The 144,179-nt window shown below is 30.1% G+C and overlaps 3 protein-coding genes across 9 annotated transcripts; 1 reads left to right on the top strand and 2 right to left on the bottom strand.

The window, feature by feature from the left end:
- Window positions 1–4,912: 4,912 nt before the first annotated feature.
- LOC129960679 (uncharacterized) lies at window positions 4,913–63,190 on the bottom strand. Of its 5 annotated transcripts, none has more exons than XM_056074246.1 (7): window positions 62,629–63,190; window positions 16,652–18,244; window positions 15,813–15,892; window positions 15,583–15,683; window positions 13,915–14,183; window positions 13,012–13,166; window positions 4,913–5,345 (listed from the first exon to the last, which is right to left on the bottom strand). In XM_056074246.1, the coding sequence occupies exons 1-7, from the start codon at window positions 62,699–62,701 to the stop codon at window positions 5,184–5,186; spliced, it is 2,433 nt and encodes an 810-aa protein (XP_055930221.1). In that variant the 5' UTR covers window positions 62,702–63,190; the 3' UTR covers window positions 4,913–5,183. The 5 variants fall into 5 exon arrangements, with proteins under 5 accessions (XP_055930221.1, XP_055930225.1, XP_055930224.1 ...); XM_056074250.1 differs by lacking the exon at window positions 62,629–63,190 and adding an exon at window positions 45,096–45,114; XM_056074249.1 differs by lacking the exon at window positions 62,629–63,190 and adding an exon at window positions 40,818–40,905.
- Window positions 63,191–89,829: 26,639 nt separating this feature from the next.
- LOC129959884 (uncharacterized) lies at window positions 89,830–91,055 on the bottom strand. Its single transcript, XM_056072780.1, has 2 exons — window positions 90,848–91,055; window positions 89,830–90,692 (listed from the first exon to the last, which is right to left on the bottom strand). The coding sequence occupies exons 1-2, from the start codon at window positions 91,053–91,055 to the stop codon at window positions 89,830–89,832; spliced, it is 1,071 nt and encodes a 356-aa protein (XP_055928755.1).
- A 30,049-nt stretch (window positions 91,056–121,104) lies between these two features.
- LOC129960442 (methyltransferase-like protein 25B) lies at window positions 121,105–141,325 on the top strand. 3 transcript variants are annotated; one of them, XM_056073879.1, is made up of 12 exons: window positions 121,105–121,264; window positions 123,787–123,899; window positions 123,974–124,131; window positions 125,516–125,646; window positions 127,467–127,631; window positions 128,199–128,321; window positions 128,934–128,975; window positions 129,483–129,613; window positions 135,036–135,154; window positions 136,931–137,060; window positions 140,951–141,138; window positions 141,213–141,325. In XM_056073879.1, exons 1-12 carry the CDS (start codon window positions 121,151–121,153, stop codon window positions 141,308–141,310), a joined length of 1,512 nt encoding a protein of 503 aa, XP_055929854.1. In that variant the 5' UTR covers window positions 121,105–121,150; the 3' UTR covers window positions 141,311–141,325. The 3 variants fall into 3 exon arrangements, with proteins under 3 accessions (XP_055929854.1, XP_055929853.1, XP_055929855.1); XM_056073878.1 differs by lacking the exon at window positions 121,105–121,264 and adding an exon at window positions 121,418–121,980; XM_056073880.1 differs by lacking the exon at window positions 121,105–121,264 and adding an exon at window positions 121,886–122,012.
- The last annotated feature ends 2,854 nt before the right edge of the window (window positions 141,326–144,179 follow it).

A 144,179-nucleotide genomic window follows, 5' to 3' on the forward strand; every position in this document is an offset into this window, starting at 1 on the left:
AGACGAGGTAGATGAACTATTCTTCACTTGAAGATGTAACTGAACTGAAATTTTTGTTATTAATGGCAAAAGTGGAGAAGAATCCTTTGTTCAATTAGTAGCTACTTTGATCGAGCCCTTTGATTTCTGCAAAAGGTTTTTCAAGAAGTGATCTGGTTTATCTCTAATTGTTAATTTGACCCTTGCAGTTTTGTACTGAAATAAGTCTATAGATTATTTGTAACTTCATTTATGCAGGTATACAGTTCTTAAGGATTAATTTATATAGTCTATAAATGCTATTACAAAAACCTAACAAACAATAAGCATAATCGACTATTAGCAAGTCAGTGGAGCAAGATGATTTTTGTGGGGCAGCTACCCGTTCTATCCTACTTTTGCTAAGTCTTGCTTCTTTTCTGTATATTTATGGAGATGGTTCGGATCTATATAAGGAAGATTGATCTGGACTTTGGATTCCGAAATCGGCAAAAATGCTAATGTCGTGTATCTAAATGTGAGGAAATTTAGTTGGGGATGATGCTGAGTATCTTTATCATGATTAGTCTAATGAGGGTTGGATTCAATGTTGGAAGTATAAGCGATGGTCGCACTGCATGCACATCTACAGATAAAAAAGACGAAGATGATGAGTCTTTTCATCTTTGTTAGATCTTTCGAAGAGGAAGTTTTAGTTTCCAACAGAAAAATGTTATCTTTCAATTAATTAAGGAAAAAAATAACTTAATTTGTACATCATTAATGAATAATAAAATGTAGTTGTTTTCAAAATCTTTCAAGCATAATTATTGACTTAACAAATTCAAAAGCGCTCGCTCCTCTCTTCCTTAATTTCAATGGTAAAGTGCCAAGACATGCTAGAATATCAGGGACAGACGTGGTTTCTTACCCCCCCCCCTGTCAGGTATACTGTACAGGGAACTAGAGTTAATTGTTAAAGAAACCTTGACGTTTTCTATTTTTTTTTAAGGGTCGGAGGACAAATATGGCACAGACTTGTTCAATTTTATCGTACTATAAAGATGAAGATAGCTGCGTTTGCCACTTCGCTTAGGCTCTTTTGTCAGTAAAAACTGATCAAGTTGTCCAGGAAAGGCAAGATAATTAAAAGTTCAAGAGCGTTCATAATATTTTCTATTTTAGGATCATATCCATTTAAAATATAATTTAGGAACAATTCTTGTATGATGGAAAATTTTCTTGCATAACGTGTGGACAAACTTAAAAGAAGAGGCTATTTGAATTTCATTAGATATAATTTGTTCTTCATGTGTCGTCTAGATATGGTAGTAACTATTTTGTAATACCTTGCATTTTTTTAAGTGAATGGTAACAACTGCTTTAACCAGTGAATTATATCTGGTAATATGGTGCAATATTGACTTTCAGACAAGAGGCTAATTTTTTCGAGAGAGATTTAAAAATTTATGTGGCTGGAGAAAGGTAAAACTTTTTATTTATTTTTATATGGAACTGTAAATAAGTCTGGAATCTATCACAATTACACTCATGTCCCTAAATTAAGGATAATTCAGAGTCACGCGAAAATCGAACTCTAAAATACATATATCACCCGTAAAATGACTACACACATCTACAAAAATCATATGCAAATTGCAGGAAGCCACCAGATGACACCGATAGTACGTAACAATGACGAGAGTGTAAGAGAGTGATGTATAAGGAAAACAGGCAAAGAAGCAAAATTGTTCGCAAGCGCTTTAAAAGCCTTTCAGTGCAATAACCGCATAGTTATGACACAAAGGAAGCATTTGGATGATTTTTTACTTGGTAGAATTATCGGCCATATGGAATGTGGGCGTACCCAGCTGGAAATATCCGAGGAACTTGGAATCGCCCAGAGTAACATCACCAGGCTTTGGCAACGATTCGATTATGATGGTAATGTGAATAGACGTTACAGCACTGGTCGCCCCCGAATTACAACGCCGAATGAGAACCGGTGTTTGGCAGTTATTGCCAAAAGAAACAGCCGGAGCACAGCATCTCGTCAGCTCTCTTCAGCCACTGGTATGACAGTTTCTAGACAGATCGTGTACAGACGTTTAGGGCAAATTGGTCTATATGCTCGTAGGCCTGTCAGATGTGTTCCAGTTACTGCAACTCACTGTTGCCTGCGGTTAGCCTGGAGCATGCATCGTAGACACCGCAACAGTGGGTTTGAGTGATATTTTCCGACGAGTCCAGGTTAGCTTGCAGTCTGATTCTCGTCGGACTTTCATATGACGCCAGATACCCGTTACCACCAAGAGATCATCACTAACGACACCGTTACGGTGGTGCAGGATTGCTCGTTTGGGAAGGAATTATTCTGGATTCCAGAACTGACCTGCATGTTCAAATTGGAACCATGGCAGGCCAAATCTATCGGGACGTCATTCTGGAACAATATGTACGTTTGTTTCGGGGTGATATAGGCGCAGAATTCGAGTTTATGGATAACAAAGCCCGTCCTCACCTTGCAGACATCGTAAACGAATGCCTTCGATCGGAGATATCACCCGTATGGACTTCTCACTGAAATTGAATCGAGTAGAGCATGTGTGAGACATGCTTTGCCGACGAGTTGAAGCCCGTCAACCGGAACTTCGGAGAGCATTGATTGATGAGTAGTGTAATATTCCCCAATATCAGATCGATAATTTGATACTCAACATGCCTAGGCGTTGTACGGACTGTATACATCGTCTGGGAGACATACTATGTATTAACCATCATACCAATCATGTAATATTGGTTTTTGTAAATAGTTTTTTTTTGTAATTTGCTTAAAGGAGCAAAAAAAAAAAAAAAAAAAAAAAAAAAAAAATTGCACTTTTTATTAATGATATTAAACATATAGCACCTTTTTTGCTCTTTGTCTTTTGTTTAATAAGTAGGCTATATATACAAAGGGTATTGGCTATAGGCTATATATACAAAGGATATTGTATACATCATATAATTTGAACACGAAATTTTGATAAAAGTTTTAAATCTCCTCGAGTCCGATAAAACCATTTCTGGAAACATGTCTATCCATCTATGAGGATGGCAATTCAAAGACGCCGTGAATTAAACAGATGGAATTTTACAAAAGACTTTATCACCAAACATCTAATGATAATTCAAATTTTGGACCTTCGGTTGGTGTGTCTGTAAACATGATAACTCAAAAATAACTATTTAATCCTATTTAGACAGCTACAATCCAAAGCTATTAGACATTTGAGACAATTTCAACAGTTGCCTCGAAAAAAACCTAAATCATCTGCAGTGCTTGCTTGAGACGCTTTTGATTGACTTTATGAAATGAAGAGGTGCCGCCGTGGCCTGGTGGTAAGGTCCCGACCTCAGAACTGGAGGGTTTGAGGTTCGAGATCCGATTCTACCGAAGAACCATCGTGTAAGTGGGTCTGGTGCACGTTAAATCCGTCTGGACCAAACACCCTCCCTCTGGTATGGTGTGGAGAGGGAGGGGGATGCCAGATCAGGTATCGTCCTCGTCATCTGACCGCGGTTCAAAATTATCAGGTTCGTCCGAAAATAGCTCTAGTGTTGCTTTAAAAACGGGACACTAATATAACTAAAGTAAACTTCTGAAATGAAGTTCAAAGCCTCATAGCTCGCCCAGACTTAGACACAGGAAAGCAGAAATCCCTGAAGCTGCTGTGATGTTTCTACTAACTATAAATTACCTTTTGTTTAGCTGCTTCTCATTTTTGATCATTCAGCATTAATTTTCATTTAATTTCTTCTCTCACACCTCATGCGGTCTTTTGGCCAAAAGTGAATTGTTAAATACATTTCTTCATGGTTTTCCCATTAAGGTTCCCCATTCGTTCAGCCTGAGTAGAAGTGCACACGCACTGGCACTTAAGAAAACTATATAAATTTAGAAGAGTAGAATTAAAAAAAATATTAAGAGATTCAAAAATATTTTTCTAAATGTGACTTATAGACTACAAGACTGTATAAGTGTTTGTAGTTTTTTCAGCAGGACATTTGTTGATTCAGAAAATATAATTCTTTTACTTTTCTTAAAGCATTTTCCAATGTATTCCATGTATATGTCTGGTTTAGAAATTCGCTTATAATTTCGCTTTAATGGTTTAGAAATTAGCTGCTGGGATAGGCTATAACTGGAAATGTGACCTTGTATAATGCTATCGAAATTTTTTTATTGGAACTGGAATGTACGAACTGTAAAATGTAATGAAAGAGAGGATATAAACATTGTACTTTATATAATTCCCAATTTGATGTTATCGGTTTAAATTTTTTGAATTATAGAGCATTGATACCCTATTATCAAGGAACCAATATTATTTAATTTTAATGCTGAAAGTATGAAAAAAGTAAAATTAAGCATTATAATTTTTTTGTCATTTTGGCATAGCATAATATGACAATGTCGCACTTGAATATTTTTGCTATTAATATTGAAGAACCTTTATTTCATAAAATTCACTCATTTTTGTTTCCATTCTCATTTTAAAAGTTGGCAGTGGAAAACTGAAATAAATCTTGATATTTCTTTATATCTATTTGATTTTTGTATAAAATAGTCGATTTAAAATTCTTAGTAGTCGATATTTTTAATCATTTTGATATTTATTTTTAAAAGCAGTTATTCCTGAGAATTTATCTTTTTCTTTTTTGGGAACTTTTGAATCATTGGAAAGCTGTCTGAATGTTTCAATTTAAATATATACTGCTGAATAATTCTTGAATTTTCAAAAGTTGACCCAATATAATTTTTTGAAAAACTTCTCGAAAACTTTTGTCCACAAAGCGTTTTCTTTTTATGAGCTCTTATGGAAAATGAATTTTTGTAAGTAAATAAAAGAGGCATAAGATTTCATACAAAAAGAAACTTTACTTCAACCAAAACTAGGTGATAGTACTACGTATTGGAGTAACAATAAAAAAAAACTTAATGGCAGTTAATGATAATGAGATGACATAAAATAATACACAAGACATTGAAATACTAAAAATCAATTATCAGTTAACAAATATGATATGAATAACAAATAAAAAATAATAAAGAAAAAAATGTCAGTTGATACGTTGTTAAGACAATGGATATCTAGCAAAAGCAGCATAGCGTTTGCAAACAAAATTTTTTGTCGGTTTTCATTCGTTTCACGAATCTTGACAATTGTCACAAAAATGGCAGTTCAGTGAGCGATAATTCCTTCGATCCATTCTGTAAATTGTGATATTCTTGTGTACACACCAGGCTGCTTTGGTGCAGCGCAGCCCATTCCCCAAGATATCAGCCCAACTAAAACCCATTCGCCATGATCACCTCTGATAACCATAGGTCCTCCAGAATCACCCTACAAAGCAAAAAAGTATGAACATTTTTTTCCAATATATATCTATACATCAAAAAAGTGATTTAAAAGGAATTTAAACAAAGCGTTTATCAAATATCCCTTTCCAGAGAATTGTAAAAAATAAACTAGCGATCATCAAATAACGGTAGAAGGATTTTAAAACTTTGGAGAAAATATAAAATGACCATATTTACAAAGAAGAGTATAGAAGTGAAAAATCGGAAGTCTTTTGAGAAATTATTAATTTTTGAAATTTTAATATTCTTTATGTTTCAACAGGTTTCTTCCAAAAAAAACCGTCAAAATGTTAATTTATTTTGCATAATTACATCTATTTTTACATGTTTAGATGCTATTTTCTCAAATTCTAATCTTTGATAGAATTTTCTTAAGAAAAACCTCATAAAAAAATGAATGCATATTTTTTGTTCAAATTTAGTTTAATGATTTTTCAATATATTCTGCAGCTCTTGAACTAGAGAATAAGTAACCTATTCATTTAGAATTATTTTATAGTGTTTTTAGTGCCTCACAATGTGTAAACAATTGAAAATTTCCTGTCATTTATCAGTCCAACCCCAATATTTAAAGAATGGATAGAAATACAGTTTACCTTTTAATTCAAGAACTAGATCATTTATTTCTTAAGCTCTCTGCAAAATTTGAAGAAAATCATTTGATAAACCTCTAAACTAGAAGATTTTTTTTTTCACCTCTCTGTGCAGCCAAAAATGAAGTTGCGGTGGCCTGGTGGTAAGGTTTCGGTTCGTTTAGTTTCAGGTTCGAGACCCGATTCTACCGAAGAACCGTCGTGTAAGGGGGTCTGTTGCATGTTAAATCCATCAGGGCCAAACGTCCTCTCACTGGTGTGGTGTGGTGTGGAGAGGGGGGGGGGTTAGCTCAGGTGTCGTCCTCGTCCTCTGTCACGGTTCAAAATGACGAGAACCGTCTCAAAATAGCCCTAGTGTTGCTTTAAAACAGGACGTTAATGTAATTAAACTAAAACTAAACTTTTTTAGCCAAAAAAAGGTCTTTTTTTTCCAATTTTTAAGAAAATTTTTGCCAATTAACTAGTATATTTGTTCATAGAGGTTTTTAATGCAAATATTTAAAAATGTAATTATTTTCAAAAAATTCATCCTGAACGTAGTCACATACCTTAAACACATTTTAACTACCATACATTTGATTAGTGTAGTTAACGTCCCGTTTTCAAGTAACACTAGGACTATTTTGGCACGGACCTCGTAGTTTTGAACCGCGGTCAGATGACGTCCATACATTTGATATTTACATTTTTGTATCAATTGTTGTTATCTGTTGCACTCCTATAGAAATTACTGTTAGTGATTAATTTGTTTCATGTACATGGTTGAATTATTTTCCAACAATGATTGAATTATGTTTATGCCAAAGATGGCGCTCCTATCTTCCGTTTGTTTGTTGAAGTGTTTTTCGTCTTTTGCTTCCTCATGTTACAACCTGCATGTTTTTGAGATGAGGTATCCTTATCACAATTCCTTAAGGGAGCAATGTGAATGTCAATTCATTAATATTAATGTTCTCCAGTATCCTTCTTATCCTCATCAAATATGAGATAAGAAGTAACCGGATAAAGGAGCAGAAGTATAGGGTATTTTACTGTATTTTAACTTAAATAATATGACATTTGTATCATTTGTTATTACCTATTGCAATCCTGTATCGTTTACAATCAGTCATTAATTTGCCACACAACTATGATTAAAGTATTTGTCAACGATCATTGAATTATGTTTATATCAGAGATGATAATCTATCTTTTCTTCGATCATTGTTGAAAGTGCTTTCATCATTCCTTTCAGATCAAGTATTCTTATGACAAATCTCTTAAGGAGGCACTTCGAATATGAAGATAAGAAGCCATTGGATAAATAAGCAGGTACTCATTTCCCTGGATAATGATGGTATAGTTTTGACTACATTACGATTTCGAGTTCTACTTCTTAGGGGAGAGTCTGTGATGACTGTATTTACTCATTCCACAATCTCACAAAAAGCATATTTCTGAGATGTACTTACAACAATCCCTAAGGGATCCCTTAAATATACGGATAGAAAAATCACTGGATAAGTAAGCTAGTATTTGCTTGCCTGAAGCATAAGAGTAACGATGGTGTGGTTGTGTTGAACACCTCCTGATGATTGGTCTTATTTCCAACGGGAGGGATTGGATCACGGGCCGGTGATGGCTGTTTCGTAAGTGACCGTGTCACTTACTATTCACAGAGGCTGGTCGTTTAGATATACCGGGCAGAGAGGGGTTAGAATAGGGTGATTCTTTATGCTTTATGTCGACTTATCTTTTCTCTGCGGTACTCAGCATTGAGATAATTTATTTCGAACCATTTGCCATCTTTCGTTGACTCTATGCGAATATTTCTATTAAACAATTCATGATTCAATTCCGATTCAAATTTTTTTGTCTCCAGCGTATGAACTGAAATTTTCAACAATTCTGTCATTTAACACTTTTTTAATTCTTGTTACAGCATTAAAATAGAATAAAACGAGCTAATGTATTCTTGTACGTTTGTATCATATGATTAGTCGTTCATCTCGTTCCCGGATTCATTGTTCTTTATTTATTTTATCTGTAACTATTTGTTCGTTATTCTTAATTATTTTGAACAGAAAATTAAGGCCTTTACTCCTCATTTTCAAAATTTGACTGCTGATATATTTCTGGCACCTGTTTACTTACCGCACACATTTCACTCTATTTATATAAGTTAGTTTACCCTATTCTGAGCCTATGATGCCATGCATTTACATGCATTCCTGGCTTTCATTTGGATTAATGAAGCATGACTTGCATAATAAATAAATAAATTTAACTCATCGGATGGAATTAATTAATGGAATAAATGGATAATTTTAAACATAAGTATTGCCTAGTTTTTTCTTCCTATTTTTATATTTCATTTATTTATTTTATTCAATAAATAATAAATTGAGCTTGAAACTATAACCGTATTCCCGGCTGAATTCCAAAACACTGAAGGTAAGTCATTAAAAAATGTGAACAAAAATGGCTGTATATGTTATTATGAATTAACTATTAAACATTAATTTAAAAATCTCTCTATATAAATCGCTTACGTGGAAGCAAAATCAGGCAGAATTTGTTAATCGCCGTTTGGCAACATTTGACACCGCCAAATGAGTAAGGCTTCAGTTTTCCCCCACGCTAACGATGTTAGGCTTAACATGTTTTCGAGCGATTATTTCAAACGATTCTGTTGATTTTCTTAGTGTCTGATGCATTTAAAATTAAACATTGTTAATTAATCCGTCTTCCGGATTAATTCTGAAGTACTTTTAAATTAAAATAAAACAGAATAAAGGAAATTAAAAATTTCTAATCTGCATTGCGTTACCCCAACTGGTGTAGAAAATTCACGCATGCGCAGTGTGTTCTGATTGTTGACAACTGTATTTTCATAAAACGCTTACATGGACGCAAAATTAGGCAGAATTGTTAATCGCCCAACAAACTCGCACGGGATTATCACGCTAGTCTTGCATCGGTTTGGACATTTTTTAAACAAACTATTAAAGGTCAAAAACGGACAAAATTTTTTACGATGGTTTTAAGTCTGGCCTATTGATTTTAAAACGAAATCGGTGGAATGAAAATGCTCAAGAATGGTTCATAAGAAGATTCAGTCGTAATGAATGAAATAGGTTTAACCGTTTATGTGTACGGAGCGAAGTTTCCGAAATACAGGAGCATAGTTGTGGGACTATGTCAGGACCCCCCCCTTTTTTTTTGCCAGGTACGTTACAGGTAAAAAGAAGCAAATTCAAGTGGCAAATACACGAAATGTTGTCATGATAAAAAAAAAAAAAATGTTCTGGAACATCTGTTTAATCTACCAGAAATATTGAAAGACTTGCTAATCAGTGATTCAATCGAAGGAAGAAACTATCAGAAGCATATAAAAGAATGTAACTCTGCTTTAGCTTTTGTTTCCATGGGAGTTCAAATTAAACCTTCTCCTGGAATAGGGCCATATTTCTATAGGGTTCATGGTCAGATATACCACATGGTTTCTTCTTTATGCAGTGGTCATAACAAACCAGGTTATGGTCAGTTATATGTGTTTGATACCATTGAAGCTACTGAAAAACGCATGGAGAGAAATGAAGGATGTTTCCTTTCTGTGATGAAAAGATTGAATTCTATGTTGAGAACAATCAATCCGTTCATTGATTGTTACCTACAGATGCATTGTATAACTGAAGAAAATCCTGCTACAAATATCAGGATGGTTTTCATGGAGACTAGAAATTTAGATATACCAAGACACAACCAACCTATCACAAAAACAGAAATGGCAGCGATATTTGTTGGAGATAATGGCGAACCACCTGCTATTCGAGACATCTGTATTTATCCTGTAGGTGATAGCTGCAAAAATATTTCTCCATTAAACCAATGTTGTGATCCCATGGTCTATTCCTTGCTGTTTCCAAGAGGAGAATTAAGTTCAATTTTCGAATGTACTTTTTGCTTTACATTTTTTATTTCTTTCATTGCTTTATTATACTTTGGAAGAAATTGAATCTGAATATATCTGTTGCAATACTAAAGTGGTTGAGTAGATGACGAGTGAGCTTGGATCGCGTAGCGATCCGAGAGGAACTGCTTTAGGGGTTGACGAGAATAAGCGAGCAGGGAGAGGAGCCCCCTAGTTACATTTTATTTATACAAAACTTTTCAATAGTAAATCAGCATTGTATTGTTTCACTAAAACATCACACTAATTGTTTTTTTTTTGATTTGAGCCTTTTCTGGTTCCAATAATTTTCTTTCTTTTTCGGTAATAATATAAACTTGGTGCATGATCCAGCATCTCATAAAGATCCGGGGGCTCGATCATCGAAGCGTGACACTATCGCCATTGCTCACTTCATGTGAAAACCAAAGTCATGCATGAGTTGAACATTATTACAAAATGTTCGGTAAATTTATATGTGATATTTCCGATCAGAATCCCAACGGAAATCAAAGCGTAGATTTTTTTGTTTTGTTTTTTGTTATACGGAAAACCCCAGAACCGGAATTTTGTTACATTTTGTTATTAAAACTTTTTTTACTATTTATACACAGCTAAGGATGAAGGTCAGACAAGTCAATAAAATGTGTGTAATCAAGTCGAAATAATTCCGAGCTCAGACTAGGTCAAATCAGAAAGTAATTTTTTTGCTTCAAACTTGATAAAGGTTGAAAAAATCAGACCTTTGTTGAAATTTGTAGCAAATGTGATGTAAAGCAGATGAGCTATAAAGAAATATATACACCCTATAATCCACTCTCCCCCCCCAAATAAAAGATCTTAAAATCCAAATATCTTCAAATGTTCTGGTACCGTGCAAGCAAAATTCATATTTGGCTGATAAGGAATTAAACAGTGATATGTAAACAGTTACCCCCATGTTGCTTAGACATCCTGAGTATAACTGCATAAACACCTTACCACAGTTACATAGGAACTGAGAGCGCGGTCCAAAACTCATCATTAGCCACGGATAAGATCCTCAGGCAGGAAGTGCGTTCTGTCATCGAAATGAAGATAACTGAACTTCAAGTTATTTTCTGTAGAAAAGAGAATCCACTTACTTATGTAGAGACTTTTCATCACCGTATTCGCTTCCCATGGTATATATTATATGGTAATTAGCTACAATGAACAGAAATTCTTTTGATTTTGGCTTATTTAACTATAAATGTGATGAAATGAGTATAATTCATAGAGACGCTAATGCTCCAATTTTGAAAGACGCGGGTATAAAATCGTCGCTGCAATTTGGAATAATTAGCAAATGATACCTTTATTTAAACTCAACACTCACAGCAAAATTTTATTAAAAATTATCAAAAATCTCAAATATATTATTATTAAAATCTAAACAATCAAGTTTTTGTTTCACTCGTTCTGAATTACATGTAGTTACTGAAATTAGAAACCAATTCCATCACTCAAGATTTTTATAAAATTAAAATTACAAATGCTGTATAGTTCTGTGCGTTCATTCTGCAACAGTCCAAGATGACTCTGCGTAGAAAGTTATCGTGTGAACGTAACACGGTTTCATACATATCATGGAGGGATTTAAATAATTCAAAGAAATTCCGCTGATTTTCTTTTGTTTATATATATATATTTTCTACGAATTCATAAAATTTATATGTATAAATCTTCAAGTGCATAGTGTAAATAGGTTCATGAATTTTAATTTGTAAACCAACAACAATTAGGTAACGCAACAAGCGTTCCGATGACTTTGCTTTAATGTAAACTTTTGGAAAGGTCAGACTGATTCGTTTAAACATGACCTCACGTAGGTAGCTTTAACAATAGAGTATTTATGCATCCTACTTAATTATATACTTCGAAATAAACTGTCGATAAGGGAAGATTAGAGCAGAAAGTTCCTTTCTAATCTGTACATCTTTTAATAGAAAAAAATGGAATCCTACCCAACGAACCGAGAGAGATTTTCCTCTTTATTGTGGATACAATGTTTTCTTGAACTATCGTCAATAAACAGATCTAACTTACTGATTTGGTTTCGGTCCCTCGAAAGAATAGATGATTCTTTTAACAATAAAGAGCAACAATTGGATCTTGGAAAGATATCCAACGAGCCGTAACACAAAACAGTTTAATATAATTTCGGATTGTTTTAGACTCGTAAATGAACTCTCTTGTCATTTTGTCGACACAGAAACTTCCTTTCTGGTTTCGAGTCTTTTCCGTGCTACTTCCGTTTTCAAAATTGACTCAATCGAAGTCGTAAGGATCTTTATCATAGAATAAATTTGAACAGGATGATCATAAGTTTTTTAAAAGTTTGAACGTAAGTTCGATCGAGTTAGAAATCTTTTCTATGAAATAGTTTTTAATTTTTTTATGATTTTAATTTTTTTATGTACGAAGTATACACAGAGAAAGTATTGCAATTTGTCAAAAAAAAAAAAAAAATGAATTCGAGATATTGACATATTTTCATGTTTCAAACCACTCTGAGTTCGAATATTTTTTTTTTTTAAGTGGGAAGGGATTATGTCAATTCGTCCGTCTACAAAAACGATAACTGAAAAATGATTTGAACTAGATAGATGAAAGTTAATGTGGCGTCTAAACCAAATTTGTAGATATCTATTAAATTTGAACGAAATTCATTAACATGAGGTCTGTCTGAGAGAACACAATAACTACAAAAGGTAAAGAGTTAAACAGATAAAATTCGATACACGATCCTATCAAATTTTAAAATAAATCTGTCAAAAGGTTGACTGTCTGGTCTCTTGCAAGTAAATTCGATAACTCAAAAATGTAACTACTTAAATAAATGAAATTTGGTATATGATCTTACTGTTTAAATTCTATCAAATTTTGGTTTTAATGAGCCGGAAGAAAAGATATCCGAAATATATATAGTTGGTTTTCTTTACTATGAAGCATAAAATTCTTTCGTGCAGAATTCTGAAAATAAAAATCCGAGCACTCACGGCCATGTCACCCCCAAAATTTTATGGGAGTGGCGGAAGTGAAATATTTATTAGAGAGAATGCCAGAAAGTTTCGAATAGACCACTCCCGATGATATATACTTACCTCGCAAGCATCCAGACCACCATCTGAAACTCCTGCACATACGAATACATCACGGATTTTTTCAGCAAATCCCGCTTCGTAATACATCTGTTCACATTCCTTATTTGAAACAATAGGCAAATGAACTTCATGCAAGGAAGTAGGCAAGTCTCCATCTAAAAAAATAATAAACGAAAATATAATTTACGCCCTTTTTACTTTTGCCAGTATCTTCGATTTTCACACATTTTTTAAAAATTTCGGTTCAAATGTTTTGATATAAGCCTTATAAACAAAATTTTAGTAAATTTATTTCGAAAGGTAGAATGTTAGTATTTTTGCTTTAAAGAACAAAGATCCCCCCATTTGATTGAACTAACTAGGCGAAATTATTTCGGAATATTTATTGCTATAAAAAGACTAGCTTCTGACGTACTCAGGACATGAGGCAATGCAAAGATGAGTGCAACAGCCTTGTAAAAGCCAGCAAATTTTTAAATGACAGTAATTAAAAATAAAATTAGATTTAAAGATGCGATCATTTCACTGTCTTTTTTTACCAGGGAGGCGATTAGAGCTGTTGATTTCTTGCTTACATATCAGTTTCAGGGGGGCTAATACTTCGACAACTTACGATCAATTTTCACCTTCATCGATAATTTCATTATTTTATTTTTATCAATGCTTCCAATATATTTCTGATTAAAATGATTGAAAATGACATTCACGGCATCCACTCATTTCTCCATTTCCATCGGCTTACTTTGATATTTTTAAATAATGAATATAATGAATTAAAAAATGTCGATGCAAAATTTAAAAAAAAAAGTTATGAATGTCTTTGATACCTTGAATTAAATTTTAAAAAAAAATCAGAATCAAGTGAGTTTAGTTCTAAGATAAAATTAGAATCATGATTCTTACCTTCGGATAATCTACCCCAGCCTGTAACGACTGCAATGCGCCCAGTGATGTCATCCAGATTACGCGGTAGGCAAACAGGAACAATATTGGCTTGGAGTTTAACAGGTTCCTGGAACCGTAACAGAGCTAGATCGTTTTCATACGTTACGCGGTCAAATTCAGGATGAATGACCATGACGTATATTCGACGTTCCACGTGAGGATGCATCTCATCCGCTCTGCGAAAGTTGTATTCTCCAAGGCGTAATATTATATCCATGGGTCGTTTACTGTGAATAAAAAACACATATAAGGCATTAGCTTAAGGCCCTTGCATACTGGAATTGAAATACAATCCTATCCTAGCAGTGTGGGATCATTTCTCTGTCGTAATCGCATCCTCGTGTTTTTAAAGTTACACGAGGATTATTTAGGGATTTTGAACTGCGGTCAGATGACAAGAATGGCATTCCCTTCCTCTTTTCAAAATTCCGTACGATACTAACGGAAGGCCGTTTCGCGTCACTGGTTTAACACACTCCATAACGGCAGATTTTTGGTGGAGTTGCGTCTTCATTTTAAGATACTCCAGTTCCGATTTTCGAACCTTAGGTCATCGTGGTGCAAATTTCGGCTGGCAGGATTGTAAAGCCCCTGGTTCTAGGATTATTTTTTTTAATTGCTGTATTGTAGAATTGCAGTTTCTAATCCTAGCATCGACTGCAGAAATTAGAGTGGTCAAATCGGTGTTTATTCATTCTCGACTATGGAGACTTTTTGAAAACCCAGCCAAGCAAATATTTTATTAATGGTATTTTGTATGCTTATAGAATATGCTACTTATTTATGCTTCTGTTTAGAGATATTTTGTATGCTACTGTCAGTAAGCAATATCAATGGTAAACCTAATTTCTTCTTGTAAATATATTTGTATAAAAGGATTTGACTGTCAACCTCAAATTGAAAGTCTATGTACTCGATGTTTTTATAATACTTTATAATGTACTTGAAAAGTATTACTACATTTTATATAGAATTATATGAGCTGTGTATTGAGATTGCCTAGATTTAAAAATCACATATATATTTCGTATTCACCACAAATATATTCCACTTGACTTGTATCCGTCAAAAACACAACTTGATATATATATATATATATATCATTCATTGTCGAATGATCAAGGATGGCACTTTTATATTTTTAGAACGAATGATTTGTTTGACAAAAGAGTGTTTGGCATTGAGTGAATTTTCGAATGAAGTTGGAATAGAAATTTCTGATGTTCGGTTCACATGCAGTAGTTAATATAAATATTTAAAAACTAACAAAAAATTATGCTGTAATAATATTAATTCAAATATGCTTTCATCATTACTAAAATAGCTGCAATAGGTTTTCTCTCCTTTTGTATTTTGTTATTCCTGAAAAAAGTGACAAAACACAAAATGTTTTCTTATTTTGTTACTTCTATCAAGACAATTTTATGTTATCAAAAATATATCTCGAAAGTGTCATTATTTTAAAATAAATTTTGTAATTATTACAAAATGATTCCTCTTCCTTTATTTTCTATATTTGTGTAAAGGAATAAAAGATTTTGTTTCAAATACAGTGTAAGGTTTTTGACTTATGAAATCATGACAAAAATGGCCCCAAGAATTTTTTTGTAATAGCATTCAACTTACCCGTCAATGCAATGAGCCGCTGTTATAGCCCAGTATTGGTTAAGTAATGTTGCCCCACATTTATGCTTGTAAGATTTCCCATCAAGTCGGCGCAGTGAAATCTAGAAGATCGTAAATGATATGTAAAATCATGAACTGGATGATATGTAAAATCATAACTATTCAAAAGTTAACATCACTTCATTTTTTTACATTCTTTGGAATATTTTAAAACGTTTAATGATATTTACCATCCAAGGCCAGCGTAAGTAATGCGATTTAATTCCTCCGACAATTCTAGCTGTTGTACCACTTCTAGACCTGCCACATACTGTTGAGAAAAAATAATTATCCTTTAATACCTATTGCTTTAAAATAATGGTTTTTAAACAATAAAACTAAACAGAAAATATTTTGTGAAATGTGAAACTAAATTAAATAATGATTTGGAGAATAAAAGAATTTTTTAATCCGTTTAGATGTTTTCTATGTATTTTCGGATATTCATTGCGCTTTAGCGAAATATATTGTGATAATCTAAACTTTAATCAAACATCTATTTAGTAAAGAGCCAAAAATATTTCTTATTTCTAAAAATGCAATTAAGTGATCGAAATTACTTTTTTTTTTAATCAATTGCATTGCAATGGAAGAGGTAATTTCGGATTGTAATCAATATTTGTAGGATAGGCAATATATTTAACACATTGACTGCCGCAAACGCACCTGTGCGTTACAGATAATATGCAATTGTACCAAACCATCTATGTTATTAGATGACACTTTCTCTACTACAGTTAAAAGATAACAAAGAAGGGTTCATCTAATTAGATAGATGGCCCGGATATCAGGCGTGAGTAGTGGTAGTGAATGTGTTAATATAGGTTTAACATAAAATGCTGGAGAAAGAAAGAAACAATCAGAGCCATATGTAGCTTTTCAACAATGAGATTTTCGAACGTAAAATGCTTGTGTGGCTTTGATTCCTTACTTTTCTTTCGCTAGCATTTTATGTGGAAACTAAATTTAACGAATTGAATTCTAAAATTAAAGGGAAAAAAATTTACAGATGATAAAATATTGATATTACCTTGAGTAGTATCGTTCAGAATTATTTTCGCTCCAGTAGGATTCGGCTCTGGAAGTTGCTGAAATGGCTTGTATGATGGCCTAGAAGATGTCGGACGAATAAAAAGTGTAAAATTTGATAAAAAGTTGGTATTCTCTTGGAAAGAAAATGGTGTTGTAGTTGATACTTTGGTTGAGAATATATCTTGTTGTCCGGAGTTTAGAATTGTAGATTCCTCAGAGAAATTAGATGTCGAAGAAAATGGAAATAGAGTAGGCTCTGTTGCCGGCATGCTGTTTATTGAAACTGCAATTGTTTTCATTTCTGATGCTGGAATGACACTTGAATAATCTGACCCTGGAGAAAGATGATTTGAATTGGTATAATGATTGCCAATCCACTTAAATAAATGCTCAATAGGCAATCTATTTTCATCAGATACACTCGGAAATCGTTGATTATGGAATTCTTCTTCTGTTTCTGCCAATCTTTGATCATGATCTTCTTCATCTAAAACAGGCCATCGTTGGTCATGGTCTTCTTCATCTAAAACAGGCCATCGCTGATCATGGTCTTCTTCATCTAAAACAGGCCATCGCTGATCATGGTCTTCTTCATCTAAAACAGGCCATCGCTGATCATGGTCTTCTTCCAAACCCACTGGCTTTCGAAGATCATGCTGATCATACGGTTTTAAAGGTTTTCTTTGATCATGAATGTTATAGAAAGTTACTGGTCTTCTCAAATCATGAGATGTATCGTAACTTACTGGTTTTCGGAGATTATGCTGTTCATGAGGTTTCAGAGGTTTTCTTTGATCATGTGCATGATGCACGGTCACTGGTTTTCTCCACACGTACGGTGATTCAACGAGGACTGAAGATGCTGTATTAGAAGGTGATGATGTTGTTTCTGTATATGATATGTCACTGTTAGGGCTACTAAGTGGATGAATAGATGAGTAATTTTTCCCAAGCGAAGCGATTACTGAATCAACAGTTTTATTAAGAGATTCTTTATTGGATTCAGACTTGCTGTAATTTGAGAAAAGTATGGTATAAAAGAATGAAGCAGATGGAATCAGTTTCTGCGTGGATGATGATGTGAAATTCCAATAATCCACTGGTGGATTTTGTTCAGAGTCAGTTGCATTGTTAAGTTTAAGAGATTGTTCATGATGTGGGAGAGATGTCCCGTTGTACTGAAAATCATAATAGTCTACGGAACTTAAACTGACGTTGAAATGTCCTATATCAATCAAATGTATAGGCTTGGCTCCATTTAATTTTTCTTTTTGAGCTTTTGGGGCCACTGTGCGAAGAAACTGAGAATATGGGGGCATTTTGCCGACTTTTCCCGTTCCTTGTCCGACACCATTGTCGGAGGTGCCGGTGCGGGTGCCGGAGTAGGGGTAGGAGTCGGATTTTCTTGGTCCTTGTCCTTGTTCTGCTGTCCCCTGGGGGATTTTACAGCAGGTGCCAACAAAGAATCGGTCCACGCAAGGGCCGATGTGTACACCATGGGCCACATTGATGCAAGACCAGTTGAACGTACAGACACCAAACTCACCAGTCATACGATTTGAACACGGCACAGGTCTAATTGATGGTAGCTCTGAAAAAAAAAATTCAAAAATTTGTTATATTTAGAAATATTTTATACAGAGTCAGATAAATCTCAAAATACACTGACCATTTAATTCCTGAAATTTTAACAAATAAAAATTTCTCTTCTATATCACAAAATAGAAAATATCGGGATATACGATATATTCAGGCAAGAACATTTGTTTTACTCCGTTTATTTTTGCATTGCTCTCTCAACCAAGGAGACTTTATTTTTATTAATCAAGAAAACATGCTTATATTAACTTCTAAAATATTGGAAACAAATCTAATTTTTTCATAATAAATCAAAATTTTAAAGGATAACTGATCTTTTTACATTAAATTATGTTTTAAAAACCCCATAGAAGCTCTTTCTTTTATATAAGTGATATATGCAAGTCCTTATAATTTCAATCTCACTTTTTATCTGAAATATACCACTTAAAATATTTGGAGAGCAATTTTGAATTAGATTACAAAAATGGTTATATTTAATTGATTGCAAAATTCTTAAAACGAATTACTAGAATTGAGCGGATTAATCAACTTTGTTTGTAAGTTAAAATATTAATTTTGAACAATAGCTGAAGATATAAGGATTATTGCACAGAAGTTCATTTACAAACTACCTATGTAAGAAAATTCGAGAAGCTTTTTCAATTTGTGCTTGACTTTCAATTTATAAATGATGGTTGATAGTTAAAAAAAAAATTTCTTTGTATACTTGTGAAACATTAATTTTTGTATTCAGGTTGATAAAAATGTGAATTTCATTCTTTAAAAAAATAACTAAGAATCTTTAAATCATAAAACAGTTTAGCATAAAGATTAAGTACATGATAAACAGATGCTGAAAGATAAACGAAATACGTTGACAGTGTTGAATGCTTTACAATCAGCTCGCAATGTATCGTAGAGCAGTGCAAGGTGATATTTATGTGCATATATTAGAAGAAGCAATAAAGTCATTTCCTGGAAGATTTGCCATATCTTAAGTTAGCCATATCTTAAGTTGTTTTAAAGCAAAGCGTATGAACCAACAACCATACAAAGTAGAAAATAACGATTATCGTTATATCATAACAAAAAAAGCATTCTTTACGATCTAATTATTCTTTTGTCTATTAATATGCCGAAAATTTGCATTGGTGACAATCAATTATTTATAACATTAAGAAACATTTTGATGTTTATGTAGTATTAAAAACTGTTGCTTCAATCTAAAAGATATTTAGTTTTAGAGATGACAAAGCATTTGTTTTCGAAGAGAAAAATATTGCTTTTTGTCATTCCTTTCATTACTTTGGGATATAAATATTCAAATTTATATCGAGAGTTTTCAATTCTAGTTTTGAGAGTTGAATAAGCAAATTTTAACTAAATTGACCATTCCATTTTTTATTTTAGCGAAGACAGAAAGTCACTTGACTCAAATTTTATTTCAAATAATTTTTCTACTGATTTTAATTTCAAAAGTTGAAACGAAGGATATGATAATATGAGCATCCCATAGTAATTGTATTGCAAAGTTAATGACTAATTGCTTATATATTTAATGTACCCATTAAAAATGCAAACATTGCTTTTATAAGAATTATATACCGTGTGTCCATACAGATACACATATACAGATCAGAAATAGCAAGCATGGGAATTACATTATAAAAAATACGAATTATCTAATCAGGTTTTTATATTTATTTACATACATTTACATATATAAACTATACAAATTTTTCAATGAAATTAAGTTACTTTGGACACTATGAAACTAAAATCCGTTGTTAATCCTTAAAATCACCCTCCGTATTTGCTTCGTATAGATAAATAAACAAACTGGATCTAATTTTACAGTCAACAATCTCAGCGACAGCATTCTGAGTAGGCAGAACTGAGCAGCGAGACGAGGTAAACAAATACCATCATAAAGGGTTAGATGTAAAAGCAGTCATTCGACAACAATATCCTATCAAAAGCAATGAAAAATATAAAGAAATTCCTACCTCAGAAAGACGGCCAGACGGGAGAGTCATTACTGAAGGTCTCATAACTTTATTATTGAGAGAAAGAGTTGACCAAGTTCATAAACCTTGCTGTAGGCGTTGGTGACGGCAGCCTGAATCCTGAGCCTCGAGTGGCAGAAGTTACTCTGATAGACACTGAGCGAGAAAAGCTCAATTTTGCGGAAAGACCGAGTAACCTTCAGAGCCCGGTCACAGGGTGAGATTCACTCACTAGGAAGCAGGTCATATCAGTTCACCTTGACTTAGGTACTGCAGGTCAACGAACCTAAGAGTTGCATTGTTCCCAAACTACTTTCTTATAATTCTATCTAATCGAGTTACGGCTTTAAAGGAGCGTCCGCGAATGGGGAAAGAAACCTAGCGGCAGCGAAAATTAATTCTTGGATTCCAAGAAAAGAAAAACACGGGAAGCTCAACTGCAACCAAAAGACCTCCACTGGAAGTTTACAGCTAGCAAGTTGTAGAAATGGTGAAAAAGATGTTAGACTAATTTTAATTGCTGGAAAAAAAAGAAAAAAAAAAAAAAAAAAAAAAAAAGACCGGTTTCGGACAACTGAAGACTTGAAAACTTTTAATCAAAAAAATTTTTTAAAGCTAAGCTGTGAAAGAAATTTTCTATATTTACTAATGCAACCAAGGAAGGATTTATGTAACTATATGAAGAGTAATAGGTTTATACAAATATAGCGTTAATATTTAATAAAACACAATATGTTTTGGGAAGAATAAAATTTCAAAAATTAACGAAAATTTGAAAAATTGGCATTATGAAAGGAAGTATCTATCGTTAAGGCTAATCGATTTATGTAAAAGCAATCGCCTGAAAGTTTTTTTCTTTTTCTGTTTCAATGTTTAAATCAGCCTGCTCCGTTTTCTTTAAAAATAATATATCTTATCCGGAAGAAATTTTAAAATACGAAAGTACTTTAATTTTACACTTAACCGAAAGTACTTTAAAATGGTAATAGTGTATTGGATAATTTGAGATGAAGCAGCTGAAATGATCAAAAATCTCAAGAAGCTTCAAAATAAATCCTAAATTCCTAAAAGATTTGATTCTTATTTTTTTAAACGAATGTTTCCTGTTTGCAGTTGCATTAAATTATAAAAGAATACGTTTAAGAGAAGTAATTTGTCGAAGCACTATTAGCATGCAGAATGAATCTCACCCATACAAAAACAGGCTGCCGGTTACGATCAAGCAAGAAGAAGGCTTACAAGTTGTCCTACTTTTGATAATACAGCCCTACTTTTTAACAATGTTTCTTTTGATATTCCAGTATTCAAGAGGACATGCTGTATCTCAGATGAATACAACTAAAGAGCGAAAGAAATAAAATTAACAGATGGATTACTTTTCTTTGTTTGATTCATTGTTGAATTTATTTCTGTTGTCATTTATTTATTAGTTTGCTTTAGAAACCTGATGGTTAACTCTATTTAAAACAATGCTATTATCAATTCTAAATGGCTGCTATAATTTGGGATATAGTGACGACTGCGGAAAAATATCAAAATTAAACGATTGCCTCAAATACGCTTTGGTTGTCATGACTGAATGACAAAATAAAAGAATTACAATAGCCGCAAATTATTATTCCAGAAAGTTGAGCAAAGATCCATTTTTGAATTATTATCTTTTATAATTCGATGTAGAATATCTTGGAATGTCAGTATTTCCCCCGGGAGCACCAGAAATACTTGAATGAGAAGTCGGCAAATAAGCGTGATTTTGCTTCTCCTATTAATACAGTAAATGAGGATGGGGTTGTGCTGGTTCTGTTTCCAATAATAACCTGCGGTAGGAGTTTATGTTGTGACCGATAATGAACAGAGGTTCGGTGTTACTGTTGCTGCGGGTGGCTCGGTCCTTCAGTACTCCGACAAGGCATCTTTCAGGTTGGATCCCTGTGCAGATGATCTGCTTGTAGAACTCATCTACAAGCAGATAAGGTTAAAAAAAATGATAAAAAAAATATCTTTATCCATACTAAACTTAACAAAGACAAATTATTTTCTGATCCTCCAAGATCCTCCCTGTTTATAATTTTTTAATCGTTCAAATCACAATAAATAAATAAATATTTTTTTTTCTGAAAGTTAATCACTGATGAATAAAGTACTGATCAATTTATAATTTTGATGAGCCAGATAAATGATTCCACAAATGAGAATTGAATAACTAGCTGCTATAATAATGATAGTATTATGACAATAGCATTATTTCAATTACCTTCACATATTTTGTGGATTCCTATCCAAAATTGTGAAAGTCTGATTTAGTTATTTTACTTCACATTTTGAAGTAGCGAGAATACTCTTTTTTTTTAGGATGGATCTCCTAATCTTGAACCGTGAACAGATTATGAAAAGACTCCTGAACTGGACCTTCGCATCACGTTAGTAGTTAGAGGATATTTAATCCTGTCGGATTTTGTGCTCGTCAAGCCTGCTTACGGGGCAGCTCGTTGGTGGAATCTGGTTTCTAACCTGGAACCTTCAGCTTCGAAGCCGAAGTCTCTAAAATCTTGAAGGAAAAACGAGGACAAAAGAACAAAGAAGATGAATGGCGGTTTAGTGGAAATTGTATTTGATTACCGGTTTGCAACTCATTTCGGATGATAAATATATTAACAGGCATTTTTCACATCAATGTTTTCAAAAATATTTGCTGATTCATTAAGTTATGAATAGAATTTTTGAAATTCTAATTCAAAAAACAAAAGCAGGCATTCAATGCGTATCAATCAATCCTTTTTTTATGAATATGGTATTGTAAATTTAAATAAAACTATTTCAAACAAAATAATTTTAATCGGCTTGTAATAAAAACGCATGATTGAATCATCGATTATGCTATGGCATCATGCTTTAAATCATTGTGAAGCAGTATGTATAAAGTACAAATATAATATTTAGGGTGGTGAATTTTAATTAGCTACTTCTGCATCATATATAAAGTAAAAAGTTTCAAAGTGTTTTATTTACATTCAATGCTATATTTATAAATTAATAATACAGTATGGACAGAAAACTCTTCAAAAGAAGATTTTTTTCTTAACATATGTATACTAGAAATTTTCTGGAAATATTTGAATTAAGCACGACTTTTGAAAAATTTCTAATTGAAATAGACAATCAAGAAAAAAATAAATAGAGCTATCTAAAAAATAAAAATATGATAATCCTTAATTGTTTTGCTTTTTCTGTCACTACGTGAATTTACCAAGTCAAGAATGTAAAAATAGCGAGAAAAAAAATCTTACAGTGCTTTAGAGATTTATTACCATGAATGTTACTTCCGTTGCAAGAACACTTAAATCTGGGTAAAAACCCCATTAATTCATATAATCAAAATGCGCAGTATCAATTTCTTTTTCTCCCCGTGTTATGAGTAGCCGTTAAGATGTGCAGATGAATGGCTGTAAAAGCTATCCTGTCGCCCCAGGGTGCCTTTGATGTCAAGTATAAAAGAAGGGCCCCTGCTAAGTCATTCACTGGAAGGACTTCCCTTCTCTGCATGTAAATTTTTACTTTAAGTGAGTAACAAGTCATTATTATTCAATTTTAGCCCTTATCAATGCTGGAACGGAATATAAAATAACGGAAATCTTAAGTGATAAAAAAGACCGTCGTGAAAGTCTAAGTTTCCCTTGTTCTTTTTTTAATAAGAAATGAATATTTCTGCAAATTTCGTTTTCTTATGGTTTTCTTCTTCCTGTATATACTGAGAGTGCCTATGTGAAATCACATTTCCCGAGCTACATAATATTGTTTCAGTCTAATAGATACAGTAATGCATTCTGTCTAGACTTTCTTACGAGTTGCGTGCTTTTGATCCACTTTTTTTCTCTTTTAACCTTAGTCAATGTGTCACATTTTTTCGACCAGCCACAGTAACTACGGTGATGGTATGAAATTTCATTAACACCTTTACTGTTTTGTGTTTTTTATTATCTAATTAGACGATACTCACCGTTTCTGAAGTGCGCTATCTTACTGATTTAATTAAGAATCCATAAAATAAATGAAGTGTTTTTGGTTAATGAATTATTGAGTCCTTGAATGATTTAGTTTCAGTTTATAAGTTTGAAAATCCATAATTCATACGGAATACTCCCTACGGCGTACTGAAATAATGATTAAGAAGCTAAAAAAATGGAAGTAAAATTAGTAAAACTTCGGATTTTAAAGCAATATTTTGTCTTTGAAAAGCGACTTAATTTCCCTAATGTTACTTTAGTGAAAATATTCATTGAAATTTAGGATTTTTCCCTCTATTTAATTATCATGAATACATTTATGATTTTTTTTATCATCTTTTAATGTTTGTATTTTTCTCTACCTTCATCTTTCAGGACTTTTTTAAACAAAGATAAAAAAGGTTGTAAGAGCAAACTAAAACTATCCACAATAGGCAAATACTATACAATTGTAGAATGAAGATCTATGCATTAGGAGACAATCAATCAAGTTTCCATACATGAAACAGTCTAAGAAATGGATTTAAAAAACACACACCAAATTCAGACTTTCTCAAACTATACTCAGGGCTGGATTAAGCCCTACAGGGCATTAGGCAAGGTAAATTTCATTCTCTCTTTCCCCTCCATGGCTTCCAAAGCCTTTATATCCAAAACTTTTATGATCATCAGTTTTTAATGATCGAAAGCACAGTGACATTATCGAAAATTTTTTTTAAAAAATGTTATTTTCTTCCTATTTTTTTTTTTTTTTTTTTCGTATTATGCTGTGACTAACTCAAATTAAATGGATGACCTTCAGGAAAGTTGGTATCCTTATCTCGCATATAAATTTTTTTATATTTAAATTAAAAGAAATTTTAAACAAAACGGTAAAAAAAAATATTGAATAATCTAATGCAAAGTTTGTTAAGGCTAACATGTGAATCTGTCTGTCAACTTCAAAAAATATTGAACGACAGTGATTTGAAAACGTGTAAAAAAGATAATGATTTGAAATCTAATTGATACATGCATTTACTGTGAATAAATTCGTGTAACCATGTAAATCAAATGAGAACTCTGAAATTACAGCAAAATAAATAAGTAAATAAATAAAAGACCCCTCAAAATCTAATGGGCGAGTTACACTGGAAGGAAGGGGTTAAGGCAATTGCAGATGTTAAAGGCGTATAGACAAATGTTAAAGGGAAAGAAATCCTACAAACTTTCAGTATTATATGAATTCCAAAATCAAATTTTAGTGTACATTTTTCGGTAAATAAAATTTAATAAAAGAAATAAATGGTTATTGTAAGAAACTTTAAAGATTTGAAATAAACAACTGAAGTCCCTTTTCTCAATAAAGTTAAGGTGGCTTGACTCTATTCTTTCGATTTCGAGAACAGCAAATCGAATTTATGAGTTTTGTTTTCACTAAAAATGTTTTGCATGAACTTCGAGAGAAATCTTGCATGGAATGAATATTTTTTTCGAAGGAATTTTGCGTTCAATACAGTGCCTAAAATCTAAGAGAAAGGGGTTTTGTTAGTTTGCTTCTTACTCTTGAAGTCTGAAGAGTAAAGATTCATCTGCCCAATATTCAAAAACTATACCCAATGGAACAGGATAAACAAATATTAATCAGGATATTAACAAGAATCTTCAAAACAGAATATTTATCTTACAAATCTATAAATTCTCATTATTTGAAATTTTATTATTTTTTATTGATAATTATTTCAGATTTTGTTTAAAGAAAGAATTGCGATCAAATAAAGAAACTTTCAGGAGCAACAGAATAAAATAAAGAATTACTTTGTCCTAAAAGAAAGTAAAATTAGATTTTCAGCAAAATTCTCTTTTTCTTTGTTTCTTGTAAGTCACTGGAATTGAGAAAATTTTCACACAGGAAATTTCACTTATAATTAAAACTCCCTGATTATCTAATATTCTTGAGAAATTTTCCTTCTGAAAAAAAGCCATTAAAAACGTGAAAAGCCTATGGAATTCCTCTAAAATAAAATTAAAAAATATTAAACGTAAATCGATTTCAGAACTCAACTTCTTCTCGGAAATAGAAAGAGATCTAATATTTGTTTCCAAGAGGAACTATAATTTAATTCTAAGTGAATGAACCCTTTTGCAATCCACCTCCTGTTGGTTTCGTATTTTATGCAAGCGGAAAAAAAAAAACATGAGCTTTATTTTAAGGTATTGCCTAAACCAGAATAAAAAATAATTAATAGCCGCTCCATTCGATTGACCTCGATTTTGGAAACACAGAACTCTCATGTTTCCAAAGCGTGTGTTTTCTATTTTGATGCTAAAGGTAACCGTTTAGTAAAGTTCCACTCATTACTCTGTGCGAATCTTTAAATGTTTCAAAAGCGTGTGTTTTCTATTTTGATGCTAAAGGAACCGTTTAGTAAAGTTCCACTCATTACTCTGTGCGAATCTTTAAATGTTCCCATAGCTTCGTCGGTTCTTTTTACAACGCGTAAAACAATTAAGTTTTTATAAGGAAATGGAAGGTATAATTTACTGATTTCGTAAGGAATGGAAAGCAGGTTTGGCAATGTACAAATCTTGTGGACTAATTGCGAAAGATTGCTGTAAAGAAACTCTTCTTCTCTGTCATTGAACTTCTAAACTTTCTGGGATTTATTTCATTTTCTTTTATTCATTAGGATCTGAAGCAAGATTTTGAGAGATTTTTTTTTGTTGCTGTTTTGAAACCTAAAGGGTGTTACAATGTGAAGGAATGTGATTGCTTCAACCTGAGATCCTGCCGCAATTTTTTCTCTCACAGCAGGTGGAACAACAGCCTGGAAATTGAAAATGCCCCCCAAAAGAAAATAAATTGAAATCACTAGAATGATTTCATTGAACTTAATAGTGTTGAAAATATTAATCTATCTTTCTAGTTAGACTTAGCATTTCATCTGTTAAAGTTAATTATATAAATTCAAATTGCAAGGGATGAAAATGGGTTGTTGAATGTCTCAGCAAATATTTTATAAACAGTTCTTTCTTAATCTAAAAATAAAGATAAAATATACTTTATTTTAAATTTCTGCAATGCAGTTGACTCAGATTAGAATACATCCTCTTCATTCCGTTTCTTTAAGAATCATCCCCGTAGAAGAAGTTCTGTAGATGAAGTCAAGTGTGACGATGGAAACAAACGGCTGTAGAGGACTGTTCATTGCATTTAAAAGTTCTGCCATTTAAATCTAATTTCATCTCGCAAGAATTGTACCTCCTGAAAATACTAAAAACGCCTATTATATCGTAGACGAAATCCTAATTTGTTTTCTCATCCCATACGTTGCACTTTGAGATGATGTCAAACGTGCCTCTTAATGGTTGACAAAAACTAATGGCTGGTGAAGAAGGAGGGGGGAATTGAATTGAAAATTTCTATAATTTAAATACAATAAATAATTTTAGGACTTGCTCCTGATTTCCTGAGAATTTTAGCTCCGGAAGCGGATTATAGCGCCTCTTGTATCGTCGTATTATTTCGTATATAACCATTTTAATAGTAATAATAATAATAATAAAAAGCATGTATTTTAGAAAAATTGAATTCAAGGAAAATTTGAACCTTTACTTTGCCGATATTCTATTTTTTTGCGCGTTGTAGTCTTATTCAATTTAGATACACCCTTTCTTTGATGCAAAATAAAATATTAATTATATCACACATTTTAAATCACATATATTTCCCGTTCATTTCGTCCGGATAGATATTTTCCGAATTTAGCAATAAAAAATAATAAAATTAGCAAAATTGGAAAAATACTTTTAATTGCCTATGCCGAATTTATAAAGTACCTTTTCTTTTCTTTTTGTAGGTATTACTTAAAGCAACGGTAGAGAAGTAAAATGAGTATTTACATAGCATTCAGACTGCTGGGAGGCAATCCCAGTGTACAATGCCGTAACTCTTGATGAACACAGGTAGGACAAGCTCAGTGCTCTCGAATATGTAACTCGATTCCGGCCTTAACAGGGGAGGCTTAGACCATTGTTCCTAATGAATTTATTCAATTCCATTATTTAACCTATTGTTTCTATATCAAATGTTTTTTTTCAATTTTTGCTTCATTTCTAACTGGACAGACATATTTTTTTCTATAAACTTATTAATTATTTAATATATCTCACATACATATGAATTTCAGTAGATAATTTGGGTTACAAATTCCGCACAGCGACAAAATTTCCTTCTCAGCTTGCATTTTCCTCTTCAATAGAGCTGCGTTTCTCATTCGAAGTTCCTGTGGTTTCGTTCCATTATTCAACAGATTGCTTGTTAACAAGATATACGTTCCGCAGGTGATCTTTTCCATTATTCAACAATGTTCCTATTAACACTTTACTATGCCAACGCCCGAAAACAAAGTTCAACGGCTCTGGATAACGTTATCGAACCCCAGATCTGAGCTATAATTAGGCAATAATCTAAATTCATGAAATTCTCATGATTAAAGGGATGCGAAATTTATTTAATCCATGCTTTACAAGAAAAATACTTAGTAAATACGATTGATTTTTTAACTAGCACAAATTATTTAATCCTTTTTTGTTAAAGCTGATTGAGCAATGAACGTTATCTAGTTTTTTGTTCCTGATTTCAATCATAAGTTGAATGAAATAATTGCGTGATTTTAGATTCAACAGAGGCGAAAGTAGATCTTAAAGTCCCAGGGCAAAAATTATGTTCTCAGGAGATGAACCCTAATATAATACATCTTTCAACGGGATATATGGTAATGTTATCTTCATTGATGTACATCAAAATGCTTAAGCTATCAAACCATTCTATTCTCTTTTAGGATGATGGAAGTAGATCTTAAAGTCCCAGGGCAAAAATTATGTTCTCAGGAGATGAACCCTAATATAATACATCTTTCAACGGGATATATGGTAATGTTATCTTCATTGATGTACATCAAAATGCTTAAGCCATTCTATTCTCTTTTAGGAAGCTAACATTTATTTCTTCAAGCTCTACAGTAATTATTTCTATCTTCCTCTATTGCTAATCAATATAGCATTCCATGTGGTTATACAATATATTAGGGGGATTAATACGTTATACAAGGTAATTAGAGATCCAATAAATACGAGGGAACTGAATCTACAGTCGCTTAGAAGTACCACAGTTACATCAACCCATAGGGAATGTAAAAAGAAACTCTTCTGGCATGGCATTTATAATGAAAACATTAAAAGACAGGATATTCTTATATGAAATTGCCAACCCGCTGTGAACTGAATATGGAATCCAAGAATCAATGACTTTTTTCTGTGATATTCTTTTTAATATCTTACATAAGAAAGTACATTTCCAATCCCGAGAAAGACAACGCGATGACGTTTTATTAACATGGTTCAAATGAACGCTAAACAGAATGCCTGTTAAGCTTTTATATGTATCAAACTTTGACGCTTAAAAGGGTTTTATTCAAGAAATGATGAACATCAAGTTATCCATAAGATATTTAATTGAAAATAGAAGCAACCCTTATTTTTTTTTATCTAACTCTGTAACAAAATGACGAGATCCAACCTCCCTCAGCTGCTTATTCCTTATATATCGATTCAATTTAGCCTTATTAACATACATTCATTTTACAAATCAATCAAAAATTGCTTTCATTGAAGTAATCATAATTTAGTACATTTATATGCTAACCTTCAGTTTGTTGAATTTCATAAGGAAGAAAAACATACCTGTGTTTATCTTTTTTAAAGCTCACACTTGCCTATTTCTTCTAAAGTTTCCATTTACTTATTTCTTCTAAAGCTTCTATTTACCTATTTCTTGCACACTGCCTTGAAAAAACTATTAGATGTACAGATGTGAATCTGAGTTTGTCTTCAAATATAAAGATTCTCAACATTTTTTTATTTGGAATTAAGATTTTCAGACCATAATTAATATCCCAAATTTATTTATATTTAATCCTTCGAGTCATTTTCATCGAATCTTGCCTTCGAGTTCCAAAATACGATTTGTATCACTAAGATTTATTTACTTATTTTTAAAAGTGACATTTTGCGCACTTTTTATTTTCATTTTACTAATTCTTTTTTTTTCACGATTTTTATGTTCTATAGGGCAAGGATTGTAGCTGCAATAATTTTTTTTTAAAAACCTCTATCTGCTAAAGATGACTTAAGTTAAATAATAAAGAGTAACATTATTCTCTCATAACATCTTTTATACCCTGGAATTTATTAAATTTGAAAATAAAATCTATCGCTGTGTTACCGAATCATATTTCATGCTTCCTGGTGAACAATGTTATTCAAGTATTGTAAACCATATTGCAATAGAATATCAATAATAAGGACAGTTATATTTTACTATTAAGCTTTTATTGTTACAAAAATTATTCATCAATTATCATCCATAATTCATTTTAGAAATTTATGTTTTAGTTTGACAAAATTTCGAACTGTTATTAATTATTAGTATAGATATGATAGCAAATAATTTTTTTCGTTCATTCTTTTTATTATAGGTCAAAATTTCCTTTCCTTTCCTGCAAGTTTGATTTTTGAGCCCCAGCCCGATTCTGAAATTACAATATCCGAATCCAAAACCTTTTCAACTTGATTGCGTATTTTCTATTATTCTGCTTGGTTCATTTGTCGAATCATTTCTGTATCTCATCATTTTTTTTTACCTATTCTTACTATCACATTACCAATTCTTATCCTTATTAAAAGAAGGATAATAAATGGGAATGAAATGTCAAAACGATTTTTATATTAATATTTAACGAAAGTTTCTGTTTCTGGTGCCCGTCTTATAATCAATTATAAAATTGTATTATATTTCTTAAATCATCAGTTTGATTTTTTTCTGGTAATGACATGTATGATTGATTAGAAAATATATCGCATATAGGCAAGGCTACGGCTCGAAAGGTTTATCTGTTTGTTTTCTTCGTCTCGCTCTCATTTCTGCAATAAATGCATCATTTGTTTCGGTGTCAAACACGTGCGATCCATCTGTTTTAAAATAAATCAGTCTTATCAATTATAAAATGTTTTTGAGAATTGCAGTTCTCTTCAAATAATAAATACCCATGATAACTGTGAACGTGGATCCTAGTTTATAGTGTTTCATTAATATAGGTTTTATTGTGATATGAAGTATGCTGATACACGTGTATTTTACATTTCCAAAATGAAATTTAAATGTAAATATGAATTAAGTATTTAAAATGACATGTTTTCGAGATTCAGATGTATCAATCTTTTCATTATATATCAATATGGGTGCATGGTTTATTTATTTATTTTTTTTCTAAATTTTATGTGCTTTTTGTTTGATATTTTTCTGTTCTCTAATTGATTGATTAGTCGGAGTTTTATGACCTAAATTTCAGACCAGTCACGTTGAGTCAAGCATATGGCGAATTTTCTATTGGTCGTTGCCAGCAGTGAAAAAAACACTATGCAAATACGAAATGTCAGATGTCGGTCTTTGCATTTCTTTCAAGATCCCTTTACCATATTTTAATTATTAATTAATTATTAACTAACTTCCTTGCAAAATCAAATGTCCGCCATATATCACAAAAAATCCGCTGACACGGCTTCATCGGAAAAGTTTTAAATTTATTTCATACCAGCATCTTTTATTGCTTAGAACTCTGATTTTTCACCGGAAAAGATAGCTTTTTTTTATTTGAATGAATTTGTGCCAAAAGGAGTTGTTTAAAAGATAAATTAGTCTCACAGATATCAAGGGTCGAATGCCCAGTTCGAAAAACTGATAACATTTCTGAATAAATAATTTGCAATAAATGGCAATTAATAAATCTTGCTATTCATCTTACCAAATTAGAGGTTTTAACCTAATAATGTTTAACCTTTATATTACCAACCTCATACATACATCCACCAAATAGTATCTAAATACCTAAAGGGATTTGACCTATTCTAAAATTTAATCACTATTGTCCCACTGGTTCAGAGTTCAGTAGAAGCTATAGAAAAAAGAGCCAAAACTTGTGTACTATGCGCCAAATTCTCTTTTGCAAACTATGTTTTGAATCTCACCGTACATGATAATAATTTGGGGTATTCTGTGTGAACATTCCTAAAAAATAAATATTTGTAAGATATTTGTTGTTGTTATTAATGTCTATCTTACCTAGAATACCAGTGGGACCTAATAATTCTAGCTAATAGTGCCAGTGGAACACAAATGTGCTATCCCTCTAAATTCTCTCCATTTCATCAGAATCGTATGACTAACTTCAGCAGAGCCTATCTAACACATTTTTGTTGAAGATAGGCTCAGATTTAAAAAAGGCTTCCAAAATAATAATAATAAATGATAGTCTAATGTTTAAGGCTTTCTCAAGTGCATGATTATAAAACGTGTCAACCGGCCTTCAGTGCTGATCTTCAGCCTTAGAACTACTAAAATTGACAGGTACTTACTTCTTGAGTAGTAGCTACTCACTAACAAGGGTTTCTTTAAATAAATATTATCCGAAATTCATTATTCGTCCTCAATAACTAAGGAACATTTTAAAGCTCAAAATCATTTTTAAAATTTAAAACATTAGCCTTTCAGTGATATTTATTTTATTGATGTACAACTTTTTCTCTAATTTTAAAGCGTTTTCAAAACACGTTTATTTTACAGCAATATTTTCCAACATTTTAATAAGCGAGTTTGTGCACACGCATGTTACAGCGATATTATTTCAAGTGTGTACGTTATCCCCTACTATCATTAAGAGTACATTTTCAAAAATAAAACAAGATAGATGAAGATAAACAAGATAGAAGAATCCTAACAACAAGATAGAAGAATCCTAGATAAAACAAGATAGAAGAATCCTAGATAAAACAAGATAGAAGAATCCTAGATAAAACAAGATAGAAGAATCTTAAAACTGTGAAGTTTTGAATAAAGATTCAAATCTCTTCATTTTATTTTTTTAATTTCTCATTTGGTAGAGTATTTATAAGAAAATGACGTTAAGTTAAACTTCAATTATTTACTATTAAATTATAAAGTTTTAAAACTTGTGTGTTTTATATGTTTACAATTAAAAAATACACTCGATATTAAAAAATATCAAACGAATTCCTCAATTATTATAGTAAAATAACATCGTAAAAACGAAATATTTTATGTTTGATGAATAAATCTAAAAATAGCAACATAAAAATAAACGTAATAATTTTAAAAATAAGAAATAAACTGCAGGAGAAAAAGTCATTTTAATAATAATAATATATAGAAGAATGTAAATATCAATTAAACAAAAAATAAAATTCAATTCCGAAAAAAAAAGATCGATGAAGTAAATAACAATATTAACAAAAAATAATTGTATAAAAGATCATTCATATACAAAAAAAAAAAAATATTTATAACACTTCTTTAACATCAAAATATTAATTTTTGAGATAATAAATAATTTAAACAGATAATTTAAAAACTTAAATAAACAAAATTATTCAATCTGAAAATAAATAATGCACTATTAAATGAAACAGTCTAATTAAAAATCAATTTGTACTCGCCAAAACATTACCGAAGTGAATGAAAATCAGCATTTTATCTCTAATGCTCTTCAACAAAAAACTGTTCATTTTTAATAAATTTAGAAAAAATAACAGGATGCTACCACATATCAGCAACTAGCACAAATACTGTAAGTCTATTTGAAACCTTCAGAACAACAAAGTCTACTCACGGTATTGAGCATCATCCGAATTATCTCTTGAAATAGACAACAAGAATCGGGCAAAAAATCTGTCAAGCGAGAAGGAACAGGCAGAAGCCAAACTCTCCAAGCACCGGTTTCACCCCACAGATCTCCCTCACTCATCTTTATACCCAACCAGCGAGCGCCTCCTATCTCTCCCCCCACCTAGCGGCCCCCTAAAGGGGCCGAGATAGAAACCATCACGGTAATGTTAGTAAGGGGGAATATAGGGGAGAATCAAGCAGAAACTGTATCCGCAGGGAGTGAAGTGAAATGCATCCCACATGTGATTTGCTCGCAAGATGATCCACAAAATCCCTTTAGAATGCTTCTGGTCCACGCAAACACCATTTTTCATTGAGAAAAAAACTCCAGAACCTGTTTTTGTTATATACCAAACATTCATAATTCATTGAAAGAGGTGGACAATATTTAACAAGTAAATAGTTGCAATTTTTCTACCCTCCCCCTCTCTTCGCCATGTTTTAATTAAAAATAATGTTGCTACCTTCTTTTACCTCATGAGAGCGAATTTTAGGGTTTAATTATATATTTTTCTGTTTATTTTTTACTTCTTTTTTGTTGAAACAGGGCTTACGTGTCTTAAATAACAAGATTTTTCCATCTGAAATCATGAGATGAAAAGCTAGTTTTTCTTTTTTTTTTTTTCTTTTTCTTCTTCTTCTTTTCCCGACCTTGTTAACACAGCCAAAGGCTGAAAATGTGTTTTGAGCTGTCAGGCTTTAGATTTAACCTTATGTGGCAGAAAAACAATGCGAGAACCATTTACTATTTCTCACGAGGGAAAAAAAAAAAAAAAATGGGGAGGAGAGAAATAAATAAATAAAAAAGAAACAAGTATGTAGGTTCTCACAGATTACACGACCGATCTAATTTAGAACCTGAAGGAAAAGGTTTAAATCATTTTTTAGAACATTGTTGACTTTTTTTTTTTCTGTATCCGCGATCTTAAAATCTAGCTATGAACTTAAAATAACTTCAAAATATTAGTCTATAAAAATCTTTAGATACAGCATTCCTAAGGATTTTTTTAATACAATTTTTTATAAATATAGCATGTTGTCTGGAAGTTTCTATATCAGTAGTTAAAAAAATGTGCTTCCATGGTTGCATATAAATGATTTCAATGAATCCCATAATATATTTAACTCATTTCCAATATTTTCATGCAAGGAGTAATAAGAATTATTTGATTTCAATTCACGGTGTGAGGTGGAGCCATTTATTTGATGGAATATTTTTGATTTAAATTTCCAGGTTTGACTAGAACAGATTTGACCTATTAAGTGTTGAAAATATGAAGAATTCCTGCTGCCTTTGGAATTGGGAACATCAAATTCGAACTCGGCAAGGGCCTAATTTTTAGACCTCGATAGGGCATGACCCTACAAAAAATACACATCAATTTAGCTCAGAGCAGTTTAGATCTATCTTGAGTTTTATCATTTCATCCTCAACTCAGTCTGATTCATTTTCTTGCTTAACTTTTTTTAGCAATCGTTAAAAGAGGCATAAAAATAGAAAGAACTAAAAATGATTACTATAAAGTGAAAATTCGTATAATTAGGTGAAAAACTAAGAAATTTTTAATTATAAAAATTCTTATTTTGGATTTTATGCTGTGGTTTTGATTACTTTACATCCAAAACTCAACTAACTATACTGGAAAGTGTACATTATTATATGATTAATCAAGAATATGCTGGATTGAAGTATTTTCTAGTTGCATAATGAATGTTCTTTAAAGGGAAGCAATTATTTAATAATATGCTAAATTGCTTAAAAAATCAATTATTTCGTCTTTCAAAAAAAAAAAAAAATGATACATTGATTCGCTTAGTAACATACTGGATGATGCCAGGTTCGAGATCTGATTTCACCAAAGATCCATCGTGTATATCGGTTAGGTACATATGAAACCTGACATCATGGGCCAAAATGCCTGTTAGTATGGTGCGATAGTTTGGAGAGAGGGTGCCAATTCAGATGTCATCCCCGTCATCTGGATGTACTTGTAGTTCAAAATTATGAGGTTTGCTTCAAAATAGTCCTGGCGTTGCGTTTAAACGGGACGTCAGTACAACAAAATTAAACTGAGTCTTTAGTACAACGATTTCAATTTTCTTTATTTCCCCAAAATGGCAAAAAATTTCATGACATTCAATAATTAACTACAACATTGCGGTTCTATTGCTAACTTTATTATTTTTTTAAATTTGATTTTTGACGACAGAATTCGACGTCAGGGTTCGTCACCCTTTATTGAAAAATATCTTGCTAAGAGGGTAAATTCAGTCCAGATAAAGTTTTGATTCTCTGCATTTGAACTACTTGCTCACAGAAATTTTCTAAAAGTGATCAAAATATGATTTATTTGAACACAAGTAGGATTTCATCCTGCTCTTACGAAAACATTCACTATATTCCAGCTTTATTTTGGCTTAATTGAGCTTTGATAAATATTTCTAGCTTGGCTTGATCCTGACCTTCAATGGTAAATTTCCAACACATTAATATTTCTGTATCAATCACGAGTCATTATTCTCATTCCTACAATTCAGTGTAAAAATTTCTTCAATTTGTAAAGAAACCTTTGTATGCCAGGTATTGGGTGATTGTTACTGTAGCTGGTATAATAAAGTCTTGGGTAGATGTTTTATTGAAATTTTGCTCGATTACAAATAATGAATGTTTTGTAGCTTTTGAATGATTTGTTATGCTAAAAATAATATCCTCCTAATGATGTCTGTAAAGTTTCTCGCACTTGTTTTTATTTTTTCATGATACTGAAGTTCCCATTTAAAGAAAAGCATATTAAATGCAATAAAATTTCTTTTTCGCAAAATAATCCATCATTGAATTTAAAGGTATAATAAAAACGATGGAAGAACCTTGTAAAAATATTAATATAACTTCATCATTTTTTATCTTTATTAACAACCTTACAGCATTTTGTTCATTCCCTGAAGTTTTTGAAAGAAAACCGTTTAGAAATTTTTAAGGTTTTAGTATGAAATTGAAAATTTCAGAGTCACAGTTTTCTAATTGCAAAACACTGACATATAAAATATTGAATACAAAAATGAAAATGAATAGAAATGAAGCAAAAGAGAAAAAATAATTCTTGGCCTTAGTTAAGAATATCTCATTGCTTATACTAAGAAATTGCGTTGACTATTTATTTTCATTTACTAATATTTCGGGTTTCAACTGAGGGGAAAATTCAGTTCAAATACTTTTAGCCTCTCTGAAATGAAATTCTGAAAATGGATTTTATTGCATTGAAATCCTCGAAACATTGCATTTCTGAAAGAGATTTCCCTCTTTATTGAAACTTTTGCTCATTTTTCACTTATTAAAATGCCATGAGAAAAAAGTTTTTTTTAATAGTGATTAATTTGAAAATTTTTATGTTTGAAATAGGGAAACAGGCAAGGCTCTTTCAAACAGAAAATTAAATTTGAAACATGCATATTCTTGTATCTCAAAATAATTTAACATCTTTTTTAATGAAACATCAATTTTTATGTTTTATTTAGTCTGAAAAACATTAGATTAGGTTAGTGAGGTAATTTGGAATAATTACTACATTATGCTCAGATTAAGCTTTAGCGAGCTGGGAAAACGTTCGATGATGACATGCTGAAAAACATGCGATGTGGAAGACGATAAACACTTTCCCACTTTTGTCAGTGAAATTTTCTAACATGTGTCTTCTTGAGTTGCACCCGTATTAAAAAAGAAAGTGCAACCCAAACTTTTCTATCATTATTTGTCACCCATATTGGTTATTTGAAAGTTAAGTTGCTACGTTATGCATTTGTTGGATCTGTAGGGTACCATAGTTGCAAGTAAAATTTAATTTTCCTTTTCTCCAGAGAAACAGTAAAGGGTTCTTAAAATCCAGAGGCAATTTTAATCTTGGAGTAGCTAAGAATAGACTTTTAATGAAATAAATGATTATATTTTTCATGCATTTTGAACAATATAGTACATAATAAGAAGTGATATTCAATCTAGGTACACTACCTGTACCTACATTTAATATCACTTTGTTTTATATTCAATAATAAAAAAAAAGTTTATAATTTTACTACAAATCATATTTTTAAAAAATCTACTTTTCACGAATGAAAACTGGTTATTAATAATGACTTGATTTTTACTGACGTATATTCTATATGAAAAGAAAACAAGTAAATTGTCCTCAAGGAAGACGTGATGTTGAACTAGGGTAAAATTGATGATTTTGATTCCTTTTAATAAGATACAGAGGCTGTGGAGATGAAGAAAGTATCATTTTGAGTCATCCGTAGTTTATATATATATATATATATATATATATATATATATATATATATATATAGTACATTCATGTTGAAAGTACCAAGCTGAATGTGATATGTTTAAGCCCCTATTTGATGATTTTTGTTTAGGTAGGTGACGATAATTTAAGATTGTTGAGAGTTAAATAGAAATCTATCGGAATCTATGGCTGAGTAGATTTCTTCAGATAGCGTAAATATCACAGAAAAATTAGTTGAACTGGAGATTAAACGTTCTACTTGAAATGAGAACTCTACTACTAGTATTCATTTTCAAATAAATTTCCAAATTTTAGATATTTCCTTGCCTTACAGGGTTGGCGTCAGTGGAAGGAAGCCCCTCAGAATAATAATTTTCTTCGACAGAAAATATTTGAGATTTTTTTACGCTATTGGCAGTTTTTCTTTATTTCATCAGACACATTACGCGATTTACTGTGTGTAAATGGATTGTTGAATACCGGACACTGTAAGTCATAAAAGCCTTGGTACCATCATTTTCGAAGGAAGTTGATTATTAAACTTTCACTGGCGAAAATTATTATGTATGCAGATGACAGGATATATTTTTTAAAAAAAAATATCGATTGTTAATTTGGTATAAATTAATAAACATTTGACTTATTATAGAACACAAAACAAAGGGATTTTAAATCTAGGTACACTACAGTGTACCAAGATTTAATATAATATATTGTTCAAAATGTATGAAAAATATAAGCTTTTATTTTGTTAAAAGCTTATTCTTATAGTTGCTTTCGGTCAACTGCAAAGCAGCAAATTACAAGATTTAAAAATCGAAGTCCGGGATATTCGCCGTGTTTTTGTGAGGAAACAAGACGCATCTATAACTGGAAACATTATTACAATTGTAACAAGGCATTTCTTGAGTTGCTGACGCATTTTACTAAAAGAACCTTACCAGCATGTAAATGTAGTTTTGGTACACTGCGAATTGTTAAAAATTGCATGCTCATTATTTCATAATAAACTTTAATGCCTCATAATCATAAGAGTGCATAGTAGCAGGTCAAGAAAATTAGATTTGCATCAGATACAAGAAAAAATTGATAAATTGCATCTAAAAAGCTGAATTCAACCCTACTAATGTTACTACGACCTATTATCTCTATGAAATAGTTTATAATAATTTCCAATAAAGCATAAATTTTTACCCTTTTATAATTATGCCTGTTTTATTGTATTTATTTATTATGGTTTCATTTTTTTTTTTTTTTTTGCAATGTGAAATGTATTGTTTACAAAATTCTTGTATTTCAATGTGAAATGTATCATTTCCAATCGAAATGTTATACGAAATGAAATTGAGAACATACCTTGATAATTATGAACATTACTGTAACTGGGACTGGTTAATCAATAAATTAGTTTGGACACAAAGGCATTTTTAATGAGCCCTGTAGGACATGATTATGCACTCACACACATTATAGACTTATTTTCCATTTTATAAAAACATTTTAAATTTAAAAAAAAAATGTCAACTTCTGCAAAATTCATTCTCATTTACCTAAACTGATCCTATATTCCTTTAAAATTGTTTAAGTACAATTTAAAATTTCATTCAAGTGTTATCTGTTAAAAAAATATTGTTATTTATAAATTTTTTTTTAAAAAAACCCTTATCGTTACAAAAATATTTTTTTTAATTCACAGTAAAGTTTCGAAAATTTCTCCTTCCTCCATCTTTCTTTCTTTGGTGCTTAATATCCAAAGCTTTCTCACCTTTCTTTAACTCGAGTAATTTCTAATTTCACTGTTTGTCCTTGAGCAAACTAGTCCAGTTCAATACTTTTGAAAAGATAGTTTAAGTTTCTTCAGAAATATCCATGAGTGTTAGTTTTTGGCTCTCAGTTTAAAAAATCTATTTAATAATTTTAGTCACTTTCTAAAGTAATTAAGAATAATATAAATTTTAAGTTGTTTATAAAATAAAATAAATAAGCTTACACAGTTTCTTAATATGCAGTTCAAATCAATTTTCAAACAATTTCAAACTTTTATAAAGCAAATGAAACGAAATTAAATTTTCCACTTTATTACTAAAAAAATAATGATCATAAAAGTAGATTTACATGTGAATATCTAAAAAATTATTCAACATATATCTTAAGAATAAATTTAATGAAATGAATCTTGCATTCAGTTCATTTACAAAAGGCTCAACAGAGAGATTTTGGAAAAAAAGCTTTGAAGAGGGAAAATGACAGCAAAGATTTTATTTCTCAAATCGGAACAAAGATCTAAAGCTATAATAGGATAAAATTTTATTTATATTTACCATTAAACATATTTTTACTTTAATTATGATACAGTGAATTTCTAATCCCATGTTTCTTATTAAATCACAATCAAATGATCATTGAAAAGAATACAAACAACTGACTCTGAAATAAAACGTTCCAGATACCCGTTCAATATTCCATTTATTAACAAATAATGCTTCTCCAAAATAAAAAATAAACTTACCAGATCAGGACTGGATAAAAACTAATGCTCTTATTTGAAAAGCTTTAAAACTATTTCCAACCAAATTATTATAAAACTATGTCTCAAAAAAGGAGAGAAGTCAACCAAAATAGAATTAAGAAATGATCTGTAATGATGTTCCCCAAAAATATCAATTTTAAAAGCAACAGCTATGTCCTCCATTCTCATCGAATTCTAAAACGATGAATGAAGCAATGCATTCGACTTCACACTTCTTCACAAACAAACAAATAAAAAGGTTGCACAATTTTATTCTACTGTAAACAGTGATATCCTTTCTTTGAACTCACAAATACGAGATCCTTCTTTGCTGGTTTTAGCTATTGGAGGAGTATCGCATAATATAACCCGGAGCATTGTTCTAAATTAAGCATCAGCTTCATGCAACACACTGTTAACGGATATGAAAAAGCACTTCGCAAGTAAGATTATTAGTTGGAAACAAAAATAAGGACATTAGTCATCATCAGTTTTGTAGATGAGTTCTTCTGTCATTCCTCAGAATTCTACATTAGATGTTTTTAGATATAGAACATTTACTTCAAGCCAAAGTGTCTGAAATTCTTCAGCTTTCCGGACGGATAAATTTTTTGAGACTCCAGGTTGAAAGCATGAATTTGGATGAAATTTCACATTTTAATGTTTTTTGAGTTTCAAAAAATACGTACGTTTCTGTTTCCAGAGATACCTTTATTTTGTCTCTATGTCAATTAGAAGCCAAGTTATAGCAAATTATTGACATGTAAGTGAGGCTTATTTATAAACATTTAAAAAATTTAAATGTATTTTCTGAAGAACGAGTTTTTTCCTAATTCTATTGTACGAGTATCGTCACATTTCAAAAAATAATCAAGATATATTAATGAAATTTCTAATTAGTGCACGTTATGTTTTGCAGAATGTAATAAACTATGGATTTAATATTGAATACTCTAGAAGTGTATTTATGATTTTTTAATGCAAATATTGTTGAAAAAATTCCAAAATTTCATACATACTTTCATATATTACACACAAAAATTTTATTTTTGAATATAATTCTTAGATAATAGTTAAATACATTTTAAGATATGCTACACATGTAATGTTACAATGAAAAATGAAAAATTGTAACAATTCTTTTCTCTACATCAATCCTAGTTTTTGTAAATAAATGTTAAAAATTTACATCAAAATATGCTTTTTCTTTAACAGCTACATATATATTTAAATAATTTCACTTTTATTTATTATTTTTTCCTTGTATTAATAAAATAACATAATCTAAGCATTAATTTTTTTTTTCAAAAACACCCTCCGAACCTATTTGGATACCTTAAAATTTTGCAACTATCCCAAAATTAGAAAAGAAGATAAAAAATTAGGCAATAGTTAATGATAAATTAAAAAAAAATTTTAAAGTTATTCCGCAAACTTTCTTGAAATTTCCTGTCAATTGTTTATGGGAAAGGTTATTGAAGAAATTGAAAGTGGAAGATACTGTAGAAGTTTTCGCTACTTTAAATTTTTTTAACAAAGTAAAAAATATAAAAATTCAGTAAAATTTCTTAGTCGATGTAATTATTCTGAATTAGTTTTGGTAAAAATTATTTAAGAATCTGAGAATAGAAGGTAGAAATTTTCGCGACCGCAACTGTCTTCTACGCAAACACAATGTTTAAGATAACATTGCTTTAGGGGATTCCAGTTTTTCGATCTTTTTTTTCTTCTGAAATATTGTCAAATAAATAAGTACTTTTCTTAGAGTATTCACTTCTAGCGAGTTATTCTAAAATGATCAAATTCAAATGAGATACAACAAGAATAAATGTATTAATTGGACCTATAAAAAAACTCGACTCGAATTGAAGGCAACTTTAATTGTGAAAATTAGGAAATCTATACAATGAATAACTATGTTCAACTAAATATTCCAAAATGTGATTCTAATGTATTTAAAAGTAAATGATATGCTGGAGCAGAATTTAGTTTAATCATTAAATTATATGCTTGGATAGAATTTAGTTTTAAATGTATTTAATATGTTTGAGCATAATTTAGCTTTTAAAAGTAATCGATACGTTTGAGCAGAACTCAGTTTTAAAAGCAATTGATATGTTTGTATGAGATTTATTTGAAAAAGTAATTGATATATTTCAACAGAATTTAGTTTTAAATACTGAAAAGTAATTGCTTGCATTCTAGAACTTTATGATTCAGACGAAAGCTCTTCAATTTCATTGAACTCCTTTAATATCAGTGAAACCTGATTAAATGATTCACCAGTGATGCGGCATATCATAGCTTTTGAAGTAACCCGGATTTGAATTTTCTTTAAATAAAAGAAATATTTAAAAAAAATATTATTAGAAAAGAAGATCTTAATTTGGAGTAAAAGAAACTTCACAACTGAAATTCTATTTGAATAAATCAAACGTAGCTGTTAACAATTCAGGTCTCCTGCAGAAAAGAGCTTGATTCAGAAATGACTCAAAGGCTAATAAATTTGTATTGCTTTGACAGATCAACGTAAAGTTAATATTCTAGTTTTGCAATTTTTACATCTTTTTTTATAGCTTATTTCAGGGATATCAAACAAGCTTCATGAGTTTAAACAAGTTTTATTTTATATGTAGTTTAATTACACAAAATAAATTTTGAATCAGATATAAAAATTTCGTCAAAGTTAAAATTAATGATACACAGTGGATCTTTTGACTTTCTATCATTCTGAATTTCAAGCTATGCCATAGATTAATAACCATTTCAAAAAATAAGCTATTTTTAAATCAATTTTTTCTAAACGATTAGACGATTTCTAACGGTTAATTTTTCTCATTTCTTTTACAGGTTACTTTCTGCCACAAGTACTTAAAAAATTAGAACATGGGTATCTTGGGGGTGCATTTCATCTTTTGAAAGCAAATTTTAACATAATTTTTGTAATTTTCTATCCAATTTTAGATACTTGAAATTTTGTTTTGTATGGTACAAAACTTATAAGTTACAGAAAAAGTTACCAGGGAAGTTCCGGATTGCTTACAGTTTTGACATGAACGCTTCACAGGATACTTATTCGTTAATGGAAGTGAAGGACCGATAAAGCAATAATAAAGTCACTGGAACTGATCCTTATCGACCAGCGCAATATCAAAAAGGATGGAATTCAGTCACGAAAGCTCCTGAGAGCTGTCTCTTCATTTACAAACAAAGCCTCTATATATTTACTTCGTCCCTAGATATTGAATTCATTTACGAGCTTTATTCCTTGATAAAAACATATATGATTAATAATGACCACTAAATGAGGCACGTCTCCGATAGATCAATTCTTCAGTAAACCTCGAATTAAAACATTGATTTTCTTTCAAACAACTGCATTCATGAATGAACAATTGTACCTTGGATTAAAATATTTATTCCCTTCCAATACAAAAATTACTATGTGGTTATTTACACCATTTACAAGCAGAGTCATTGAGTTGATGATTTAAAACAATATATTGATTTCCAATACTAGCTTCATTCTTGCTGCAAGCTGCTTTACCTCATAATGGCCAGCAACTATGGCGTATTTCCAGTGGATTAACTTCCAAAAAGGTTAAAATATTAATTTTTTAAAAATAAATCGTTTGCCTTGAATTGATTGAATCCAGTAACATTGGGTTAAAAATATTTACTCTTTAATAAGAATTTTGCGTTAGAGAATATCGAAAAAGTATCAGGAATAAAGACTTTTTCAAAATTTCAGAAATTAAAAAAGGCACAAGTGAAAAATGTGTTATGAGTCATTTTAAAATTTCAGAGTCATTTTAAATTTGGGAGTAATTAAATTAAAATTTAAAATGTGGGAATAATTTTAAAATTTGGAGTCATTTAAAAATGACTCCTGTAACTCTAAGTTTCTCCTGTTTCTGTAACTGTTATTGCAAATCAAAGTCAACAACTTTTCAACTAAACAAAATGTAAGGGCCAAAGCTGTCTAAAATATAAATAAATGCTCTCTCCTTCCAAAAAAGAAACAAAAAGAAACTTTCAAAAGCTGGTTCATTTGAAGGGAAAAAAACAATACCGATATTTTTTTTCAGAAGCGCATCGAACTGTTATTTAAAATAAGTGGTCGGAATGTTCTGCGCGAAAAAAACTACTAGAAAATAACAAACATTTGCACTGTTTAAATTTGAGTAACGGAATTGATCACTTAATTCGTGACTCAGGAAATAAATACACAGGTATGTGAACTCTAAAAAAATCATTAAAAAGCTTATGCAAACTTACTAATTTGAAAAAAAAATCACCATAGTGTATCAATAATAAAAGTCAATGACCGGCCAGTTCCAACGGAAGAAACTACGTGCGAACTGAAAATACTCCAATTGTTCGTATTCCACTAGCTGAATTCGTCAGTTGGCTACGTGACTCGAAAAACGTACAGTGATGCGTCATTCCAGAGATAAAAATTTCCTTAAACAGAATTTTTCATACCAATTAAAATCCATTGGAAAGAATACACAATTTTTTAAATTTCTGAACAGTCAATTGAACATCTGCCTTCATACTTTCAGTTTTTAAACATGCCTCCCCAATCTTTCGGCAGTGAAAATAAAATGTAAAAAATAAAAATGTTGTGTGAAAAACACGCTGGTCTATCTAATCATTATTCAGCTCCATTCAAGTTTGCTTAAACGAAAGTTCTTTAGAGGATGACAATCAAGTTTCTACTTCCTGCATTGATATTCAGCAAATCTGTTTTTAATAAGGTCATTTCTTCGTTTTCCTATTTTTAATACTTCACAAACTTTATAGAAGCGAGGCTTTTTCTTTCCTGGTAACTATTTGTTTCGTCGGAAAAGGAAATGAACTTTTGACTTGAAAGGATATCATCTTCCAAACAGCACTGAAAGAGTTCCGGAAGTATGATTTTTTTACCATAACGCTTGTTTGCAAAAACCTGTCTTTCTTCTTATCAATAAAATCATTTAACTATTTTTAGAAAATTTTGCCCTGGAGAAAATCAAGGTAATGGCCGTTTCATCTTCTTCCGACTCTAGATCAACTCTTGCTTTATGTTGCTGTTCATCAGAAATTAAAGAATTTTTTTTTAATGGGTGGCCCCCGAAGTTGATTATATGTACACTACACGTCCATTGCGTTATACCTAAAATTGCTGTAAAATTTGGTTAAATCGAACATTTTTTTATTCGAAATCACTGATAATTCTGACTTTTCTTTATTCTTTTGAACTTCTTATCTGCATAAAGTTAAAATATTATCTTTTATTCCAAAGTTATAAATAGTATTTTTTTTATTCCTGAATTGAATTTTAGTTACATACGCTCGTATTGTGTGACCACCTTATCTGTTTTCGTATCAATGTACTTCACTAAAAAAGCAATAAAAAATGTTTCACTTTTTACTTTCTCTTATATGAAAAATACAAAAAGAAAGTATTGTAATCATCAAAAATTCGATCTCGAGATTTGACTCATCTTCCCGTTTCAGACCTCCTGAATCCGAAAAAATATTTTTCGTGTTGTCTGTCTGTCTGTACAATAACACAAAAACGCTTTGGGCTAAACGAAGGAAAATTAGTATTTGTTCTTTACCCCAAACATGTAGATGTTTGCCAAATTTTGTACGAATTCTACGAAAAGGAAATGTAACTGTCTGTCTGTCCGAGCCCGAGTGAACTATAAAATTCAACTATAAAACTATACATAACTATAAAATTCAAGGAGCTATATGAATGAAATTTGGTATCCAGTTTCATCTTTCAAAATGCATGTCCGTTTTAAATTTTGAGCTGAATCCTTCAGTTGATAACCGTCTGTCGGTCTATGAATTCTCATGCATGTAAAAGGGATAATTCAAAAATGCAAATACTAAAATAAATGAAATTTGGTTTGTAATACTAGTACTCAAATTGTAATTATGTGTAAAATTGCTTGCTTGGATCGATCGAGAAAAAAAGTTCTAAGATGAGTATTCGGTTTTCTTCTCCACTCTATGAAGCGTAAAATTCTTAGGTTCGGGACTCTAGAAATAAAAATGCGAATATTGGTGGAGTTCAGCAACTTTTCTGAGAACCAGAATTTTTATGTGGTGGAAAGGGAGGGAGGGATATCACTTTTATGACAGAATATGCGGAAAAGTTTCGGAGAGAACACTTTCGCAGGTTTTGCTTAGATGTAAATTGTACTTTGCAAAATTAAGGAAATTGTGCTCTGTACGTTACCAAGACATTCATCGACGTTATCAGAGAAAGGACTTAATTATTACTAGAAATAGACACATTTTCAAAATGTAGAGTGCTCAGTCTTAATGGATGGGTTGAAAAATGGAATGACGTGGAATGTCACTACAATATTTATGTGCCAAGGAGGAATAGCGATTGGCTTAAAAATCTACACGCTGAGGAAATATTGGAAAACAAACGCCAGCATGTGAGTCTCATGCCAAGTTGATGAACTTGTAAAATAGCGGTTACTGACCAAATTAGGCTCATTTTGTGCTTCATAGTGTAATGGGAAAAATTAACGTAGTATTCGCTTTTGACATCTTCAACCAATTGAGTCCAACACTTGACACATGTTACTTTTGGTCACAAATGCCGTATACTAAATTTCTATATCTAAGTCGCTTCATTTTTTAATTGTAACATTCATATACATGTGAATGCACAGACCGAGAGATGGCCATCTATAAAATGGATTTGGTCCGAAATTTGTTATACATCTGCATTTTGAATAATAAAATTGTATTATTGCACACGGATTGACTGAAGACACACTTCCTATAAACGGATTTGGTCCAAAATTTGAAATTTCTTGATCATGCAGAATTTTATCAGTTGATGACTCTCGAATTATCGTAATCACAGGTAGATTTGAAAGGCGATGAATTACCAAGCTACCGAAGAAAAACCAGAGAATATTCACAGATAAACAGTCAGACAAACTGATGCATAGTATCTTTTGAAGGATTTCATCCAAATTTTGGCAGGAATCTACACTTAGGCATAAAGACAACGTACCGAATTACTTCCATCTAGTTATTTTGGTTTTTGAGCCATTGTGTTCACAAACAGACATTTTTTTTTTTTGGTCTTGGTATAGTTTGAAAAGTCGAGATTCATCAAAATCTCAAGTTCGAATTTTTCTACGATTTTGTACACTTCGTACACGATTCAGTAAAAAAAAAAAAAGTGTAATCATTCCATTGCACTACAATTTACCTTTATAGTTCACTTCTCGCGGAGTTTCTTTCGCAATAAAGTTCAAATACTAATCACCTTATCTTTCTTCCCTACGAATCTGCAATAAATTCTGCCTTCATGGATTTTTAAGTCATTGACCAGCATGATGACGTTGAAATCAACAATGTATCTGTTCAGTTTCTTTTTACTCGGGTGATTTAGTTCTTGGCTAACCAAGAAGAGTTGAATTTACATTCGAAAACGAGAATAACCGTGGTTCGGTGATCACCTGTTGCCGGCTTCAACTGAACCGTGCCTTAGGGAATTAGTCTATAAGTTTCTTTACGGTCAAATGAGCGAAAAAGTTTAATTAGTAACATTGTAAAATCTCTGTCTATCCTAATGGTATTCATTAAGAGTAATTAGTCTTACAAGGCACATTTTTTTTTTCAAAACTAGTTGTGTAAACTGATGCAAATGAGTGTAAGAAAATCAGCCAAAATTAGAAACTAATTTTGAGCTGTTGCATTTCACATAAATAACTTCGCTGGAAAACTGTATTAATTTAACCCATTAACTGCCATTTTTTTTAAAATTTTACTGAATAAGTTATATATATGCACAAGAAAGTTGAATAACAATTTAATTATATTTCAATCATATATGTTTTGAAAATTTTTGATGATTTTAAAAAGACTATCGTTGTAAAATGACGAATAAAATCACTTAAATAATAATAAAAAAAAGATTGAGTAAGTAACAGATCTTTACTGTCACTTCTAAATGACATACTTCTGTACGGTATTTCATTATAACATGAAAACCAAGCCAAAAATATAATGCTTCAAATATGACAATTCTGTTCCCTTCAACTTACAGACGAAATTCAAATTTGTTTATTTGTAAAGAAACGAAGCACAGAATGCACTCTTTCTGCTACACCAAATATTGACTGATATATATCAAATGAAATTTAACTGTACGGCGTATCAGATCTATTTTTGGCGCTGAGTATTATATGTAACATTCAAAAATCGCCAAATGGGTATCGTGGCAGCTAGTAGGTTAAATAAAATTCATTGATTCAAAAGTTGTCTGAAAATGAATGATATTAAATTTTTTTTTAATTCAATAGTGAATTTTTCTTAGAGAAAAAAAAAGACACTCAGGCCCAGAACTGAAATGAATATTTAAAATTCCCATCAATTAATGAAGGCTAATAAAACAATAATTGATATATTTCAAAATGCATTGCTTAATTGTTCATAAAACATTTATTAAAATTAACTACTTATTAAACTATTCAAGTTTAATTGTAGTCATTGAGAAGAATTGAAAATTGTTGAAATAAAAAGAAAAATAGGAGCGGCTAAAGTTGAGATGGAGTTTAACGATTATTGAGACTGATTTCCATTCGAAGTTTCAAAATTGAGGAGTGAATGAAAATGTTAAAAAGAAAGTTTTTTGAGATAAATAAGTGTGCATATTTAATGATGGGAACTTATATGTAACTGTTCATTGTCTGGATTGTGTTGAGATGCCATGGCATTTTCTTCTTGAAATTGCTTTATGGATTCCAAAATTAAATTGGCTAGATTTGCTTTCACGTGATCATGAATACTGTGTATTACATGAGAATTAACTGATTGCATTGAGAAACAATTTGTATGCATTTTCCTTCTAACATGAGTATAGGATTTATTGCTATTTATTATGTAAAATAAGTATAGCAGTCATGTTACAATGTTCCTTTAAAGTATTTGTTGCCTTATAAAATATATTACAAATTCCTACAAAAATAGTTTAGAAATGAAGCATATTCATACTTCGTTTAAAGTACGTAGTGCTCAAAAAGGGAAAACGGGAAGTCAAATTTTAGATTAACTTGAACAAAATAACATTTTAAAACTATACAAGAGCAATTTTGGAACATATCTCATTATTAAAGAGGGATAAGATGATAACGATGACACCTGAAATGGCACCCTACGTTTCAAGACTTAACCCCACTCCAAAGGAAAGGTATTATTTGATTTATGACAATAAATTCAACGTGAAACAGACCCATACATATGTCAGATGAACAGTGGAATCGAGCCTTCATTTTCAAGGCCAGAACTCCATCTTTACGCCATCTTGGCGCTAAAAGAAGAAGGAATGAAATAAAAAAAATAACAGCTGGTATGTACAAAAATAAAGTCCTTACTCTCACGTGAGGGAAAAATAGCTTGCGAAAGAATGTGAGCATGCTCACTTCATCTGTGGAATTTTCTTCTCCTCCTTACTCCCTTCAAATGTGAACCTCATGTGTTAGCAGTTAAAGAAAGCGAGGTTACTAGGGTCTAAAAGCACATTTTCAGCTGCATAATTTTAATATTATTTGCTCAAGTCACGATTTATCCAACAGCCACTTTAATTCTCTATAACGTCTTTTCATTAATGTGGTCTTCAAGTTTGAATTGTGAAGTACCGAAACCTTTGTTGTCCTGGCCATTCTGAGGCAGCGACTTAACTAGGGAGCGGTCAAATAGGGCACTGGATTTGTGGGAGCAAAATTAGGCAAATTTTTATTTTCACTATAAGGCAAGGCATAGGCACAGGGATATTTGACCCCCCCCCCTCCGAAATGGTAAAACTGGGGAGGGGGGTCATTACCCCAACTGAACATTAGAAAATAATATTAAATTTTACCCTAATATCAAAGTTTTAAGATAATGAAAAAGAATATTAAATACGTCTATTATTCCATATTTAAAATTTCCTATCTCTTTCTGTTTATTTATTAGTGAAAAGTGAAAATATTTATACCGTGTTAAGCATAATATGTAATGGTGTTGACAACAGTGATGGATATCATATTTAATTTATTATTCGGGATTTGTTATTTGATTTATTTATCGCATTTGCCAAAGATGAAAAAGTTCTAAAACTTTGCATACACCTTGACATAAGAAATCATGAATAATAGAGATATTTTCTTCATTTTTCAAATTCAAGAATTTACCAGTATTATTGCAGCTGCAAAATAAAATTTCAATTTTTGGGCTGGGATAGGCAGACTAGGATTGAATTTTGATCAGACTGTAAGAATATGTAAATCATGCTACTTTCAGATTATATGACAATCAAACACTAATTAGTTTTTTGTTTTATGTTGTACTAAAAATTATATTATGTACTGCAATTTTGAAATCAAGCTTTACTGCTTGAAGAAAATATCAAATAGGCGAATTATTGTGTTATGCCAGTATCAGTTATAGTCAGGAGTCGTTTTGGTTTGGTTGGTCGGTGGGGGGGGGACGCAAAGGCGAGTTCTTACAGCAAGCTTATTTACATCTCTGTTCTGAGGCGGGAGTAACCAAAAACCATTGGGTAACTTCGGGGCAAATTATTAAATAAACATATTAAATCATTGAATGAGTTTAAAGCACTGCTTTTTAAAACTGCTAAATTGCTGCTATAACGCTAATTCTGGAAGTTTAATTATGTAAATTTATCTCAATCTGTAGATGCTTTAAACAGACTTAGGCAGTTTGAAGGAAATATCTCCGTAAAACAAAGCCGTTTCATAAAATGGTTTCTCTCTTCAAGAATTGGAGATATCTCCGAAGCATCAAAAGATATTTTTCAACAATGTTAATGAGTTGACAAGAGAAAATAAACTGAGGTGGAAGAAGAAATCCATCACAAAATTTCAATACTTAAGCCTCATCTTGAAACAAGACAATTTTATAATGCAGTTACGCTTTAATATTTCGGTAATTAGAGATATCTCTGAATGTTACCAAGTATAAAAAGAGATTTTTCGGAGATGATCAAAAAATTGCCAGCGAATAATTAATTGATCGATTGATGAAGTCTAATGAGGCAAGAAGAAAAAAATTGACGAAAGAAGATTTCAGTTAAGCAAATTTGATAAAATGACACCCAAAATATGCCACTGTAATTCAGAGGACTACAACATAAGTGGAAAAGAAAGCAAACCTTTTTATTCTGAAAAGCAGAAAGTAAAATCAAGATGTATTCAAATAGTAGACATTATATTTTTCAGAATAATTATAAAATAATTTTTACATCCTTCAATTGAAAAATTAGGTGAGAAATTAATATTCTGTTATTAAGCAACATGACGGCTGTTTTGGAACAGACTTCGTACTTTCGAATCCTGGCCAGATGAAAAGAACGGCATTTGGGCCGCCTGCCTCTTTCTAGAATTTAATGTCGCAGGACATTTCACCCTCGACGTCAGATTTTAACATACACCAGGTCGACACACATAGTGAATATTTGATGAAATCGGGTTTCGAACCTGGAGCCTTGGCAGTATGAGCTGGTGGAAATTGAGCTTCATTATTCCGAATATCCACAATTGGAGCTCAGAGATAAACACCGTCCAAATATATTTATCACTCTTAAATAAATTTTTAACCATTCATTAGTTGTAATTATTGATTAGGCTTAAGATTATTTAATAAACTCGTCGTTGAGTTTACCAACTGAAATTTTGTATATCGACACATTTGGAAATTATGGCTTGAAAAAAATTACGGTATCCTAGTTCGTACAGTGATTTAATATTACGATTAATGCAGAGTTAAATAGTTGCACTATTGTTCCAACTAACCTTCAACTTCATTGACTATGAAGTGACGAACAATCTTGTACATGAAGAAGTAGGTAATTTTCTCCCCCCCCCCCTACTTTTGAATATACTAGGTTTGCGTTTAGCTACTTTATACAGTAAAAGGAATCAAGTATGCATTTTGAAAAGTTAAAAGAATTTTTCTTCTTTCAAAAGAAAACAATCCAAAAGAAGTCTCCAATTTTGGCGTAAAGACCATGTACAAAATTTCATCTTTTAAGTGATTGCATTTTGGAGTATGGTATTCACTGTCCGACAACTAGACACCAATTCCAAAAATGCCTTTTTTGTTCTAAGGAAGATCTAGAAGGAATCTTAATCTCAAAGAGGAAACTTTTAGACGATTACAAAACTTTCTCGTTGTATAATTCTTATATATACAAAAAAAAAAGAGAGAAGTTATCAGTTCTTTAAGTAAAGTTTTAAAGAATCCCTTATCTCATATTTCATCAAATATAGGAGGGGCGGGACTTGCTTCAACTCACGCATTTCTTGAATACTTTCCACCTTTTCTTTTCTTTGGAATTCCATTGCAGAAGAAACCACCTGCTTATCTCCCGTCACCTTAAAGAATTCAGGATTCTCTTAACAAAAGTCAGTCCCAAGACTAATTTGTGATGAACATTCCATAGATAGCCTTTGGTTACTGCGCCCATTTTTACCAAGAAGGCGTTTGAAAAGAATAGTCATGACTATTGTGCACTTGTTCGACAAGGAAGAATTTGTAAAGCAAAGGAGCTATCCAGGCTTTTGACAATAGCGTTCGCTATTCGCAGAAAGGGGAAATCGCCAGATTAGTTGGCTATGTCAGGTTCGAAAGCCCACGAGCGAATTTTGACAATAATGTGTATAAGAATGTAAGGTGTGTAGAAAGTATAGACTGCTTTAAGAATTCGCTTCTACGACTAATCATTAGAGCAAAAGTGTTTCTAGAAAGGCATTATAAATTATGTCAAGCGACAAACATGATAGCGACAAACAATAGTTCAAAATATTCCATTGAGTCTAAAGGTATCAAATTTAACATGTTGTCACTTTCGGGGTAGAGTATCTCAATAAAAAGAAAGTTTTTTTTAGAATTTCGCATTCACTAGTCGCATTGGTGGCCAGCTTGTTCGCTCATGACTTGTTAGGCTGTTAAAAGATGAATGCGCAATACGTTTTAAAATATTTCACCTTGTTATTCGCTACGACTAACAGGAATTTAATTGGATGAATCTCCTACAAATGATTGCAGATGGAAATGAAAGAATATCTATATTTCGAAATAAAAGCAGAAGTGAGTTAATGTCCAAAGAAAGCATTTTTCTTTTAAATCTTCATTTAAAGTACGTGGTTGAACGTTTTGATGGGTGAATTTGAATTTAAACATAACATTAAAAACATTGTAATGGGTTGTGTCTTAAAAACTAAAAAAAAAATATTGAAAATAAATTAAAAGATGGCACAGAAAGGAACATTCAAAATATAGTCCATTCAATTTTAAGGAAATCAAAAATAAATAAATAAATATCTTTGCTGAAAAGTCTGAACATAATCTTCTGTAGTTAGGTCACATCTGGAATGATTCAGTTTATTTTCACTCTCGATACAACTTTGGCACTTATTTCTTGATTTTTATATTGCTATGACTGAATAGATTTTGGGATGCGGACTCTCCAGAACATTGCTATTATTTTGAAACTTCGTTCATTAACGAAGCGTTAAATTAAGTATAACTGCATAAAGTTCAATGAGGCAGTCTGAAACGTTCTTCTAACGATTTATTTAAATTGGACTGTTGCCATTTGGCAATAAGTACTAAGAGCGATTTCTGTGCCACCTACGTTAGTGTTTTATAGAGAGAGATTTTTTAAATTAAGTAATAATCGAATTTTTAATGTATTTTTTCGACATCTTTGAAACATATTATTGCAGACAAACCAATTCTACTAAATGTGAGCCAAGCTTTTTTTTTTTTTTTTTTTTTTTTTTTTTTGAAGTTGGATAGTATGAAAAAGTCAGAGTAATCGAAGATCGAAAACGAGAACTTCGGACAAATGAAAGTGTTGAAGAATCCTCCATCAAAAGATCCGATCGGAATGAGCGAAATCAAATGGATGTTATCTTTTAGTGATATGATGTATTCATAAAAGTGAAGTGACAGGACTCAATGAATCTTATGAATACTCACCGTCTTCAGCGATTATTTCAATGTTGTTAATATTATGGTGACTATTTTTTTATGAAATACACTTATTAAAACAATTTGAAAAGTAAATTCAGTTTGATTTTTAAACCTCTCCAAATGATATACCTTGACTTTCTAACATTTAAATCTCTATCCTTCTGTTACCAGAAAATTCAAATTTTAGAAATTAGATTATTTAGTTTTTAATAATTGATTTGAAATGAATACGAACCGTTTATGCATTTTTAAATTCATTTTTAGAAATGAATTTACTTATAATTACTTATTATTAGTAGAAATGCATCATTATATGGCTAGCGAACAAAGCGAGCTGAGATCATGTCATGATCCTGAAAAGAATCATAACATGGTTCTTGGGGGTTGATGAGCGGAGCGAGCAGCTACTTATTATTTCCCTACTGATTACTTATTATTATCAGCTACTGGATTTATGCTCACGCGCTTTGCCATGTTATTAAATGCATAATATTTTGCTACTATTTGATGAAAGGTCACTTAGACGAACCGAGCCTAAAATAGTATCGTGCAATTATGTATGAGGAAAAATAATTTAAAAAGAAAGCAAATTTAAGCTTGAATTTGAAATGAAACATAATTAAATAAGAGTTCAAAATTTATTTGCTAAAAATGTTTTTTATTCTACTAAAAAAATTGACATTAAACAAATAATTGAATGAAACAGCTCTTATTTTATACAAAATGAAACAAAAAAATGGCAATGTTTCAAATATGAATCATTTTTCAGAGCCGACCTTATGAGACACGGAAGCCATTTTTAAATATTAATTTCTCCGCCGATTTCCTGTAAATTTTCACCACATAGTCTCTCCCCCCCCCCGTTTATATTTTCTAATTTAGAGTGAATTAAAAACAAAAACTTGGATTTGAAAAGGAAAAGTAATGCAGATTGAATATTTCTTTTGACATTCTTATTTTTATTACTTTTAAAAATGAGGCCTAACTCTTTTATTTTTAGTGTGATTTTCCTGTACAGAATTCTGATTTTTCTATCACTGGTTCAAAAATGAATTTGAATCGAAAAATCAAGAAAGTTGATTTAACTAGGTCACTAAATCATGCTGTAAAATAAAGAGTATGTACATTCCTTATCCCCTAATTTAATTTCAACAATATTTCTTAAAAGATTCTAAAAATTTTCAGGAAAAACTTTTTAAGTGTTTAAATAATTTTAAGCCTTTTGTAAAGGTTTCCAGACCACGTGACCTGCCTCTCCCAGCATAGCTACGCCACTGAATTGAGAAAAGATTACACTCTGACATGAAGCTTGTTAGGATCTAACTGGGAGTAAATGGTCCGATCGGTTCAAGAACAGCCCTGTCATTGCTCAGTGCAAGGTAACCATAGCACATTAATCTTTGAGTTAAATTGTTGAGCCAAGCAGAACGGTAATTTTAATCTAAATACAGCACAAATCTGAATAATGAAGAACAGGAATTGGGTTTGAATTTCATGTTTCTAAATTAAGATAGCTGTAAAAGAAAACAATGAAAGAAAAATCTCACAGATTAATTTTCATTCGATTGATCTCGTTGATTAATTAATGATTATTCAATGAAATAAAAAAAGGTATTCAATTTTATATGATGCTTTCCTATATACGATTTAACATGTTATTAAAGGTTTTTAAAAAGACGCACCATTTCAGAATCTTTCATAACATTTTCGATTTTTTTTTTTCAATAAATATGTTTTGAATTATTTTTTTACTTCTAAAAAAAAGAAAAGAAGAAGTAGAAAAAGAAGAAGAAAAAATAAAATGACAAAATATTTTTTGCATAAATACATTTAAATTTCCTAGATTTCACAAATCTTAATTAGTTCATAGATCGCTAACTTGTCAACATTTTTGAAAGTAAATTTGATAAAAATTAAATGAAAGAAAATGCTTCTGTTGGCCAGTTTCATCAATGAATAAGACAATTCTTTTTGTCATTTTGTTTTGAATTTTCATAAATTATTTCCATGGAATTAAAGACTTTAAATAATTTACCAGATAAAGTTTTTTAAAAAAGCGTTATTTTTAATAAAATATATCTAAAATTATATTTTAAATATTCTGTATACAAACGCAATTATCATTTCATCTAATAAAAATAAATTTTCACAAAGAAAAAAAAAATGATGTAGGAAAATATTTTTTCAAAAATTTTTATTTGGCATTTTGGATCTGCATAAATCCAAGATTTCACTAGTTTTCACTTTTCAACAGAAGTTGAAAGAATTTATATGAAGGAATCTAAAGAATGAAAAAAAGAAGCTATTTCAAAAATCAATTTTAAGCTTTAATATTTAAGCAATTAATTAAAAATGTATTAATATTTTAGTTAAAATTTCTTTATTGAAAAACCTTCAAACTTCCGAGAGAAAATACATTTAATAAACTATTTAATTAATTATTACTTCTAAAAAGGCAAATGGTGCAAATATATGACACTGAGGAATGTAAGATTAAGAATTCTAGCACCTATTTTTCTCCTCTTCCTTTATTCGAAACTAAATGTTGTTCAGATATATTTAATAAATAACTTAATTTTTCAAACCAGCGTAGATATAGGCTTATGGCAGAATACACATCGGCCCTAATATCTTTTGAAAAATTCAACTCTCATTCAAACTCAAAACTCAAGAGAATTCATGCTATAATTCAATGACTTTACTTTAATTTGATTAATTCTTCTTTTTCTGCTTCAAAAGGACAGGGTTGGGCTGCATTATTTTTTCCATGGTCAAATAATGAGGGTGACATCTTGGCCATAGCTTTTTTTTTTTTTTTTTTTAAATTTCCGCATTTCAGCTACAGGTATAACTTCTGCGATGAACGGGTCTAAGATATGTCGAAAGTAATTTCCTAACTAATGTCAACGTCACCAGGCTATTGTGATCCTGAAAAACTGATCGTAATGAAATAAAAATTTCATATTTCAAAAGTTTCTCGCAATTTATCCTTTTTTAGAACCTGTTCAGCATCTCGATTTATTAAGCATGTAATGCAAAAAATTTTCAAATATCAGTCGTCCAAAAATCTGATTAACAGTACCACTAATTTTTGTTCATTGTATGAGACATAATTTTTTTTTTTCATTATGAAATCACAGATATTTTAGATCAGTACTATTAAAGGACAAAGAAGTCAATTACAAGGTCCATTATTTGGTTGACTGGATTTTTCGTACAACATTTATATTTCATCAGGATTCTGCAAACGCAAAATACATAAATGTTCTCTTATTTAATTCTTTTTTTTAAATCTTAAAAAGCATTTAAAATTAGAAATATTTGCATGGTAGATTGGCTGATATGAAATATTAAACATTTCAAATAACGATTGCTTGAAAATTAAATAGTTCAGCTCTAAAAATATATAGCAATGTTATAAAATGTTTATATCAGCTTTCACTTTCAGACAGAAGACTGTCAATTTTTCGAAGTGCAAAAGTTAACTAAATATATAATTAATTAGAAATTAACCAAAATTTGGCATTTTTTCTGCAGTGTCTTAGGAGTAAATTATGATACAAGTAATGTTTGAATACCATCTAAAAATTTAAATTTTCTGTGATACCAAATTCCACCATGTGCAATTTTTCTTCAGTTGTAATGAATTCTTTCAAACTTTAATGCAGACGATTTTGAAATAAGGTAACACAAATCTGATCTACTCTATCTGTTTAAAATTTCTGTTTCATATCTTTAAGATTTCAAACAGTTAATTAACGATGCTTAGAAGAACGGAAGGAAAGAAAGAATTATTCATCTTCAAGCGATTACAAGTGATTAAGGCTCAAGGCCAAGCAAGTGTAATAAAAGGATTATACGTATTATAATAATTTATACAAAATTAATCTTTACATTAAAAATATTTGATATCCGAGCAACGCTGAGTATATCAACTTATGCAAAAATAAATTTTATGATTTTATAATCCTTTCTATAAATTATGACTCCATTTGGGCTGCAAAAATACCCCACACAAACATTTATGAACCAAAATTTTTCGTTCTTTGCATTTATCAAAATATAACTAAAGGTCGTAGTGTGTACCCACTTCTCCTCTTACACAACTGGGTCGGATTCTTCCTCTTATCTTATTCCATAAGATAAGAGGAAGAATATTGTCAACTTTTCAAAAATTCAATTACTTAAAAATTAACTAAATTTTTGCCATTTTTTTATACTTTGAACTACTTTACCAGTGTTTTTCTTCATTTTAATATGTCATTTGACAATTCTTTTCTTTTGTTTTATAGCAGCAATTTAAACATGCTTAAAAGCAAGTTCAAGTTAAGTCAATGGATCAACGACAAAATATTCTTTCTTATACTTCAAAATTTCAATTGATAATCGCATTTTAATTAAACGTAAACGATAAAAGTATTTTGCATGTTATAATACTTAATACGAAAGTAGTTTTTGCATCTAAATTATTATACATAAAGGCTTTTTATCTTGAGCAAAATCGAGTATATCAACTAGCAGGAAAATAAAAAAGGAAGCATACAGAAATTTCAAATTTCATTTATTTCTAAAATTTAAATAAAATGTTCTATTCCCACAGAGGCCTTTCTAAATGAATTTTGCTAAGCAATATTGGATAATTTTACTGAATAATTTCTTATCAACATTTACACATCTTTAATGTCTATGTATGTTACCTCCGTTTGGAGCGTAATCAATAGCGTAGGAAGCCCTGAAATACTTCATTACTAGGGATTGCAATACCGGGATACCGAATACCGGTATTTTGAGCCATTTGTACCATTTTGTTATACCGGTATTCACAAGTTTAAATACCGGTTTTTCGGTATTTACTAGAAATTTTTAAAATTGTCTCCACGATATGTTCAGGGATCGCCAACATAGCAAAATAGTATACGTTTTTGTTTTTATGTCTCCCTAACGAGCGAAATTAATTAACTAATTAATGGCTTAATTAATTGCTTAAATCTAAATTAGCGAAACATGGATTATCCCTGAAAGAAGAAATTGTATCCATAATGATTGATGGAGCAACAGTTATGAAAAAAGTTTCAAAGTTGATTGGTGCAAATCAGCAATTGTGCTATGCTCATGGAATTCAGTTAGGAATAATAGATGTATTATACCAAAAATTTAAAAAACAGAAGAATCCAAATACTGTGGATATAGACACTTCGGATTCCAACTTCGAAGAGAATTGCTTACTATAATTTATAAAGTTCGAAAAATTGTTAAGATATTTAAACGTTCTCTTATAAAAAATGACATATTACTAAAATATATACTAACTGAAAATAAAACAGAATATATGTTAATAAATAAAACAGAATATATGTTAATATTAGATTCTATTAGATTGGAACTGTTTACTCCTAATGATGGAACGATTTTTGAAACTGAGAAATCCAATCCAAAAAGCAATAATCGACTTAAACCTGTAAATTAATTTTTCAGATAATGAATTTGACTTAATATCCAGAACTATATCAGTTCTACTTCCAATAAAACTGACTACTGAGGCATTATGTCGGAGAGATTCTAATTCATCAACAGCTAATGCAACAATAAATTTCATGTTGCAGTCACTGAAAGAACAGCACACATTAGTATCTGAAGAATTATATATTACATTGAAAAATCGCACAGAAGAAAGGCATACCAAAATAGAAAATGACTTATGGTATTTACATAATTATAAGGATTTTAAAAATGAAAATGAAAAGAAGAAAAGAAAATAACCAATTCAAATCGATAGTGAAAAGGAATTGTCTCTTGAACAAAAATTAGAATTAGCGATAAATCAAAAAATTTCAACGAACCAAAATACAATGCAGAAATCAGCTATATCCAAAAGCATCCGACGAGAAATCGATTTATTTGAAGATGATTTAGATGTAAATACTTGGAAAAAGTATATCGCGCATTGCTAACAGTACCACCAACTAGCGTAGATGCCGAAAGAGCGTTTTCGACAAATGCTAATTTTTGCACAAAATTACTTTTCAGGCTTAATAAGAGTACAATTGATGCATTATGCTTTTTAAGATCACATTTCAAAAATTTGTAATTGTTCCACAAACTGAAAAGTGATATTTACACTTTTTTTGTGATTTAAATAAATAAGATGTTTCTTTACTTTTTTGGGATTATATACTGTTATAATTTATAAGTTACAAATTATCTTTTGTGATATTTACACTCTCTAACAAAATTGGCAAATAAAAAAAAGAAACACCTGTGTTTTCTTTCTTTTTCCAAAATTTCTAATACTGGTATTAAAACCGGTATCCCGGTATTAAGATTTAAAAAATACCGAATACCGGTATTGAAATTTTGGTCCGGTATTGCAATCCCTATTCATTACTTTCTTAGAGTCAAATGAGCGTACAGTTAATGAATCGAATTAAAATATTCTCTTTAACTCGAAAACTGCTCTGACTAACAGAATCACATTGACTTCCAACGTCAAATTATTTGTAAACCCTATTTATATGCAATCAATACGAATAGATTCAAATGTTTTTGCGAATAGCTATTTCTATGCAACACTGTAATTGTTTAAATTGATCCATGTGACGTAGCCCGAATGGAATAACTGAGACATTATTTTAACGCTGCCCGATGCAAGCAACGTTCTATTCAAAATATGTTGTTCAGTTTGGAGACGGTAATACGCTTTTAGACTGCCGTTGTTGTTATTTAGGATTTTATGGCGCAAGGGCTAAATATGATGTTTAAAATGCTGAATTGGATTCATTGTTTAAGGTAAGTATTTTATTTTTTCTTCTTCTGCCGCTTTAAAATAAATTTAATTATAATGTAATTTTAATTTTTAAATATAATTTTGAATTTATTATTTTAAAGAAATTCATTTTCACTTGGATCTTAAAATATTTCGGAACTTAAGTTTTTAAGCTTCATATTTTTCTGTATAAAATAAACCTTACATATTTAGTTCTCTACTGATATCTCATTGTGTATATGAATTCACATTTTATTTAGTAGTTCAATGTTTCCTTTATATTAACATTAAAATTTTTGATTTCAATAAATTTGGTTACAAGTTAAAAATTTTTAAAAACTGTAGTTTCAAAAAGTAAATTGACATAATTTTAGTCAAAATAGCTCAGACAAAACAATCGAATTATAGAAATGAATGAAAGTAGCTTTTTTTAATGTAGTAAGGAATTATATAAAACTCACCTATTTGCTCCTTACTAATCCCAATTATAAGAATGCGTCTTAATAAAGCATTCTTATCTTTCTGAAATGCATAAAGGTGGTTTATTTGTCTTAGACGCATACATCGTTATGATGCTTCTTAGCACTAGTCACACTTTTGTCTTTTTAAAAACTAGTTTTGAATAAGTAATTAGTTTATCATATTTTTGCCTTGATGTAAAAAGATTCTTAGCAAAGGCATCGCAATTAAATACTTTATTTATTTATTTTTTTTCGTTTGTGAATTTTAATTTAAGCATAAAATTAATTCAAAATATCTTTTCCAAAATATTTGAATACACAATTATTTAATTTTACGCAACAGCTCTTTGAAAATAAAAAAGATTACTCAATATCGAGTTAATTTTGCGTTCAATGGATGCGGAAATAACTTTCAGACAATAATATTATCGGTAATTCTTAATAATTGAAAAGCAAAATATTTTATATTAATAATTATGCAAATAAAAACCAGTTTGAAAAATATAAACAGGATTTATCTCGATACTGTATTCAATTGTTTCAACAAATCAAGAAAATAAAACAAAAATCTTAAAATACTCACCAGAATACACATGACTAGTAAATAAAAGTATGAAGAAACAAAACGCAGGAGCTACCTTTCCCATCCGATTCATAATTCTAGATCTCTATTAAACATAATGTTTTTACTTAGAAGATAAAATTCTTGGATCCATCTGTTTCAATCGAAGATGTTTACACTTTTCTGCCGTAAGCTTTTCTCTAAACTTTCACATCAAACAAAATATCTTCCGATCTTGATCTTTTTTTTTCTTTCAATTTCTCTCTCTCTTTCTTCTCTTCAGGTTTTCTGCGATGTTATTGTATTCATATACCCACACTCAGACATGGGTAGTGCGCATCTATACCTGTTTTCTCTGCGTTTTTTTCTTTTTCTTTTTTAGCAATTCAACTTTTTCCGTCTGATCTAACGGGTCATATTAGGCACGCGAATTTCGTTCACAAGAATCACTAGACCGCTTCCTGTTTTTACTGATGTTGCTGAGAACAAAAGGCGATTTGTTCAGATGGCAAATGAGATTCCGCACTCAGTCCCGAACTAAGAAATGAAGCGCAACGTATTTCTTCGTAGGTGAAGTTCTCAGCGCAAAGAAATGAAAAGTGATCAACTCTAGTTGCTTTGGTAAAGCCGGCAAGCAACAAAGGCATGAAAAACTTCATTCGTCAAGCTTGAATTTCATTTTTAGATAAACGCCGTGAGTCAGTTTAGAAAGCTTAAGACCGTTTTTTTTTTTCAGAAAGTTTTGTCTAATAGTGATGAGGATGTGACCTTGAGAACAATAATTGAATTTGCAGTAAGCAGACTGTCCAACTTCGGTTGCGCCCTTTTTCTGTCAAAAAAAAAAAAAAAAGAGAGAGAGAAAACATTTACTGAAGTTTTTTTTAAACTAAAACCTAGTTTTTATCCACGCAAAACAGATGTATTTCAGAAACTTTTTCTAAGTTAAAATTCAACCATCTCCGCGTCCTGCACATGCATCTTTAAGCAGAAGAGAATGTAAGTCGATTGTGAAGTTCAGGTATCTGTTAAACTTCAGGTTTCCGGTAAGAAGACCTGAGGGAAGTTTCCAAGATGAAAAGTAAACTTTTCGGAATCTCCGTTCCTTCTTCAGTATTGTGTGAAGAAGGGGCAAATTTCAGGGGAAGGGGAGAAGCAATGGGTAACCTTTTAGTGCTCGCAACCTTCCCCACCTGTTAAGAAAATATTACAAAGGGACGATCTCCAACCCTGAGAAAATGGAAAGGTACCATCCTCCAAACCCATTTTGCATTCAGTGGCTGGATTCTGAACAAGTCGTAAAAAAGATGTAAACAGTGTCAACAATGGGATAAAATTCTCTTTGTTACAGAGGAAATAATGGTGAAACCACGAAGTTATCTCTGTTTTTCAAAAGACAAATGCTTCGTTCTGCGATTCAATGGCTTGATTTTATACAAATCACAAGAAAAGGGATGTCAATAGAATTCCACAATGAATAATTTTTTTTTATTTCATAGATAAAAGTTTGATGGTGAAAAAATTGAATTATCTAAGTTCTACAGAAGTTCAATTATTAATTTATAAAATTAATGGGAAGGTTACATTAGGATTATTAAAAGCACTGAAACTTAAGTAATGTTTGCGTTATAGAAATGATCAAAAGACAATTCTTACATAATAATGACTCTACGCATAAAGAATTAAATATACAACATTTCATGTCAACTAGAATAAAGCTTAAAAATTCTACAAAAAAGGAATTATTTTAAAACTTGACAAATAAAAAAATGTAAAAGGAAAATTTGTTACAAAATGAGTGATTAATTCTTCTTTTTTTTATTGGAATCAACTCTTGTCAATTTGAACACGTATCTGATAAGTAGTAATGCTCTCCAATAATACGAATTGACATGAGAGTTGTTTCTACATTTCATTGGCATCTCAACTGGTTTAAATTTTCTCAATAAATTCCACGCTTAGAAAGCTTTTATACAAAAAAGTCGTTAGACGTATCAAGATATAACAATAAAGACATTTTTAGTCCATGGGTCGTGGTCAGAAATGGTATCAGAAGCGGAATTTTGGGGTCATAAAAACAAGTGCTTTCGACAGATATTCCAGTGTTAGTTACCAAGAATATTTTTAATCTAACATAATCTGAAAATTTCCATAAATGCATTAAATAGATGTATTAAGTATCTTCACACTATTATTAATTTTAAATAGTTTAATCTTTTTTTTTATCAATGCAATGACCATTTAAATAATTTTGTATGTTTTAATCACTCTTTTTATGCAACGCTTGCAAATATATTTATATAGAAATGAACTGTATATAATAATTTCATTTTCGGAAACCCTCCACACTTTTGAGCATGCATCAGGATTCGTTTATTTGAAGGGTGTTACTCAAAGAAGAGAAGATATTTACATTTAGCAATAGGATGAATTCAGATTATTCGCGGAATCAAGATAAATTTGAGGTCATCCTTCTGCGAAAAATCCCTTAGCGAAGCGTAAGCATCGAAAAGTACTAGTCTAAGGATTCTGAAACGAGCATTATATATATATAATAATTTTTAACTATTAAAGATTTCGACCCTGAAATGTTGACGAATTCAAACCTCCCCGAGTTCTAAAAACCCGTTTTTAGAATTCTATCTATTAGTGAATGTGATTACTCAAAAAGGGAGCGAGTTTAACAAACGAATTTCATCCGCCATCTTTGGTCCAAAATTGTAGATCTATTTTGGACGAAATCCGTGCTACGCCTGTCTGTTCCTTTGTGTGCATATGAACAGAATAACCCCAAAACGCAATAAGCTTGTAAGTGAAATTGAGTGCATGTCTTGACAATAAAATTGTAGATTGGTATCATTTTTTTTTTATTATTCAGTCTTTCAAATAGAAGTGGTCCAAATTTCCTGCTCGATTTTCCTCACTGCATGACGAACTTAAATTAGTTTAGTTACTTTAACGCCCAGTTTTGAAGCAACAAGTGGGTTACTTCAGTCAGAATACGAGTATGACACCAGAGCTGGTACCGTCTTTTCTAAATTTCTGCACCGCAACATTGGGAGAACTTTTGATTCACAACGTCAGATTTAGCATGCACCAGGCCCACAGACACAATGGATCTTTAATAGAATATGGTATCGAAACAGAAACCTTTGGCTCCCAAGCCAAGACCTGATGCCAGTAGGCAGCCACGGCTATATGAAACTAATCACAATGCGAACCATATTGCGGAAGTATATAAGAAAGGCGAGAGGAGAAGTTTTGGCTGTTTTGGAAATAATAAGATTGTGGGTTGTAGAAAATGATGGTTATGCTGATACTTAAGTATTAACCAAGCGCCAGCGATTAATCGCCGAATCACCAGTTTTCGACAGCATTTTCTTCTATTTTTTCTAATAAATGTGTATCATTAACCGCATACTAATAAAGACTACTAGTTACGAAAGAATTTAGTAGCGTGCAATAATTGGTGATTAATCGCTGGGTTGCGATTAATACATAAATACCAGAACTAATATATTTTGGATGACTTTCTTCCAACCGACTAGATTTTTTGACGATTACGATACTTTCTCTTTGTGTATTTCTAAGGTTAAAAAATCACCAAAAGACGCAAGTTAATAGGGGTTTTTGTTCCCCCGTTACTAAAATTCGACTATGTTTGCCAATAGCATGCGGTTAACGCTTAAGTATCCACCAGGTGCTACAAAAAAGAAATGATCGAAATATTTTCTAATGTTCATAAGTATCAGTGCGTGTGATAGATAATCTATTCCCTTTGTTGTGCAAGTGAAATAAACTTTATTTTCTATAATCACGCGAAAAAAGCATCAGTATCTGGTAATGGACAGAAACTCTTTGTCAGAGAAAAATTCACACAATTGAATCATGTCTATATCTCTTTTCGTACTTTTTTTTTTTGTATTTGTTCCAGGATAATGCAAAATCAATACGATTGGAAATATATTTATGTCATTTTATTAGCAAAAAAAATGATGGAAGCGATGGGAATCAATACTACTGTGTACAAAATATCACACGCAAACGAATGATCAAAGACTATCACAAATATGGAGAAAAATGAACCACACAATTTGTTGATCGAAGCAAAAGATATAGGAGCCTACGTAATTAGATAACCATTTAAAGAGCGAGGGTACTCTCCCTTCACCTGTTTAGTGTACGTATACCATATGCGCGTTTTTGTTCCGTAGTACAATGAAAAAAATGAGTATGTATTTCGAATCTTATCCAACTAACAAATTGAATCTATATAATCGATAAAAATTTCCAATTGCGATGTAAAGAAAATTTTATTTATCTAAGTCATTGCGTTTCCGTGCATGAGAACAGATTTCGTCCAAATTTTAATAGAGATCTACAATTCTATCATAAAATCCCTTTATCTCTCTAGCTCGTTGCGTTCTGATACGAAGACAAAGTATCTGATCTTTTGCATGCATTAAAGAGGCAAATGAGATTTGGTTAATAGTTTTAGCATCTAAAATGTAGATTCCTTAAAGGAGTTGATTGTCTGTATTTTCTCATGAATGTAAACGTGATAACTAAACTTTGCAATAGCTTAAATTAATAAAATTTACTCTGACTACAATTAGAGTTCTTTGTTAAACTTTAGTTTCATCGGTCAGAAAAAATACGGTGCAAATTCACATTCGATTTTCTGGTACGGCACGTCAGAGATTAAACGCCAATATAAGCCGAAGATCTCACCCTAGATTAAGTAAAAATACTGTGTTCGTGCCAGTTTTTCCGATTTTTCGTAACTTTTGGTCGTTAATGGCATGCAATGAATACACAAGTACAGGTTTTCTACCCTATACTAAGAATCGCATATTTTTTATATTTCATAATGAAAATACGTGAACTCGTGGCATTCGCAAACTTGCTCAAGGTCCATAATTTTATTTGGGGGATGGGGATAAAACTTTTATTAAAGAGTATGCGAGAAAGTTTTGAGGAGACCATGCCCTCTGATTGAAATATGTGTTCATGTGCACATTGACAAACAGAAAGGCTTCCTTTGAACAGATTTCATAAGACATTTGATAGGAATGTGGCGATTTGATATTAAAGCCAAATAGTAAATTTTCTCATTCTTTCTTTTTGCATTTCTTTATCATGTTCGCGGGAAGGATTGAAAAGCGAAAGATTTATCAGAAACCAGAACATATTGCAAAAGAAGCAGCTCTAATTTCAAAAATGCTTTTTTTTTTTTTTGGTATTTATGGAAATTTGAGATGGGAAAATTTATTAAAATCACAATCTAATGTTTTGAGAATTGCGAGGCTTTATTGCGCGAGAAAGAAAAAATTGAAATAATCTGAAATTTTATTAATAGTTTTTTAAAAAAACCAAGCTAATATTCATTAAAAAATCATTGAATTTTCTCGTGAATTTTATTTCAGTTGACGCATTCTTCACTTCATTATTATTCTCCAATTCATTATTCACTTTATTATTAACAAACAGGATTTTAGCCTTCAGACTAACAAATTGCAACAAGCAACTCTATCTCAAATTTCAAAATTTTACAACAACAAAAAACTTTTATCAACCAAACAACATAAATGGCGTTTTTTTTTTTTTTTTTTTTTTTTTTTTTTTTTTTTTTTTCCCCTCCACATTAGGGATGAATATGAGGTTTCCATTTATGGGAAAAAAAATCCGCAATATTTGCAAATAGTTATGAAAAATTCAATTTTTTCTCCATCTTTGTAAAATTTGCCAAACGAAGAAAGTACTGTTTGTTAGGCGACCAATAAAGACTAATTTGACCGTACTGACTGAATAACACTAGTCTGAATGAATCCTATTTTGCAATATGTCGAGAATATGTTCAAGAAAAAGCAGCAGTAAATCCTTTTCACATTTAACTTTTATTACCTTTCAGCAGAAAAGAAAAATTAAGGAAATCCACAACTTTCACACAGTTTCCGTTATTAGACTTTCAAAACACAGACTAGTCGACAACAATGCGTTTCCGAAAAGCGTAACTTTGATCACCATGACTCCTATAATGTCACATGCAAACACTGTAGAGGAACAATAGTCTACTTGGGTAAGTTCAAATAAAAATATTGCTCTAATTTTTCATATTACTTTTTCAAATTTTTGACATAGAATCTTTAGAGGAACAGTTTTCATTTACAAAATATTCTTCAAAAATTTCAACCTAAGTGCTGTTTCCGTCAAGAATTTTCAAATCAGCAAAACATTTCGTCAAGAGACAAGTGAAGATTCATCAAAATTGATCGGGATTTTAATGAATCTTCACTTTTAGAATTCCATGAGACCGAAAAGAAAAAACACCTATACACAATTTGTAATTTCCTAGTTGTACATATATAAGCGAACACAATAAACAGGAAGAAAGAAATAGATGAAATTTTGTATATAATTAGTATTATTTTTTCGAATACAATTTCTGAGTTATTGTTTTAAATTTGTAGATTTGTATAAATTTTGGTCCAAATCCATCTACACTAAGGCTAATGAATTGTGTCTATATGAATACGACAGTAGAAAACCATAGTGTCAATGGCATAATGAGAGCATGTAAAGCTTGGGTTTAATATGATTATTCCGTCCCAGTCGTCATTAGGGATTTAATATGACTAAATGACGCCCTTTGTTTGATATATTTTTCTTTCCTTCATCATATTTAACTGTAAAAAAAGACTAAGTAGCTTTACCATGCATCCCAAAAGGTAGCTTTTAAAGCATCTATTCCTGTCCCCAGCCGCTACGCCACAATAACATAAAATGGATTCGATTACACCTCACCTGGAGCATGTATACCCTGTTGCAACCCCCCCCCCCCCAATTTCTACGCCACTGTCTGCTGTGAAAGTTAAAATGGAGAGAGAGAATGGTGACTAAATTTTTGGCTCTCATCATTTGCTTCTGAAGTTCCGCCGAAAAGAAACAATATCATGTATCATTACATTTAAAAACGGTTGTAAATTGAATTCATTTCACTAAAATTTGAAAACTTATCCTTCACAATCTGGTTTAATTTTGCTTTGTATCCTGAGCATCATAATTTATTGACCAAATTATTTTAAAAATTAATTGCATTTTTAAAAAAAATTCAAATTGCCAATATGAAGTAATTAGTAAATTTCTTTCACACTTTCAATTATTTTTCAGAATCATTAGCACTGTTACATTTTAGAATGTTACATCTTGGACAATTTTTTCGCCTTTATTAAGTTTTTAAAAAATTATTAACTGAGTACATTAAAGTTTTTTCTTAACATATTCTCTGTCTAGCTTCGGTTTCTTAAGAAAATTCCAAATGATGCAAAGTCTAAACTATAAATATATATATTTGCGTTGTATTTTACATTGAATTTTTCAGTCTTCCGTTAAAATATTTTTCACTCTGACCTGAACAGGAAGTTGTAATGTTTCATTCTAATAGAGCCGACCTGAACATCTTTTCCCAAACGCAAAGATCGAGAGCGATTTTCTTGTAGGAAATTCAAATTTGCAATCGATGAAGAGCAATTCAGATATTTTTCTTTAGTACTCACTCATCCGCGATGCTCGACATAAACCGTTAGAATCAATTTATTTCTCCTTGGCGTTACGTTCCAGGAAGATTACCTGGATATCAAGGTTATGGAAAGCAGGGTCGATTTTCTCTTTCGTGCACATTCGCTCCTCTGTTCTTGGAATTGACATTCACGTGCAGGTCTAAAGCTCTGAAATTGCCGATGCATAAATGTTAAAATTGCGTGGACGTTAGAATCGGTAAGGTGAAAAAAAAAAAAAAAAAAAACCTTGCCGTGTTCGAATATTTCAGTTCAGAAAATGACAGTATAATGCTAATTTTTCACTGCACTTGACTTTGACGAAGTGGAAACTAATTTTAATCTTCAAATTTTTTAAATTTATCTTTTATTGTAAACTGTGCACTTTACTTGTTAATAAGGAATAATTTGATAATACTGGAATTATCAAAGAGTAAAGTGAAGCAAAATATTCTTATTATATACGCATCATTTATCACATTACACTTCTATCGTTTCATAATTCATTTAGTCTTTTACAGGTATGAGTTTCATATTATTACAAATAAAATGTTTTGAAATAAATAGAATTTTAATGAAAATCTCTTTTAATCAAGGATATTAATTTCCAGTAGATAAATTTCGCACATTTTTATGCCATTTTTGTTTAAATATAGCATGGGTGCAAAAGTCACCCACGCTACCGTCATTCATTATACTATAATCGTTGTCCGAAAATAAATAATGATAATAATCGAACCATTAATTAATGATAACTAAAAAGAAATATAATTAAAATAAGTAAGACATTTTCTGTATGAAGACGATTGCGAAAAATATTTTTGCTTATTCATATCCAAGAATTAGTAAGAGCTCTTGGTGGCGCGACTTACAATGGTATATTTTCGACTTCCGCAGACAGTAAGCCTTCGAATGTGCTGCAAAATGAGACAGATGATTTATTAAGCCTACTGGATATAAATGCTATGGAAATATTACAGTTCTAATTTATGTAATGTTTCATCTAACCGAAATTTTAAAATACACAAAAAGAGATATAAAAGAAAATTGAAATTATTCTGCTAACAAGATAGGTTTCAAGTGTATAGATATTATTAAAAATGAGACTATATAGATTTTGAGGCACTAAAGTGTGATTTATAAATTTGAATGTTATGACATTCATGTCATTTTGCAAGGCAATGAAAATAAATGTTATGACATTCACATTAGCGAATGTGATAAACAAAAAACTACATTATACTATATGAAATTGTATTTTATGCCTTAATAATGACTTTTGGGATCAAAAAATCTTGTCAGTGACCATACATAAACGCAAAAGAATATTTTAAATGAAACACTTTCATTGACCTTATTAGATTAAAAGAAAAATGTTGAAATATTTTCATCGTAGTTTCATCGTAAAATTTTAAGAATTTTTCAAATTTTGAATGTGCTATTTTTTTAAACTCTCTATGAAATAATTCTGATTTTTTAAAAAAAGGATAGAAATGATCCAGTTTTTATTTTATTTTTCGAAATGAATTGCTTTTTTCCGATGGCATATCCAGGTGGTTCAAATTCTATCAGGCTTTTGCTGCCTTGGTATTTCAATGACATCACATACCATTATTAATAATAATAAAACCGAAAGTAAGTGAATTGATTAATTCAGATATTTACAAGCACAATGGACCGCTATCATCAAAATCATTATTAGAAAAATGTAAAAACTGACAAGATATATTAAAAAATTATTCTTTTCGAAGAAAAATAATTATCTACGATTAAATGTATACCATATTTTGTAGTTTAAAAGATGTGCAAATGAATAAAGCTACCACCTGGGGCAAGGATCCAACAAATTCCCACGAAGAGATAGAGAGTGAAAGCAACTTGAAAGTATGTCATAAAATAAAATAATAATAAAAAAAAATTGTTCGTAATTATAGTACCCACGATATCAGCCCCTCTCAAACCAACTACTTTCAAAACGTGATCTGCAGCATTAAGAAGATTTCTCCGCTACCTATCGCTTTGAGCGATTTTTCTTGTTTTTATGCTTTAGGTTCATGGTGTCAGAGTCTAACATAATGCCCTGCAAATGATAATGGAAAGTGGTGTAAGATGGCATTGAAGAGGCCCCCTACCTTCTAAAGGAATCTCGTTTTGAAGACACTCGGTGCTATCAATTTTTTGGTCAGAAAATAACTTTGAGCGTCGTTATCGCTTCGTGAGGGCATTTTTTTTTTTTTTTTTTTTTATGACAGACTTTTTTTTTTCCTTATCAGTTAACGTATTTTCGGATTGCAAAACGCTTGGAAATGCTGCTTTTTGAATGAACTGATTTACTCCTTGCTGGAGAGGTTTCAACATAGTTTCTGATTGATTTAAACCTTTACCGGATGTTTCTCTGCGAAAGTTATTTGAAAAATAATGCACTGAGATTTCGCAGTAAAGGTTTGTATGCAATACAAATCACTCCTTTTGCAAACACATGTTAACCTGAAGCGAAAAATCGCTTGGGAAAGACTGTGATAGTTGGTGCATTGACTTTTTTCAAGGGCATTTTCTAGAAGAGGAAATCGTACACAGACTTGCATGAGTTTCATTTTTTAAGTCGGGTCGACGACCGAAATTTCACTTTTCATTTTGGACCGACCAGTGGCAGATTTTCGATTAGTTAGCTCTCAGGGTCGATTAAAAGAATGTTACTAACCTGTTTCCAAATAAATGAATTTATAAGAATACAAATTCTATGAATTATGAAACAGTAAGACAATATTAATATTTTGCCAAGCATAATTAATCAGGTTCATTACATTCACTTTCTTATTACGTTATTTACAAACGCCAAGCTAATGCTTAAATAATATTGCACTATTAGTACAAAATGCCTAATAACATTTTCATATTTTCACAATATTATCCGGAATTGAGAATATCGAACAGCATCATGGGATCATTGTACAGCATCTTGCGCTAATAGTATGTATGTGTATTAAACACCGGCATTCTATGGAATACCTAGGTACTTTAAAGAATTCTGTACGTTTGAGGCAAAGTATGAAATATTATACACTTTCTTTGCCCATTGTATATAATACATAGGCATACTATAGAATGACAAATGCTTTTTTTGTCCATGAAAAAACGCTCAAGGTAACGCTATTATTTAAACATTTTGTAAGTATAAAAACAAAAAAATATTTTCATCTTCCCTAGTATGGTTACAGAATATATTATTTTTAGGACATTTTGTGTATGCATGTAAATCACTGGTTTCCTTTAAATACTCACAACATGTAGCAGAAACGGAAGTCTTTTTGGTAAGCATGACATCATCATGTTGGTTTAATCCATCGTCAAATATAATCTCATCTATGTTTTTTTTTTAACTGGCTTTTTTACTCGTATCGATAATAGATGTCAAACTTTTCCGGTTTGACATTTGACATTCTGTAGAATGTCTAGGAAGTGCATGAAAAGTTCAATCATTTCATACGTTGCAGGCCAGTATTTGGTATTCTATAAAATGCCTAGGTACTGAAAGTCGGATTTTATACATTGCCGATAGCATATATAATAAATACATAATATATATATATTCGCAAAGTTAATGCAACAAAAATTATGAACCCAAAATGAATCATGTTGATTAAGATAAATATGTGTTAAAATGTGAATTGGAACAAGTTTATTAAAAGAGAGGCCTTATAAAGCAAAATTTCTAGGGTCGCAAAAAGCCTAGATCTGCAACTGGGCTCGACACGTATTTAAAATGCAGATAGCCACCGTATTGAAAAGTCGATAGATTCGTAAAAAAAAAAAAAATCCCTATTAAAGGATTCATGCCTTTTGGAAAAAAGAAACAAAAAAAAGTTAGATTCTAAACATTAGAGAAAAATATTTTATTTTAATAATCAAGAAAAATATTTTTATCGGTGAAATTTTCTTCAAAAGTATTACACTTTAAATATCATTAAATAATGTTTTCTTCTTCTTCACTAAAAAATACCCTTAACCGATTTTTTTGTGATATATTTATCCTCTGATGTTTCTTGAGCAGTATTTTCACTCCTACTTCGTACTTTTCGTATAAAAATCCGTTATTTTAAATTGTTTGCTTTTAGCTGAGTTATTTATAAAGTTTGGCATTTAGTGCTTTTTCATAAGCTGAAGGCTCCTTTCTTTTACATACATTTGCTTATAGAAGTTCTTACCGTTTTCCATAGAGCTGACACATTTCAAATATTTCCAATCTTTTGCTTGTTGTTTAGCAACTTTTTTTTTTTGTTAAAATCTTTTAGCAAGATTTGTGTTATCCGGTAATTTTCATAATTCTCAAGAATCAGGTACTAACGACCTTCTGTGTGAATGGGGGATTAGGAGAGACCAGGGCTAGTTGTAACAAGCACTTTAGGCAGATGTTTCTAGAATTTGTAATCAGAAATTTCTCTGGATCTGATTCTTATGACAGGCCCTATTACATAAGTAAAACTAATGCCCAACCAAAACAGTAATGAGAGATTGTGAATATGTACTCTGTTTTAGCTAGTTAATGCGGAAAAATATTTTGTAAAATTTAGTTTGAGATGAGTTTATTTTTCAAAACTATTTTACTTTCTCTATGTATTAAGTTTTAAAAAGCAAATTTCATTTTTTTTCTAAACACAATATTTCTTTTTATTAATCTATAAAATTATCCAAAACTATGAGATGAGGCAAGTTGTGACAAAATATTGGAGTGCTTTGATTTATGTAATCCGATTTTCTGCTTTAAATGTTAGCATACACTCTCACTGATCACATCTCTTCCTAAGGATTCAGCATGGAAAGAGTCTAATAAAAGTCACTTAATTAAAAAATACCTCTTTCTAATTGACAGAAGATGAAAAGAAAAAAAAAAAAAAGACTTTGGCGACATAATTGATAAAGAATGAAAATAAAAATAAAGGATAAAGGGAAAATTTTAAGAAAAAAATATTCCAAAACAAAAAATAAATGAAAAAGGGTGAAGAGGATTTTGAACTAATATACAGATTCTAAAAATGAAAACTGGTTTTGTTCTATCTTGCAGAGATGTGTGCTGCAACAGGGACGACATATTATCTAACACTCTTATTCCGTTTTGGAGTAACGTTCGGATTGTTTTGGGACAGACCAGGTAAGTTTGATCCGATGACGAGGATAGTGCCTATACTGACATCTCCTCTTTAAATTTTCGCGTCATATCAGGGGGAATTCGTTTGGATCAGACAGATTGAACGTATACCAGACCTTCTTACACGGCGGTTCCTCCGCGAAATCGGGGCTCGAACAAGGAATACTCGGACCCCAGGGCCAAGAAATTGAAAACAAAACAAAGTGGCCCGAAAAATGAGTTCAGTACTTAATTTTCAAAATTTAGGTGCAGAATGTGTGTTTTGGAAATAGTCTTGCTTGCAAATGCAATTCTTACGTAAATGGAGTTTTATGCTGATTGGTTAAATGTTTTTATTTTACTGTAAATCATTTAATAAAATCATTATGCTAAGTGATAATAATTACCAAATATATTGTTCATTTTAAAAAAATAATTAAGCAATGGTAAAGAGAAAATGATTTTAAATATTGTTTTTTGTTGTTATTGTTGTTGTTACAACTTGACCTTCATCTTTTACTATTTTCCCCTTATTTGGAGCAATTTTTAACAGTCGACAAGTTTTGAAAAAATATTTATTGTGCTAAAATCAGCAAAATCATTTAATGTTTTTTATGCATATTATGACTGAATAATTAAGCTATTAAAAAGTGGTTATAATTAAGGAATTGCAAATAAAATTTAAAATATAAACATTTATCCAAAAATTCCATAACTACTCTAGGTTCCCCTATAGGCTTTTTCAATGTGATTGCACCCTTTTGACCTGAATATAAATTAAGCCTGTTGCGTCCTTGATATTTGTTTCTTTATAGAATTTTAAAAAAAGAAAAGACATTAAAGAGTAAATACAAAAACTGGAATGTCTTGTTTGCATTTAAAAAACGAAACTAAGAAAATTATTGGATTCTGATGCGCCTTGTTGTAAATTAAAAACTCTTTAACTTATATAATCATGACCCCTCTTGAGAGTGAAAAAGAATTTCCCAATCTCATGTTCCCCCTACAAAAATATTGTCTCAGTTCCGAAAATTGAAAAATAAATAAGAAAAAGAAACAGTAATTGTCGATAAACGGAAATAAGTTCAATTTAAAATAGTCGCACAACAAATTTTATTAAAATGCTTTGACTCTATGAAACTTAAAAATGATAAAAAAAAAAATATTTAAGAGGATACTTTATGAGCAGATATTGAAGAAGCTGTAAAATAAAAATTCTGCTAACATTTTCGTATTTCCAATATTGTGCGCTAAGCTCTTGGAATCGCAACCAAAATTAAAGAACTTCTAATTATAGAATTTAAATAAAATGTTAAAATTCTAGAAAAATGAAACAAAAGAAGTTTCGCTTTGATTCGGAATCCAGTTCAGGTTCAAAACAAAGAAGAAAAAAAAAATGGAAGCATGTTTATGAAACCTCTCGAATTAATGTCTAATTTGTAATTAAAAACATAAAATGTATAATAGTAAAGCAGAGCAAATGGTATGAACGCAGTCTCAGAAAATAGTATGAAACCTTCGTTATTTTATATTCACAACTGCAATAAAAACATCGTTAATAATCAGTTTTGATCACATGAACATTCTTCGAATAATTGCTTTCAAAATAGGTGCAAAATCGCAAAAAAATGCAGTAGTCGTTCAAAAAATTTTTTTCATCATGTTGTATGGATCAACTTTACAAATAGTGATGTCTCAAGAGGTTGTTGAGGAGTGTCGATCGAACCTGTGACGTCCTCAGAGATGAGCGACATCAAACATATTATTTATAATTTAAATGCATTGCTAAAATTGTTTTCGGTTATTTTGGTATATTTATCTCCATTTCTCAGATCGATTTTGACTGTAAAATTCCGTTCATCTATTTCTCTTTTAACTTAAGTGAACAGATTTTTTGAGCTTGAGCTCAGGATTCTTAGAAATCGAACAAGGAGGGATAAAATCAAGCAGGAATTAAAATAGTAATAAATAAATTAAAACACCTCGAACTGTCCAAGTCAACCCTGTACATCTATTCACGCAACCACTAGTTCTAAAGATCGTGGACCTAAACTTAAAAGAAATTACCGGCGTTTAACAGGAGTGCTATCCCGGATCGCTTAGGTATACTTTTCCTTCCTCCTAAAATTCTGTTAGCTATGGTTTCTCATCTTTTCAAATGTTTTCATAGACCTTTGCAGCCCGTTTCGGACATTATTTATATCCAGATAGACTGGATTTGTATGGGTTCACTGACCTTTCAGAGGGAAAGATTACAGAAAATCCTATTTCATTCACCGATTACCAAAACCGGAAAACCACATCTCCCATCTCTGCTCTTAAAGTCGGAATTTTTTCTTCTCTCTTAAACCTTGGCGACCAGCTGATTCACCGGAGATCTAAGCTATATTTAATTTCAGTTAAATCGTTTCGATTCAATTTCATGTCCACAATTCTGTCAAACATTAAAGCCGAGTGATTTTGTCTTACGTATGCACTGGTTCTTAAATGCATTTACCTTTCAATTAGAGAAAAGTCTCATGGTATTATGTAGCTATTAAAAATGTCAATGGCCGGTTCATCTGTCTTCGTTTTGTAAATTACACAGATTTATTCGTTTGTAACTTCACTTTTTATTCATTATGTAAACTATACAGGTATTAAACAGTATCCTTTTTCTTTGGCATTAAAAAATGGAAGAAGATCACGCTATTAAATATTTAATGAAACAATGAAAACAATTTTAATATTGGGGCAACAATGTAATCTAATGCTAGAAATTAGGCAAAAAGAATTCAATTGCCAAAATTAAGAAAATGTTTGAAAGAGTGTTAAATTAGTATCATTGACAAAACAATTTTTTGAATATTAAGATGACATAAAAATAAATTATGTCCCGTAATATTTTTGGAAGTTATGGTTGAAAAACACCGACATTTCGCTTAATTTTTAATAAATTAAAATTAGTATTAATTTTTTAAAAAAATCATACCGATTTACAGAATTCCATTCTCTAATAAAACCTCTAAAAGTTTGGTGGCTACAAACCAAACGAGTTGGCCTGTAGAGCATCAACACAAACACATTCATATTTATTGATAATAAAATAACTTTTTTTAATCTATTTTAAGATGCTTACTATTGAAATGATCTAATACAAAATTATTTAGTGAATTTCTCAGAGGAATTGTAAACGATTATCTGAAATCGGGAGATCTAATCCTAGTGCTTTTTATCTAATGTCATGGATTGTAAAAAAAAATCATTGGGACGAGAGTGATTTGTAAGAAGTCTTTTGTGTGCTTTTGCAATATTGTGGAAGCGAAACTGGGTGTGTAATAATAAATATTTGCATATTTTTTGATAAGTATATTATCAAGACATTATAGATAACAAAGATTGCGTGATTTGAAGCATATAATAGCTCGTTAATATGAGATACCAATAGTCGTACTTAATGAAGAATTAATGATATTCCAAGGAAGTGGAATACTGAACTTCCATTATTCATTAACCCTTTGATTGCTATGGGTGCTGTATTAGACTCGTAGTCCAGCAAAAATAGTTACTACAGTAGTGTAGTGTTACAAATTTTAAAAAGGAAGTATTTCCAATTACGTAAATTTCTACAACATCCTATTTCGAAAGAGTAAAGAAATTTGAGAACTAATCATATCCTTGAATAACAGACTACCAAAAGTTTCAAATTAAAATCTGCGAATAACTTGTACCACAAATAGTAATTTTTAGTAGCATTATGAAGATTATGTTTTAAATGTTTACCTCTAGAAAGTAAAATGTTAATTATACAAAATTAACAATGCCAAGAAAATGAATAATAAACAAATAGACCATTTTTAAAACATAAAATCTATGATGGAAAAAAAGAAACATACTTCCATTAAAAATCTACGTTTTGAGCAAACAGAATTTGCGTACCTAAACTAAATCAATTTTAAATTATGTTCCACTGAAGGTGTTCATTTATTTGAAAAAAAGATATGGATTCTTTCAGCATCGACGTCAATGGAGTTAGCACGATTCAATTCCATGACTCGAAAAGATTTTAAAGAAGAACGTATCTTCGATGGCAAACTTACGAAAGGTGTATAATTTGTTATCATAAACGTACAGAGAATCTGAGATCAAAAGTTTTGGTTCACTCTCTGAAATATATTCATATGAAGAACAAGATGAATAAATTTATCATTACCATAAAATGAAATTTAAACAATATATTGTGATAAGCAGGTAATAAATTTAGTAAAAGTAATTTTTAAAAATCATGTTTAATTTTGTGCTATGAAAGATAATTTTTTATTTTATTTTCATTGTATTCGATTCTTTTATTTTTAATTTATCTTTAATCTTATCGTTATGAATTACTTTGGAAATATGAAATCATTTTATTTTAAATTCACTACTCGATGGCGCCACCAATATGGAATTGAAATTTAATTCCATTTATCAATTAACTAATAATTAAGCTCTAAAAACATTTAAATTGTCTATTTTTATAGCAACGCATAAGCGTAATAAATTTCAAAGCTCTAGATGAGTAAAAAATTGATTACAAGATTCTACCGTTACGAACGAATAAAGAGGAGAAGTTATATAAAATTGTTTAAAAATGAATTTTATCCATAAAATTACTTTGGGTAAAATTAATTCAAAAAGTATTTTCAAAAATTATTAATGAAGAAAGAGGCCAACAGATAATTAATACAATATAAAATTAATACAATATAAAGCTCTCCAACAGGACCAGAGCAAGGGCAAAGTTAAGGAGGTTCAGATGATTAATCCTGCATTTAACACATAAGATAAAATAATAAAGATACACTTTATCAGTTTGCTTCATTGCAAAAACAAGCATTTACTAGTTCACTTTGATAAAATTTATTAGCACACGAATGTCTCATAATAGCAAAATGATTTATAATAATTTAAAAAAAAAATAGCTATTTTTGTATTTATATAATAAAGTTTAAATTTTCATCATGAGAGCAAGAACCCGAAAGAGCCATATTAGCAGTCATGAAGTAATAAACCTAGCATTTAATTGAATGTTCCGCATTTTAATTGTCTTTTTCGAGCAGCCAGGTTCAAAATGTAATAATTTAAAGAAATAAATATATTTTATCAAAAATCAATTACCTGTAGATGTAACCCAATAAAAAATAAAGCTGAAGAACTGCATTGATGGTCGAGTGCGGATCTAAGCTTTCAATGGATAGTTTTAGTCTGTTTTTGTTTCGTGTCTATTTTTCGAAATGAAGTTGAAATGGCACTAAATATTTCATTACATGAATATCACAGCTGTGACCTAGAATCTAAGTTATTGTGCATTTGCATGTTAAAGGTCTTTTTGGATTTTTCACTTCCAGTTGACATTCTTTTTTTCCACTTGTGACTAAAACAGGAAAATATGACTGCCTTTATTTTATAGACTAAAAAGCTGTTTTTTAATGAAACAAAATCTCTCATTTATAATTTTTGTTTCTTTCATCACTAAACTCCATGATTTTTAGGTGTCATTAAAAATTAAGTAACACTGTCTAACAGCCATGAAAAATAATTTCTGTGAAATTCCTACGCATCGAACTTTCACACAACAAAAATCTTAATATATTGAATTTTTTAATCAGGAACCGTGGATTAGCAATAGAATATTGTAACTTTAAAGAATTAATTTCTGTATATCGAATAAAATTTCCGTACATCGAGCCAAAATGTTAGAATAAAAATTGATGTATTACTTTTGCAACTAAATGTCAAATTTCGTTTCATTGATTCCTATTGTAATAAAAATTCTCGGAAGTTTAAGGAAAACGCAATAAACGTTTGATTATTGATTTGTTATTCTGTTCTATGAATCTTCTGCCTAACTTAACATTAAATTCAAATATGCTTTAGGTTTCTTATAGAGAGTGTGGCCTCTAATCGGTCATCTTTAAATGTGAAAAAGTAGATCAGTTCAGATGTATACAGAGGCGTACCAGCATAAAATGGTGCCCAATGCAAATGCCAAACAGAGCCTCTCCCCACTCTTATTTAAAAAAAAAAAAAAAACTGCATTTCGCATAATCCTTTCCTTTTCCACAGATTTTGTGCCAGAGAGCACTAAGTTTAAAGTTGTAATGAAACTTAAATATTAATACATAAGCTATTTTTGGACTTTTATGATTTAAATTTTCTAAACTAGCGTCAATTATTTAATGTGGCCCAACTGTAATTAATTTAATTATTAAATTTATTTGTAAGTTTTGATACTCTGAAATCAGTAATTACTACAGTCAATAAGAAATTAAATGAATAAAAAAAGAACAAGTGGACAAAAATTGCATTATGTTTGCAAAATTTCGATGCATGAATTAAATGAAAATGTCCTGCAGGCTTTGTAGTTTGCTTAAGTTAATGATTTAAGCCCTTACATTTAATTTCTATTTTTAAATAAAAACATGAGTCTTAGTTAATATTATTTATTATTTGGACCGAGCATGAAATTACAGTGATTTCGTATTGAATAGCTATTTATAAAATACATATTTGAGCTATATTACATCTGAATTACAAATGAATTGTCACATATGCTTTCATTCTGAAACAAAGTAAAATTACTATCTTATGAAATGCCAAGTGTATATATCTAGAAAATAAAAAAATATAAAAAAAAATATAATAAATCCTAGCTATCACATAAATAATGTATCTACATAAAATATAGGTCACTTATCAAATATAATTCTAAAATGCATGCAAAATATGTTTCTTAATAATATGTACAGGGAAAAAATAATATTCATAAGCTGTAAAATGGCAAAAATTTGTATAAAAAATACATCTAATTTATATTAAAATAATTTTAGCAATTGAAGCCATATGATTCACATATTCAACACAAATTGCATGTTTTTTTTACATTACATGTGTAATATCTCAACCTCCCCGCAGCCTCAACCTCTCCAGGAAAGTAAGGATTCTGTGGATTGTATTCTGCAAACACACTTCCTGGAAGGATGCCGGGCATATTTCAATTTCGGAAAACTATGTTTATATTCTTTAACAACGAGGTTGACATTACGATTATATACAGCATAAATGGTCAGCATATCCAAACGTTCCTAGTTACTAAAATATTCCATTCTTTTAGAAAGTGCACAAGTACTAACAGGGATTTTTATTTTCTTGCTCATCATATCAGTATTTCTCTAAGAAATCTTAAATGTTCAGTTCCCCACGTTTCTTTTCTTTTCATTATTAAGTCATTGTTACAACTATCGATCGATGAAAATTAGCTGCGTGATTAACGTCGTTTCTTTGACGTCATGATGGTTGGATGATATACTAGTAGGCAAATATTTACATGTGACAGTTTTACTGTGCTGAATAACTATGCATTTTTGAAATAAATGATTCATTTAAATTTGTTATTAGTCCCTCTAAATTTACAAATAACCAAGAAATGTTGTGAATAGGAGAGTGAAACTTTGCATGTGCATAGATAAATGTAAGAAAATCATTTTACTTACTGGAACATTTGCATTATGGGGAATGTATAAAAATTTAATTTTTAAAACGTTTTATTATCAACTTCCACAGAAACCAAAGTACTTTCATACATTTGCCTCCCTTATTGAATAAAACTTTGAAATTGGAATTATATGCAGTATTTTGAGAGATAAAAACTTTTTGAGACACGTTGCTTATCATGAGAAACCCTGTGAAGATGATGAAGTATTATTTTCCCATTTCTAAAAGATGCTCAAGTAACCCTTTCCCTTTATCTTTGAAAAGTACCTGAACTTTTTAGAGACGGAGTGTAAAAATCCTTGTTTGTTATTTTATTTTGATAAATTTAGCTTCATTCATTTTCAATTTCTAAACAGGGGTTTTTATGTTCTCCTCAATTAACTGAAATCACTTTAATTCTTAAGAATTAGAATGAAAGACAATAAAAGTACTTTTATCCTAAGAAAAACAACTCAATTTCGCGACTACTGGTAAAAGCGCACGCGCCTTCCAAATTACGCCACTGGATGTAAAAATGAAATGAAAAATAGAGATATTGTTGAAATCATGAAACTTTCAGGCTTCAATAGTCTAAGAAAATTTTTGTTATTCATACAGTTTTTAAATCATTTTTTTTAATTTGATTTTTTTTTATCTTTTTCAACTCTAAAAAAATTAACTGTACATGACTGCCTTTTTTTTTGTAAGGAAATTATGAAAACGTTTCATTATATATTTTATATTTCTGTATATTAAAATTTTTATAAATAGAATTCCCATTCCCTCCTGAAATTTTCTATATATAGATGCTCGACCTGTATTTAAAAAGGCAAGAAATAACTGAACGTCTTTTTAAAAAATATGATTTTCTTCAACTGAAATATAAATCCTTTAAACACTTTTCCTTTTATGGTTTCAATGTGTTCGTAACTACATAACTTAATGAATTATTTCGAAAAATTTGACCATTTAAATCTTTATAAGCTTGCTTTCAGAAATTATTTCATGTGAGCAGGCTCCTGCTTCTAAAATAATTTTTTCTAATTTATTTTATAGTTTGGTTTTTATAGTAATTTGTTAACGGAATATTTCAAGATTTATCTTTTTTTCAAAAACTGAAACATTAAAATTATTTTTGTAAATAACTTGCAGAACAAACCATTTTTAAACAAAATGCTAACATTTGTAAATTTCGGAACATCAACTTTTTTTAAAAAAAAATTCTTCTTTAAAGTGATTATAGTAAAATGCAAGGCGTGGTACCTAAATGCATTCACCATTTTTTATGAAATAAAAAGTGCAAGAATACCGGAGTGCTTGATTTGCGTATTAAAAAATTTCAAATCGATGCAAAAACATTTTTTTTTTTCGGAAATGTTTTGAACTAATGAACATGGACTTGCCGGTTGGCATTCCTTTTTCTATTATTATTATTTTATTATTTTTCTACTTAGGAATAACACTTTCTTTAAATTTAAAAACATTTAGACAATAAAATAAAGGAAAACAGAATAATAAATGTTCATTTACATTAATTAATCTATCACTTTTAATCATTCCATAAACTTGATAAAATTCAAAATTCATTCTCAATAATAATAAAACTTACTTGTTTTTGTTTTTTTAAATCTTTTTCGTTTTAAACTATTTGCATTTTCAAGCCTTTTAAATATAAACACATATATTTTTAAGCAGTTTCGTGGCCAAAGAATGAGAAGGCACTTTTGAATTTTAAACTTCGTTTCATTCCATCTCGGGAGGCATAATTTAAGCACAAGCAAGAAGCGACGTGATACGTCAGTCTACATCACAACACAAGAGCGAAAAGAGAAAAGATCGCCAGAAATGCTTTTCCCGTTGATTATATACCATGAGATTCTGATAGGGGTTTCTTTACACGTGTCGATTTAGGTAAGGGGAAAATGGGTATATTTTAGAGGAATTTGCATAGCTTGACAAATTTTTACCCCTTCATTCGGAGTGTAGGAATTGCCGATTTCAGCAGTTTTACAGAGCTCGTCTTAAATTAATTAAATAATAAAGGTGGAACTGGATCAGAAAATAATAGAACATTTTAGAATTATGTTAATATGGGTTAAATTAAGATAAAACTTAGGAAATTAATTAGGATTTAATTTAGATTTAGAGATATCATTACATATACACTCATGTCCAAAATCAAGGCCACAAACAGAAAGTCTTCGAAAAATGAAAAACTATTCACTGTGTTACCACGAAATTTGGCACAGAGGTACACTACAATGAAAGAAAGAACATAGACACATAACAGCATGGAAAAGATTTTAATTGGGAATTGAGAAACAGGGTATATCAAAAAGTGTTACATTATGAATCAGAGATAAAGCATTTATCTCGGGAAACGCCTGTCTAATATGGAGTGTGACCACCGTGCACTGCTGTACATGCTTCATAACGAGTTTTTATACTGTTTATGAGGGTGTCAATAAATGCTTGGGGCAACAAAGCCCATTCTTCCAAAACATGTTCAATAGGATTCAGAATAACTCTTGGCTTTTAACTCTTGGAGAGTATTAGGAGGGGGGTTACGCTGTGCAATGAATCTTCCGAGACCATCCAAAACATGTTCAATAGGATTCAGAACCGGAGACGTCGAGGGTCAGTCCATACGTCGAATATCCTCTTCCTCAAGAAAATCATCAACGATCTGGGCTCTGTGTGGACACGCGCTATCGTCCATAAACATGAAGTCTGGGCCAAAAGCACCCCGGAACAACCTCACATAGGCTTCAAGGATCTTATCCCTATAGCGATGTGCATTGACAGTACCCGCATCGAAGACGTGCAATGGTATACGACTGCCCGGCATTGTGCCACCCCAGACAAGGATTCCTCTGCCACCAAATCTGTCTATTTCTTTTACGTGGGAGGGATGATAACAAGCTCCTCGCTCTCTCCAGATGAAGATTCAACGAGTGTCACTCTGTGTGGTAAATTTCGACTCATCACTGGAAAGAACACGTCCCCATTCTTGCTGTGCCCAAGACTGATGTGATCGGCACCACAAAAACCGGGCTTTTCTGTTGGATGCAGTCAAAGGGACGCACTCAACTAGTCGCCAGGCATAAAGGGCCCTCTCTGCTAGACGTCCGTATACTGATTGTCTGGATATTCTTATTCCAGACGCAGCAGCAAGGTCACGATCAAGTTGAGGAGCTGTTGTCAGCCTATGCCGTTGTGTGCTTAATGCCAAATAGCGTCGTTGCTCTGTGACGGCCTTGGCCGGCCTTCCTGGTTACAGTACCACTTGTCTGGAATTGATTCCACAACCTGGATACCACTTTCGGTGCCACTTGTAACCATCTAGCAACCTGTGCTTGTGACTGCCCAGCTTCAAGCATGCCAACGGCTCTCCATCTCAAGGAATCGTCTAAACGATTATGAGAACTCATTCTAACTGGAAACAGGTTAAATTTTTTGTTTTGATGCAGTATTCACAAAATTGCAGACAAAAATTCCAGATGCCTAAACGGTCTAATTTCAGTAGTTCCTCAAAAACTAATGCTAAACAACATTTTTTCCCACAACAAAGTTTAATATCGTGTTATCGGTCCTTCACAATATATAAAATATAATTTGTTTAAATTTTACTGGTAGCCATTTAGAATTACTTTGAAAAACATTTTTGTGACCTTAATTTTGGGCATGAGTGTATATAATATTATGAATCTGCAAATATGCAATATTCTTTAATGATATCTTACTATTAATTTGATTTCATAGGAATTTTAACTGTGCCAAAAATAATGATCAATCACTCATAAACATATCTATTATGATTGAATAGCCAATAATTGAACTGATATGAAATCTGTATGGAGGATATTTTTATTCACTATCCCTTGCTAAGTGTGATTTTGTACATTTTATCTGTCCAGCTCTGAAATTTCATTCATCGCTGGAAAAGCATCCGCCCTATTGCCATATTAAAATTGTAGACAAAGAAACCGCATAGTTTGCAAAAGCAATGGGGTCAATTCATGTGACGTAAAAGTCACATGTCATGAGGTATCCGCGCATGGCATTTAAGTTTCTTCCGCACCGCTTTCGTCGATTAGTCTGCCATTAACGTTCTCTGCCGAGTATGAAGCGGATTTTTTTGTTTACATTTGAAGTTATAATTTTTGTGTCATTTTCTTTCCTCTTATTATGTGTTAAAAGAGGAAATATTGGTGTGCTGATGGATGCTTTAAGGCGAAACACAAGAGTGACTGTCATGATAAAATGTTTTCTTATTTTCCTTTCAACAATCCTGCCTAGGGTTGATACCTTTGGTATAGATTTTCTCAAGCCTTCGAAGTCGGTGATATGCTTCAATCACTTTGAAGAATTCATTCAGTGTGTGTTCATTTATTAAATCGTAAATGGAATTCCAGTAATCGCAAATGTTTCAGTAATTTTTTAGAAAAATTCTTCGAAAAAAAAGAAATCGGTAAGCGATTTGCCAACAAAAACAATCAAACAAAACCGTGAGAGCATTTCTAATTCACTTTATTCACATTTGATGAAATTTCTGATAATTTTGAATATGCTTAGAAGGTTTTAAAATGTTTACATGAATATTACATTGCATTTTCTAAAAAATCTTATTTAAATTTAATTAATGTAAGTAAACAAACTCCTGCTGCAAAAATAACAACTGTTATAATGCTAAGGTGGAAGTGAATAAATTTCTTAAACATTTATTTAATAAGTGAAATATTTACTAACTACTGAAAATTGAATTTTCTTATTGACTGTTATAATATATATATAATTGATGTATTTTACTAAACGTTCTCTTAATTTGATAAATTGAATGCTATATATAAGATATATATATTTAAGTTTTGAAAACACATGTCATTTAATTAAGTATATAAATTAGTCAAGTATAAAAACCATTAAATAACGTCGAATAATTTTGGCATTTGATTTTTAGTTTTTGGCATTATAATAAAATGCATTATGAGGTTTTACTTTTTTATTATGAACCTTAAAGTTTTCTTTATCTTTTAGTAATTCATGTTATTCAGTTATTGCCGGGTAATCATGTCTAATAACAAAAGAGCAAAATGGATGGCTCCAGAAAGCATTATTACTAATTTTCTAATTACATTTGCAGATTTGTGATGGATTCAAAGTGAATTTATAACAAACAACTTTTCTATTGTTAAAAATGAAATGTCAATAGTTTATTGTATTGAAACTGAAATTGGCTGTTACCATAATATCCTGTTATAACACTGTGCACCTCAGTGATTTCTGTTTTAATAAATAAAGGTCTTTTCATTGGAAATCAATTTCCATATCAGCATTTATTATATAATTTTTATTCCCAACTTCATTGCTACATGCATGTTTCACTTTTTTTTTCTATTTTTTTTAACATATCAATTTTGAATTATAAAATTCTGTAAAAGCATAAAAGTGTTTCTTCTAACTCATCTTTATATCCTATTTAACTTCTCTCTCTCTCTCTCTCTCTCTCTCTCTCTATATATATATATATATATATATATATATATATATCATGACCTTATTCTTGTTTATTAAATTTATTGTATTGTATGTTTTATTTTATGATATGCATTCAATGTAATTTTTATCAATGTAACTTTAACATTTAAAAAAATTTCATAAATGTTCTGCTTTAAAAGTATATTGTTCAACATAATGTTTTTATTCGTGATAAAAAAAACTATTGTTTAGTATTTAGAATGTTTCTGTTGAATAAAATTGATTTCATCATTTACATTGACATTCTTTTCATACTGTGTTTATATTTTTTCTAAGTGTCTAGAAAAATAAATGTTGATAAATAGTTGTTTAGTTTGTTGAATTAGTGAGTACATTGAAACATCCATTTGATCACATTTTTTCAAATAATTATCAGATATATTTTATCTCTCTCTTTATCTATCTATATATATATATATTGTAATGTGTAAATAAAAAATAGGAAACTGTAATTTTGTTTGTTTTCCTTTAATGATCTCTACAAATTAAAATGAAATAACTGATTCATAAGTTGCATAGATTTAAAAAAAGGTATCTATATTTTTTATATTTCATAATTTGAAATTGTAAACATAATTTATTCAATATATACTAATTTGAATTTCATGTTCTTTCCTCTGAGCAAACTGAAAACATCAAAGTCTCAATTTTAATAAAAATGATTACATAAGAAAAATTGTAATAATTTTATTAGTAAGCTTTAAAATATTAACTTATCTAAGAGAAATAATTTATTTTAAAAAAGAACTATATTTATAAAATTCAACATTCAATAATATTTAAATAATATGTAAAAAAAGAACATGCGTAATTTTTCAAAAACACTGCCATAGTCATTTGTCAAAATGTATCCTTTGGATAAAAAAAAGGGGGGGAGGATATAGGAAAGAAAAGAATAAAGCAGCACCAAGCGAATTAAAAAGCGACGTTAATTAATTATGCAAAAACAATAATTCCATTGAAAATAATAATTAAAATTTTAATATAAGAAATAAAATTATATAACTACGAAAATTTGGAGAAAATAATTCAAAATAATATCTTTAAAAAAATCAGAAGTTTTTAATAATTGATCGGCTAGCGTAACATTTACTTAATAATGGTTTCATCAACGTTATCGGCAGACATCCCGACATTCGCAGAACGGTTGAAAATTGAACAGAAACGGTTTGTTTGGTACCTGACACGTGACCGTGAATTGACCCCATTGGTGGCGAAGGATTTTCTCGTATTGAAGAAGGAGAATTAATCAAAAATGTCATTAGAAAAAGGATGAATAAAGAGATGCATGATCTTGCCGACAGTGAGGTTGATGAAGCGATTTAACTTGAGAAAGGAAGTAAAATGTATTATTATTGTTGTTGTCGTGTCTATGCATACAGTACTAGTGCAAAAGATTAGAGTCCTCTAAAAGCCTTGGTGACAAGATATGCAAGTTCTGGAGCCCGATGGCTATGGAGGATTTCGATTGGGAGTGCTCCAAGTTGAAAGAGGGAACCGATAAGGGCCTGGCAGTCAAAAACATGATGTGGAGTTAGTTGCGAATGGGGACAGCACTTGCAGATGGGATATATTGGTTCGTGAGATCTTCATACCTTTGAAATGTCCAGTACGTCGCCTAGCTATTGTAGAGGAAAGGTTTCTTGGGCAGTTTAGATCGGGGATTGTTGCCTTGCTAAGATGCTGGTTGTAGATCCTTCGCCTGGCGGCAGTATTCGCATCTGTACAGGTGACTACTCGAGGTTGGTCTTCGTTGCATGCTTCCTTTGCAAGGGCATCTGCACATTCGTTCCCCTCAATTTCAACATGAGCTGGGATCCACTGGAGAGTGCAAGGTATATTTAGTAAATGGAGAAGGGTATTAATTTCTTGCGTTATTGTTGTTTTATCATTATGTATGGATTCGAGTGCTGATTTTGAGTCTGAGAAAATCACAATTTCTTTTATTGAGTCGTTTAGAGAATGAGAGCGAAAATGGGTAAGAACCTCTTTAATAGCGATTAATTCGCTTGTGAAGTTTGAAGCAATTTGGCCAGTGGGTATTCTGAGTTTGACGTTATATCCTGATGGGTAAATGATGGAGATACCAGCACCACCTCTGTTACAGTCAACATCAGAGGAACCATCTGTGTTGACTATAATGCTATTTTCACTGGAAAGTGAACGAACAGTGTCTTCTCCTTTTTGTAATAAAACTTGGGTTGGTTCTTTCTTAGAACATGGTTCCAGTAGGTTAGTATTGATTTTAGTATTCAAAGGAGGCTTGGAAGGAAAAAGTGGTTCTTGAGTAATGTCCAGAGAGGAGTGATCAAGATGGATCGCCTTTCTGATGTCTCTGTCAAATTGCAGCGTTGATGATCTCTGAAGCCTTGACTTGCCTGTCCAAGTATCAAAAGCTCTGTGAGCTATGTGGTCCTTATTGTGGCTTCTGATTTTGTTAGTGAATTTTAGAGTGGCAAGTTTCCGTCTGTATTCAAAGGAAACAAGACCGCTTTCAAGTTCAACTTGGTGTTGTTAGTAGAGGGCACTGCACCAATGATGATTTTTGATGCTCTATGTTGGACTGAGTCCAAAGTGTCTTTAACAGATTTAGACACTTGTGCCCAAATGGGGGACCAATACTCAAGTACTGGCCTGATGACGGTGCAGTAAGTATTTTTTAATGTTGATGATCTCAAGCCCCAGTTTGTGCCACAAAGTTTGCGGAGGATGTTCAATTTCTTTAGACCCTTATTTGCCATGGTTTTCCTATGTTTAGCAAATCTCAGTTCTGGATCTAGGATCACTCCCAGGTATTTAGGATTTTCAACGCGTCCAATAAGGGTGTTTTGAATTTTTAGGACCGGTTGAAAGGTTCTACGATTTTTTCTATCAGTTGAGAAAACACAGTAGTTAGACTTATTGGGGTTTATAGTAAGTTTTATCCATGTTGCAATGCCTTTCAAACTGAGATTTAGGAATTTCTAAGAAGTTTTGAGATCATGATTTGTGCTCCAGATGGCAATATCATCTGCATAGCAGACGAAAGAGTAGTGGACTCAAGACAGAGCCTTGTGGTACACCAGCATATGTTCTACGGGTCTTAGAGAGTTCTCCATTGAATCTGACTGAGAAATGTCTGTTCCTCAAGAAGTCATTTATCCAAACAAGTGCATGTCCTTCGATGCCGACTTCATGGGCAATGTGGACGAGTTTATGTCGCCAAACACGGTCGAAAGCAGAGGACAGATTGAGAAAAACAGCTACTGTTTCTTCATGAAGTTTCTTCTGTAGTCCATCAATATTTGATTGGCAAAGGTAACAAAATGTATTATTGAGAATGCAATATGAACTACCTGAATTTGTAATGGAGATTGATACAAATGAAGATTATTCTTTTTTATAAGAGGCATTAACTTAGAATTACTTACATTAGTAAAACCTTTTTAATGTAAATATTCGTTTGTTCTTCAAAATCTTAAATCTCCGCAAGTTCCAATTGCCTAAAAATTTTGACACAGCGTTGCATTCGAATACGCAAGTGTTTTTATATACCTGTTACATAGATATCACTCTTGTGACAGATAAAAACATGCTCTTTGAAAACAGCTCCGTCTGTTGGATGCAAAACCAACACACTCTATGTTAAATAGTTTAGCATGTTTCCGTTTCAATGTTTCCAATTGCATTGTTAAATTGAATTTTCATAGATTTCGATTTATTTTCATTTTGTTTTAATTATTTCTTGTGGCATTACGTGCCGTTTACCATAGCATTCATTTCGTGAATAGAGTTTAGTTTTTTTTTTCATTCCTTTCTTTTTAACCTTTTATTTATCAATGCAGTTGGCGGCAGAATTAAACTGTGTCGTTTGATTTTCCGTTGAATTCAAATTATATCGTGAAACTGACCTTTCCGGATAGACGTGTTCGAATGGATTGAGATATTTCGTTTCTCATTGTAATGGAATTCAGCTATGTCGATTGATTAGTTAATCAAACCTTAATACTGCAGTAAGTTTAAAAATTAAAAAATAGTAATAATTATGTAATAAAAATCCATATAAATAAAAGTATAAATGTTCGTCATGATTTAGTCGGTGAAAAGCTTTGTTGTATTCGTAAGTGTCTACACATAGATTGAGAGTAGAAAATAATTTCGGCGGCGCAAAAGGGAAGAGGAGGCGATGGACAACTGGCAAACTCAAAGAAACCACGACAAGCAGATTGCAACCCGTGCATCCAATCAAGATTAATGCTTTTTTCTTTGCATGCTATTGGTAAATTTGCAGCATCCAATAACTTTTCACAAATAGAAAATTGCCAAAGGTGTAACGCATACCATTTTCTGCAGTGCATGTTAAGTTCTGAATTTATTGGGAAACGACCAACGGTGGGATGTATGCATTAATAACGAGTGCAATACATTGCATCCAAATCAAAATCGTGTCTTGTTTGCAATCATATTGATAAGCTGTTCTCTCTCATCTCCAACAGAGTTATGGGAGAAATGTAACTGAGCCATATCAACGCGTAGTAGTGTACAGCTAGTATTGTGATAAAGAAAAACAGATTGACTAAATATATACATGAAATCAAGGCATAAAAATTAACCATGCTTATCAATTTTAACTCCGTATATTAGTGATTTTTATTTATTAAATTTAGTTCATTAAATGATTAAAATTTATTTATTTTAAAAATCTATGGTTATCTGATTATTGGAATATGAAGGGGACCTCATTTATCTTGTCTATGTAAACTTATGGATTCCTGGAAAAATATAATTATTGAATTGACAAAACAACAATTCTGTTTTGCTAACACTTTTGTATAATGTTCAAAGACTGTAAAAAAATTCTTGACTTCCTCATAATAGTTAAAATAGCATATAATTAGAATCACACTTCAGGTGTTTTGCAATTTTCAAACATTGTAAAAGTGTTCTGCTAACTCTCTTACATTTAAATATTTATTTAATTCGAATAAACTAATTTAGGTATAGAGATTTCAAAGGTGTAGAGATTAAGCCAAATACTCCCCCCCCCCTGCGTAGTATGGAAGTTTGGAAAGGGAATACTGACTCAAGTATCGTCCACATCATCTGATCGTAGTTTCAAAACTAGGAATTCATCTCAAATTAGTCCTTAGAGTTATTCTAAAACTGAACGTTAATATAGTTAAGCTAAACGATTGAAGGTTTGAAATTTAAAAGTCTCCATTTACTTTTCAATGCGGATAAAGTATTACTTTTCTGTAATTATTCACTGCCGCACGTGCCGCATTTAGTAAATTATGAACAAAAATAAATAATTCCATTCAATTGCTTTCTGCCTATTGTGAGCTGCAATTTCAAAGAACCACAGAAAAAAAAGGAAACGTTTTTTTCAATTAGTAAATTTTATCAGAAAGAAGAAAGATAGTTTGGTTTGGTAATAAAACTTCGATAATTATACTCTTAGAAGATGAATGAGATTGATTTACTTTCATATAGTATACATTAACTTCACCACACAAATGTAATTTTGAACTGCATTGTGCGTTTTACAGGAGGATGTTGTTAGATGTAGTACGTAATTACGTTTGTCACCATGGATATAAACCGAGATTTAGTTGAGTTCAGTAAAAGGTAATCTGTCACGACCCGACATTTTGAAACTAGATTTTCAGAAATTGCTAAGTTAATGAGCTGCTTTTGTGTTGCGGTAGTTAATATTTACAAAAATTGGATTAGTAACAGCCGGCAGAAGGCCGTGTAGCGGATTGGGATGAGAGAGGATAGAACCTGGGACCTTGTGGTTCGCAGCCGAGTAACAAGACCACAAGACAAAAACGATTGCCCGTGTTTCGTAGCTATTAGCTGGCTTATAAGCTTTTCACCACAATAATGGCACCACACCTGAAACAAGTTGTAGGATCAGCAGACTGTCAGGCTTGAAAGGAAAAAATCATTCTATTATATGATAGCCTGTAGATACTAACAGAGAACAAAGCAGAAATTTTTCGAGGACTTGTACTTAAGAATCGTCATTGAATCATTGAAATGAGTTATCAGAGCAAATGAAATTGACTTCACTCACTTTACATCGATGCTAAGGTCAGAATTCGTCATTTGGCAAGAATAATACATCATCATCAATATACGTCATCATACACGTCAATTCACTCTTGTGTTTGATCTTTTATGCTATGAGAAACGTTTGAATGGTTCGCTGTAAAGCTTGCGATTGTTGTAGACAGCATCATAAAATCTTTGTACCACTTGAATGCCACTGAGTACCATTTACACTTGTTTTCTGTCTGTTTTTTCAAACGGCAATGTTTTTCTCCAGCAAAATAACGGTCCTGATATTACACTGAAATGTGTCTATATGGTTTCAGAATTCCATTGATAGCCAGATTATTGGAATCTTAATCCAATCAAGCATTTATGCATTTTCATGGAATGTATTCTAATGATTCTCCGCAGCGTAATTTGCGCGAACTGATAGACAGTAATTGAACATTTATTAACTTTGCTTACAGACTCTTGCAGAACCTTACGGATTCCATGATCATATATATTGACGCTATTGGTCGCACTAAAGAGGGGCTAATAATTTTTTTTATAGTTGGTTATAATGTTTTGACTCTTCAATGAAAGTATCATTGAAGAGTTGCAATTATGTATGCAATTGAAGAATTACAATTTATCAATTGCAATAGTCAAAATACAATAACATGCATCTTGACTATCAATGATTCTAATGACAAATTTCAAGTCACAATTTCAGTGATAACATTGCAGTTGTTATAATCAATCCATCAAAAGATGTTCACCGTTATGAAATGCATTTTACAAAACATTCAAAATTATAGAAATAGAGCATCAAATTTGGCAATTTCAATGAAGTATCGTCATAAATTTCGAAAAAAGGAACTTAAAGGCCCATTAAACTCTTAAAATAAAATGTAGAAAATATGAAGACATTTAATCTTTAGACCAACAGGCATGCATAAATTTCAGATACCTAAATAGCACAATACATTATGTAATATTGTAAAATTTGTGGAAAATATTGTGCAGCCTTGTTTAACAGTATTGAAACAGTGTGAAATTGTGAAACATAAGACTTTTGTTATATTAATCAGTACTGGATTCCAATATTGTACAGTATAGTTCCTAATACTGATCAACTCACTTTCCCTATATTGTACTAATTAACTACTATAAAGGACCACGCTGTCCTGGTGATAAGGTCTCGGCTTCGGCACCGGTGGGTTTCAGGTTCGAGACCCGATTCCACCGAAGAACCGTCGTATAGGCGGATCTGGTGCACGCCAAATTCGTCGAGACTAAGCGTTCTCCTGTGATGTGGAAGTTTGGAGAGGAGGGTGCTACCTGAAATGTCGTTCTCATCATCTGATCGTGGTTCAAAATTACGAGGTCCATCGTTCTGAGTAACATAAAGGTCACTTGATAATTTTCTTAAACATAACAATTTTGGCAGATTGGTATGTGCTTATTTTTATTTATACTTGCCAGCTCAGCCGCTGTTTTCATCATCTGATGACTGTTGAAAATTAGAAACATGTTTGGCAAAAATTTTGTTTTGAAAACTACTGCGTAATGTGAGCAGTGGTTATATCCCTTTTATAACTAGCTCCTGGCATCCCTACTTCTGTTCCTTTCATTTGTTTGACAAAACTACTTATAATATGTTATGACGTCAACGTTGAATTTTTCGTGCGATTCCATTCAGGCCTTCATTATTTATTTTCATTCATTGGTAAATGTGTTGTTGGCATCAACCGAATTATTATTTATTTACTTTTTAGACACTAGCGTCTCGATCGCAACATTTATTCCTATTGGACGGGCGAATCCATCGCAAACCTTACTTTTCACAAGTAGAAATGTTTCAGCGAGAGGGATACTAGTGATAAGTGTTGTCTTTTAAATATTGTGTTGTAGCTGAACACTTTTCCTGGTTCAGTTGAATCATTTTTCGCTTTTGTATGTGAATATAAATATTGTTTTTGTTTTCTTTCTTTTTTTTTTTTTTTCCAAAAAAAAAAAAAAAAAAAAAAAAAACAGTGCACATTAGATATTATTGAAAAATATGTTTCCATATTATTTAAAACTTTTTCTTTAAAGGAATATAAGTTAACACATTATTAATAATTTTTTTTCAGAAGATATATCAGTGGGAACATTCGTCAGGCAAAAAGTACTTTTAAATAATTTCGTGATTTATTAACATTAAGAAATTCAGAACCCTGTAAAAACAGCATTAAAAGTAATAAAAAAAAAAACAGTAGAAAAAAAAGGAAAAGCTACATGACGAAAATAAATAGTCTGAAATTTTTCGTTTGTACTGAATGTTTAATACTATTTCATTTTTCTCCAGCATTCCTGTAATGAAATAATATACAAAGAAAGGCTTATAGAATATAAAAAGGAATTTATATTAGTTAATCATTTTATAAATATGATTAAATGGAATTTGTATTAAATTTCCAATAAATAAGTAGAAAGATTACTGAAAAATATGTTTTAAGCTAATGCGTCGACACATTATTTCAAGGAAAAAAAAAAGTATTATTCGCTTCCTACACACCGTGAAAAGCGTTGTGAAACAACTTCGATTAATAAAACTTACCACTGAGCTATAATGAAAAACTAATCAAGTTGTCAGAAAATTATTGAGTTTGTAGTGATCGTAGCGCCATCTTTTATTCATGTCATTTTTAAGCGCTACCTATCTACTTTCCCTAATACTATGTTAATACTTCGCCCGAGGAATCCCTGTTCTATGTAGGGATGACGAATATTTTCAGAGCGGTTATTACGTAACCAATATCAAAAAGTCACAAATACAAGTGATCAATACTTTTCAAAGAGGGGTGTGATTCAAATCCTTCATACGATCTTACTGATGATATTTCGATTACAAGTTTTGGATCACGATAGAAACTAACAATCGATACGATATCGCTGAAATTTGCCGGAGCGGGGACGATACGATCTGTCCAATGGAAGCTCTCGAAAGAAATCTGTGATTGGATTGAAAAGTGAACGGACCGGTTATTGGAATTATCGTATCATATCATTGAATTGCATATCACTGAAATTTATCGCAGCGGTGATTTCACCGGAAAGTGCGAGGCTTCACTGGAAAGTGCGAAGTCACCGATATTCGTATTTAATGATGCACTATTCCATACAGATCATTTTTTATTGCTCGTGACATGATTGACTTTGATTACATGTACTCTGTTTACTGCTGGCGCCATCTATTGGTATAATATAGGACTAAAGTAAACATTTTAAAGAAATGACATATATTTTTAACTCATCTTTTCCAGAAAATGGTTCACTCTAATAAATAAATTAAATAAATAGTTTTGAGAAAAAAAAAATTTAAGAAGTAAGCTGAAACAGATAAATTAATTCATTCACACGTTAATTAGATTAGTAAATTAAGTATTAATTACAATTAATAAATTTATATTTAATATTAAGTAATAATTTTTAATTAATAATATGATTGAAATAACAGATATTTGGAACGCATATTTAAAAATAACAATAGCAATATGATTTGTTATTCAAAAAATTGTGGATTATGCATCTCTAGTTCTATGTATAGGTGCGCTAAGCAGTGATGTTCCGATAGTTGTTAACTGGCTTATATGCTATTCACCACAAGTTATTTTAAGAACATTAATTTGTTTCTTTTTTTTTTATGAGATTGGAAGCCTGATACTGTTGCTTTCCGAGAATCTCACTTGAATTTTGGTAAAGAGCTGAAATTCCCACATTAATCTGTCTGTAGAAAGAATTGACCACTCATCACAAGTAGGTCACGCAGCTATTCTTATTTGAAATTCGATTGGCCATCATCCTATTTCCTTCCTCTTTTCTTCATTTGAAAACATAATCAGCACGATCCAACTCCCTAAAAACCAACATCTTTGAAAATACAGAACTCCGCATGGTAATATTTCTATCCGAGAATTAAGCAGTAGTTTCAATTCAAAAGCAAATGAATACCAATTAACGACTTAATGCGAAACACAGCGAATGGAATTCGAGCAAACAAATCAGAAAGGGAATGATTATCTACAATTTCTTCTCCAATTATCCAAACTTATTGCTTATGTTCTCCAATTATCCAAACTTATTGCTTATGGACAATAATGTCCATAGTCCCAGCACATTTAACTTTGGAATCTTGAAGATTTTTTTTTTGAAATGGCCTATTCAATTAACGATTACATCAGTGATCATAATCCGGTTTCTTTTGATATTAATGCCAACATGCCTGACATAACCAAGATAGTTTACATCCCTAGGTAGCACAGACTGCAACAGAATATTTTACGATATTATATAATATTATTCAATATTAACCCTCTGGGTGGTTTCATTTTACGTGTGAAACTTCTGAAAAGCGAGAGATGCCAGACTAGTTTTGTATCGTAAAAACGCATCGGTTTTCCAAACGAGATGCACTGAAAGCGTTAGCCGAATTTTTGCTTTCCCCCAAACGTCATGTGGGGTCAAGAGTCCCTAAGGGTAGGAACAAGTTACCGCTCATTCAAGTCAAATTTAATTGCTTTCCTTTATTTTGTACGGCTACAAAAATCAGAGGGTTTCTAAGAATAGTGAATGGGAAAACTTCTGTTTCTTTTTAACCCCGATCGCTGATATAACACTTTGCGAATCGTTGCACAGCAGAATCGTTGAACAAAAATTTCATTATATATTCGGTCTCATTTCATTTCATTATATATATATATATATATATATATATATATATATATATATATATATATATATATATATATATATATATATATATATATATATATATATAAGAGAGAGAGAGAGCAGTCAATGTAGGATAAAATTTTCTTCATATTTCCTTATTATTCTTTTAAATAAATCATTGTAATATTTTTGTATCGAGCAATAACATCTGCAACGCGGTAGCATATGTCTAAAATTAGAACTAATCATAAATAGTTCTGTTAATCTGAAATGCTTAAATAATAATAAAGAGCTGATGTATTATATTTTAGAAGAAATGGCATCATCTTCTATTATAATAAAACATACAATTTTTGAGTGCAAATCAGCAAATTGGTTGGACAGCTGAAAAAATATATTATTTTAGAGCCACATAATTCACTACCTAGGTATTAGTTATCCAGGCCCTGAAACATCTCATAGCAGTTTTATCAGAATTCAATATTGTTTATAATCATTATTTTTTTATTGAAAAATAATGACGCCTTCGTTTTTAAATGATTCAAAATAATGAAATTTACAATTTAAAACCTTATAAATTGTGCCAGTGTAAATGCATATCAAATGTTTTTATTTAGAATTTATTTTTGAAGTTGTATACTGTTCTAGTGATTTTAAAGAGTTAGTGAAATTTAAAACAATCAACATTTATTTCTATTTTTTCCCTCATCTATTTCCACCATTTTATGTTCACATTCAATGAAATTGTCATTTTCAAAAACATTCAAAGTCAGCTAAAACAAACAAACAATTCTTTCAAGATATTATGCAGGAGTATTTTATTCCTCATAAATTTCAATATGTTTATAACGCTTAGAATTTTCTTTTAAAAAATACAATGTACATAAATGTTTTTTCTAATTTTCGTCTAATCTGAAAAACTAGTTTGATACTTTTCATTTAAGCAGTTTTAAACTTATTCATTCAAGATATTTCCTACTGTACGATGTTTAAAAACTGCACGTATCACACACCTGGTTTTTGCAAATTTATCACCAAAATTTGATGTAAAAAATTTATTCGCAAGTTTCAGAAATTCTATATTCATATATTTTCCAGCACTCAGAAAAACGGAATTATAAAGAAATGCTGAAAGAAAACAAATAGTATCCACCCACAATATCATCCACAGACGTTTATTATTATTATTATTATTTTGAAATTGGGAAATCATAGAGAGCAAGCGATCATTGATGACATATCTAATGGACAAAAGTTTTAATCTATACTTATAATAAAGCTCAATGTGTGTGTATGTGTTGGCGCTCTACAGGCCAGACCATTCAACCTACAGCAACCAAATTTGGCACGTGTATACCTTGGAGGCCGGGAATGTGCACCTGGGGGTTATTTTTTTCGAATTTTTAATTAGAATTTTATTTATTTAAAAATTAAGCGAAATTTTGGCGTGTTCCTGCTATAACTTCCGAAAATATTACCGCACAAAAAATATTTGTACATGAAGTTAAAGATCAAAAATTTATCTTTTAAATGATACCAATATTTTAACCTTAAAATTAAATTTCTATTTTAATGAATTTTTAAATAAATATTTAAATTATATTTTTCAACAATTTTTTTCGTACAAAATAAAAATAAAATTTAAGCTGCACGAGCACGTTTCGCATTCATGGGAAAAAATTAGCTTTTTTCAAAGTGTTGCCATCACATTGATTAAAGCTCCAATTGAAAATAAATTAAATATTTTTGGAAATGAAATCTGCAAAAATATAATTTTCGGCACGTGTCTGTAGGATATGAAATATTGTTTTTTCTAAAAAATAAATTCAAGAAAAATTATTTTATGATCTTTTACACTCACTATATTATTAATCCGATAAATCAGTTTTATTTTAAGACAAGTTTTGTTTAATATGGACAGGATATCCATTCAAATCAGGGCCACACAGCTAATTTGTAAACCTTTAGTAAGACACAGATCTGCTAAAATGGTCTAAATGGAAAATGATTATATTTTATGTAACTTGATTCAATAAATGCTCTAATAAATAACGAATTTTTGATTTTATATAAAGCTAATGCTGTAGAAATCACGAATAACAAAATGTTCTTGAAACACTAATATTTCAAATAAAAAGAGTTAATTTCCAATCAACTAAATCAATCACTTAAACTGACTGATTTATGAAAATTTGAATATCACTATTCAATAAAAAAAGGATAATTTTAGATTTTCCATTGATCGTTTCAAAGAAAATATGCCAATCAGCGCGCAGGTTTCTCAAGATTAATTGGCCTAAGATTATGAAAATGTTGAGTTTTTTTAAATTTTTAACATTCAAAACTTAATAAATAAGTCTTAGTTGATCGTGGAAAATAGAAACATTCATTCATTTATTTAAAATTTGGTGTGTCCAGAATATTTCTCAGAATCTGATACCTTACTGCATTAAATTTAGACTTCATAATTTTTGAAATATATTTATAGGCCGGAACAAAATATTTTTATTGATTTCATTTCAATCCTTTTGAAAGCATAACTAAAAACTGCATTTTATGCTGAATCTGAGAAATTTTTTTGAATTATTGTTTGAGATATTACATAAATTATGAAAATATTTTGTAGTTCACATAAGACTTAAATACCGAGCGATTCTGTTTGCAATACTCATATTCAATAATAATAATAAATAAATAAATAACAATAAAGATAAATAAAATAAAACCCTTGGTTTTATTAAAAAATATCTTTATATTAATTGCAATTTCATCATTTCCACTTTAAATTAAAGTTGAAGTTTTATCGGAAATGACAACAAATTAGCAAAATATATAAAGTAAATTGAACGAAAAGATCTAAACAACAGTATAAGTTTGGTATGACTATCAAAATCTGAAGATTAAAAAATGTTTTGTTTGAGAATCTATTAAGAGACCAGTTAATATATTTAATTGAAAATTGTAGCGAGCGGTAATACTGGCGAACCAGCTGGTCGCCAAAGGCGGCTAGTATGAAATAAAAATTGGCAGAATCGGTTGGAGCAGCTTAAGCACCGAAAGGCTTTGGAAATAATTTTAAATTGCCGCCATGTGACGTATCTAGTGAATATATAGCGAAGAAATATATATATATATATATAAACATTTATATTTGCAACCTGAAAACTTTATTTCCTTATGGTCTCAATAGTAAATTAAATGGGGAAGGTTATGCAGATTTAAACAATAATTGCATTTATAACAAATTTAACATTTTTAAAAATTTTCTAAATAAAGATAACTTTTCTAAAAGATTTAAAAGAGGTAAAGGGAAAGGAGGCAATTTTCAAATTATATTTGAGGAATTTCAAAATTACTGTAATCTGGAACACAATAGTGAAAACATTCACAGAATTAGGAAATACATTTTTGGTCTTAGAAATAATAAAATGAAATGGTTTTTAAATAATAAATTCGGGGAATTAGAGTTTAAAAATTCGTACACTAAATGTATTATTCTAGATCTTATTAAATGTAAACTTAACATTGGAAAAAACGATTTACTTTTTAATAATAAAAATAATGTTTACAAAGAATACTGTGTGATTAAATTCTTGGATATTTACTTCGAATATCTAAAATTACCCAAAATTATACATAATAATAATATATTTTTTCCTCTTGCAGATAAAACTACTGTTTCAATAGCGTTTAGTTACACTTCAACTTTAAAGAAAAAAATTTGTAATTATAATTACTATAGCAAAAATTTAGATAAATTAAATAAAACAGATTGTTACTGTAACAAGGAAAAATATAAAGATTTTATAGATATTGATAAAGGTCATATTATTACAGGTGATTTAAAAATTATTGAATCCAACTCTTTAAGAGATTTGATGGGAAGAGGAACAAAATTTAGATTAAGAGAAAAAATAAACCATAACAAAATTTTGATTTCTATTGGTAATGATTTGGATGTTTTTATTGCCAAATTATCTAGAAAATACCACTGGCCTGCGGAAGGTTTCGGGGAATGGAAAGTGAGAATTTTAAAGGAAATTAAAATAAAATTGAATACTGATTTTGACAGATCTAAAGAACGTGGGATTTATTTTAGTAAAACATTAAAAAATGAAATAAAAAATTTAAAAGAAAAATTTGTTATTACAGTAATAGATAAATCAGCAAATAATTTCTGTTTAATTTGTAAATATTATTATAAAGAACTTTTAATTAATGAATATAACTCTAATGCAACTTATATGTTAAAGAACACCGGAAAAAAGGAATTAGATAAAAGAATGCTAGCTTTCGCAAAAAAAACCAAAACTAAGACTTGCTCTCTTAACTATCCTTATTTATTCCCAACAGTTAAATTTCATAAAAATCCATTAAAATTCAGATTCGTAACCTGTAGCACTGGTAGTTATAATTACTATACGGGTAAACATTTCTTTAAATACTTAAAAATTATCCTGGACAAAATAAAAAATGAAGACAACTTTATTATTTCTAGTAACAAAGAAGTTTTGGATTTTCTTAAAGATAACAACATTAATAAACTTAATACTTTTGATTTCGAAAATTTATACACTAATCTACCTCATGAAAAATTAATAAAGGTCTGCACTTTTATATATGACGAATATTTAAATGAAAATATCATTCCTAAAAATAACTGGCTTGAGTTATGTAATTTTAATATTACTGAAAATTACGTGTTTAATGGTATTAATTTTTATAAACAAGTCAAGGGCATTCCAATGGGGACAGCTTTCTCAAGTGCTTTAGCTAATATTTTCCTGCATTACTATGAGAAAAAAAATAATTAAATATAATTTAATAAACGGGTGGAGATATATTGATGACCTACTTTTGATTAACTTCGACAATACTAATATTATTACTAATTGCTATCCAAAAGATTTAATTCTAAAAGATACAAATATTAATCAACTTGAGGCTACCTTTCTGGATTTAAAAATCGAAATTGCTAATGATAAAACAATAGTTGGTATATACGATAAAAGGGATGATTTCAACTTTAAAATAACAAAACTATGTAACTACCATTCCAATCTAAACTCTAAAATTTTCAAAAATCTAATTTTCTCACAAGTTAACAGGATCAAAAGGGTTTGCAATAATAAAAATTCTTATATTGAAGCATCAAATATCCTCCTTAAAAATTTAGTTAAAAATGATTTTCCTAAAAATTACTGTAATGTCAATTTTTTAATTAAACAAGGTATGGTTTGGGATTAATATTTTGGCTTAAATAAAAATAGAACTTTACTTGCATATTGGATCACTCAATAGATGGCGCTGGGTGCCTACCTCTGTTTACATAATTTACTGTTAACTTTTAAAAACAGGAAATCACAATCGATTGTTTAAAGTTTCCTTCACTGTTGGATGGTATGTTTTGGCCTTTTCGTTTTTAATTTTAATTTTAATTTTAATGCTGTTTTTGTTTTTATTGTTATTGTTTATATTGTATTTTTACTTTGTGGTTTTTTTCTAATTTGTTATTTTGTATTTCCTTTCTGTTAAAATGGTATATCTCTTGAGCATAATTTCAGGGGATTTTCGGGTCACGAGGAATCATTATTAGACTTATGTCTGTTTGTCCTCACAGAAAAAATCCCTTTATTTGAATCCCTGCCTGAGGGTGACCCTTGAAAAAGTCTTCAGGCCGGATTCTTTTTTAATATTTTTTTAATAATTTTTTTGGTTTAATTTTTATTCGATTTTTGTTTTTCCTATTAACTTGATTCTAATACTTTTGTATATATATATATATATATATATATATATATATATATATATATATATATATATATATATATATATATATATATATATATATATAATATTTCTCTTGAAGGAAGGTGATGAGGGACATGCGATCTTTTATGATGTATGAAATTGGTCTTGTGGTTGAAGTTGGCGCTGATTGGAATTATATATATACGTGGGTGAAATTTTGAAATCATTCGGAAATCTAGTTATTAGTGGATTTGAAAGTATCCAAGTTTGTAACATAGTCAGTAGACTTTTATATACTTATTTATTTAAATTAAATGTTCACTACAGAAAAAAAAATCCGATTAAATAGAATTTTATACAAAAGGAACATTTAAAAAAAATTCTTTTATCACCAAACTATGAAAATATTGTAACGTGGACTGGGAATTTAAAAGTTAAACACATTTGAGATTCTAAAAGCAATAAACACTGGATTTTAAATGTATTAAGAAACATGCATGGAAATTAAATGCAACTTTTAAAAACATTAAAAAGCAGATTAAGAATTAAAAATGTGTAATATTTAAACATAATAACGTAGATTAAAAAATTCAGCTTTTTTTTAGAAACTTGTTAAAATGTTTGGAAAATTTGCATAACTAGTATTTATTTATATAATTGACTTAAATAACAAACAATTGTTTCTCAAATTTCAGATTAATACAGCATACTGGATATGGCTTATCCCCTTTTTTCAACCATTTAAACCCCTTTATTAACCTTTTTTGACCTCCTCTCAATTCAATAGCTAAGGTTAAAAAGGCAGAGCATGTACCCTTGGAATCATTCCATGCATTTGGGATAACTTTTAAATTCTTTCTGTCTCGTACGGCAACGTATTGCAATTTTCATAAATTAATTGCAATTAACTTAAATGTAATCTTATCTCAAATATTAGATGAAACTGGCTGATGGGAAATCTATCTGACCTTGAATGCGTGAGCATGATACCCCAAAACAAAAGCGACTAGATTAGTAAAATGTATAATTCAATTTTATCAAAATGTAGATTTATATTAATTTTTTTAAATATAATTTGTAAAAGGATTAATTATCCGTAAGTCTGTCTATTCGTGAGTATTTGATTAATCATTTAAAATTACAAAAAATAGATAAATGAAATTTGGTTCTTTGCTTTGACATCATTATTACAAATATGTATCGAATTTTTGCTCCAATCTAAAAGAATAGGAAGACGTACCTAATTTATACTTGATTCTATTCTAAAGAAATGCGGATACCTCTGCACTCATAAGCATATGCATAGGAGAAAGTAGAGAGGTAAATACTACCATTGATCTTTACCTTGATTGCAAATCCTTAGATTGCTTTTAATAATAATAATAATAATAATACAGTATTGATAAAATTTGTTTTCCAGTTTGGACCCCGCAACTTTTAAGGTTGATCCTGCCCCAATGTGTGCAGTTTATGAAATTTTGTTCCATAAGTAATACTCCCATAACAAAATCTGAGTGAAGTAATGTATAATCCTTTATTTTACACGAGTAAATAACAGGTTGTGATTTCAAGGCATAACTATGAATGTTACACTTTTAAATATTCAAAAATAATTTATTGTCCATGCACCATTGAAGCATTTATCTGCATTATTTTGCATTAGAACGTCCTTACAACATGTAATTAAAAATCTTGCTGCACTTTGCACAAGATTCATCAAAAGCTATCTCATTTATCCACTCAGATTTTAGGTTTTAATGAAGAATTCTCATTAGCATATTAACCAAACAAAAAAACAAAAAATGCTTCAAAGAACTTTAAAATAAATATAGAATTTTTGAAATTCCTATTTTTTTTAGTTTTGATAAATCTCTTACTTTATCTAAGAAATATATCTTCTTTGATAAATTATTGAAAAAAAAATCTTAAGATAATTTGCTGAGTTAAAGACTGTTACGATGTTATCAATCTCTTAATGTTCCTAACAAAATTATTCAAACATTTGATTCAATTTATTTTGCTATTTGTTTTCATCTACATCAAGGTATAAATACTAATAACTAATCATTAACAACTAAACTAATATTAATAACTAACTAAATATTAAAAACTAAACTAATATTAATATCTTCCAGAATAGAAATAATTTTTTAAAAGATCTTTTTGTTGTTTCTTTTACGACTTTGAAAGAAATTATTTTATTCAGTTCGTTAAGGAACTTTAAAAAGGAGTCACATTATAAAAAATCGGACACACAATTCGATATTTTTATACGATGTAAATCTGAAAAGTGAAACAATATAATAATATCCTTTATTATATTTTTTGAAATTTACGACTGTTTTAAAACACAAAATTCAGTTTATCTGTTTACTTTGAACGAAGAAAAATAATTGGAAGTAGAGATTAGTGTAAAAAATATAAATTTGCATTATAAAAATAGTTGAACTAAGAATGAGAAATATATTTAATGTATTAACTATATATATAGGGCGATTTTTCAAATATATCCTTCCGAGTTCTTAATAATTCAATGCGATGTTTAATCACAAGTAAGGATAAAACTGCATTTTGAAAAATACTTTAATGGAACTTTAAAACAACATTTCGATCAAATAAGCTATATCAAAGAAATACTATTGAAGCCAAATGCAATTTAAATCTAAGTCCACATAGAGCATTAAAGGACACACATTTGGGGAAAAATTCATGTCCCCTTTTCTTGAACGAGCTTTCGTTCCTCCCTAACGCCGACACCATCACAATGCCCTATGCCTAAAGCAATCTTCCGGCCCTCAGATCCTGCGACTTCCATAAATGGCCGTAAAACTTCATTGTGTTGTCTCCCCTCCAATTCATCAAGATGTCGAAACTTGTAGGGGGAAAGAAATACGTTAAAATACGTCGACACCATTTTCGGTTCAGTATGACCCCTACGTGATTTTCCGTGCAGTGCGAATTTGCATCGTTCGTTACCCTACGTTAAAATGCGTGCAGTGCACTTTAACCCTCCTGGCGGAGGCTTTCAGATTGCTATCCTTACCGAAAGCGGCACGCCGGAATAACAGGTTCAACCTTAAAAATGTCGCGGTTTGGTCAAAAGCATTGCTTTCCCCTTATGCGGTCAGTTCAGCGCTGCAGGTGGGAAGTGATTAGCAAATTTCATGCTGTGAGTAGCAGGTGTTTCTTATCGTAGTCTTTCGATTTCTAAGAGCATTTTTCTTTCAGTGCTTAGGAAGAGATTGACAATAACATCGATTGAAAATGCGAAAATGTGATTGGTTTTTTTAGAGGTTTTTCGATTATTTTATAAAACAATACATAAAATTTATGTTAGGAATAAGTTATTATCATGTTTATTTTGATACTAGTCTAGTTTTTATAAATTGAAAGTCCTCGTCTAATATTTTTTTCATTGCAATATGTTTCGCAAATTATTTTATTCCGTAGTACTGTGAAATTATTTCTCGACATTACCTGCAAGTGATTTAATTTTTTAAAAAAAAAACCCTTTCAGCGCATTGCCAATTTATTTATAAATTGAAAGTCCTCGTCTAATATTTTTTTCATTGCAATATGTTTCGCAAATTATTTTATTCCGTAGTACTGTGAAATTATTTCTCAACATTACCTGCAAGTGAATTAATTTTTTAAAAAAAACCTTTCAGCGCATTGCCAATTTATTTTAATATTTTAAAATGCGTGTTTAAAACATTAATTGCGATAAGTAACACTACGTTATAACTTTGTTTCTTCAGTATTCAAAAAAAATAATTGTGTAATTAGGGAATTTCATGCAATGTTTCACTTTCAAATATATCGATTTTCAGTACTTATCTGCATGATTAAAATTTTATAATTAAATATACTTTACAATATTTAATTGGCAAAGCTAATTGGCCAGTTATTCAGTAATGCTGAAATAACTGGTCGATGCGCCTTATGACTGCAACAAATAAAAATAATTGTCAAAATATTTCTTTGTAATATTCATGATACAAATTTGGCCTGGAAAAATGACTCAAATAATACAGATTATTTAGACTCATAATTAACCATTTGCAACTGGAATTTTTTAAATACCTTCAAATCAAGTTCCTACAGAATATTAAGTACTGTTTTAAAATAAATTACAATTTTTGAAAAATCTCAGTTTTAAGTTTTTCGGGTTAGAATCAAAGCTCTTACTATTTTGCAATCGGATAACGACAAACCGTGGGGTAAACGAATCATTAAAAAGAAAAATCTGAATTTAAAAGCTTTGAAAATACAGTTGCATTGATCTTTTTTACTTATTACTTTTACATTATTTATTGCTTTCGGTGATCAGCACATGTGTTACGTCGAGGTTACTAGCCAATATAAAATTTTTAATTAAATGTTTTCTTCAGCAAAACATCTTGAAATTTCAAATTTTGATAATCATATAATTCATACTATTGCAGACTCATAGTACCATTCTGTATTGCAGATTTTTTGAATTTTCTGTCAGCTCCTTGACAGTAATTCCTTAATTTAAAACGGGAGTGAATAAACTTCAATTAATGCAAAACCTGTTTTGTTGAAACCAATCAGGCTTATTAAATTTCTAAATACAGGGAATAGAATCATTCAGCAATAAATTTTTATGCATACACTGAATATTTCTTTTTAATTTTTGAAATGACTCAGATGATTTCTCATATCTCTTATTCAATAAAAATTTCCAAAAATTCCTTCTTATTCTGTAATAATATTGAAAGTTATGATGGAATACACTTCAAAATCTCATTTTATTTTTAATTCATAATTTTTAAAAATTTTCAGAAAAAAAAAACATTTTACACATTTTTATTTTCTAAGATGCATATTCCATTAAGATATATATGGAAGCTCTAATAAACGCCACGCACAAACATTCTTCTAAGTTAATAATAAAGATGGACAAGTGTATGTGTCATTATTTGTCTGGTTGTATTGGTACTTTTCAGACCAGACAATTTGAAATAGAATTACCAAAATCTGCACCTACATACTTTGGACAGTGGGAATCATTTCTTTAAAATTTTAATTAACCCTTTCAAGAGACAAGGGAAGTATGCTCATCACCAAATTCAACAATTTTTGAATAAAGTTATGTAAGTTGGCATAAATTCTTACGAATTTTTCAATAAGGTTTCAATTGTAGGTTAGAGGTTTCAATTCTTTATCTCAAATAAAATGAAGTGTCTTGATTTATTTCTTAGTTATTAATAGGAAAAATTAATTAATAAATCAGATTAAATTGATCTAATAAGTTGAATGAATTACTTTTCCTAGGCCAATCTTAATTTTAAAAACATTTTACTCCAACATGACTAGGAAAAAAAGGCCCTTTAAAGGATTAATAAAAATTATTAAAATTTTAAAGTTCATTCGAAAATATCACAGTAGAAAAATAATTTGTATATTAATTGTGAATTCAAATTTTTTTCCCACTTTTAATTAAATTAAAAATATTTTAGCATATTTTAAAAATATATTTTATTTTTGAATTGAAACTAAACGTTTTCATTGTTACCCTTATATTTCATTCCGGCTTTTTACCCATTGATGATGATTTAGTTAAAAAGGTTAAAAAGATTTAAGCTAAAAGCAAAGGGGTAAAAATTTCTTTACTGAAATACAAATAAACCATGTGGCTGAAGAGAATGCTCCATAATTAGCATCTCAATAAATAAGACACTAAAAGTTCAAGATCTTAATTTTACCTCAAAGAATGAATTTTCTTGGTGATACATTCAAATGTATAAATGACACATTGTATAAATTATATTAGAATAATTTCGTATTTTATCGCTGATAAATGGTGAAAATTTAAATAATTTTTAATTAACAGAAGTTTTAACTAAAATTTTGAAAATTTCCTCTCGAGGTGAACATTAACAGTTTTCTAATTATTTAATGGCGAAGTGTGTTCGCTCTAAGTCAAACAGTTTGATCTGGAGATTGCCAATACGAACATTTATATTCATTATAATTAGAGATATTCGCTACTTTAATAGAAATATTTGCAAGCGACCTTCATGTCTGACACCCTAGTTCAAACTAGTTCTGTTTTTAAAAAATGAAAATGTGAGGCTAAAGCTTATTAAGAATAAAGTATTTCAAATTACATGGAAGTGGGTGTTTCCGAATTTTTTTTACTCTCGTGATCAAAAATAAAATAAAACAAAGATCATATCACGTCTTGTTTGTTAAAAATCACATCCAGTGAACTCGAACTGACCAAACAGGAGAAGAAAATAGTCTAAATGCCAGTTGTACGCATTAAAAATTTTTTAAATGCTAACATATGAGATAAAATTAGACCAAGGAGTTAAAATAATGGCAACAATTTTAAATTCTCACATTTAACTCACACATTCACTCACTTTCAAGTGGATTAAAATTCGTAGATTAAATTACTCAGCATTAAGAGTAAAAATGTCAATATAAACCAGTTTCATATAAACAGAATCGTGCGATGTATATATAAGATTGTACAGTGAAATAAGATTAATATTTCGATACAAAAAATAGAACCTTTAAAAACTGCGCTTATATTAACTTTGAAAATATTATTAAAAACCAGAGGAAAAATATAAAAACAATGAAACTTATATCTCTACAATGCTTACATTTTTGTTCGAATTCGTCAAAGAGTGTGAAATTCTATAAGGTTTAAAGAATGAAACAAATATTTAATTTTCATATATAGTTTTTTACGTTATAAAAATAAAGATTTAATGTAACGAATACTAATCTTTCCGAAAAATCGTACTTTAATATATTGGTTCTATATATCTCCCCGTTTTGAAATAAAAAAAAATAATTAATTAAAAGTTAAAAAGTTTCGTTCGTTAAGTAAATTCTGTAAATAAGTTTAGTGTCTTATTTCCAAAAATAAGTTGCATAAGCAATGTCAATTCTAAAATCCTTAAATGAAAGCACGCTATAAAAAAGAAACTTGTCAAATTTTAATATTATATTTTTTATTTATTTTTTACATTAACTATTTTCTTATGCTAGAAAGCTTTAAAATCTTATGTTTTAAATTATTAATAATAATACGTTTATGTATGTATTCATTCCAGGTATATATTTTCATACGTTCAATTTTATTCTCGTTATTTAAATTTCATTTTAGATACGTAATTATTATCAAAATCTCAAAAGTAACGCCTCAGAACGTAAGCGAGATTTTAAAATGCTTAAAAGGGCGCGAGCAACAAGTCATCAATCATATCGTCCACTGATAACGATTCACTTTTCCTTATCTCACATTCCCTTCTCATTATCTCACAGCTTGGGATTGGGGGTAGGGAAAAACTGGAACCCGTAAAAATACGGGCAGTGACAGATTTAAGGGAATTTTTGTTTCCGTCTATAGACGGGTCCGCCGTTTTGAAGGGAGAAAAGATTCCGTCTTTTTCCGGGGTTGCCACTTGGAGGGTTAAAGTCATCTATGGGGCTACGTCGAAATGCGCGTGGAACTCTTAGAGGGTTAAACAATATTATACCATATTGCGAATATTGTTTTATATCATAAAATATTGTACAATATATGTTTGCTACTAGGGTCACTGACTCGGCTAATTCGACCAAATCATCATAAATTTGCTCCCAAAATATCCAGTAATCGATTCAATTATCAAAATTGACGAAATCATTGTAAAACTTACTAGCCCCCATTTTAGCAGCTGTCAATCTCACCTCAAATCCAGAATCATAAATGTTCAACAAAGAAACATCTTCCGATTAATCTTGAAAAAAATGAACAGAGAAATAAATATAGAAAAAGACAGCATATTACATTTGATCTTAGGTGCAAGCATAAATTTATTAGATTAGCAACTGAAACAAAAGAGATATTAATATGTTTGGTCAAGAACAGGCTAGCTTTTCAATCTATGTCCTGAGCAAAATATCATTTATGGAGCAAACCAAAAGTTCATGAAAAGCGCTTACAAATCAAACTAATTCTGGACACGGATGGCTTAAAGTACATCTTTTCAAAATAATTCTCAACTTTACGACAACAAACAAATCGCTAACATCAATTTTGCAGACCCAAAGTATCAAATCAACCATAACTTTAAACTTAACATTTCTACAAAATTATTGCAATTTATAAGAAAATGTTAACTTAAAAAGATATATCCGGATAGCAATCCAAATGAAATATTCAAATACTATATTCTTGATAGTATAGTACTACTATTAAATAATATGATACTATTCAAATAATATATTCTTGATCACACTTGTAACACAAATTATATACACATACCTCCATAAGAATATTTCCTTCCCCCCCCCTCCTTAAAATCATACATGCTTTAATGCGTCTATACAAGTGGGAAAAAATAATCCTGGGCCAATTAGCCCTCCAAGCGGCAACCCCGGAAAAAGACGGAATCTTTTCTCCCTTCAAAACGGCGGACTCGTCTATAGATGGAAACAAAAACTCCCTTAAAACTGTCACTGCCCGTATTTTTACGGGTTCCAGTTTTTCCCTACCCCCAATCTCAAGCTGTGAGATAATGAGAAGGGAATGTGAGATAAGGAAAAGTGAATCGTTATCAGTGGACGATATGATTGATGTCTTCCTGCTCGCGCCCTTTTAAGCATTTTAAAATCTCGCTTACGTTCTGAGGCGTTCGTTACTTTTGAGATTTTGATAATAATTACGTATCCAAAATGAAATTTAAATAACGAGAATAAAATTGAAAGTATGAAAATATATACCTGGAATGAATACATACATAAACGTATTAATATTAATAATTTGAAACATAAGATTTTAAAGCTTTCTAGCATAAGAAAATAGTTATTGTAAAAAATAACTAAAAAATATATAATTAAAATTTGACAAGTTTCTTTTCAATAGCGTGCTTTCATTTAAGGATTTTAGAATTGACATTGCTTATGCAACTTATTTTGGGAAATAAGACATTAAACTTATTTACAGAATTTACTTAACGAACGAAACTTTTTAACTTTTAATGAATTATTTTTTTTAGTGTTCATTAATAAGTGTATTTCAAAACGGGGAGATATATAGAACCAATATATTAAAGTGCGATTTTTCGGAAAGATTAGTATTCGTTACATTAAATCCTTATTTTTATAACTTAATAAACTATATATGAAAATTGAATATTTGTTTCATTCGTTAAACCTTATAGAATTTCACACTCTTTGACGAATTCGAACAAAAATGTAAGCATTGTAGAGATATAAGTTTCATTGTTTTTATATTTTTCCTCTGGTTTTTAATAATATTTTCAAAGTTAATATAAGCGCAGTTTTTTAAGGTTCTATTTTTTGTATCGAAATATTAATCTTATTTCACTGTACAATCTTATATATACATCGCACGATTCTGTTTATATGAAAGTGGTTTATATTGACATTTTTACTCTTAATGCTGAGTAATTTAATCCACGAATTTTAATCCACTTGAAAGTGAGTGAATGTGTGAGTTAAATGTGAGAATAAATAATTTTAAAATTGTTGCCATTATTTTAACTCCTTGATCTAATTTTATCTCATATGTTAGCATTTAAAAAATTTTTAATGCGTACAACTGGCATTTAGACTATTTTCTTCTCCTGTTTGGTCAGTTCGAGTTCACTGGATGTGATTTTTAACAAACAAGACGGGATATGATCTTTGTTTTATTTTATTTTTGATCACGAGAGTAAAAAAAATTCGGAAACTCCCACTTCCATGTAGTTTGAAATTCTTTATTCTTAATAACCTTTAGCCTCACATTTTCATTTTTTAAAAACAGAACTAGTTTGAACAACGGTGTCAGACATGAAGGTCGCTTGCGAATATTTCTATTAAAGTAGCGAATATCTCTAATTATAATGAATATGAATGTTCGTATTGGCGATCTCCAGATCAAACTGTTTGACTTAGAGCGAACGCACTTCGCCATTAAATAATTAGAAAACTGTTAACGTTCACCTCGAGAGGAAATTTTCAAAATTTTAATTAAAACTTCTGTTAATTAAAAATTATTTAAAATTTTACCATTTATCAGCGATAAAATACGAAATTATTCTAATATAATTTATACAATGTGTCATTTATACATTTGAATGTATCACCAAGAAAAATCATTCTTTGAGGTAAAATTAAGATCTTGAACTTTTAGTGTCTTATTTATTGAGATGCTAATTATGGAGCATTCTTTTCAGCCACATGGTTTATTTGTATTTCAGTAAAGAAATTTTTACCCCTTTGCTTTTAGCTTAGATCTTTTTAACCTTTTAACTAAATCATCATCAATGGGTAAAAAGCCGGAATGAAATATAAGGATAACAATGAAAACGTTTAATTTCAATTCAAAAATAAAATATATTTTTAAAATATTTTTAATTTAATTAAAAGTGGGGGAAAAAAATTTGAATTCACAATTAATATACAAATTATTTTTCTACTGTGATATTTTCGAATGAACTTTAAAATTTTAATAATTTTTATTAACCCTTTAAAGGGCCTTTTTTTCCTAGTCATGTTGGAGTAAAATGTTTTTAAAATTAAGATTGGCCTAGGAAAAGTAATTCATTCAACTTATTAGATCAGTTTAATCTGATTAATTAATTAATTTTTCCAATTAATAACTAAGAAATAAATCAAGACACTTCATTTTATTTGAGATAAACAATTGAAACCTCTAACCTACAATTGAAACCTTATTGAAAAATTCGTAAGAATTTATGCCAACTTACATAACTTTATTCAAAAATTGTTGAATTTGGTGATGAGCATACTTCCCTTGTCCCTTGAAAGGGTTAATTAAAATTTTAAAGAAATGATTCCCACTGTCCAATGTATGTAGATGCAGATTTAAGTAATTCTATTTCAAATTGTCTGGTCTGAAAAGTACCAATACAACCAGACAAGTAATGACTCACACACTTGTCCATCTTTATTATAACCTTAGACGAATGTTTGTGCGTGGCGTCTATTAGATCTTCTATATATATATTAGTGGAATATGCATCTTAGAAAATGAAAACGTGTAAAATGTTTTTTTTTTTTGTTTTTTTTTCTGAAAATTTTTAAAAATTATGAATTAAAAATAAAATGAGATTTGAAGCGTATTCCATCATAACTTTCAAAATTATTACAGAATAAGAAGGAATTTTTGGAAATTTTTATTGAATAAGAGATCATTCAAAGTCATTTCAAAAATTAAAAAGAAATATTCAGTATATACATAAAACTTTATTGCTGAATGATTCTATTCCCTGTATTTAGAAATTTAATAAGCCTGATTGGTTTCAACAAAAAAGGTTTTGCATTAATTGAAGTTTATTCACTCCCGTTTTAAATTAAGGAATTACTGTCAAGGAGCTGACAGAAAATTAAAAAAATCTGCAATACAGAATGGTACAATGAGTCTGCAATAGTATGAATTATATGACTATCAAAATTTGAAATTTCAAGATGTTTTGCTGAAGAAAACATTTAATTAAAAATTTTATATTGGCTAGTAACCTCGACGTAACACATGTGCTGATCACCAAAAGCAATAAATAATGTAAAAGTAATAAGTAAAAATGATCAATGCAACTGTATTTGCAAAGCTTTTAAATTCAGATTTTTCTTTTTAATGATTCGTTTACCCCACGGTTTGTCGTTATCCGATTGCAAAATAGTAAGAGCTTTGATTCTAACCCGAAAAACTTAAAACTGAGATTTTTCAAAAATTGTAATTTATTTTAAAACAGTACTTAATATTCTGTAGGAACTTGATTTGCAGGTATTCAAAAAATTCCAGTTGCAAATGGTTAATTATGAGTCTAAATAATCTGTATTATTTGAGTCATTTTTCCAGGCCAAATTTGTATCATGAATATTACAAAGAAATATTTTGACAATTATTTTTATTTGTTACAGTCATAAGGCGCATCGACCAGTTATTACAGCATTACTGAATAACTGGCCAATTAAATATTGTACAGTATATTTAATTATAAAATTTTAATCATGCAGATAAATACTGAAAATCGATATATTTGAAAGTGAAACATTGCATGAAATTCCCTAATTACACAATTATTTTTTTGAATACTGAAGAAACAAAGTTATAACGTAGTGTTACTTATCACAATTAATGTTTTAAACACGCATTTTAAAATATTAAAATAAATTGGCAATGCGCTGAAAGGGTTTTTTTTAAAAATTAAATCACTTGCAGGTAATGTCGAGAAATAATTTCACAGTACTACGGAATAAAATAATTTACGAAACATATTGCAATGAAAAAAATATTAGACGAGGACTTTCATTTTATAAAAACCAGACTAGTATCAAAATAAACATGATAATAACTTATTCCTAACATAAATTTTATGTATTGTTTTATAAAATAATCGAAAAACCTCTAAAAAAACCAGTCACATTTTCGCATTTTCAATCGATGTTATTGTCAATCTCTTCCTAAGCACTGAAAGAAAAATGCTCTTAGAAATCGAAAGACTACGATAAGAAACACCTGCTACTCACAGCATGAAATTTGCTAATCACTTCCCACCTGCAGCGCTGAACTGACCGCAAAAGGGAAAAGCAATGCTTTTGACCAAACCGCGACATTTTTAAGGTTGAACCTGTTATTCCGGCTTGCCGCTTTCGGTAAGGATAGCAATCTGAAAGCCGCCGCCAGGAGGGTTAATTTCCTGAGCTCCCAGGGAAAAATCCATGGGAAAGTTACATTGAAAAAACTCAAATATCAATGCAAAGATCTCGACATCATCCCTGACAAGCAGTATAGCTTATGACCCAAACACTGATGTACTCACCAGCATTTTCGGGTCACAAACATCATGAAGCTCAATTTCAATAATCAATTCTATGCAAGTAGTATTTTTCTTCATGCAAGAAAGAATTTAATAGAATGTGACACAATGATCTCGTCTACAAAAATAAACTACCTTCCTTCCTCACTGACATTCTAATTAAATTACCCACTAATAGAGCATTCCAAGTGAAAATACATATTACTCCTTCTACAAACGGTGAAATCGAAGTCGAAACCTCAAGGGAGCACCCTCAGTCCTTTACTTTATACTAGTAACACTATCACTACCCCTCCTCCGATCAGCTTTATTACTTATTGCTTCTTTGCTGACGATACTCTACCAAACCACAAAATTTCTCACCAAAACTCTTCAGCGAGGACTACTGAATATTTAAGTTTGGTGTATATTTCCAACTATATTGAAAAGACCCATGCTATCATGTTTAGAGAAGGGCTATCAGGGAAGCCATTACCTACAACTAAATTCTTTGAAGATGATCTGATATGGGAAGAAGAACTGCAGTATCATATACCGACTCCAGATAGTAAACTCATGTTAAACAGCAGCAAAGAAAGATTCAAGAGTAAATTTCATCCCATCGTTCCTCTAATTGGCAAACGCTCCTTCTTTTCTCTATAGAATAAATTACTTTTATACAAAAAAGAAGTTTTAATACCTATTCTAACTTATGCTTCTTAAATATGGTTACTTTTGTCTAAAACTAACCTGAACAAAACACTTCATATCATCATCAATTCCCACTGGTTTCTTCAGAACACTGAGAACCTAAAACCTCAGGGCTTAATTATTTCATTAAAGAACGTCTAACGAAAATTCTTTAATCAAATCAAAACTCATGCAAATAAAATAATTAAACAGCTAATCAACTATGCTCACTGCAATGGCAAAATATACATTCCATTATTCTTCTGTTAAATGGTCATTGTAATCATCCTAACATCTTACGAAATTAATTACTTAAATTTCAACCGTTTCTCTTCTCATTTTAAACGCCAATAAGAAATCTTTTAACTTTTGTATTTGATACATTTCTGGAACATGTCATTACTTTTCCTCAGCTGCTATCAATCTCAAGACGAGTTAAAGTGTTAAGACGTATGGCCCTTCGCATAACTAATGCAAAAAGTTTGTTTTAAAATTAGAGAAAAAATTGTAACAACCTAACATTATTTTATAAGATAATTTTAAGTTTCGAGAAATCAAATGATAGAGATAGCATGCTTTTGGAAAACTATTTTTCAATAAGAGATCGCTTAAAGAATTGTTTAAGTATATGTAATATTATTTCTATTTTTGTAATGCTAATTTCCACTAGGGATGACGAATATTTTCAGAGCGGTTATTACATAACCAATATCAAAAAGTCACAAATACAAGTGATCAATACTTTTCAAAGAGGGGTGTGATTCAAATCCTTGATACGATCTTACTGATGATATTTCGATTACAGGTTTTGGATCACGATAGAAAGTAACAATCGATACGATATCACTGAAATTTGCCGGAGCGGTGACTTCACTGGAAAGTAGCAATCGATACGATCTGTCCAATGGAAGCTCTCGAAAGAAATCTGTGATTGGATTGAAAAGTGAACGGACTGGTTATTGGAATTATCGTATCGTATCATTGAATTGCATATCAATGAAATTTTTCGGAGCGGTGATTCACCGGAAAGTGCGAGGCTTCACTGGAAAGTGCGAAGTCACCGCTCCACTTTACGGGAGTGACCGATATTCGTATTTGATGATGCGCTATTCCATACAGATCATTTTTAATTGCTCGTGACATGATTGACTTTGATTACATGTACTCTGTTTACTGCTGGCGCCATCTATTGGTAGAATATAGGACTAAAGTAAACATTTTAAAGAAATGACATATATTTTTAACTCATCTTTTCCAGAAAATGGTTTACTCTAATAAATAAATTAAACAAATAGTTTTGAGAAAAAAAAATTTAAGAAGTAAGCTGAAACATATAAATTAATTCAATCACACGTTAATTAAATTAGTAAATTAAGTATTAATTACAATTAATAAATTTTATATTTAATATTAAGTAATAATTTTTATTTAATAATATGATTGAAATAACAGATATTTGGAACGCATATTTAAAAATAACAATAGCAATATTATTTGTTATTCAAAAAATCGTGGATTATGCATCTCTAATTTCCACCTGTCTATGAGAATTAAAAATCTTCCAAGTGATTCTACTATAAACATGTCCTACATTTAATTATGTTAAAATAACAAAATGCTATAATTTCAAGTTCCAACATGAATGTCTGTTTATATTTTATCACAGAATTGCTAAACCAGAGGTAATGTAGAATAAAGTAACGGACATAGAGGCGCTGTTGTCTTCTTTGCTCACTTTCTTCTAGTTGGACAACCGCCTCTCGGTCTAGAAAGTTTAATTTCCTAAATAATTTCCTGAAGAAATGTAACGATTAATGCATTACTTCCGGAAGTATATCATACAAAAATGAACAAACAATACTAAAGTTTCACAATAACTTTACATGGTTTCGAATTCTTGATTAAGTTCAGTCAGAAAAATGGACTGAGTCATATGCATTCGCATTGTATTAGACGCAGTTTAAGGTCAATAAAATTGAGGTATCATTTAAGAGAAAATAAAAGCAATTTAATATTTAACAATTTTTTAATAAATAAATATTCTTGGTAGAACTATACAAATCAATTACAGTATTCATTCTTTTGGTTAATAAAAGGAGGGAATAATCCAAACCCTTAATTTCACTATTTTAAAATATTTAAACTAGAAACTCTTCTGTAAAGCACCTTATTTTAGTAATAATTTTTATCTGCAAACAAATATGCCACTACAAGAATTAAAATCCTAATTATCACATTTTCTTCATCCGTATTATGTCGGAGAGTCGAACTGCAGAGGTGAAGACTGTCAAGAGAAGCGCGGGACCACCAGCTCCAGGGATAAAAAGAGGAAGCTTAATCGATTCTTGTGGTTTGTAGAGTATTAAATTTATTACTAGCGTCTCAATTGCAGCATTCTACTTATTCTACTTCTTTATTGGATATTTAATACAAATTCCATTTCATCATATTTATAAAATAATTAATTAATATAATTTACGCTTTATATTTTCAAAGCTTTTCTTTGTATATTATTTCATTACAGGAATGCTGGAGAAAAATGACATTGTGTTAATCGTTCAGTACAAATGAAAAATTTCAGACTATTTATTTTCGTCAGCTGGCTTTAAATTTTTTCCTACTGTTTTTTTTATTACTTTTAATGCTGTTTTTACAGGGTTCTGAATTTAATGTTAATAAATCTCGAAATTATTTAAAAGTACTTTTTGCCTGACGAATATTCCCACTGATATATCTTCAAAGCTGGTGACTTACTGATTCTGAAAAAAAAAAAAAAAAAAAAAGTAAATAATAATAATGCCTTAATTTTTATTCCTATAAAGAAAAAGTTCTGAAAAATATGGAAACATATTTTTCATTAAGACCTAATGTGCACTGTTCCTGAAAAAAAAAAAACACAAAAAAAACCCCGATATTTACATTCAAAAACAGTGACAACGTTTTCCGTCGTGAAGCAGCGAAAAATGATTCAATTGAACCAGGTAAAGTGTTGAGTTACAGCACAACATTTAAAAAACAGCACTTATCCCTGGTGCCCATCTCGCTGAAACGTTTCAATCTGCGAATAAGGTTTACAATGGATTCGCCCAACCTGTAGGGATAAATGTTGCGATTGAGACGCTAGTTTTTTTTTTTTTTTTTTTTTTTAAATTCACTATTGTGGAAAGTTGTCCTGTGGTTATTGGCATTTTAATTCATGAAAATTTTTTAGATGCTTGTTATTTTTTAATTGAAAGCAATAAAAAAAAATAAACGAGAATATAACTGATTGCTAATGTTAATTTTTTTCTACTCTCCACTTTGGAGGATTTGAACAAAATTTCGTATTTAATTTTATAGAACAATAATTTTATTCCTTTTATTTAAAGTTTGAGTCGGATTTTGGGAGAAGTGTCTAGCAATTTTTGGTGAAACATTTTGCGTTTTAAATCTTTTAACAATGGCAGATGCAACTGGGATTAAATCTTATTTACGTGAAAGTGAAGTTTTTAAGTTTTTATCGCTGGTGGATCTTGAATAAAATAAACTTATGTCATCGGTTGATTTAAACGTATAAAATTTAAAATTACATAAGATGGATAAAGTAGGTGACATTTTTATTTGCAACGCGGATACTATTGAAGAAGTAAAACGACATGCTCATATGTTAACATTATTTCTTTCAAGCGCTTCATTTTTAACAGAAGCATACATTTTGGTAAAGTGTATTATTTTCTTATGGATATAATGGTGAATGTTTTTTAAATTTAATTCAAATAATTATTTTCGTATTGCACTATTGTCTATATGAATATATTATTGTACTGTACTTTATTATATGAAAGTTCTGTATATTACATATAAAATAATTTTTCAACCTATGAATGCAGTCTTATACTTAATATTTTCTCAACTTGTCTTAGAACATAATATCACCTGTACTATGGCCTTTTCTGTAAATGGATTGCTTTTTAAGTAATAAATAAATGCATTTTTCAGATTTTATTCGCAGTTATTTAGCTTTGAGCTATGTTTTTGAATTATTATTATATAATATAACTTTATAATAAATGCAAGCAATCAGATTTTTAAAATTATTTTCATTCTTTTGTTGTAAGTATACATAATATTATCCAAGTAAAGTCATTTAATATTCTTATTTTCTATTCAGTTCAATTTTTATGCCACCAATGTACATTCTTATTTTGTTCTTATCTTGTAGATTACAGTTGAATCAAATCTGAAAAATATGCTTTTAAAGTAGGGATTTTAACTCGGTAATTAAACATGGTTGGCTATCCAAGAGAATTGGATACATTGGGTTGAGTGGCATTGAGTTATGTTTTAAGATCATTAATCGCCAAATCTGTTTATGTATTTTTAATTTGTTATATTAGTTAGGCAAGTTTTGATAGGTTTGACTAGAATTTTTTTCTTTCTTGGCGAGAAATTTGTACACAATTCTCTTCTTTTATTGCATTTTCTTTTCTTTCAAATCATTGGAAAATGTAATATGAAGTTGCTTTTAATTGCCTATGAGCTCACATATTTCTAACCATAATGCATTGAATGTGTTAAAACATTAAAGAAGAATAAGTTCCGCATAGGAAGAAAAATTATAATGCTTTAGCTATGCAATATATGTACTTTCATTTATGCATTACAAATTTTTTACTGGTAAAACATGTATACCATCTTCTAGAAAAATTTGCATCATTTAATTTTTTTTTTTTTTTATGTACACTGTTCATTAAAATTAGAAAATAATCTTTTACTGACTGATGAAATTTCGTAATAAAAATTTAGTGATGTGATCATTTATATTAATTGTTTGCAAATGAATGTAAATTTGGACTTCTGTATATTGGAAAGCTTTAGAAATTTATGAATTAGGCTGCTAATAGTGATCCATTTTAAAATTTTTCTGTAGTGTTGTTTTAGTTTGGGAGTTTTCAGTTTTCATAAACAAAGTCAAAGTTTTATTAAAATAAAAAATCTTACTGCATATTGGTGAATTCAAATAAGACATATAAATGGAAGTTCCTGTAGATAATGAATATTCAGCTAAATAATGCAGCAAGAAATTAGGACAAATTTTTTTAAAGTAAATAAACCACCTGGTCAAGAGCTGTAAAGAATAACGGCTGCAGCCAAAGACTATTTTTGACTGGAAGAAATCATATGCTAAATATAAGACAGGACAGTCAGTTTTAAACTTTCAAGCCACGTTGAATAAGCCATCCATTATTGCATGAAGGCTTAATGGGGATAAATTCAAAGAAATAAGTTATTGTGAATTAAATCTTATTCACTATTGTTACACTTGTGGATGAGGTTTGTTTATGAGTTATATTTACTTCTGTGAAAAGTCATGAAATGGCATGGTTTTGATTTACTAGGATGCAACAAACAACTATAATTTCAAACTGTCTATGAAAAATATATAAATTGAGAGTAATATTTTTTATCGCAATAATTGAAGTTGTCCTTAATATTAGTATTTATATTTTTATGTATCTTGTAGGATTATTTTGTTGAAAAGTTGTGGACTCATTTGCCTTCTGGATGGCTTGAGACAGTTATGGAATTCGATATTGATGACCTTGAATTGTTTATAAATTCAGAGGAAAATGTTAGGTATACATATTTAATGTGATTTTTTTTTCAGGTTCTTCAAGAATTTTTTTTATAGTTTTTTTATATTTTTGTAGATGTAGACGTCCATGGCCACTTACATTACTATCATTTCGTGCCAGTGCTTTTGCATTAACATTATCTCGTAAATCTATTTATTCGCCTGAAGTTATAAGAAAGTTTCTGGAAGAAAATTTTAAATCTCAGAGTGAGAATTGCCAAATTGATTCTGCCTGTAAGCATATTATTCTTTTCTTAAAATGTTAATTACAATTTCTAAATGAGTTTTTTGAGAATGAGATTATGTAGTATTATTGTGAGGCTTTGTTCAGAAAAGGTCTAAAAATGTATTTTACCAAGTTTGAATTTATAATCAATTTATGTACAAATTCAAATGTATAATAGCTGGGCAAGTATTGGAATTATTTTATGTATGCTTTTGAAAAATCATTATTTTATTTAATACCAATTATAAAAATAAATACTTTGGTAGTAATAAAAAAAATGAAATATGGTAAATCTATTTTTTTTTTTTTAAGCAGGAAACTTTTATAGATCTAAATAATCAGCACATTAGTAATTTATGAAACATGAAATCTTTTTTGCATTTTTATTTAACTTTTTAATTTAGGAAGACTGTAAAATTTAAATGTTATGTGCTATTACATATTAAAGTTTTTAAAAATAAACAGATCTAAATAGTTCTGTGGTAGGTTTTTCAAGCTTCAGATGAAAGAATTCATTTGTTATAATATTCTAATTTAGTTTCCAATCCATGAAAAATTGGGCATTAAATGAGAATTAAAACTGGAAAATTCCATAAAGGCCCAAATGGAATATACCGGAAAATTGTTAAGACCTGTTCATACTAGCTATAGGAATATTCACACTAAAAGTCTTTTTGCACAAACATTTGAACTATATAGAAGACTATCGGATACTTTCCTATTTTCTACATTATAAAACATTGTTGATTTGACATTTAAATATGAGAAACACTGCTTAATTTTTTTTGGCACTTCCTGTTCTTAAATAAAATCCAATTTTTGAGTTACATTTTTTTTTTTTTTTTTTTTGTCATTCTCAGTTTTGTTTCCAAAGTTATTAAACTAGTTAAAACAATTTGTTTTAAAAAGACATCAAATTATGAGAGTTAATTTTTTAAATGTAAATGAAAAAATACCTCTCTGCTTAATAGATATTAAATAAATTTTTTTTTCTGAAAAAATTTTAAGGAAGAAAATTATTTTAACTAATTTTGTTGAATGATATACGAGTCCCTTAAAATTTTAATTTTATATTAGACAAAAAAGAAAAATTTGCTGTTGTAAAAAACACATTGTATCCTTCCTGTAAATCATATTATACTGAATAGTTAATTCCAATGTAGTTATGAATGCATGGTATTTTTTTTTAATATTAAACTTTTTATAGTTGAAAAAATATTAATTATCATCTACAGCTTAATGAAAATACCTGCAAGAAAAATCTCATTTATTATTAAATTTATAAGAGAATTTTATTATGGTGTTTCAATGAAATTTTTCTTGTTGAATTGTTCTGAACTAGGTAAACAATATTTATAATTTTATTGATAATTTTTGTACTGTATTGTGTAGCTGAGGAATGTTGCTGGAGCTTTTCTTCTAGTGAATTTGAAAGCAAATCGGGGCAGCATAAGAAGATTCCCGAGTTTTGTAGGAGACATGTGAAACCAAAAAAGCAGCATGAAATTTTTAGAATGGCACAAGTTAGTAGTTCTTTTAATTGAAGTTATATAATTAATTTCCCCTGCTTTTAAGTATTCAGATTTTGATTGTATAATACAATGAAACACATTTTGCTCAGTTTTTGAATTATTGTTTATTTTTCAGTGATTTTGTTTTTTAAATTATATTTTTATTGCATTTTCTGTCCTTTCATTTTATTGAACTATAACATTTCTTATAATATTTGGTTATGGGCATACATCAAATAATGAAAAAAGGAAAGTATATAATTCTTAACATTCTTTCATTTTTATGTATGAATGTTCTACTTCATTTCAAATAAAAAAATTTAATTTAGGATTTATGCAAATTTTTAGTCATTCCCATGTCTCTCTAAAGCTAATTAATGTATTAAATCCATTGTTTGAGATAAAATTTCCCTCCCGGCAATTGGCAGATGTAGGCGTTTTGTGGCTCTAGGTTGAGTACATTATGAATTCCTTTTTAAACAAATTTATCAGTTTAGTTTGGCAGTTCATTGAATTTTTAAGTTAATCAATATCTTAATGGTTTAATTTTTTTTTTAATTTGAAACTTTGTAGAAATATATATCATATTATGCTCTTAGTTATTATGGCTCATGATAGCATAGCACCCTTCTTCGAAAACACATATTTAAGCATGCTCTTGGCATTTTTACTGTAAAAACAAAGTGAGTAAAATATGACAAATTATACTTGATGAAGTGTTAACATCTTTATATTTCAAACCTCATAGGATTTCTATTTTGAATTTTTGAACGTATTTCACTTATTTGGTAACTAGTCCGTAATAAATTTTTTTATTGACCTGACTTTAGCCTCCATATGCCAACATCCTAAAGCAACTGCTTAGTTGGAAATCTGCCATTGTTCCCAGCTGATATCGAGTTAGTGGAAACCCGAATGTTTTCTTATGTGAAAGGCATACAAACTAAAACTGCACTTCATTTTTTTTTTTGCTTTAAGATAATTAGAGACATCATATTAATAATTGTTGGTCTCAAGCATTTGCAACTCTTAGGTCTCTACATTTCCAATTTTTATTTCATATACACATTTTGATTATCTTGATTTTATATACAATATTTTCAAAATTAAATTTTAAATATTTAATTATAAATTTGTAAGGGTTTAAACCATGACAAATGAAACTGTGATTAGTTTCCATTATTTCATATTCAGGGCTAGATTCATTGCTACATTTTCTATGCTGTTAAATTTTTTTAAGATTAGAAAAGAAAAAGGGTTCAAGGATTTTGGTTTTGTAGTTTTCTTAATATTATAAACAGTGTAGAATTTTGCAAACTTAAGTACATAGATTGCTGCATTTCATATTAAAAGTGAATATATTTTACATTTCTGTCAGAAATAATTTATATGCATTAATAAATTATCATAATTTCTGATATTTTTTATATAAGGTGTTTGCAATGAAATGACTTTAAAATTCCTTTTCTAATGAGGAGGGAAATTCTTACAAGTAAATGACAAATAGGTTATTAGCTCTTCTTTGTTTATTAAAGTTCTAAATTAACTTTATTATAATTCAAAAACTGTTTATATTGTTTGATTTACACACTGTCATTTTAAGTCGTAAACAAAATGCTTGCAAGTTTTTTGAGTTACTTTTTTATTTTTCTTATTTATGTTTATTGTTTATGAACATGAAGTGCTAAAATATTATATTTAATTATTTAATTATAATTAAATTTCATTATTTTTTATTTTATCCATATTTTTAAGTTTTATGTTTGATTTTCTTATTATTTTGACCATATTTTGTTTTTTCATTAGTTGATCAATTTTGTATTTTATTGTAGGTTACAGATTCCGTGATGAAGTATTTTGACTTAAAGCATGCAATTGATATAGGCTCTGGCCAGGGTCATTTATCCAGACTCTTAGCTTTATGTTATAATTTGAAATTAGCTACTCTGGAAGCTAATCAGCTTCATGTATCAGGTGCTGTTCAATTTGACAAACAGGTAATCTTATTCTTGGCAATAATTTCTATCTAAATATTTTAATCCTAATAGTGCATCTGTCTTTCTTGTTGATTGTATTTGTATTGGACTACATTTTGTGATTGATTTTTGAATGAAAATTTGTTCTCCCCTTTTGGTTTATTTTCCTTATTGTTTTATTCTTCAAAAATATTTTATAAAATATTTACATAGAAGGAAAAAGACTCATAATTTGATTTAATAACTAACAATTACTGAAATCATCGATATCTGTAAAAACAGGTGTTAAAATTTTAATTAAAATAGTAAATCTTTGCTGAAGTTGCATAGATAGTATGTTTAAATTCTTCTTGATTTTTTTTTTTGTCTGAAAAACTTTCATTTTAGTAAAGTATATAATTATATTTAAAGTATAAGTATATAATTTTCTTCTCTCGTAATAATATCTAAATAGTATATTTAGTGTTTCAGAATTTTTAATTATTTTCTGGGTTTATGTTGGGTTCTGGCTTGTATCACAAATTTGTAAAATTTATAGAATTGTATCTTATCATTTATAGAATTGTATCATAATTATTTGTATTGTAGGCAATAAATAGTTTGAGACGGGTAAAGAAGTATAAAAGTGATGTATCAACAAATGTTAAGACTTTACCACATCATGTAGAAAGTTCTGTGACTCTTTCATCATCTGAATCATGTTTAGAAAAGGTACTGGAAGGAACAAATATTATCTTGTGTATATTTCTGTAATTTTGTTAGATTTGTTTTATTTTTACATACTTATCGTAATTTTTCCATTTTATTGTCCTCAAATCCCATGGAAAATATTTGTTCTAATTTGAAATGAAAAATTGAAATGAAAATTGAATCTAAATCTAAATTGAAATGAAATTTAACATTATTTGACCTTAAGTTTATTGTTAAACATAGATTTTTTTCTCTTAAAGTTAATATGAATTTAATTTTAAATAGTTTTGACTATGTGTCAGTAACATTTATTACTCTACCTCTTGCTTTGTTCATACATTTTATAGATTTTTTTTAATTTGTATCCCAATTTCATAATAATCGGTTAGAAATAATTTTCAATCTCTGATTTTAAATTTGTTAGTAATCTTAAAATGTTCTCCCTATCCTTGAAATTTTTTTTATGCTCTGTGTTTAATTCTACAGTGTCTTTATTAAATGCAATTATGCAGTCTATGCTTGCATCAATATGTCGGAAAAGTTGTAGCAGTTGCATGTAATAACTCATCTTAATGCTGCTGTTTGTTGTATAAATATTATTGAATTTTAAGCATACTTATTTGATTTTGAAAGGTGTTGAAACATGCGTGGGATCATTCTTTAGAGGATTACGAGGTATGCATGTTGATGATTTTTTTTTTTACTTGTAATTGATTTTTCTTATTATTTGAATAATTGAATTAATTTTTTAATAAGATTTAATTAAAAATTATTCCTGACATTGTTTTTAATTTTAACTATTAATGTTTTCAGTTATGATAACAATTATGGTGTAGATGTTTAATTCCATGTTATTTAATGTTTACATATAGAGGAAAGAAGTTTATTTATAACAATTTTTTTTATTTTCTTAATAAGCATATTTTTCTCTATAGATGATAATCACATGGTTTTATTAAGGTTAATTATGCTTATTTTTTATTAGTTGGACATTTAATATGTTTTGTGTTAGATGATTTTTAAATTATTAATTTTTACATACTTAAAAAATGTTAGCTATAACAGACTTACTGTTGTATTGTCTATGTCGAAACTGATTGAGAAAGTTTTAATTTTCAAATAATTCAAATTTATTGGATAGAAAAACGCTACCGTTTTGATAAAAAAAATTTATTATGGCAGAAATTTGCTTTAATGGGCCTTCATACATGTGGTAATCTTGCTGAAACTGTTCTCAAGACCTTCGCAAAATGTGACCAATCACAAGTACTTCTTTCAATTGGATGCTGCTACATGAAACTGGAATCAACTAAGTTTGTATTATATTGATCTTCAAAATTTTTTTAAAATTTTTTATTATCTTGCCTTATTGATATTTATTATTTACTAGCAACTTAAAGATAAAAAATAGTATTAATTGATGCGATTTTTGTTTTAAAATGTTTATCTTTTTCAATGAATAAATGGTTTTGTAAATGACCACATATATAATATGTGTGTTTGATCAAAAACTTCAATATTTTGATTTATTTCATTCTCTTAGACTCATTTATTTCCTCCTATGTGAGGTTGATTTATGGTAGAAAATTTTTCACTATATTGATTTTTCTATAATATTCTAATAAGTTTTAAGACATTGGCTTTTTGTTTAGCAATATTTGTCTTAGAATTTGTCTCTTTCAAAGACTCTTGGATTACCTTTTTAGTTTTTGCTTCTCAATAATATAAAAATCTGCAAACTTTTGCAGTCTTTACTTGTGGAATTTTTCTAGAATTTTATTAGCCTGTTTAATTTTTAAAGTGAAGTTTTAGATATTTGTATTACACTGTATATTAGCGTATATATAATATGTTGTACACATCCAACATTTTGCATAGAGTTAATGTATCAGTATGTTAAATTTGATAGTGGAGAAATGTAGAATATTTAACCTTTTAAGTAATTCAAATGCATAAAATTGCTATTGTTATCTTCTTCATTTGTGTGTGGTGATATTTGTATTATGAAGATGTGAAAATTCTTTTGATTTTACGGGAAACTTTTATTTCAGTCTTTTTATAAAAAAGGCATCACTGTATCGTTAAAATTTTCCAGGTTTATTTGCAAGACTTTTAAATTTGTGGTAGGGTTCGTTTATGCAACTGAAACTCTGAATATCTGTATTATCTTGTGAATATTATTTCAGAGATGTGGTTCTTCCTCGGATTCGTTTTTCTCATATTTTAAAACTTCTAAACTCTTTTTTTTTTGCTTTTTTTAAAATTCTGTTATTTATTAAATACAAAAAATTAAATTCCCCACACAATTTATATTTATGGGAGAATGGTAAAAGTCCCTAAGTCATGATTGGGTATAATGAAATTTTTTTCAAAAAGTGTATGGAAAGCAAATGCTGAATATTCACGAACATTACAGAAGATGGTCCCGGATAATTTGCTGTTGCAATCAACATCGCCAATTGATCTTTTTTGTTGGAAACGGTCTTTTTCTTTGACAGTAATGCAAGGTCTTCCTGATTTTGGTGTCTTAGTGTTGTAGAAAGATTGCTTATGGTTGGAGTTACTCTCCTGCTGCCATCATAGTACAAGGATGCATCCTTACGCAACAATCACAGCATAAGGAGCTAGTGGATGTGATTTAAAGATTTCAGGCCATTTCCACTAGTATCAAAAAGAGTTGTTTTCATGAGCCTGAAGTTGAGTTGATCAAAAAGAGTTGTTTTCATGAGCCTGAAGTTAAATTTAGTTCTAATATCGTAAGTTAGATAATTATTTTTGAAATAAATAAACTAAGTGTAGAATCGTTCGACGATGCAATTCAGACTTAAAAGAAATCTGTAGTTCAGTTGTATAAAAAGGACTATTTAAAATATAGGGTAGGCAAAAATCTCTGTAAGAAGCATGAATTAAACAGCAAAAATCTGCAAAATAAAATTTTTTGCACAAAAAAAATGTTTATTACAAACCTTTATTTATTTAAGTCCAAGGAAAAAGTTTGTGTCAAAGGAAACTGCAAAGAAAATATCTGGCGAAACTGCCAAATTGTGAGAAATATGCATTTATAAAAAATGAGGTCCCAGATCTCAAGAATTTTTTTAGCATCTGAATCTTGTACATAAAATGGCGCTCCTTGTTGTACGAACAAACTGTATTCTCAAGAGCTAACTAGTAATTGCCAGTTGAATCATGTCCAAGAAAGACCTGTAAAAAACAAAACAAAAGCCAGTAATATGTGCCAAAATATGCTTCAAAAGTCCATTGAGTACTAAAGAAATATTTACTAAAATATGCTACTGAGGTATATTTCCAATAAAGTACTGGCTTTCTCTTTATATTTGTTGTCCTATATTCATTTAAATTTGTTCTAAGCAATGTACTTCTCAATGTAATAATAAGACAAATATATAATAAAAAGACAATTTTCTTTTAAAAACCTTTTTGAGAAAGTCATATGGTATTGATTTTTTACTTTTATAAACATTTTGAAATGAATATAAAAGCCATATGGGTTGTAGTTTTGATAATTTTTTCCATAGATTGACTATTTAATTCATACTTTTTGCATGTTTTTTCTTTGTGCGTTGTTTCGTGATGCATTTTTAGATTTTTTCTTTTTTGTCTTTTGGTCAATCATTCCCTGTTATTTAAGAATATTACTATTAAAAATGGCATATGAAGTAGCAAATGCCATTTATATTACAACATCTGCATTGTACAATATATTTCACTTTATAGTTATAGATGTAATATATAAAAATTTGATTTGATTCGGGAATGGTTCTGATTTACTAAATTTTAGGAATAGTTGATGCACATCTTGTTTTACATATGATCTAAAGCAAGATTTATACTAATACTCACAAATGTTGTACTTCCTTTGATAATAGAACCTGTAGTTACTTGCAATTTTACTTTATGGAAAATAAGTACCAGAAATTGGAATGAACCATGCAGAATAAAGAAAAATAGCATCCGTTAACGAGCTTGATAACGACTAAAACAAAGGAGAAAGTTTAGCTCCTTAAATTTATTCCTACCTCCTTGGATGTACCTAAATCATATTATTATTATATGGAGTGCAATCCTATTTTAAATTCCGTCAGTAATTTACACTAGAAAAAGTTTTACTGCCACATTTTGGCAATTTTTTTGTATTTAGCTTTTGTAGTTCTATTGTTTGATTTTTTTTTTCCGATTTACTTACAATTATTAAATCATCCAAAAAACATTAATAAAGAAAATTTCATGAGTAGAAAAATGCATTAAGGGATATTAAATTTGGTTTAAAAGTTTTTTTTTTAAAGCGGTTACATATAAATGATCACAAAAGATTTGTCTGTTCTGAATTTTAATATGTAAATGCTTATATAAATTTGATATTTTTTGAGGGAAGGAAAAAAAAAAAAAAAAAACTATGGATCTGACAAATAACATTTTGGTTGTCTTGGGATTTTTTTTAATTTGAATTCAACATTTCTTAAAGAACAAATGAGTTTGATAAACTTTTCAGTTTGACATATGCATTAATGTAACATAGAATAATATGCAGCCATAAATCAGAATAGATATTTAACTGTTTTTAGAAAAAAATATTTGTGCTTTTTGGTTTATATTGGCTTGTTTATATTCTGTGTTAAGTTCAAATGTATGTATGTTAGCAATGGATATACTTTAAAGTTTTTACATGTACGACTAGAAATGAACAGTTTTTGTTTTATATCTCTCTTAAAAATGGGTTAATTCACATTCATTGTTTTATTTTATAATTTTCAAGATAGTAATTATCACCAAACAGATTATTTTGAAAGAGCAAGTTATTCCTGTGATGCTATTTAATGCATATATTCTGTCATAGAAAATACTCCACATTTCTAATTACTTATAATCCAAAAAGTTAAAAACCTAGTAGAATTTGTCATTTGATTTGTTAATGTGTCATTTTCAGTGCATGTAAATCGCTCTGACTGCAGAGGTAGTCTTCATATTTATTTTCGATCATCATTAAAGTCGCAAATGACAATCTTTTCCTCAGATTCAAAATCCCCCGAATATGAAATTTTAGGTTATTTAAAACAAAACAATGGGGGGGGGGGTTAGAGTATACAAGATAATAAAATCTAAGGCATTTTTTTTTCATTCATAAAATTAGATATTAAGTCATATAACTTTCCGTTTTATTGGTTGGTTCGATAGTTTAACTTTGGGCTTTCCAGCAGTTCTTAAAACGACTTACTTTGAAAGATACGAGATAAAACATTTAAAAATATTAATCCAAAATTATATACATTTGTTTTCGTAATTTTCATAAGAAAACATGAAAAGACAAATAAAAATTTACTGTTAATAATTTTTTTTTTAATATTCATCTTTATATCTACAAATAAATCTTGATATACAATATATGTAAAACCGAATTTAATAAGGATCTTCGAGTTTATATTTACTAATATAGTCAATTGAATGCTATTAAATTTTTTTTTATTAAACAGATATCCTGAAAAAACTAAGACGGAATAAAATATTTCATCAAGATTATTTTTATAGTATCCGAAAAATTATAATAAAGCGATTCTTTTAAAAAATATTATTCTTTAAGAACGTAATTTCCATCATAAAATGTCCATCAAATGATGATTAATGTCAGTTGTGAACATTTTTGATAAAGCGTTTACATTTAGTTGCTTTATTTGAAAAAAAAAATCGCAAATAAGAAAATGGAATTCATTTTTAAATATATCTGTTTAACTTTTAAAGACAATACTTTACTATTATCTAATGCCAATGTTCATTCCATTCCTACATTTATTATTTTTTGTATTATTATTTTTTACTTAATATCTCTTTTACAGCTATATTCATTTTTACTTTCTTCTTACCAATTTCAAAAATATCCTTTATTTTTATTGTAGAAATCATGGATTTCCTAGAATTTTCTACATTCCTAATATCCTAATTAGTTCAATATATGTCGAAACAGTGCCATTTGTATGTAGCAAAATCGAATCTGTTTGCTGAATCGATTTGTCCATTCTCTTCTGGTTTTTGTATAATTATTTTATCAAATTATTATTTATTGTTGTATCAAAATTTAATTATAACCTGAACTTATATTCAAAGATTTGGTTTGTATTCCGTTTCATTTGAGCAAAATTTTTTCTCTACTTTCTACTTTGAAACATATTCTAAGTAATAAATCTAAAGAATTTACATTTGCATTTCAAAGTAGATATTGCTCTTTTAAAAGAATCGAGTTAGAAATTTAAATTTGAAGAAATTTTCTTTGTTTACAATTTTTTATACACTATTTTTCCAGAACGACGGGAAATTTCGGATTGTAATTTAATGCTTGATATTAGCTTTTGAGTGTCATGCAGCATTTAGATTATTTTTTTTATTTTTTTTTTATTGGCAGATTGTACCATTTATTCTTTGTTGCATAGTTTGCAATAGAATTTAGCAAAATTTTTTTGATAGAAAAAGCCAATTTTACAAATCAAATTTTAGTTAGTTTTATTCACTGTTCATAGCAAAGAATAGTTTTTACCTCCTGCTTGATAACATAGATAATTTTGATTTATACGAAATCAGTATTAAAACTGCTATTTTGAATAAGACTAATTTACTTATTTATTGAATTGGTAATTATGTTGAAATGAGATCGCTATAAAATTATTATTAAAATGTTTAACAAAAATTTATCATTTTTTCTAAACTTTGTGTAATTTTATTTTTTAGAGATAGTGAAGGCTATCCTCTTAGTCTCTTTGTTAAATCCTTGCCATCTCATAGTTTGAGTTATGAAGCAAAGGAAATGGCTTGTCATGCTTTGGAAATGTACATTCAAAGGCTTCATGGTAAGACTTTATAGGTCTGAACCTTTGGTTTCTATATTAGCAATTTGTGAAGTAATGCCTTTGTTTTTCACAGCACTTTTTGATCAAGTATATATAATAAAGATTGCGACTTAAAGGATGTTTTATATACTATTTGTTTAGAAATACAGTGATTTATGTTGATATTTTTTATCCCGAATCCTGCATAAGAATAACATTCATTTCAAGTAAACGCGAAATGCATTAAAAATGTCGTAGTTCAAATTAGTGGACATATAATTAATTGAACTCTGTTCAGCGACAGCACTGTATTTTAAAAAATTTCAGTAAATTTAATTTCTTCTCTATTTTCTTTTGGGACGAATTTTTTAAAAGGTATCATTGATGCTTATTCACACTTATTAATTACTTTTTATAAAAAACTTAATACTTTTTCAAGTTCGAAGAAATTTACAGTGCTTCTATAGTTTATTAAATCCAGTTGAATGTTTAGGTTATTCAAAGAAAAAAAAATCCGACATTGCTCCAATAAATTTTATTATAAACTTTGTTTTGAATTCATATAGTGAAAAGCGCCTAAATATTCTCAAGTTTATAATATTTTTACGTTTGGTAAATTTATTCTCCCTTGTGTAGGGGAAAAAAATTTTGCTAATCGTTCTTTAATTACATAATGTAATCAATCTAATGCTTGTAAGAATCTGTAAAATCTTTAAAAACTGATTATTCTCTTGCTTCATTATAGAAGCAGCAACGAAGTTCCTTACTTATAGTGAAATATATCTCTGAATTGATTTAGATATTTAATGTTGAATTTTTATTTGCAATTTTGCTTTCCTTTTTTTTATGCATTGTAAAAAGATCTAAAAGTTTTAAAAGAATTAGATAAGACGGATTAATAGTTAATATTTAAATGAAGTTGTAATATTATAAATTGTATACATGCAGAAGCAGCTAAATTAATAGTTTTCATACACAGTTAAATTCATATGTGAAAATCGATTGTAAAACCTCATTTCTTGTATAATATTTAAAAAAAAAAAAGAAAAAAAGAGTAGATTCCTAAACTCTTGAGTAAAAATTTCCTCTTAATACCTTCAAATATCGCAATGTGTACAAAGCTGATGACAGTTAAATCTGTCAGGGTACCAAGTATTGGGAGTGTAATGTTAACTACATGCTATCCTTACTATTTGAATTACCATTCGAAAATATAAACTTAAATGTCTTGTGTAAAAGTAAATCACTGAAATGTTTTTATAATATTGTTTTCTTATTACAATTGTAAAACTTTTATTGCCTGTGGAACTGTATTTCTGTCATAATTGAAAACATTTTTTATATCTATTTAAAGAGTTATGTTTTGGTAAAGAGATTTATGATGGATATGCTTACCTATATGTTTTAAGATTATCGCTTCTCGGAATTTGAGTTAAGATATAAGTGCAGTATAAGTTTTAAGAGTAGACATTTTAGCTGATATTAAATGCATTCTTTTCACTTTAGGATTCTGAAAACGGATTTTTATTTTAAATTCTGAAGTTGTGCATGAAACAGGCTTTTACAAATCCGATTTCTGCTTATCAGTTTTTTTTAATTCTTTATTTTTGAAGTCAGGCTTCAGCAATATTATTATTAATCACAGATCTTGGTTAATTGTATAGTTGTTTTTTGTTTATTTTTTTCTCCGTTAGTTTTAAGGAAAAATTTCGATTTTCATTATTCTCTTGTTTCTGTCCTGCAACAGTCTTTTATAATTGTGAAGGAAATTAATGTTTTCTATTTATGATTGCATAGATAAAGTCCCACATCTAAAGATCCATTGTTACAGAGCAACTTTGGAACAATGTATTGTTCATCATCATCCTGAGTTAAAGCATTTGGGATTAAGAGGTGTTAAGAATGCCGAAAGTTTACCATTCCAAGAGTAAGTAATGTTCTAAAAACTATATTCTGTGTTTTTAATGACGCTTTGTAAATTGCCACGTTCAAAAATTTAATATTGTCTATATCCCGTCGCTTGTAGTACCTCTTCCTGAAAAGAGTATTCATAAGTCCTTGAGTTAAAAAAAATAGAGCAAAAATGCAATGAAAGTTAAAAAAGTCAATGTGTCATGCTGTAAGTTGCACAAAATAATGAGTTGATTTGATCCGTTTCTATATGAAATGTAATCGGGAAGCGAGTTTTTTATCCCAAACCTTTACGTTCTAGATGATTATTTTGTAGAGAATCTTTGAAAAGAAAGTCGTCAGAATTGTATTAATAATAACAATCGAAAACAGAAACTTTATGAATAACTAGGATATATACAAATTTGTGCTATTAGGAAACCAACTCCAAAAAGCATCAAAATTCGCTTATTACATAATAATGGATCTCCGCTATAGTTAATTTATTGAGTTCCATAATAGATGGATTACTTCGTTCACAGATAAGGTTTGACGCTGGGCCGATTGATTTTTTATTTCCTTCATGCAAGTCTTACCTTTGGTCTCTGGATAGATTTTTCTTATCTTTTCAATTTAGCTATTATTAGTTTTTGGTTTCGCTTTCATGTTGCTCCTATGGAAGTTCATTTGATTTACTAAATATACGTCATTTTTTTTGTGAGTAGTCACACACTGAAGTGGCATGTCTATAGTTTTCTAAAATACTGTTTAGATAATTACAATTAAATATTTTGGGCTATTTAGAGGTTAAAATATTTAAAAAAACAACTTAATTGTAATATTTTGTAAAATATTTTTTGTAGCATTTTTCTTTTGGGAACTGACGAGTCGTCACTACATAAAAATGGCATTTTCTGTCCCAGCCATTAGTTCATTTAATTAATTTTATTTGTATTTAAACATCTCTTAAAATTGAGTTACATCACTTATGTTCTTCATTAAACGTCTAAAACAACACTATAAAATGTTCATTTATTATGTATTAAGCAAGCAAACAGAAATTAGGAAATGATTACCTCTTAAATTAGTTAACATTTTATGTTCAAGTCACAAAATTGAGTATGTACTTCATAAAAATCTCGAATTGGCCATTAATATGTTTATATAAATGAACCAGTTTAGTAATTTTGACATTACTATGCACCATAGTGTAATATTCCTGGAAAATTAGTGTTCAATTCTCAAAATGAACTGTAGATCTGAAATAAGCATTGATACTCGAAAAGATGTTCCTTCTTCAAACATTCAAATAACATCTCTTCTTGAAATTGCAAAGACTGTTCAACAGAGTCATGGATGCATCCAAAATAATCCTCCAAAAGTATAAGAAGTCTGAACTAATAACAAGTAAGCCTGATAGGGGAAGAAAAGAAATTCTTAGTTCTACGATTTAGAGAAGCATTACGAAAAAAATACAAAAATCCTAAAATGAGGGCTGTAAAAAATGCCACAGCAACGTTCACAGCAATAGGCAGGATTGTGCCAGCTGAGACAATTAGAAGGTTGCTCAGGAAAGGTAATTATCATGGTAAGGTAATCAGGAAAACACCCTTCAATTCCAAAGTCAATAGAGACAAAAACCATATATTAAACCTAGAGTTTCAGAAAACCATTATATTCAGTGACAAAAGTAAATTTTAACATTTTTGGGAGGGATGGTCAAAGCTATATATAAAGGAAGTCTAATTCTGAACTACTTCCCCAAATACTGTTACCTCTATTAAGCATGAAAGAGGTTTAATCCTTGTATGGGGTTGCATGTCTGTAAATGGTGTGGATAATTTAGTCTTTATCTTTGGTATAATGGATAAAATGAAATATTTGGAGATACTGAAGAGAAGTTTAAAGCAAAGTGCACAGAAACTAAATTTGGGATCAAGTTTTATTTTTCAACAAGAAAAACGATCCCAAACATACCTCCAAAATTGCGAGTTATTATGCAATTGTTAAATGCAACTGCATCCTCTACTTCAGTCCCCCAAACCCCACTGTATTTGAAAAATTATGGTCAGAATTGGAAAAAAATCTGTTCAGAAACACGACATTAGTAATAAAGAATACTTAAAAATTATATTATCAGAGGAATGAGCCAAAAATAACATTCCAGGTAACACAAACTCTTGTTTACTCACTCATGTATAAAAACTGTTTTAAAAGCGAAATATTAGTTCTTTTTTTCTTTTTCTTTTTTTTGTTACCGAGTTAAACTATCTGTGTACTCTATTTTTGACAAAGAAATTTCTAAATTTGACATACAATTTGTTATTGTACATACAAACAAGAACAAAGGAATGATAAGTTTGTGTTTCTTAGTATATCTTTTATTAAATTCACATTTAAGTTTAACAGCTAAAAGAATAATGACACATTATTGAAAGAACAAGTGGTGTATACTCATTTTGGGAGCCATTGTTTACACCCCCATCATTATACTCCTTTGCAACTACTATCACATTAACTTTTTTGTTTTATTTTATTAAAAAGTATAAGAAGAATATGATTAAAAATGGCTTTTTTCATTAAGTTTATTTATTCATTTTCATAGTATTAGATTTGCTTTTTAATTCTTTAGCTTTTTGCGATATCTGGTTAGATTAAAATATTAATTCCTGATCTTAAAAATTATTTTGATGCATGTATGATGTATGGGCAAATCATTTTAGTGGTTATTTGTGTATTATTATAGTTGATTGCAGGAAGCTGATAAAAAAGACCCTGAAGGAGATAACATTCTTGTTAATTTAATCAAAAACACAAAGAATAACTGCAAATAAATTTTTAAAAATTCGAATCGAATAAAATGCAACTTTTGTGGAACTAATTTGAAATTTGACTTTACTAGCTGCAATCGTTAAATATGAATTGCAGAAGCAATAAAATATTAAAAACCGTAGTTAAAGTTTTAATAGCTTTGAATTTGACATTTTTTTTTATATGTGTATGCTAAAAATTACATCTTGTTAAACATTATTCATAGACGATTAGAGGTGTAAAAGCCAACAGGAAGTTTTTCTGGAACTAAATGTAAAATTAACATTTCCTAGAATATTTATTTCGCATGTACAATGAAGCTTTTGCATACGATGTTTGACGTCGATGGTGTTCCTATTTACTCAAATCAATGTATTTTGATACATCTCTCTATAATGACAATTTTCTCACCTAAAAGCTGGTAATTAACAATATAGATTTTTTTGGAAATACACATACCATGACCCAGAATCTGAAATAACAAGGGAATCGGGTGCTCGAAATTGGAGCCTGTTGTAGTTGTGGGTTAGATCAAATCTCTAGCCTTTGACCCATCTCTGAGTGGCCAGTATCGAACTTGTTTACTTGGAGTTAGTACCTTGGGCTGTTCACTTGTTCATTGAAGTGTTAAAGTCATGAACTTATGAAAATATGAGAAAGTTAAATTCACCCGTTTGTTGACAAGTGATTTCTGCAAAAATAGGAACGCGTCTTTGGCTAGCCCTTTTTTCCTTTCCTTTTATGTATATTTTTGAAGTTAAAAAACTTTTTAGTTAAAATTTTTTACCAAGAACTTCAAAGTAAACAATAGAATTAGTATTTATTATATAAATTAATAAATGTAGTTAAAATATCATTATTTGCTCCGAACACAAACGATGGATCCGCAAATACTGAAGCTGTCAACATTTTTTTTTCTTGATGCGTCCCTCCAATATTTTATATTATATATATATATATATATATATATATATATATATATATAGTAAAACCTGTTTATAATAAAATTTATATTGTTTTTAATATAAGATTTGCAAATATAGCATCAAATGTCAGAATTCTGCGATTATGTTGCATTTGTCTTTTGTCTACTTTTGGCAAACTTTTTATTTTTAGGTATGCACAAAGAGCTCTTAGCAAAGCTTCAGTTACAGTTCCTAATGAATTTTATTCTCTACCTGAGATTCAGGCTTGTTTAGAGCGATGGAAAGAAGTATTAATATTTTATTCGTTAAGATTGATAACTGCGCCGGTAGTTGAAAGTCTGATTTTGTTAGATCGATTAATCTATTTATACGAACAAGGTGAGTGACTTTATTTTCAGTTCTGTTTAAAGCTTTTTCTAGCTGAGTAAACTGATTAGTCCTTTATTTTGCAGGTTATCCTGGTTGCATTGTTCCAATATTTGATCCCACTTTATCTCCAAGAAATCAAATTCTTATATCAGCAAAATGTAAGATTTCTAAGAAAAATTAAATAATAAAAAACTGAGTTAAGTATTTTTTTTTGATGCAAACATTTCTGGGGCTAATTTCTTTTTATCAATAATTAGTTGCATTCTGTTTGAGTGAATTGCGCCCTTAATGTTTTAGTCAAACTTTGATTCATACCTGTAGCACTTGCACACATTATAAACCATGTTAACTGTTAAAAAGCGTTACTGTACTTCTGACTTAGGAAATGTTTTAATTCGCCAGGGGGAGGGGCACAAAAGTGCGATTTGGAGCACCGTATGGTTATGGGAGACAGAATTTTCGATTCCAGTTACTTCCGATGTTGTTAATCTGTTTAACTTTTCTTACAGAATAAGGATCAAGATCTTCAAAGAATGACAGCTTACCTATAAAAACTTTGAGAAAAACGTGGAATAGTGAGTGGAAATCATTTATGAAAGAATACGTCTTTCATCTAACTCCTTTATGCTGGAGTTGTACCCCTAAAACGCACTGAATAACCAGACAATGTATTTAAAAAGTATCGCTCTTTACTAGACAGATCTTGCTATAAACATTATTGTGGAATGAGACATTTGATTAGTGGGAAAATGTTATCTAGTCTGATTGCAATGGAATACAGTATTTTTGAAGAAAATGCCAATTCAAACTAGACCCAATTTCTTGTTCTTTGTATAATTACTTGGACTTTTAATTGTAAAATAATCATTTTAGGCATTAAAATAATTTCCAAATGGAATTTTTTTTCATAACAAAATAACTGAGTTATTTAGCAAAAAAAAAAAAAAAAAGTTTTCCGAATTAAAATAATAATTTATTAAAGTATATTAATTATATCCGTGACTTAGTTGGAAAAATGCTAGTAAGGATACTATTTAGCTTTTCATAATAATACGGTTCAAAAATCTGAATAAAAACATTTCGGATATTTTATATGGCGGCGGCGTTTGAGATTCTTAAATAAAAAGAATTATTCTAAAATAGGTTTAACTTAAAACTCGGAATACGTTTTCTTGAATTTTTTCACAAGCAATTAATGAGAATAATGAACTGTTATCTGTAAACGCATTTAATTTTTCTCAGATTGTATTCTTTCATGGATTTTGTCGTACACTACACTACACTACACTACACTACCTGCACTTCGCTTTGCACTGATTGCATGCATTTAGAATATGTTAAACTTTTACACATATATTGTTTGGTAATAATCTGGAAGAAACTGACATACCGATCATTGGCACAAGGATGCATTTTTCACATGGAGTGCAAATCTCCTACATTGCGTAATGTGTTGTAATGATTGAAAAAATAACTGGCCACAAATTTATTCAACTTTAAGAGAACATAAGCCCCCCCTCCCCCCCCCAAAAAAAAACGTGTGTTACAGTACGATAATTTTGATTAAAGCATTTAGTTTACGATAGAAAATCAGCACAAAATACGCGTGTTTTCTACTGTCGCTTGATCAAGTGTTAGAAAATCAGCGACAATGTTATTCTATCGACTTTCACATTATAGAGTCGTTTGTAAATAAAAAACAAACTATTTTAGAACGGAACTCGTAATTCTGATCCTTAGTCAGAGGACGATGCCTAAGCTGGCCTCTTCAAACTTCCACACACACCAACGGGAGGATGTTTGGTCCACGCATTCAGATTTTTTCAGATTTTTAATTGAATCTGTTTCGAACCCGGAGCCATCCTTCACCATAGCAGTTACTTTTCCACTAGGTCACGCGGCACTGTTATGTGTGCAACTTCATGTTATAGTAAGTATGTATTTTAGGCTCTTTACCCGATTGGTTTCAAAATTTAATACAGTTTGTTAAATGAGATTTCGTATGTGGTCTTATTAACTAGCTTGTTGCGTTTTTGAATTATCGTGTTCACTTAGTGGCAGACTCGCAAATAGAGGGACAAAATCTCCAGGGTTCCACCGGCCAGGAGGAAGGAGAGGATATTTAAGGAAGTGTTGGGTGTATATACACTCATGTCCAAAATTAAGGTCACAAAAATGTTTTTCAAAGTAATTTTAAATGGCTACCAGTAAAATTTAAACAAATTATATTTTATATATTGTGAAGGACCAGCAACACGATATTAACCTTTGTTGTGTGAAAAAATGTTGTTTAGCATTAGTTTTTAAGGAACTACTGAAATTAGATCGTTTAGGCATCTGGGATTTTTGTCTGCAATTTTATGAATATTGCATCAAAACAAAAAATTTAACCTGTTTCCAGTGAGAATGAGTTCTCATAATCGTTTAGACGATTCCTTGAGATGGAGAGCCGTTGGCAGGCTTGAAGCTGGGCAGTCACAAGCAGAGGTTGCTAGATGGTTACAAGTGGCGCTGAAAGTGGTATCCAGGTTGTGGAATCAATTCCAAACAAGTGGCACTGTAACCAGGAAGGCCGTGCCAAGATCGTCACAGAACAAAGACGTCTGCACAGGATCGCTATTTGGCATTAAGCGTACGACGGCATAGGCTGACAATGGCTCCTCAACTTGCTCTTGACCTTGCTGCTGCGTCTGGAATAAGAATTTCTAGACAAACAGTATACAGACGTCTAGCAGAGAGGGCCCTTTATGCCCGGCGACCAGTTGAGTGCGGCCCTTTGACTGCATCCAACAGAAAAGCCCGGTTCTTATGGTGCCTAACACAGCAGTCTTGGGCACAACAAGAATGGGTTCGTGTTCTTTTCAGTGATGAGTCGAGATTTACCACACAGAATGACACTCGTCGAATCTTCATCTGGAGAGCGCGAGGAGCTCGCTATCATCCCTCCTACGTAGAATAAATCGACAGATTTGATGGCAGAGGAATCCTTGTCTGGGGTGGCATAATGTTGGGCAGTCATACACCACTGCACGTCTTCGATGCTGGTACTG

The sequence above is a fragment of the Argiope bruennichi genome, chromosome X2 (assembly GCF_947563725.1).
Source record: "Argiope bruennichi chromosome X2, qqArgBrue1.1, whole genome shotgun sequence".
NCBI lineage: Eukaryota > Metazoa > Arthropoda > Arachnida > Araneae > Araneidae > Argiope > Argiope bruennichi.

Bases quoted from the DNA above. Each gene is read 5' to 3' on its own strand.
- LOC129960679 (XM_056074246.1), bottom strand. From the start codon at position 62,701: ATGAATCGGATGGGAAAGGTAGCTCCTGCGTTTTGTTTCTTCATACTT. The intron at 15,684-15,812 runs GTAAATATCATT...ACGATCTTCTAG, and splicing joins ACTTACGCTGGCCTTGGATG to ATTTCACTGCGCCGACTTGA. The intron at 14,184-15,582 runs GTAAGTTGAATG...TTTTATTCACAG, and splicing joins GCGGCTCATTGCATTGACGG to TAAACGACCCATGGATATAA.
- LOC129959884 (XM_056072780.1), bottom strand. From the start codon at position 91,055: ATGGCAAATAAGGGTCTAAAGAAATTGAACATCCTCCGCAAACTTTGT. The intron at 90,693-90,847 runs GTGCAGTGCCCT...ATACTTGGACAG, and splicing joins AGCATCAAAAATCATCATTG to GCAAGTCAAGGCTTCAGAGA.
- LOC129960442 (XM_056073878.1), top strand. From the start codon at position 121,858: ATGGATAAAGTAGGTGACATTTTTATTTGCAACGCGGATACTATTGAA. The intron at 128,322-128,933 runs GTACTGGAAGGA...TGATTTTGAAAG, and splicing joins CTGAATCATGTTTAGAAAAG to GTGTTGAAACATGCGTGGGA. The intron at 129,614-135,035 runs GTTTGTATTATA...TTTATTTTTTAG, and splicing joins ATGAAACTGGAATCAACTAA to AGATAGTGAAGGCTATCCTC.